The sequence below is a fragment of the Lissotriton vulgaris genome, chromosome 12 (assembly GCF_964263255.1).
Source record: "Lissotriton vulgaris chromosome 12, aLisVul1.2, whole genome shotgun sequence".
Lineage (NCBI taxonomy): Eukaryota > Metazoa > Chordata > Amphibia > Caudata > Salamandridae > Lissotriton > Lissotriton vulgaris.
In genome coordinates this window covers 78,857,261-79,001,439 of record NC_141700.1, presented here as the reverse complement: position 1 = coordinate 79,001,439, position 144,179 = coordinate 78,857,261, and the positions used below count along the sequence as shown (strand labels likewise).

General features: G+C 44.0%; 1 protein-coding gene across 2 annotated transcripts; it reads left to right on the top strand.

Moving 5' to 3' along the window:
• Positions 1-52,111: 52,111 nt before the first annotated feature.
• ACSBG2 (acyl-CoA synthetase bubblegum family member 2) lies at positions 52,112-143,562 on the top strand. Of its 2 annotated transcripts, none has more exons than XM_086947226.1 (15): positions 52,112-52,492; positions 74,127-74,262; positions 80,242-80,357; positions 84,237-84,493; positions 88,030-88,118; positions 88,685-88,805; positions 91,386-91,466; positions 92,629-92,778; positions 94,953-95,129; positions 97,214-97,395; positions 99,461-99,694; positions 117,702-117,919; positions 119,466-119,605; positions 120,801-121,047; positions 139,822-143,562. In XM_086947226.1, exons 2-15 carry the CDS (start codon positions 74,150-74,152, stop codon positions 139,938-139,940), a joined length of 2,244 nt encoding a protein of 747 aa, XP_086803352.1. In that variant the 5' UTR covers positions 52,112-52,492; positions 74,127-74,149; the 3' UTR covers positions 139,941-143,562. The 2 variants fall into 2 exon arrangements, with proteins under 2 accessions (XP_086803352.1, XP_086803351.1); XM_086947225.1 differs by lacking the exon at positions 52,112-52,492 and adding an exon at positions 73,071-73,283 and having other exon boundaries at positions 139,822-141,050.
• The last annotated feature ends 617 nt before the right edge of the window (positions 143,563-144,179 follow it).

The window sequence follows — 144,179 nt, the reverse complement described above, 5'->3', positions numbered from 1 at the left end:
GTTGTCACACATGACCACATTTCTGAGAAGACCTGAATTATCGTTGAATGATAACACTGACACAGCGCACTTCTGCGCACACGTCTCCAATGCCAACTTGCTCATCACCACTAAAGTTTTGTGAACTTTGGATACAAACTCTGGAGTTTACAATATCCAGCAAATGTTACAAGGAGGAGAGTGGTCTAATGGCAGAATTGCTGGTTTTGGAAACTAAGGACATGGATTCTAATCCCAGCTATACCACTTGTATGAAAATGGTGTGACATTGGGCAAATCAATTAACCTTCCAGTCTACAAATATTTTGATATGGGAAATCTATATTAGTCAAAGGTGTAAATCCATGCCTTATGTATCATCTACCAAAACCCCAAAGAATCAGCACCTTTCTGGTGCTCCTATTCTAGTTCTGCTCTGAAAAACAATCCCATTACACATATAAAGTGACGTCATGATAATTCTCCTTATCTCCTTATCTTTTTCATTGAAAGTAAGCCAGCCACACTTCCTTTGTCTGGATAAGTGTACTTTATGGCTACATAGATATAATGAGGACACAAAAATTCACTTGGCTATAAGGATACAATATGGTTAAAATGATGCAATGTGGTTCTAACAATAGAATTTGGCTGGAGAATGTGGCTATAAAGATACAATGTTGCTAAAAAAAACTTCATAGAAAGGCAACCAAACATATACACTATAATTGAGGCTAAAACAGTAGATGCGCCTGCAGTGAGACAATGTTGCAAACAAAAATAAAAAGATACAGGCAAAAAGAGACAATGTAACAACACCAGAGAAGGTGGTTCTAAAGGTACAATGTTGCTTAAGACAGATACAAAGCAGACATGCAGCTACAATGTGAGTCAAAATGTTGCTTAAGAAGGGAGACTGTGGCTAAGGAAGTGGATAAGAACAGAGAATAAGGGTACTATATGATAGGGCAAAGGACACAACATGGCTGTAAAAGTGGCTACAAAGACAGAACTCGACTCTGAAAATACATTGAAGCTAAAAGGGTCATGGCAAAAGAGCTAATCAAGCTGTAAGCATAGCAAACATAAAAACATTAGCAATGATGTGGTAGCCACATACATTTTCCAATAGAATAATTGGAACAAAATGGCCCCCACAAAACTAGAATGAAAGAAGAACGCACAGATCAGATGCAATAAGATGGTGGAAGACCGAAGGGGAGTTGTGAGAGGCACAATGGTGTATCCTTAAAAGATGCCTTCTATGCCGGAATCAACAAAACCCTGCTACACAAGCTCCAAACCATACCGAACAACGCAGCCAGACTCGTCCTCGTAGCCCCACGACACAAGCACATGACCCAGCACCTACGAGACCTCCACTGGCTCACCATCGAGAAGAGAGTGGCCTTCAAGCTACTCACCCACACCTACAAATCCCTCCACAACATCGGACCCAAATACCTCATCGAAAGAGTCTCCTTCCACGTACCCAAAAGAAACCTCCGCTACGCCGACCTTGCCCTGGCTGAGACCCCGTGCATCCGCAGATCCAAAGCGTGTGGAAGAGCCTTATCCTACGTCGCGACCAAGGCCTGGAATGAGCTCCCTGTCAACATCAGACGCTCCCACTCTGCACACCCTCAAGAAGAGCCTCAAGATCTGGCTCTTCAACTGATCTGGGCTCAACCCCCCCAGCACCTTGAGACTCTCACGGGTGAGTAGCGCACTTTATAAACCCCTGATTGATGCCCAGAAGAAAGTTATTATACTCCAAAACTCATAGTATCACTCACAAAGCTGCATCTTTCATCATTGCATGAGTCTGGGGTTTTGAGCAAAATGGGTGTCATTCCAAGTGGAAAGGTAAATCAGTGATTGGTATTGACAAGTCGGACATGAACAGGCGTGGAAAGTAGTAGGTGATCGACTTCCATTACAGCATTGGCAGAGCAGCGACTCGAAAATAATAATACTGAGCTCCGCTCAAACTGGATAATACCTGAGTTAGAAAAAAGTTAGAAACATGGCAAAGGTGTGGAGTGCCTTTCCTGTACATATTAGATAGGCCAAGTCAATCTTCCCCTTAAGGTGGCCTCACACTCACCTTTCTAAAGAACCATAAATAAACTGTGCCTTTCACCGCAACTTGGCCACTCCGAACCTCATATTGAGTCCCTCCGCCACTGGTACAACTGCAATGGAAATATTCAATTTTTCCTTATTCCCTGTCATCCAGAAGATAGAAGACTGTCCATCCACAAGGAAGATTTAGAAGGGACAGAAAATGCTCCAAAGCAGAGAACAGAGCAGAGTGACTTTGTAAGAAAACCAGACACTGGCATCAAAAGGAGCCCCCAAGAGATTGGTGAAGGCATTTCGAAAGGAGGTGCACATATTGTCGCAATTCCTATGAATGCAGGCGCAAAGAAATAGGCAGTAGGGCAAGGTCTTTCTAGGCAGGGTAGGGGCTTAATTAAAGTGATTGTGGGAAGCTGTCTTTTGGTGCCACTGCAAGAGGGCACAGAGAGTGCCAGATTGAAACAAGTAGCCACAAAAAGGGCCCTCTTCCTAGGTGGGCTGATATCTCCACATGGAAAAGTGTCTTTAAGTCTTGGCCTCCAAAAACCTTTCCTCATTCTCTGGGTCATGTCCGTTTTTTTACAGAGTTTTATATAGTGCGAACTTGACCCGAATCGGGTATCAGAGCGCTTTACATAGCACCAGTTGCATTACACGAGGACACATTCATTTTCGTCAGGCACAGGGAGATTAAGTGATTTGCCCAGAATCACGGGATGTTCAGTGTCATTGTCGAGAGTCGAAGCCAGGTCCCAATATTCAAGGTCTACTGCCCTAGACGTTAGGCCAACTCCTCCCCCTGGTTGATAAAAGATGATTGACAGTGTAAAGATTTGCTTGCCTGGGGTTTCCTTTATTTTTTAAACCACTTGTGTTTGGTGTATTGTGGAAGTTAAAGCTTTGATCGAAAGAGAAAGCAGGCTTGTTTTAGAAAAGGTGGATATCCCGTTGAAGTCACATATTTCAAGAAGTTAGAACTTAGCATGCTGGTCTTCACTACATTCAGCTCAGGTCAGTTGTCAGAACTAAGTTGCATTTCCTTTTTAGTAAGTTTTGCTTCATACTTGCACCCACGTGTAGTTTCCTACATTCTACCACAGTCGCTGATTCACACAACATGCTCAGGAAGAGCCAAGGCTTCACAACTCAGCGTACCTTTGCAAGTTAATGTTGCGTACTTCCTTAGACACAGGGCGCTAAGTTATTGCAGTGCACACAACAGCATGGATTACTACAATCCACATGCCGACCTGAGGTAGTCCTATAAAATTTGCTGATAAAAGTAATGATGGGCTACACAACCAGCCTTTGTCCGGATGTTGTATTGTATGCTCCCATATGCCACCGCTCTAATGGAAGTAAGCAAACATGAGTATGTCAAGAAGATAGCTTGGTTACAAAATTTGAAATCCCTATTAACCACAATAGGATCAGAGGGCTATTGGGATTTTACGGACCCAGCATTACTCACTCGCAAAGATCTTGTCAAAAAGTAGTATTGGGACTGGGTAGCACATGCTTCACTTATTAACCTATTATGGGGACGTTTAATCATGGAATTCATGGATTTTAAACTGATCAGTTCATATGAACAATATTTAGACATTATCAAATCTCCTCAAGACAGGAAACTTTATATGCAATTCTGATTTGTTTCCCTTCCCATGAACACTTTCACAGGCTTCTGGCATCAGCCTTCCACGAATGTATGACATCACAACACAAACTATTACAACGCATACCTTTACAACGCGTTCAATACAACTCAGCTTCCATTGCATTGCATGCCATTACAACGCAAGCCATTACAACGCATACTGCATTACAATGAAAATCACTATTCTAACACCATCAGGGAAGGTGCTGGTCAGTGAGGGATATGCGTTGTAATGGAATGCGTTGTTATGGATGCTGAGATATATTGGCTGCGTTGTAAAGGCATTACGTTGCAATGCTCGCATTGTAATGGATGTTTCCCGCCTTCCACTATTTCCCAGATTTGCCCCAGCTGCGGCTCTGCAACAGAGTCACTTGCCCATGTATTTTTTGCTTGTCGGGTGTTCTCCCGTCCAAGGGAAAACTGGCTCAAACCAATCTGCAAGCAATTGGGTGTACGCATTTATGGCTAAGCTCTTTGGATACTTAGATCAGACCCTAGTCCGGAGATTGCTTGCTCAGTCGCAACATTTGTGGGTCATATGTGGGCAATTAGAAGGAAATTTCTTCAAGATTGAGATACTGTCATCTTTTATCACCAATTGTAGCAGTTTTTACATGTTTTAATCTGACCGTTTACTTATATTTTACTGACAATATCGAAAGGGCCTTGGGTGTAGTGCACCTCTAGATTGAAGACAGTATAGCGGGCCCAGTATTACACTCTGGAACAGGGAAAGGTTTTTGTTGATATAGTCCTGTATTGCGTTTATTCTATTTCTCCAATGGAATTTAGATCATGGTTCGACTGATATTTTTACTAGGCTACTAATGTACAGTGTAAGTTATTTTTTCAATCTATTTGTATGAGTTGCATTGCATTTGCACTTTTATGGCCTTATGACCGAAATAAAGTGTTTTATGAAGGTATTTTATAGCGACAACAAAAGCTGATAACAAAGCCTAGAAGGTCGGTCTTGCACAATGTGTTCAGCACATCAAAGATCTAGGTGTTGTAAACAGACGTTGAAGCCTGAAAGAGTCATGTGAGCAGTAACAACTACAACTAAAGTTACAGATATGATTCATCCAGTGCACTGTACCGTTGTTGTCCACGAGCTCATATTTCGCAATCACAGCTTGCTTTGGTTTAAGAACGTCACGAATCCGGGAACTGGATGTCGCTGTGGCCGTAGAAGTCTCTGTGACCATATCCCAGATAAGCAAAGCTATAGATAGTGGTATTTTTATCACTAGGACACTTTTTTGCCCTGGTTTCTATATGTTTACCAGATAATTACTGCAGCAGCAAAGGTGTGTTGGGTTCAAGGCCTGACTGGCTCGACCGGGCATCAGGTGTTTCCACGGGAGGCTGGAAGGGTCGGGAGCCGGTTTTGTAAGTGGGGGGCGGTTTTGTAGCAGCGCAGAAGTTTTAAAAGCACTGCAACGTTCCTTGTATATACAGCAGATTTAGCCAACAATAAAAGTGTCAAGGTAACTCTGGCAATGAATGTACCTGCTGGAGAGAGATGGGAGTTTTGTCTAGTGGCAGTTTCGACTCATCTAAGGTAGCGCAGAGGGTTAATATGCCTGCTGCAATGGGTGTATACCATGCAGTACACAGAACAGTATTTTAATTGCATAGCTTTGGGCCCGATGTAGGTAGCCAAATACCGGTCGGTAACGGCCGAAATTACCGAATTTCAGCCGTTACCGACCGGTATTGGGCTTTCCAGATGTAGGTGGCATTTTTTAAGGATTCGGTATTTTACTGAATCGGTAATTTAAGGATTCGTTAAAATACTGAATTCTTAACATACCGATTCGGTAAAATACCGAATCCAGGATGTAGGAAGCACTCAAGTTAGTGCATTCCTCAGTTAAGGATTCGTTATTTACCACCAACTAGAAGTTGGTGGTAAATAATGAAAACCCTTGAAAAAGCATTTTTTTTGCTTTTCCAACAGTGCCATGTTGCAGACATACATGCCCTTAGGGCATGTATGTCTGCAACATGTGCACCCATACACAATTGAGGGGTGCAACAGGGTGTCAAAGTGACACCCTGCCACCCTTCAATGTTTCCCCCAATTACCGAATCGGTATTTACTTATTCGGTAATTGACATTCATTCCTATGGGCCTATGGGCCTCCAGGCCCATAGGAATGAATGGCAATTACGGAATCGGTAAATACCGATTTGGTAATTACCGAAACTTACCGATTCGGTAATTTTTTCGGTAAAATTACCTACATCCCATTTGCCTGTTCTTAAATACCGAATCGGTATGATTCGGTATTTAAGAATCGGTAATCTGGGATTACCTACATCGGGCCCTTAGTGAGTTACTCCTTTTTTTACAGAGATTCTTTTGTTGCTGTGCAGTTCATAAGTTACAATCTTAATCTAAAACAGTGAGCTGTGAACTGCCTTCAAAGGGCTGCAAGGAAACTGCATGGTACGGGTTAGAAAGTTATGTTTCTTTCCCGGTCTTTTATTATTTCGATGTTGCTAGAAAAGGTTTTTTTGGGTAGAAATACATTCTTATTGCAAACGTCAACCCAAACCACAGTGTTATGTTCTGAATCCTGAGTTTTTTCCCAAATTTTCTTGGTGGGAGAACCTCTTTATAGCGGTCAGGCTCGCCCGCTGCACTCGCTATGCACCGTATGGGGGATGATCTAACAAAATTTGCCGGGCTACTTTGGGTTCCCAGTCCAGCCCGCTCCCAAGACTTTGGCTATCAACATTTAGACTGTGTACCCATATGGTAGAGTGTGGCATTTATTCATTGCCTTGTTCCATGGTAAATAAACATTGTATGAAGTAGCATATTGCAATGGTTTGTAAAAGTAAATCCTGGACTTAAACTTGGGGTCTCAAAGAAAAAGCATTTTGGATGTGAACTAAATCAAATTATTCTTCACTCCTGGAGCAGTGAATAAACAAATTGAGGAGACGGGATTCTGAGTTGGAGGGAACTGCCTGACACATTAGCTGGTCTGGTGGCTCAGTGGACTGATTCAACCTATTTAGGAGACCGGGTCACAGGTCACAAGTCAAATCCGGGTAAGTGATCCCGGGGGGGGGGGGGGGCGGGGGCACCAGGCTGTAGCCAAAAGAAGCATTATGCTGATAACAGTGATTTGTTTTAAGCAGAAAATAATGAGCGGCAGTAAGCCACTCACTAACATATTTTGTCAAGTGGATTCTAGCTGGGAGTATGAGTCAAAGGGAAAGGGGCTCCAAATTTTCCTCAAACCCCCACCACGATTTCTATTAATCACACAGTGGATACGTGTTAATAAGGTCTGACTGACCAGAATACTATGTTTGGCAAACTTTTATTTGATTGTATTTTTGAAATGGTAACAGAACTTAACTGCAATGTTTAAATATGTCTAGACTTATTTAAACATTGCCAATTTAATAGAATCATTGTGAATAAATCTGCGGGGGGCCCAGGGATTTTTTTTCCTTTCCTTTTGGGGGGGTGGGGGGCGACTGTATTAAAAGGTTTGAAACCCACTGCTCTAAGCGATGAACATGTACTTTATAAACCCACATATTTTGTTATGAAAGGTAATCTACAACACAGACATCACTTTAAGAGTAGTCAAAGTGCATCACAATCCCCAATTTTCCCAGATTATGTTTTGGAAAAAGAGAAATTTCTCAAAGAAACTATTTCCACAAACATAATAATGATTAATAGTGAAATTTTCCTAACTTTGGAATAGAAGCTCTGCACAGAATCTCTCCAACGTAGACATTACATGCACTAGGGATAAGGGAAAAAGTGTACTATACAAAAATATGTGGAAATCGTATATTTCAATGAGTATGATCTATACACTACAGGCCAATTTACACATAAATGTGGAACATTTGCGAATTATATGACTACCTGCAAATCTCTATTTGACCAGCTGCTAACACATCAGAGATTTACTCATTTTGAACAAAATGGTCAGAAACTTCTTTCAGATTTTTTTAACTGTACAAACTTTGTGAATTTTATAAGATTTTGCTGCATTTTATTTACTCCTGTGAATCAACAACATGCAAACAATGGGCTTTTGCGAGAGTCGAAAACAATAAAACATACTATGGGCAGGAGACTTTTCCTGCAAAAAAGGTTTAGCAGGATAGTTCTCATGTCAAAACTTTTTGTGCGAAATTTAGTTAGCGGAGTGAGTGAGCAACTCCAAATTTGGAAAGACGGTGTAGGGATTAAACACTGCAGTAAAGTTAACTCAAAGTCATAGAATATAAAGATATATAAGACGTTCCTTTAGAATGCAGGCTTAGTAACATACTAAAATATGAATATTTACCATAGTTATGTGGTAATACCCGTATAATTTAAAGGCATAGATTATAAGTAAGGCTCCCTGTTTTCTGTTTTTACTGATTTGTGCAGATGAATAAAGACAGAAAATCTTTTATTTTCTTGTCTGTATTTTTTTTTAAACGTGGATAAAAACGGAAATTGGGTGCTTTTTGAGTGATTCTAAATACACTTTGTCATGACTGACAGTCCAATAGCTGTGTGGATTGTAAGGGGGTTTAAATAAAAAAAAGAATTTTATTAAAGAGGCTTAAACAGCAGTAGATATGCACATTGACGTATCGTCTGTGGGTGTTCATATCACTGAAACCTAGCAGGCTTTCAAGCACGACTGCATATATATTGGTTAAATAAACGTGGAAATATACAAGTTTCAGCTTTATATTTTTCACAAAACCAATAATAAATATGGATAAATACAGATAATGTTGACAAAAAATAAATATGGATAAATACAGACAGAAATGTCAACAAAAAAAATACCATAAAACCAGGAGCCCTAATTATAAAGATATGCAAGACGTCTCTTTACAAGAGAGGTTTAGTAACATACTAAAATATGAAGATTTTCTACAGTAATGTGAGCAATCGTGTTCTCCTGAGTATGGTAGGGACCCCAGGCATATTACATTTAATTACAGGTGCTACTGTGAGTGTTGCGTCAATTGTGCACAGTGCATGGTTTGTGGTATCTGGCCCTAGGCAGTGTCACCAACTTCTCACTAACTTTATTGGACGTTTGTCAGCAGATTTGGTTCTCAGTGCATGGTTTGTGGTATCTGCCCCCTGGGCAGCGTCACAAAGGTCTTACTTTCTTTCTTGGAAGTTTGTCAGCAGATCTGGTTCAGGATTCTTGACAATTGGGTAGTGAGGTCCTTATTGCGCAATGTCTGATGGCTTAAATATCTTGATTTTGAAAATGTATGCTATGCTTCAAAGGGAGTCTAAACAGCCACCGCCCTATGCTGCTAGGTCGCAATTTGTTACAATCGCGTAATATACTTTTTTGGGGTAAGAATCCCTGAGCAAAAATGTTATTCATATAATATCACAAATTAAAGTAGGAAGATGATTTCAAACAACAAAAGTTCAAACATAAGTCTGTGGTTTCTTTATTTTTCGTAATTCTTTCACTTCTCCACAAGGACTTGTTGAGCAAATTCTCCAGTTCATAAATCTCTAAGTCAAATCATAACAGTACAGCCAAAGATACAGCCAACACGCATGTTTCGTCTATGGTTATTCTCCAAAAGACTTCATCAGGGCTGCAATACAAATTATACACATTAAATTCCCTCTACCTTCCCAATCCTATCGGAAACTAAGCCTAACCCCCACCATATAGGAAAAAATTGTCTGAGAACCGAAAAGACAAAAGGAATACCAAGGAGATTATGAAAAAAGAGCACCCAAAAATGTGCATTTCAAAACCAATCACCAACCCGTGTCATAAAAGTTCAAAGCAACACCAATTCTCCTGGCAATCAGGAAAAATTGACAATCTTATTTGTTTATTTATTCTTTGTATGTAGTGCAGCGTGAATCCCACACCTATAATAAATTCCATCAACTCACCTACAGCAGCTAGAAACCTGCACTCTTAATATCTATTTGGGTATGTAGATGTAGCTAGAAACATAAATAGAGAAGCATACTGGTCAGTGATGCTTCCCATATGCATTATAAAAGAACCCAACAGTAATTAAAAAGGACCAAATGGCTTTCCGCTTACCTTATCTATTATGCAGTATGTGCAGGTATGCAGAACATGGTATTAAGGAGTTCCAATACAATGGTTTGGCAAAATATAGAATTGGTGTTGCTTTGAACTTTTATGACACAGGTTGGTGATTGGTTTTGAATTGCACATTTTGGGTGCTCTTTTTTCGTAATCTCCTAGACTATTTTTTCCTATATGGTGGAGGTTAGGCTTAGCTTCCGATAGGATTGGAAGGTAGAGGGAATTTATTGTGTATAATTTGTATTGCAGCCCTGATGAAGTCTTTTGGAGAATAACCATGGACGAAACACGCGTGTTGGCTGTATCTTTGGCTGTACTGTTATGATTTGACTTCGAGATTTATGAACTGGAGAATTTGCTCAACAAGTCCTTGTGGAGGAGTGAAAGAATTACGAAAAATAAAGAAACCACAGACTTATGTTTGAACTTCTGTTGTTTGAAATCATCCTTCTACTTTAATTTGTGATATTATATGAATAACATTTTTGCTCAGATCTGGTTCAGGTGTGCGAGTGCACATACCTGGAATTCTTTTGTGGGAGGCAGCCAGATGAAGTACCGAAAATTATTTACCACCTCCCAATTATAGTTATATAGTTATATTCACAACCAATCCCTTTCCCATTACCAATAATCAGTCGGTTGGCAGCGTAGAAGGTCCAAGCATTTATTATGACAAAACAAAACTCTGCCAGAGGAGCTCCTTGCGACCTAACCCCAAGAGGTCCGCCAAGAAGACTGCTGGCACACTGTCAGGACATCACATATATACAGTTGCAGAAACATGGCCCAAGATGGAAAAATACAAGCTGGTACAGTTTGGTACAGAAAGGAAGAATCATATATGGCACACAAAGGACTCTTGGTTTAGCTCATCCTAGATTAGTAAGGTCGAACGGGTGACTCCCGTCTGCCAGCTCCGAGACAGCCTGCCCCGCACCCCTTCTGGAATGTGCTTATCAGGCCTTCTCCTGCTACCTACAACCTTGACGGGTCTAACGAGCTGAAACAGCAATTCTGCAACAGTTGGGTTATTTCTCAGGAGAACGACTTTGGTGTAAGGAATGAACGGGGTCTGTTAATGCAAGGCTTCGAGCAAGGCCACAAAATGGCGTCGGTCGAGTCAAGTGAGTGTAAAATGCAGAAAGTGATGCAAGCGAGAAATCCAAAATACTGCAATATGGGTTTATGCTAATGTTTGCGTGCATATGCTAAAACATTTAGATACATCTTGCTAATCTCCAGAGATCGATTATAGATACAGTATAACCGAAAATCGATTCCGGTTCCCCAAACCCTCCTTTTAGCGTGGTGTAGCTAAATACAAAATCAGGCATTTAGTCTCGAAAAACCTCCTCGTTAATGGCCATTAATTCCTGAATCTCTTTCTGCAGCATCTGAACTTTGGCGGGGACGGGGGTAGGCAAGCACAGTGTTGTGACTCGGGAGGCACAATAGGAGCAACAGACCGGGCCACATTGGATAAGGAAGCAGCAGGTGAAGATAATACCGGCTGCCCCGCCCAAAATCAATAACAACTTCCATCCCCAGGTGGACAGGAGCCCCCAGAACCAACCCGACAGTGACCAGGACCCATTATCAGTATGCATTTCAGAGGCAATGCGATGTAATTTTGGAATAGCTAGATGAACAGAGGGGGCGGAGTCTGAAATGTATACGCAACAAGAGCTGCCGATCACGCGGCATGCTCCACCTCGATCAGCCAAGATAACGTCCAAAACCATACGGTTTTGGAGTGCAACAAGCCTGGTCGCCTGAAGCTCCACAGTTAGGTTGGCCAGGATGTCAGTAGTTATGTTAATGACATTTTCCACTATCCTGGACAATCTCCTTATTTCTCTACTATTAAATATGGGTCCCCAGAATGGCACTAAACCTTTACTAAAATCTGTGAATTGTTGCAAAGAGGTGTCAGTCTGATCAACTTCGGTCTTGATAAGCTGCCTACGATGTCTAATGGATACCACGGTGGGTGCTGTGCGTACAGGGTATAGCTGGTGTGTCCTGTGATAGTCAGATGGCGCTATGTATACAGGTGGGTATAGGAAGGACAAGTAACAGTGCCCAGCCCAATTACGTGGTAACCAGGTATATGCATTTTCTCCACAGACGAAATACACATTGGGTGGCGTAATTAAGGGGGGGCTAATGCGCTTCTTCATACAATAGGTATAATTACAGATACTGTCTCCAACCTGTACACGGCCTATTCCTTGCACACTAAATTCGGAGGAAACATTCAAAATAGGAATGGGTACAATACGGTCTTTTGTAACATTTCGTTCAATAAAAAGCTGGAAATATTGAGAAGCATTGAAATTGGTAAAATCATAGAGTTCTTCCTGCAACCAAGTATCATTTCTAGCCACCATAAACCTGTTCATACATGCTTGTGGGTCTATTGACCCCCGCCCCCCATTTCCTTGCTGGTCAAAACCCAAATGCTTATCAATATAAGCTAAAACCATATTATGTTCATTAACATCTTCCCTATGATTTTCACCCCATTGACGGTATAAGGCGGTAAACAGTTTGAACCAGGCCTCACAACTTCCTAGATAGGACAAGGGTAGTGAGAGAAACAGATCATGGTTGTGTACCACGGATGGCAGAAGCCCACAGACCCAGCAATCAGTGGTGTTGGTAACACTGTGTGTCTGATGAAGCATTTCAACAAATACATTTTTAGCATAAGTCTGGCGATGTCTTTCTTTATGGGGTGCTAGAGTGTACAGCAAATGCTCAGATGGGGCAGCAGTGGTCGGTAGAAAATTCTGCAAAGGGTATTTATGTTCCAAATATACAAACAAACCCATAAACACAGCAATAATGACGGCTATAACCACTACAAATGCTACTTTGACCCTCGTGGTCCATGTGGAAAACATGGGCTCATAGAATGGTATGTGTCGTGGTGCAATTGGAAATTCTTCTTCTAAAACGATACGGCCAAAAGGGTACATTCCTAGCTAAAAGTCCAAAATAAGCTCGGGCCTAGCAGTCCGTCCTGCCAGAGGGTTCTTCTCCCTGTGTCCGTCAGAGCCTCACAGGTAGACTCCTATCGTTCATCTCAAGTAAACAAAAGGGTGGTGATCAAACTTTATTTTGTCGGGGCAAACTGGCCGTTGACAATAGCTGGTCTTCTTTCTGAACAGAGCACAGCGATCAAAGTTCCAGCTCTCAACGTGTTCAGTCCAGTGTCTCGCTCAGCACCTCAGGCCAACAAGCTAGCAAACCCTATCTGTTCAATCGAGTCTTTCCTTAGCTCCTAGTGTTGGGGTCTGAGGCACCGTTTTTTGTTTTCCTTGGTCGCAGGTTGTATCGCACATGACCCGGAACTTCCTGATCAGAGAATAGTACATCGGGTACCTTTCGGACATGAGAACTTTCGCTTGCCGGGGTACTGACAACTGGATTCAAAGCAATTGCAGATTCAGCAGAGACCAAGTCATCTGATCTCGTCACTCCCTCCTCTAGCCTTGGTTCAATCTCACAGGCGTCAGAGAAGGGTACGAATGCAGCAGCTCTCTCAGTTTCCTGCTTCAGAATTCCCCCTGGGCGTTGCTGATCATAGGGAAGTGGAAACGGCAGCCTCTTCAGATGGGAGACATGAATCCAGTGTTTCCTCCCATCCACTTTAACCGCCGTCCGGGTGGCAAGCAGAATCTGCCGTGGCTCGGACCACCTTGGAGCCAAACTGGTGTCACGTTCAAACTTCTTGACCAGAACCCACTGGCCGCGTTGTAGGCGATGTCCAGGGCCCTCTGGCAGGGGCTGCAGTACGGAGGCTACCTGCTGATGAATAGAACGAAGATCTTTAGTCAAAGCATATAGGTAATCAATCAACATAGGATATTCGATATCTGAAAAGGATCGTGGCCTGGGTACCCCCATACGTTTGCGGGCCTGCCAAAGATAACTTCATACAGGGAAAGGCCAGATCGGGAGTGTGGGGTAACACGTAGTGACATAAGGGCTAGAGGCAAGGTGTCAGGCCATTTCAACCCTGTGCTTTCCTGTATTTTGGCCATCTTGAGCTTAAGAATACCATTGTACTTTTCCACGAGCCCCGCTGATTGCGGATGCCAGGCAGCATGGAACTTTTGCTTAATCTGTAGGCCCTCACAGATATGCTTGACGAGGGGCCCATGGAAGTGCCCCCCATTGTCCGACCAGATCAAGCGGGGCAAACCAAAGCGGGGTACAAACTCTTTAAGCAGGGCCTTTGCTGTAGCCATGGCAGTATTTTCTTTAGTGGGGTAGGCCTCAACCCATTTTCTAAAAGCACAAACCACCACCAGGACATATTTCAAGTTGTTGACACGCTCCATATGAATGTAATCCAATTGGAGTACCTCAAAAGGCAGCGTTGGGGGTGCAAAATTCCCACTCAGGACACTTTCTCCCTTCCCCGGATTGTGTTGCAAACAGACCATGCAGTATTGGACCAACCGGACAGCCGTCCTTTGGATATTAGGGTTATTCCAAACTGGATCCAGGAGCCCGAAGATACCTTTTGCTCCTATGTGTGCAGGACCGTGCGCCATAGTCACAACGGCCTGTACTAGTGCATTGGGCAGTAACCACCTTTGCTTTTCTGTCAGATCAACCCAACAATTATTTTCATCCAGTCTTCCTACCTCCTTTTCCCATCTCTCTAATTCTGCGGGTGTAGCTTCCTTCTGTAACACTTGCACTCTCCATGGTGTTATCAAACATTTCAGATTCCTCCACCCATCTTGCGGAAGAGTTCACAAACATAGTTGACATTGGGGACTGTGCTGTCTGTTTGGCCACCTGATCCGTGAAAGCATTTCCCTCCCCCACCTCATCCACTATTGCTTTGTGCACACTACATTTGATGATGGCTAATTTCTTGGGCAAGGTGAGGGCATGTAGCAGCCGCAAAACTAGGAGACCGTTCTGTATCTTCTGGCCATGAGAAGTAAGAAAACCCCGCTCCCTCCACAGCCTCCCAAAGCTATGGGCCACGCCGAAGGCGTATTGGCTGTCTGTGTAAATATTGACTTCAAGTCCCTCACTCAACTCACAGGCTCGCAATAAGGCCATAACTTCAGCAGCTTGGGCTGACCGGTGAGGTACTTGGAATGTTTCGACTACTGTCTTCAGAGTGGTAATTGCATATGCAGCTGTTGTTGTTCCATCTGTTAGCTTAAAACAGGACCCATCCACAAATAACTCCCCCTGAGGATCATCTAGAGGGGTGTCAGTGAGGTCGATCCTGCCCTTAGTTTATTCTTCGGTGCGATAAATGCAATCATGTGTGTCATCAGTAAGTTCACTCAGAGGGAGTGGTAACAATGTGGCAGGATTTAGTGTTGCACATCGAGTGATCGTGATATGTGGTGCAAACAACGTTAGTTCATATCCTGTGAGGCGTGCACTTGTAAGATGCTGTGTTTTTGTTTTGTTTAGTAATGTGTCCACAGCATGCGGCACCATCACTGTCAGATTGGAATTTAGAACGAGTTCTTCTGACTGCCGGATCGCCACTGCAACAGCTGCTGTGGCCCTCAGACAGCTAGGAAGTGCTCTGGCGACATTATCCAATGTGGCTGACAGATAAGCGCAAGGTCTTTGCTTACCACCAAAGTCCTGCGTTAACACCGAAAGTGAGCAACCGTCGACCTCATGCACGTATAATACAAAAGGTTTACGGTAGTCAGGAGTGCCTAAGACAGGAGCAGAACATAAAGCAGTTTTTAAAGAGTCAAAAGAGTGCTGACATTCATCCGTCCAGGGGAGGGGTTCATGCACTTCTTTAGTAGTCAGATGCAGCAGAGGTTTAGCAAGAAGGGAAAAATTAGGTATCCATTGACGACAGTAAGAGGTAATGCCAAGAAAAGCGCGAACTTCACGTTGCGTGCAAGGAACAGACATTTTAGAAATAGTAGTAATACGTTCAGGTGTTAGTCGTCTACCCTCCTTCGATAGTAGATGACCAAGGTAGGTCACCTCCTGTCGACAGTATTGGAATTTAGACAGTGATACCTTGTTCCCTTTAGCAGCCAAATGGTGCAACAATTTGACAGTCGCTGTTTTGCAGCCTTCTTCCGTATCCGAGGCAATGAGTAAGTCATCCACATACTGCAAAAGGACATTGCCCTCAGGCAAGTCCAGATCGTCTAGTAAAGCCTTAAGGGCTTGGCTATATATACTCTGACTTTCAGTATAGCCTTGAGGTGCGCGATAGAAGCGGAAGCTTCGTCCAGATAACGAGAATCCGAAGATCTGTCTGCTATCAGGATCGATAGGGATGCTGAAGAAGGCATTTTTCAGGTGATGACTGAAAAGTACTGGGCAGTTGGCGGAATCATTGTGAGGATCGTGGTGATGTCTGTTACCACGGGATACTGTGGTACCACAATTTTGTTGACAGCTCTAAGGTCGATCACAAAGCGATAAGCAGCGCCCTGACCCTGTTCACCAGAATCAGAACTTCTTTTTAAAATCGGGAGAATCGGGCTATTGCAAATATTAGCAGCCGTTTCTTCCACCACCCCTTTGTCGATCAGGTCTTGAATAATCGACAGCAAAGACCGTTCTCCCGCGGGTGCTATTTTGTACTGCGGGATGCGCGGCATTTTCGCGCCTTGTTTCAGCGTACTGTGAACCGGGGGAATATCCAACTTACCCACATCAGCATCCCCTGTTGCCCAAAGAGTTGCTGGGATGCCATCAAACTCTGGGGGAAGGGGTTCATTTTTGGCAAAACATGGTTTCATGTGGTCAGCGTAGGGTTGTATAGTTAGATAAACCCCGTCAGCAGAGCAATGTATTGTCGCATTTAATTTCTTTAACATATCCAAACCCAGCAAATTCTCTCTGCAATGTGAGGTCAGCAAAAGAGGAGTGTAAATGGTGGCGGGACCGATCGAGAAGGGGAGAGGTTTGGAGATGGGACTGACAACTGGGACTCCCGAGAACCCCACTGAGACATTATTTTGCCCGGACAGAGCCGCCCCTGGAACCAATGATCGAGGAACAGAACTATTCATTGCTCCTGTGTCAATTAGGAAATTCTCAGAAGTCCCCATCACTTCCCCTTTTACATAAGGTCCCTTTTGATTGACCGGGATCGACACTTGGCCCCTACTCTGTCCCTGGCTGTCCTATGCTTGTATGTATGCATCCTGATCTTCGTATTCGTAATCATCATGATAGTACTGCTTGCCCTGGTGGTTATCAAAATGATTTCGCTCAGACTTGCCTGATCCCTCTTCCCTGCGCATATCACTCCGGTCGGGGCCGCCTCGTCCACGTCCTCGCCCTCGGATTGCTCCGTTCTGGGCAAGCAACAATGGACACTGTGCTTTCCAATACCCCGCCTCTCTACAATAGGAACACTGGTTCAAGCCCACAGTCGGAGCCCCGCCCGTGCCTCGGCCTGCACCCGCCCCTCTGGACATGGGCCCTCTGGCTCCTCTTCCCCCTCCTTGTCCCCGGACTTCCTGCTGCAGCAATACTCATGTTTTAAGGTCTTTGGCCTTCTTTTCCACCTTCTCTTTACTCTCGTTCTCCCTATGTTCATAGTATTGGGCCATGCTTAAAATCACAGAAGGAGTAGAGGTAGTCCAGGTACTTTCTGCAGCTTGCAAACGTGTAGAAATTTCCGGAGCCAAGTTTGTAACAAATCTGTTCACGAACAACCTAGTCCCACCTTCCGTAGCCAAATCCTGTCCGCTAAAGTCAATGAAGACTCCCTCAAACCTAGTGAAGAAGTCGGATATGCTTTCATCCTTTTTCTGTCAGCAGGCAGACAGTTTATCCCAATCAACCTTCCTCGGCGGTATTAAAGTGTGCATGAAGGCTATAATTTTCGCTGGCAAAGATGTTATTTCACCCCTTGGTTTGTCCCCCGGTTTACGATCCCGGTCCCACCCTCTCAACTCATCCCATGTCCCCCCTAGTTCAGCGTGATCAGAGTCATGCACCTGTCGCCATATATCAACAGGCACAAGTAACCCAAAGAATAGCTCCACATCTGCTAATGTCATTACGGCAGAGGCCGCGGCCTCGGTCAGTTCCTTGTAATAGGCGGTAGGGTTCATTCGGGGGTCGGGCAGTTGGGATTTCAGAGGACCTCACTTCTTTTCCATGGAGTGTACACCCATTGCTCCTGAAACCGGGCGTCTATCCATGCCCGGGTGATCTGTTGGTTATCATCGTGTAGTTCTGGAACTTCGGGCTGATAAATGGGATGGACCTCTCGCATGGGATGCTGTGAAGTCCACTAAGGGCTCTTTAAGAACAATCTGCCTCAATACTGGACCACGGTGACTACGTTTTTGTATACTTCCTCTGGGGTCAAATTAAATCTATGGGTCCAGTCTCGAATCTCATACAGTATCTGAGGAGCACTCCCGTTATCGAAGCTGACCTCCCAAGACCAGATGAGGGAATTGGACATCTGGAATATCACATATTGCTGCATCACCGGTTCTAAATCTTTCACTGTACTCCATATGTCAGCCACAGTATACGCGTCACTTCTTATCCATCTGACAGCCGGATCTGCTAACACTTCCTTCTCACCATATGCCACAGATGATCTAGTGTATAGTCGTTTACCATCCAACCCTCCGGATGCCCCTCTCGGAGTCTGTTCCGACATACCGGGCGTGGTGCTGACCGATTGAGACGTCCACACAGGACTCGGGATGCTTAATTGCACGTGGGGGGATGTTAGAGTCTGTCTGGAATCAGGGACAAGGGTGGCCAGGTCCCCTGTAGAGGGGGACGGAACGCCGGCATCACGTCTAGGGGTGACAGAGCCTCGTTCCTCTGGTGCGGATGCTTGCGGTGCTGCCTCCGTTTGAACAGGGACCGTGGGATATATGTGCTGCGGGGCATATGGTGGGGGAGGTCTTTTGTCTAGCAGATCCTCTATCTCATCTTCAGCTTCATTTCGCGTTACATAGCTCTTATCAACTTGCAGCCTAAATCGTCTATCTTCTTTCTCAATATTCTTTTCTGTTCTATTCTTGTCATGCGCAATAGCTTTCTGTGTTATTGTTTGCCCTTGCTGTATCTTGAGTAATTTTTCTGACCGAATACGCCTTCTCTTTGCCTCCTTCTGCCATTTGTTAAGAGTGTCAAACATGGCCTGCCGGCTGCGTTTAACAAAGAGACGCTCTTGTAAATACTGAATCTTTTTCTCATCAAAAGATCCTGTTTTTGGCCACTGTAGTTCTACATTATCCTTTGTATATTTGTGCCATAAGGAATTAAAAAGAAGAGGGCCAATACCGGGCTTGCAATACATATCATGACTAGGCGTGCCTTCCGGAGGGGCCGGCTGACTTTCATCTAACCTCACGCTCTCTCGGTGTATGCAACCGAAGCATAATTTACTAAGGCACGACATCTCCCTATCTTAGTTGTATTTGAGCTGAAAAGAAATCAAGAATTATTTGTTGAACAATAAACCAGAACCAAACTTCGTCAATCACAACTCTCTCAGACGCATGCCCATGTTTCACTCAAAATCATACTCACGTTTGTAAAATAAACTTTCATTTGGACATATGACAAGACACAGAGCTTTTACAAATGACAAAACAAGAGAATTACCAATATTCTGCAAACAGAAGGTGGAGCCCGTCGACTCCCACCTATGGAGAACCCTTTATCCAATTATCCAAAGCTGCAAAGATCACCTTCTGACAACAGTCTTGTCCTTAGACTGCCTGGAGATAGCTTACACAGGTTTCTAAACCACAGACCAACCTACAGGCCATCCGACAGTATTCATGGTTCACCTCCCGAACTATGCTGGCTAAGCCTGCTTTTGCAAGCGCCGCTCCAGATCTGTCCGAGTGCTACCCAATCTCAACTGCCAGCATTCCCGAGAACAGTCCGGCCGAGTGAGAACCGCAGCTCCCACAAAAGGCGTATAGTCTCTATCTCCAGTATTCCCACACAAACAAACCAGAGGCGTCTGCACATGCAATTTCAACGTTGCCCCGTCAGACCCCCTTCTCAGAGTTTCTCCGTGACCATAGATCACCAAATGCCAAGTATCAAAATCAAGAGTTTCGAAAACATAATGCAACACAAAATGAGACGAAACACTCACCTGGTGCACACAGGTTTGTTTGCACGTTCTCCACTGCCAACTATCGATAAGGCCAACGTGGCTGGTTCTCGGGTCACACCCGAAGGACTCCGGCATGGGGCCACTAGCAGCTGAGGTTCTCGGGATCGGGAGAGCAGAGAAAACCCCGAATTCTCGCTGGTCTATCCTGCATCCCCCCGATCGAGAGGACCCCCTTTAATGTCCCGGTTGTTGTCTGCAATACAGATGGACGACCCCAACGCGGAGTCCCGGCGGAGTCGCCAACTGAAGTACCGAAAATTATTTACCACCTCCCAATTATAGTTATATTCACAACCAATCCCTTTCCCATTACCAATAATCAGTCGGTTGGCAGTGTAGAAGGTCCAAGCATTTATTATGACGAACAAAACTCTGCCAGAGGAGCTCCTTGCGACCTAACCCCAAGAGGTCCGCCAAGAAGACTGCTGGCACACTGTCAGGACATCACATATATACAGTTGCATTTGCAGAAACATGGCCCAAGATGGAAAAATACAAGCTGGTACAGTTTGGTACAGAAAGGAAGAACCATATATGGCACACAAAGGACTCTTGGTTTAGCTCATCCTAGATTAGCAAGGTCGAACGGGTGACTCCCTTCTGCCAGCTCCGAGACAGCCCGCCCGCACACCTTCTGGAAGGTGCTTATCAGGCCTTCTCCTGCCACCTACAACCTTGACGGGTCTAACGAGCTGAAACAGCAATTCTGCAACAGTTGGGTTATTTCTCGGGAGAACGACTTTGGTGTAAGGAATGAACGGGTCTGTTAATGCAAGGCTTCGAGCGAGGCCACAAAATGGCGTCGGTCGAGTCAAGTGAGTGTAAAATGCAGAAAGTGATGCAAGCAAGAAATCCAAAATAATGCAATATGGGTTTATGCTAATGTTTGCGTGCATATGCTAAAACATTTAGATACATCATGCTAATCTCCAGAGATCGATTATAGATACAGCATAACCGAAAATCGATTCCGGTTCCTCACAGGTAAGAAGCAGACAACAAGATCATGGCTGGTGGAGTGATATGTCCGCTTGTTTCCACTGTTGTGGGTTTTTATGGCAGAAAGGGCATGCATGCTGCAGGTCAGTTCCGCTTATGAGGGAAACTGATTGTCTCTGGAGTGAGTCCTAACCATGGCCTGGCACATAACACCAGGCCATACAGCAAAAATGCCACACTCCTCGATAAATAGATGTACCTACACAGGTCATGCAGGCCCTGCCCAAACTCATCTGTACCTCTTTTGGGCGCAAAAGCTCCCGATCCTGTTTTTATTGAGATTTTTGTGAATCAGAGGCAGGAGCACAACAAACTGGGGGTCATATTAGCAACAACTTGCGATAATTATCTCAAACTGCGCTTAGCGCGATTTTTTTTATCGCCTCCTATCGCTGGATAGCACGTTTTTACCAACGTTTTTCTCCAATGCTATAGAAGATCCAGTGATTGTGGCGTAATCCACCAAAAACACACGTAAAACAGCGATAAAAAAATGTATCGCTAGCGTAAACCTTGCTAATAGGCAGAGGTGGTTCAGCATTAGAATCCACCTCCCATTGAGTATAATGGCTTAAATCAGGTTTTTAACAGGTGTAAAAATACCTGCGATAACCCCGGTTAGTGCGACTTTTTACATTGCTAACCGGGTACGGGGCCTCATTGCTAATAGGCGTTAGGTCTGTTAGCGGCTGTTTTTGTGGTCTTTTAGTCGGGTACGCCTACTTTGCATATCATTAGCAATAAATATTGCTGACATGCAAAGCGGACCCCAAAAATGACGCTTTTGCCAGAAAGCTGTTGCTAACAGCTATTAGCGACAGCTTGCTGATAGGGCGATAAAAATATTGTCGCTTTAGCGGCAAAAAGTGTTGCTAAAGCGGCGATATGGCCCTTGCTAATATGTCCCCCGGGTATGTTGCCCTGTGTGGAATGGGAAGAGGGTGGAATAGTGAAGTGATTTAAAGGCAGACAAGGGAGGCAGCTATCGCTGTTTCTAGGCCTTTGAGTCAAGCCGCCATCTTAGAACTACACATACTCTTGGGGACTCCGGGCCTAGCATAACCTGCCGCTAAGGCCTGCAGATCACCCATACTTCACACATGCAAACTCACACACACACATACACAGAGATACACAGACACAGACATGCAAACTCACCCAAACACAGAGACACACATGCAAACTCACACACACACACATACAGACACACATCAAAACTCACACACATACAAACTCACACACACATGCAAACTCATATACGCACACACACATACGCAAACACACAGAGACGCATGTGGCGCGGGCCGGGGGAGGGGAAGCAAGAACAGAGAGGGGCCTGCAGGGAACCCCCAACGGCGGTGGGACCACCGGAAGTGCAAAGAGCGAAAGCCCGCAAAAAAGATTCGTAATGAATGGGTGCGTCTTTTGAAAAGTACAAACCGCCCAATAACATAAAGAAAGGTGGGGCAACCAAGCGGGTCAAAACGCGGCAGAGGCCGATCTTAACACAATCGGACCTCACCTCCTCGCCTTGGTGTGATTGCATCTCTGAGAGAGGCTAGTGAAGAAAGTTGTGCGGTCAGAGTGCTTCATTTGAATGAATCAACGTGAAGTCTGTTACAGCATGTAGTGCTCGCCGCCGTACTACAGGGCGATCTGTTTTCGCTCGAGCAGGCCGAGCCTTGACTAACAACACAAGTAGCACGTTCGGAGATTGCACGTGCACAGCAGGTGAGGGATGACAGCACCCTGACCTCGAATAGGCCATGTGTTTCTTTGATCTCTGGGTAAGTCAAGGCACTGGAGCACAGGATGGTGAAAATGCAACTTCCCTGTGGGTGGCCTTCAGGATAAAAACCAACGAATACAATGGGGGAAATGGTTTAAGCAGTGAAACAAAATGCTATTAAGGCAGAACACAAGGGAAAGTTTGTATGGAGCCGACAGCTTTCTGATCCAACATGGTGTTTTTTATTTTTTTTAAATGCACTACATCTCAATTATGGCAATGCAAGACAAATGAGGCTGCATGCAAAATAGGCAGTAGAGTTTAACTGAGCAGTTGGCCAGTGCGCACACAGACGTAGCTGGCGTTTAGCCGAAAATTCAAACCCCTTAGACCGGGGCCAGCAACGCAGATATATATGTCAGCTCTAGTAGTGCAGTTGAATTTACAGCATGTGTGAGTAAGGAGTATGCAGGAGATTAAGACAGAAAAGCTGCCTTGAAAGGGCTTCGGCCAGGAAGCACCAAGAATTTAGCACTACAAGAATTAGGGCAGGGCTCACATTTCTCACATAGTTCATACTAAAAGACCTAATGCCTACCAACAGGCCGGGCCTGATGTATGGTTGGCAGCAGAATAATACCTTACCCATTACCAGCCCTACTAGTGCCCTGCCCTCGGCCACCACACTTTCAGGCGAAAAGGAAAGGTCGAGATAACCTTGGTGATTAATGTCCTGCCAGGGGAGGGACCGGAGTTTTTTTGGATGGAAATTGTTCTATCATCGAGAGGCAATATGGAAGGTTAATGGGCCTGCTGCATAGACGGTACCAAACAGAGCACAACAATTATTGCAAGTAAATAGGTCAGTGGGCTAGTGCCTTTGGCAAGCAGAAACATTTTAATAACCCGGGCGGAGACCTCTAGTCTGCCCGCAGAGTGAGCGGAGACTTGCCTTTCTCCCCGTTCCAAGGAGAACACGAAGAAGGCAAATCTCAGCACACACCGCAGCGGAGCGGAGTTGGCCAGCCCCCGTCTCCACCCCCCATTATAAAAAGTAATTAAACATTATTAAAAAATAAATTTAAAACCACGTAACTGGCATGCGGCATTCCCGTGCTGCCCTCCACCTCTTCTTCATCCTTGTGAAAACTGCGTATGTGCGGACGCGCGCATGTGCAGCTCTCACAGGGATTAGCGAGATGGCGAAGAAGAGGAGGAGGACAGCCCGGGGAGGTCGCATGCCAGGTAAGTGGTTTTAAATGTATTTTTTTTTTTAAGTTTGAAAAGCTTTATTGAGTTGAAGAAAACAATGTAAAACATCAGTACAATAGCACAAATAAAGAGCAGTAGGAATTAAAATAATTGTGGAGAATAATGTGCCAATAAACAAGAAAGGCCCAAAAGGGGAAAACGCTATACAAAGAAAAAATGCTTTTATAACTTTTCATTTTGTGGGGAAGGAAGAGAGAAAGAAAGAGGGAAGAAAGGGAAAAAAGGGGGGATGGAAGGGGAACAGCAATAGAAAAAATTTATGGTAAGAGAAATAAAGAGGTATGAAATACAGAGAAGTTCACAGTAATAATAATAACAGTAATACTAAATATAACAATAACATGTGATCAAGAGGCACTTTTAGATAAAAAGTCTGTTAAAGGGGACCAAAGTAAATCACGTTTTATCAACAATGGAATAGAAGAAGCACATGCACGATCTAGTCTGATGATGGCAGAGCAAATTCCACCAAGCATTATAAACCACGTTTGTAGTATCTTTCCAATTAGTTGTTATAATTTGAAAAGCGATAGCTATGCAAAGATCAATAAATTTACGAGTATGGAGTGGGACATCCCAAACTGGGGCCAAACCACCCAGGAATACAGAAGAAATAACAAAGGGAACATTAGTAGATACAATCTTATTAAGTGTAGACCAAATGTGGGACCACATAAGTTGGACCTTAGGACAAAGAAAAAACATGTGAACAAAGGCACCAGGAGTGCATGAACAGGACCAACACTTCTTAGTGTCTAACAATTTAAATTTAAACAAATCACAGGGAGTATAAAATAATCTATTATAAAAAAAATAAAGGGTTTGTGTGGTACTAGCGGAACGAGAGGTGGAATGAAGTTTGGACCAAATAGAGTCCCAGATAAATGAGGAGAAAGTTTGATTGAGGTCCCATTCCCAGATAAGCTCAAGATTAGTTTTAGGCCTGTCAATAAGTGAGGGAGAAAGTAATTTATAAATAGCAGAGGCCTTAAGGGGAACCTGAAAGTTAGGTGGAGAGGCAAGGAGGGGAGGTGAAGAGGATGAAGGAGTATTGTGTAGGATAATAGTGGATAGTTTGGGCAGAAGTTCATGAAAGTGTATGCAGTATTTGTTAGAGATACCGAAGGAGTCACAAAGTGCTGGAAAGGTTAATAAGGAAATGTCAGAAATAAGATGTTGGTAAGTGAGAATTCCTTTGTCAATCCATTCCTTCCAAAAGAGCGCACGATTGTGTAATTTAAGAGATTTATTATACCAAAGTGGTGTATTCATATGAAGAGTAGATGGTACAGAGAATGAACGAAAAAGGGCAAGTGTTAAAGCTTTGGAGTGTTTGAAAATAGGAGAAAGTAGCTTAGGAGGTGGGTGAGTGAGATTGGAGGCAATAAGGAAGGAGAAGGGGTGAAGTTGCGCCAATTCCAGAGAGCTCCAAGCCGTAGTGGGAGGAGACGAGGTTTCAAGAAGAAAAGGCCAAATTTGCTTGAGAGGAAAAGCAGAATGAAAGCGTGAGATATTGGGGAAGTTAACACCACCAAGATGTTTAGGTTGTTGAAGACGGAGGAGAGAGACTCTAGCCTTACGCTTATTCCACAGGAATTTGGAAAAAAAACTATTGATAGACTTAAAAAAGAAATGGGGGGGAGAGATAGGAAGCATGGAGAGACAGAAGTTCACAATAGGAAGAAGCATCATTTTAATAGTGGAGAGACGACCCCACCAGGAAAGAAAAAGAGGGGACCAACGTTCTATAAGAGAAGAGAGCTTTTTAAGGATATCGGAGTGATTAATTTTGATAGTTTCTCTAATAGTGTTAGCATATAAAACGCCAAGACATTTGATAGAGCCAGAGTTCCATTGGAAACCAGAACCCTGAAACATGTGAGGAAGACAGAATTTATTGAGGGGAAGGACTTCAGTTTTATCAATATTTAATTTATATCCAGAAACAGAGGAATAATCATGTAATAAAGAAAAGAAAGCGGGAAGGGCAACAACAGGGTTAGAAATGTAAAGCAAAATATTGTCTGCATAAGCAGTAAACTTAATCTCAACATCTTTATAAAGAAAGCCAGAATAGGAAGGGGATTGTCGAATTTTCTCAAGGAAGGGTTCGAGTGCCAGAATAAAGAGAAGGGGGGAAGTGGACAGCCTTGTCTGGTTCCTCTATGAAGGGGAAAATAATCAGATTGCATACCATTAATCCATATAGAAGTGGAAGGAGCAGAATAAAGCAACTGAACAAATTTATGAAAAGTGGGACTGAAACCGTGCCAGCGAAGGGCGCCAAACATAAAATCCCAGTTGACACGGTCAAATGCCTTCTCGGCTTATAGAGTAATGGTAGCCAAGGGACTGTCAATTTTGGCAGAAAGATGAATGATATTAAGAAGGGTTCTAGAATTGTCTGTAATGGATCTTCCCTTAACAAAGCCGGATTGATGAATGTTAACCAAATCAGGGACAATGGAATTAATCCGTAAAGCCAGAATTTTCGCATACAATTTACAATAAGTATTAATGAGGGAGATGGGTCGGTAATTTTTACATAGGGAAGGGTCCTTATCTTTCTTGGGGAGAAGAACAAGCATAGCCTGCGAAAAATAACCTTTAGATTCACCAGAGGAGAGAAAATGGTTAATTAACTGAAGAAAATGAGGAATCAAGATAGATTTAAATTGGAGAAAGAAACGAACAGTTAAGCCATCAGGGCCAGGTGTCCTATCTTTGGGGAGAAGAGAGAGAGCAGCAAGAATTTCCTTTTCTGAAATTGGGGCATCAAGAGAAGAGAAATCCAACGAAGGATTGGGAGATTTAGGGACAGAGTTAAAGAAAGAGTCTAATTGCTCTGCAGAGGGGGAAGACTCAGGAGTATAAAGAGAAGAATAAAATTGAACAAAGCAATTCAAAATTTTGGCATCAGAAGACTGGAGCGAGCCTTGTGAATCTTTAATCGAGACTATTTTCGATTTCTGTTTTTTAATTTTGAGATAATTTGCCAGAGCCCTACCAGCTTTATTGCGACCACCATATATCTTCGCATTAAAATGAAGAAGCTGATTGGAGGCCGATTCCCAGGAATGTTTATTAAATTGCAGTTTAGCGGAAATGAGAGAGGACAGAGAATCAGGAGAGTTGGAAGTGTAATAAAGATGCTCTAGTTCTTTAATGCGTTTTAGATAGGAGGAAGCCTGGGATAGTGCTTTCTTTTTTTTGCGTGAAACAAAGTCAATAATACAACCCGGAGCAGTGGCCTTGAAAGCATCCCAAAGAAAGTGAAAGTCAGAGGTGGAGTGTAAGTTAGTAGTGAAAAAGTCATCCATGAAATGAGTGAAGTGTTCAATGAAAGTGGGATCAAGTAAAAGGGAGTTGTTAAAGCGCCATCTGCGGGCCTGAGGCGTGGGAGAGGGGTAATCCATATCTAAAATAACTGGGGCATGATCTGAGATGAGGATAGAGCCTATTTCTGAGTTGGTCATAAATTGGAAAGCATGGTGGGAGAGAAAAATATAATCAATACGGAAGAGGGAATTATGCACGGGGGAAAAAAAGGAAAAGTCCAGAGAGTCAGGGTGGGACAACCTCCATGAATCTATAAGGCCTCTGGAGAAGATGGCTTTGTGGAAGGACTTTTGCATTTTGTTGGGAATGTAGCGAGCTTGTGATTTGCGGTCCCAAAAAGGGCCCATCAATTGATTACAATCTCCCCCAACAATCAAATCTTCATTAGCATTAGAAGAGAGAAGGGAGGAGAAATCATTCCAAAAGGAAGAATCAATGCCATTCGGACCATAGACATTACAGAGAGAGAGAGATGAACATCATTAACAATGCAATCAAGGAGCAGCCACCTGCCATTAGTGTCAATAGTTTCATTTAGAATTTGAACAGACAACGCTTTATGAAATAAAATAACAACACCATTTTTGTGATTAATAGCAGGAGAGCAAAAAACATCTCCAACCCATTGTCTATGTAACATCGATAACTCTTGAGAAGAAAGATGTGTTTCTTGTAAAAAGGCAATTTGACATTTTTAACGAGCAAGATGAGATAAAACACGTTGTTTCTTGATAGGGTTACGAATACCCTTAGCATTCCAGGAAATGAGTCGGAAACCTTTCATATGAGGAGATTAAAGGAAAGTAAAAAGAGAGTGTAATACAGGTAAAAAGAGAGAATATATAGAGAAAATGGCAAGGAGAGATGGAAACTAGCTAGATGAAGTAAAAAGAAGAACGATGGAAATAGTAGAGGAGCCCAAGTAGAGAGAGCAAAAGGAAAGAGGAGCAAGGCCATCATAGGAAGGTGAGATGAGAAGAAGTGAAGAGATAAAAATGGAGGAGAAAGGGAAGGAATGACTAACATCACAGTGCCAAAAGAAAGGAGGAGAGGAGCAAAGTAAGGTGAATAAAGTCGAAAAAGTCGAATAAGGTAAAAAAGGAAAGGGAAGGAGAAGAAAGTGAAGCAAGAAGGAGGAAAGAGGGAGCCTAAAGCAACCCAAAAGAAGACAGCGAAAAGAAGGACGGCAAAAAGAACCAAGGTTGTTCTAGCCATACAGAACATGTAACAGAGAAAAACAATGAGGTGAGAGCGGGAGCAGCAATAAAAGACGACCGAATAGAAGGGAATAAGTTGAAAACACAGTCCAAGGAACAAAAGAGAAAGAACCAAAGGAGAGAGGAAAAAAATTCACGGAGAACCTGGGACTGAGAACGGCATAAGAAACAGATATGCAGGAAAAAACAGCATACTGGGATGACGGAGACGTACGATAAAACAAAACAATGCAGAGGAGGACTTTCAAAACATCAGGAAATGCACCTAAGAAATAAAGGAGAACAAAAAAAAAAGTGAGGTGATGTGAGGAGAAACAACAAGCCGTAACAGACAATAAAAGAAACACTGAGAGGAAACAATAAAAGAGAAAAAAAAAGCTGCTTTGTTCCATGGAGTCCTCTCTGTGGGAGTGGATGAATCTGCGGAGGTCAGCCGGGTCTTCGAAACTGTAGGACCGTTCCTTGTATGTAACCTTGAAAAACAAGGATGAATCAAGCCGTATCTGGTGTTCATGGTTCAAAGTGTAGGCCGCAGATCCAGGAATTCCTTACGACGCGCCGCTGTCTGTTTGGAGACATCCTGAGAGAAAAAAAGTTTATGGCCGGACCATATCAGTTGCTTGTGTTGTTTAGCTGAGTGAAGTATAGTCATAAGGTCAGACTAGAGGAGAAAATAGGCGATGATACCACGAGGTTTCGATGAAGTGGAAGATGTTTTGGGACCCAGACGGTGCGCTCGTTGAATATTGGCATCCACATGTTTCGGCAGGCCAAGTATCGGTAAAACTTGTGTTTTCAGAAATAAAATGATGTCCGACCCTTCAGAATTTTCCGGAACACCATAAATACGAAGGTTGTTGCGTCTATTTCGATTTTCCAAATCCTCAGACGTCTTCTTGAGGACTTGAATCTCTTTGGTGAGGGTATCAACCTTGGCAACAACATCTTGTGCGTCACTGATTTTCTGTTCAACTTCGGTGACACGTTTATCAAGGTTGGACCACTTATCGTCCAGCCTTTGCAATGTAGCAGTGGTGTCCGCTATAACTCTTTGAGTTCCTCCATTAAATCCTCAAGGGTAACGGGAAGAGGAGATTTGGAGGGAGATGGTGGGTCCTTCTTGAGGCGTATGCCCACAGGAACAGCGTCTTTGCGTGTAGCGGTAGCCACATTAGAGGCCTTAGAGGCATATCCGTGCTCCATGATGTAAAGGCCTGAGAGAGGAACAGGTTGAGGTAAAGAAGGAGCGACGGAATATGGTGAAAGGCTGCAAAGTCCTCTGAAGAAAAACACTGAAACTGTGAAAAATAAGGACCACCGTCAAGGAGAGTCAAACTGGATATCAGCAGAGCGCAAAAATGAAGAAATGATGCATGCGGAGTAAGCAGAAAAGCAACTGCGCACAGACAAGTCAAATGTTGAGGAGAGTAAAAACTGAAGCGGAGGTCCAGCAAGCCGAGGAGAAGCAAAAAGGACTCAGAACGACATTTTGGATGTCAAATAATCGTGGAAGCACTGCAAAATTGAAGGAGCACAGCCAGGAGACAAGAAGCATCAGCAGGTAGAAAAATAGAATCACTGGAGAAAAAAAATCACCCAAAAACGATGAAGAAAAAAAAACAAAATGGCGGCCGTTTCCGAGGGAAAGCATTTGTGCAAATTCTAGCCTCAAAAAACGAAGAAGGCGTACAGAAACATACCCAGTTGTGGAGGGGCAGTTCCGACGCACAAATCAGCCGTTTTCGGCAAGAAATGCAGCCCAGAAGCGGTCCATTCGTGTGAAAAGCGCTGCCGAAATCGCGGAGCTCAGGGGGGAGCGGTCATCTTGTTTGCCGCGTCGCTCGCCCTCTTAAATGTATTTTTTAATAATCTTTAATTACTTTTTAGGTCTCGCGACCTGTGGTGCACTGCGTAGCAGTGCACACGCAAGTCGCGTGAGCTATAGTAGGTAAAAAACGGGGATTGTGAGCTGACCTAGGAATTGCACACGCTCGTGCATGTGCGTTTCTTTTTCAGCTCCCCCATTGGCCCTTGCGTGCGTCTTATTGTAAAAGACTGCACGCAATTGGCCCGAAGCACTCGCATAGCTCCTCCCATGGCCTATTGGTGTCTATTACGCGCACCAAGCGCGTAATAGACACCAATAGGCCGTGGGAGGAGCTATGATTGTGCCCACACAGGCGTGACGTGCGTGCCACTTGTTAAATATATTTCGTGTTGTTTCATTTCCAGAGCCTCTTAGCTCCTCTCCTCCCCCCTCCCACTGAGGAGAAAACAGCCCTGCTCCCGAAATAACTTTCCTTTAGTGTGAAAGGATTTAATTTAATTTATGTACCCAATATAATGTTGCAACATAGCTCGGCCAATTTAGAAAGGGTGTTTGGTAATCTTGTGCTTTTTAATATAGTATTATGCAATATTTTTCTTTTCTTGTTTGATTTTGTGTTGTTTTATGTAGCACGAACCCCACCCGAAGGCATCAGGGCGCTTTACATGAGCACCAGTTGCATTTTTGTTTTACTACACGTGTTTCCTGGCATTTTTATTGGCATCCGCCTATAAGCCCCTGCAAACCAATGAATGCTGGCATTTGTTAGTTGTACGAGAATTGACTCAAACAAAGGCCTCTGGATGTTATCAAAGATGGTTTGAAATATTGGAAGAATAACTTTTGCTGCTCCGCGCCCCTCGCACTGTGCTGGGACCGGGCGTGGGTCTGGATAGGGCCTTTGACAGGAGGAGGGAAGGAATGCTCACGTGACAGGTAGAGAGAGCCCCAACATCTGGAAGCCTCTGTACAGGGGCAGCCTCTGTTGCATAGCTTATGTTCACTTCAGCAGAAATATGGGCGATTCCCGGCATCTTCTATAAACATAGTAAGGTGGGAGGATGGGTCAGCGAGTTGAACACTCACCACTGAAACATGCAGTGATTGGAAGGTCAAGCGGTCAAGTCGGATTAAGGTCCTCTGCATTCCATCCTTCTTAGGTCGGTAAATTCAGTACCAGTAAATGGTGTAATAGTAGCACCGTTGTATTGGGTAATGGCAATGCTTGTTATTTAAAGGCTTTAGAAAAGGTAGGCGTGTGCTACATATAATCAACATCTTATAACAGAGTAGGACCTCGTGGAAAATTAAGAGCGCGATGAACAAGAGCCAAGAAGATGGTAATTGCATTTTATCAGCACTGCTGCATCCCAGAAGGCAATTGTGAATTAAATGCATTTATTAATTACACTGTGTTTGCAACTTCCAGCCACCCGCCCCCACCAAATAAATAACACCACATAACCTTCTTCAAGTTGGCAAAGTGTGCTCAGCGACATAACCGCTTGCAGTAAACATGTTGCGGCATCTGCTGCTCACAATTTTAAATCCCAAAGAGACGAAATTTCTTTTTCATCCATCTTTCTAAAATGGTTTATTAAGTACCATTAAGTTGTTTAACACTAACACTTGAACTAAGAGGAACCCTTTTGAATAAAAATGATTACCACATTACCAACTCCATTATCCTACCACTGCCAGCATCCTCACCGCTGTTACTACCAACAGCAGATCATCCAAATAGCTCCCTCTGTAACCTCACATTTAAATACACAAAGCACGTAAAGTGAACAAACCCCACCCTCCTTAGGAAAGATCTGTCCATGCTTTCATCATCCATCCATCCATTCATCCATCTGTCCATCCATCTGTCCATCCATCTACCCACCAATCTGTTCGTCCGTCCATCCATCCCTCCCTCCGTCCCTTCCTCCGTCCATCCATCCATCCATCCATCATCCACTCATCCATCCGTCTGTCTGTCTGTCCATCCGTCGATCCATCCTTCCGACCATCTACCCACCAATCAATCCATCAGTTCGTCCGTCCCTCCACCCGTCCATCCCTTCACCCATCCATCCCTCCACCCATCCACCCATCTATCCACCCATCCACCCATCCACCCATCCATTCACCCATCCATCCACCCATCCACCCATCCATCCATCCACCCATCCATCCACCCATCCATCCACCCATCCACCAGCATACTGTGTAGTGATCAGTAGTGGTGGGCAGGTCTTTTACCATGTGTCACCGGAGTGAGACCTACTGGCTCACTCATCTTTTTAAAAGTTCTGCGTCTGTGTGCCGAGGCCTGCCTGGTGAAGACACGAGGAAGAGAAACATCCTCTCAGACAAATTTGCAGATCCATTTTAACTCCTTCGACGTCATGGCCCGTGGAACGCTCAGGTGCGGGGAGAATTCCCCCGCTGTGCCGAGCGTTCCACAGGAGTCAATACACCTGTGACGAGCTGAGCTCGTCATGAGCACAGGAGCACTGTAGCTCATGACGAGCTCAGCTCGTCATGAGCATGGGGGCGCTGTGCGCGTCCCCCTCCCCCCAGCACAGCGGGGGAATAACCCCTGCAGCGAAGGGGTTAAGCATGGATAAGAAGTAATTCTAGAAAACAACATTCAAATCTATGTCACTGACATACCACATATTTCCACTACGCAACCTCACACCACACAATTCCACAACAAACAATTCCAATCCAATGCATCTCTCCCTTCCACTAACCCTGTCCACTCTCCCTCACACAGCCACTGCCCCCTCATCCCTCCCTCACACTGCCCCCTCTCATCTCGCAATCCCACTGTCCGCTCTCACCCGACCCACTCCCTGTCTCCTCTATGTACTGCCTCTTCACACATACTAAGCACAGTTTCTTTCCTGTGCCTTTTCAATGTATCTCTCCCTCAAACCCACGCTCTCCTCCTCTTCTTCGGGTCCTTTTTGTGTACCCAGACGCTCTCTCCTAATGTGTCTGTAGCCTGCAGAGTATGGAGAGGGGCAGTAACCATAGAGAGTTGGGCAAGCCAAAGTGTGAACCAAATATCAACATGGCAAAGATATGTAGGGCTACAGCTGGGGGCTTAGTGCGTAATGGGCAGATCAACCTCAGGACGGTAACTACACAAAATATCGAATTCAAAATATCGAATGGACAAAATATCGAAGTCAAAATATAGAATGGACAAAATATCGAATGGACAGAATATAGCGGTGAAAAATATCGAATTGAAGGTAAGTAATTTAATATCGATTTTTAAAATATAGAAAGTCAAAATATCGAATTTTTAATTATATCACATTTTTTAAAGTTTTTTGTATGTTAGTATATGTTTGAAAAGTGTATATTATTTTGGTAATTTATTTTAAGTAATGAATTTTATGTGATTTAATTTTTGCGTAATTTAATTCTGCAACGGGTTGTGGGTTTATAGGGAAATAGGGTGGGTAGTAATTTAATTATATTAAACTAAATATAAATGTTTAGAAATTACTAATTATTTTTAATTTAATTTTATGTTTTAGTTCTGTAGCAGGTTGTGGGTTTATAGAGGAAAAGGGTGGGAAGTAATTTAATTGTAATTCATTAAATATTTGTATTTATTTATTGGTATTCATTTTGAATTACTCGGTAATTAATGTTTAATTGGTAAATATTTTTTATTCATTGATTCATTGATAATTATGCTAATTTTATTAATTTCTGTTCTGTAGCGGGTTGTGGGTTTATAGGGAAATAATGTGGGAAGTAATTTAATTGTAATTAATTACATATTAAAAATATTTTTGTGTATTGATAATTAATTTACTGTTAATTAATTATTAAGTGGTATTCATTTTTATTATTGATTAGTTTTTGGTATTGAAAATTCATTCGTTGTTAATTAATTATGAATATGTAATTAATTTTAATAACTAATATTTCTTTGTGTTTTTAATTGATTAATTATTACATAATATTAAATTGGTAATTATTTTAATTATTTTTTAATGGTATTGATATTTAATTTATTTTTATTAATATATTAAATCATTACTTTCCCTACTGTTGCACTCTCTGGAGTGGGGATAGTAATTTTTACCCCTATGCTATCCAACGTTTTTCCTACTGTTGCACTCTCTGGAGTGGGAATAGTAATTTTTACCCCTACGCTATCCAACGCTTTCCCTACTGTTGCACTCTCTGGAGTGGGAATAGTAATTTTTACCTCTACGCTATCCAACACTTTACCTACTGTTGCTATCTCGCTGGAGTAGGAATAGTAATTTTACCCCTACGCTACCCAACGCTTTCCCTACTGTTGCACTCTCTGGGGTGGGAATAGTAATGTTTACCCCTACGCTATCCAACGCTTTCCCTACTGTTGCACTCTCTGGAGTGGGAATAGTAATTTTTACCCCTATGCTATCCAACCCTTTCCCTACTGTTGCACTCTCTGAAGTGGGAATAGTCATTTGTACCCCTACTCTATCCAACGCTTTCCCTACTGTTGCACTCTCCGGAGTGGGAATAGTATTTTTTACCCCTACGCTATCCAACCCTTTCCCTACTGTTGCACTCTCTGGAGTGGGAATAGTAATTTGTACCTCTACGCTATCCAATGCTTTCCCTACTGTTGCACTCTATGGAGTGGGAATAGTAATTTTTACCCCTATGCTATCCAACCCTTACCCTACTGTTGCACTCACTGGAGTTGGAATAATAATTTTTGTGGGAATAGTCATTTTTACGTATATATATATATATATATATATATATATATATATATATATATATATATATATATATATATATATGTATATATATATATATATATATATGTATTAAAAAATAAAATTGTATGTTATTTATAACTTAAATTAATTCTTTTACAATTTTAGGTTATTTAAGTATTTTTAAGTATGTTTTAGTTAATTATATTAAATTATTAAATATTTCATTAATTTTAAATTACTTTTTAAGACATTTAAAAAAATTCGATACTTTGACTAACTATATTTTTTACAATGATATTTTTGATTCAATATTTATGTACTTATCTGTTTGTAGATAGGAATTCGATATTTTTGCATTCTATATTTTGGCATCGATATTTTGGTAAGTCTATATTTTTGTATTCGATATTTTGTCAGTGATCCCCTCAGGACACCAGGTCATGACTCAGAGGATGGGGTTCACTCAATTAGGATAGTGGGGGTATTGGAACAGTGGGGTTTGTCTTGAATGGGCGGAAGGGGGAGCTACCATTGATCTGTAAACCGCTGGCAGCGTGGCGGAGGCAGCACAAAATGGGGACCCAGAGAAAAGAGTAACTTAGATAGAAGAGCTGCTCAGACAGTGTCCTTGGGATGCCTCACAGCAGGGGCACTGGGAGCAGGCGAGTGGCCAGTAAGGGTCCAGGGAAGCAGATCGGCACTTGCAGCCCGTGCTAGGTCTGATAACTGCCCACAAGGTCAATAGCAAGGGAAGCCTAGAACCTGCAGTACCTGAGACACCTGCGAAAGGGCCATCGTGCAGGGGCAGTGCTGTCAGACAGAGATAGTAGGAAAACCAGTGGACAATACTCAGTGATATGTAATAAACAAACGTGAGTCGCGAATGACCAACCTGTAAGTTGCAAGATTTATGATCCATGTTTTTGTTATAAACTGGGGCCTTTAAGCACCACAAACTGTTGTCCCCTGATTGCTTGGCGGGAAGGGGACGATGCAGGGTACGGCCAAGATGGACGGGGCGGAACTCCCATGCACGGAAGGGGTTACACGATCACACACATGCAAACTCTCACCTACACATGCACATTCTCTCTCAAACACAAAGACACACACACAGGCATTGACCCACATCCTGCCACCCTGGGCAAACCGAACTACTTGGCAATGGAGGGTAGGCAGGCATTTCCCTCCTCTTGGCTGGCAGTAAGAAGGTCCTGTTCCCAACTAGGTATGGTCATCTGCGACCAGCTGTTAGCGGTGCCATGGCCTGCACTTGAGGGTGTCACTCACGTGTTAATAGAGAATCATGACCAGGGCACGAGTCCTAAAAAGAGAAGTGGGGGGGGGGGGCTGTCATCGGAAGTGACGTCACAACAGGAAGTGACGTCACGAACGGTGCGCTCCGATCTAAAATAAGTGGGGGGACGCTGTCCACCCGCATGGTACCCCGACTCGAGCCCTTATCCTGACCCATGTTCATTATCTGACATGGACCCGGACTAGACTCTCCTGTGCAGGAATCACATGGGAATGTCATGAACAATGACGTCAGGAGCATGGCGGCACAGCGACCCTGTCACCCCCACACAGCCTCAGCTTTAAAAGATATAGGGCACTTCGCCTTCGGTGTCTCAAGAGGTTCATGCATGTGTGACCTCCATTTTCAGGCCGGGAAGTAGGATTCAGCGGGTTTGAAGTGCAGGACAAACGTCCTCCACAGGCCGCATCCTCTTCCTGAAAGCGAGGGACGGTGCTTCCTGGTGGAGCCTGACTCACAGAGCGCAGGAAATCCGCCCTTCCCGGAAGGAATCTGACCCTCTGCTCGCCATTTATGTCCACACTACACGTGCACGTCAGCGTCCCAAGCAGAGGACAGGTTTGCGCAATGACCTCATCCTGGCGCACATCGCACAGAAGAACCATTGCCCGCCATTCCTCGGATTTGGTCTATCGCAGAATGCATCTTTTGCGCTCAATTTATGGTAGCAAACTCAGGGCAATTTACATATATATGCACACACGCCTGCCCGCCCACATGCAAATGCACGCACATAAGCATGCACGCCCACCGCACACGCACAAACTCTCTCACACCTGTCGGGTGTTGTGTGGGATCCTCACGCATGCTTAAATGCAGAGACGCTCGTGAACTAGATGAGACACCAGGGATGTAGCTGTCAATAGTGCAGTAGGTGCAGTGGCACCAGGGCCCAGGGGTTTTAGGGGGCCGCTTCGCCTCAAGTAGTGGATGTTATTTTACTACCAAACCAGGAGATGGGCCCAATTTCCTTGTGCGCATTAGGACTCAGGGTGCACGTGCTAAACCACTGTGAGAAACATCTGCTGGGAGATAAATATAGTGATGCTCGAATCAAGGGTGCATTTGGGGTAGATATAAGCACCTCAAGAATGTCTGCTGGAGTTGTAATTGCAGTGAAGAGATTTGAGGTGAGGTCTGAATTCCATGGAGGGGCTGGAATTCAGTGCTTAATTTGTAACATAATAAGTGCTGGGCCCAAACTTTTCCTCAGAAGCTGCAGACAGCAGTGCAGATGTTTGTGGTGTCGAAGTAGGGGTCCGGTGAATGCGGCGGTTCCCCCAGAAAGAACCATGCTGGAGTTCAGAGGGTGAATGAGCAATCAAGATGCCTTAAAATGTTCTCTTTATCTTGTCCCATTTGCTGCTCATTCAAAGCCAGAGGTCATATTCCAGGCTCTGTCTTCTGACAAATTGATTCTTATTCGTTTAACGTGGAGATTGGTGTTCACTTTTCTTTTCTGACTGCAAGTGAGAGGATTCTGTAAAGGGAACTATGTGGCAATCACCCTGGCCTACAGCGAGTGTGAAAGGAAGGACTGTAGGATGTACATTTTTTTTACTAAATGTGTTACATGTAAGTTGTGCACGAGTGAAAAATATATCACTTCCATTTACTTTCCACGAGTTTGGGGATGTAGTTTCCTTGGTATATATTCAAGTGATAATATATGTCATGTTTTACCTGATCTTTCCAGATTGCTTAGATTGATTTAAGTATTGTATTTATGCATGTCTTAATGCACATTCTACCTTGATAGTTATCAGGTAGCCCTATTAGGTTATCAAGGAGTGGTTAAAAGGATCAATTACTTTGGTCCTGAAGAAAAGACTAGGGAAGGCTTGAAACATGTAGACCAGGGAGAAAACCACTCAATATAGTGTACTTTTCTCCTCTCCCCTGTTAACAATACCAGCTACAGGAATTAATAAAGTTTAGTTTCCACGTGGACAGGTGTTTTTTAATTCACAACTTTTTCTTGGCCCTTTCACTCTCACAACAACACATAGTAATCACCTCACATAAGTGCTCCCACATCTTCGTCGGTCGTATCACGCCCATATCACAATGCAACGGTGCAAACGGCATTAGCATTGGTGCTCATACCTTTGCACAGATGTGCTAAGACACATGCACACTCTCTGTGCACAGTCACCTTTGCACGCCATACTCCCTGTTCGAAAGGCTTTGTTTGTGCACACTTTGCTTGTTATGAGATCTCGGCCTTAGCCCTGCAGCGCTTCTAGTTTTTCAGAGCCATCACTGGTCTTGGGCAGAACAAGTCGTCCCAAACCCGAACTGTCCAGTTGAAGCCAAGGTAGGAGGGAACCCCTGAGGACAATGTCAAATGTACATTATTAGGACCTCAAAGGAGACATGAGCACAAAAGCACATTCCATTTAAAGCAGGAGTAGCATTACAGAACTCTTGAAAGTAAAAAAGAGGACTTATGTGGTGGAAATAGTATTTGCATAGCTACAAAACATTGCCAAAGCAGAATTATACTTTTTTGCTGTTCAGATTTAACAGATACTTGATTTATGTATGAATTCATGCCTTCTTCCTGTTTTTGCTTTGTTTATATTATAGTAACATGATTTTTAATTAGCACTTCATAGATTTCTGTTGTTTTAAGCACTGTAAATTAAAAGCATTATCGTTCCCCTTATTAAGGAAATGTTGCTGAAGAAGGCAGTTTCAAATATGCACCTTTATCAACAGCCCTTTCTATTGAATCTACCTGTTTCCCTGTTTGGTGTTACCAGCTGTCGGTTGTGTTTTTCTCACAGTGACTTTATTTAACACTAATTTCCTCATTCTGGTTGCGCAAGGTTTTTGTCCATTGTGTGCTCTTGGCCGCCTCGGAAGCAAATATGGCTTTTATTGTTCCCTTTTATTTTCTTATCTCAGTAACAATCGACTGTACTAACCCTTTATGTGAGGTTTCGTTGACTGGTCAAGTCAAGGTTATTAAAATGTTCGGTCTTTTAAAACCATTACACCATGTAATTCCATTTTCATTACTTGATGCGCCCTCTGAAAAACGTTAGTAAAAAGTATAAAAATCGTTGTTCATTGTTCTACACTTAATAAAATCAAGACCAGATTATATTGTCCAGAAAGTGCTGCAACCCTAACAATCGTCTTCATCATAAAATGTCTTTGACTGGAAGAAAAGCACACTTTAAAGTGGCATCACATTTAGGTTTTGCTAATATACACAAGTTTAGCCTTAATCGCAGTTGATTTTAAAATGTGCCAGTGGAGTGACAAGCGTGCCATGGGCCCTGGTGAAAGCAAGTATTATGGGCTGTCTGCTCCGAGGTGGACATTAAAGCACGGCCGTAGTTAGGGGCAGTGAGTCCAGTATTCCTCCAGGCCTCTGTGCCACTCAATCAAACAATCAGGCGTTTGTTAAGCGCGACTACTCACCCGTAAGGGTCTCAAGGCGCTGGGGGGGGGGGGGGGGGGGGGAGTTCTAGCAGCCTCCAGTCCATCAAGGGGCGATCTGTCGAAGAGCCACTGAACCTACTGCACTACTTATGGCTCCGCCCCTGAAAAGTGTGTGTTTCCCGGTGCACTTGTGCCCCCCCCTATTACTCCACTTATGGCAACAGCATATGATAAATACCTTGCTGGAGTGGCACAGAACAGGGCTTTTGGGATGGCCTTTGCCAGGCGGGTGTTTGGACAGAATCCGGTGTTGGCCATACTGAGGCCATAAGTATTTCTAGTTCCCAGTAAAGAACTGGATCACAAGTTGTTCCCATATAGGTCCATATGCGGGGTAGTTTGGAATTATACGGCAGAAGCTAGCTGACAAAATCATGTAGCAGGGTTGACTAAATTAGGCAGCAAAAAATTGTAAATTATGCGGCATAATTAGGTACTTTTGTGGCTGTTTTACTTTACTACTTTGTCATGTTATCCTTGTTAACACTGGATGAACAAAACGTTCATCTCATTATCAGTGTAGCGCCTACATACAGCAATCAAGAACTGAAAGCGGCCTCCTACTGCACCGCGAAGGGTCTGCCACTGCGTGGCAACCCACATGACAGTATTTTAGTAAGGATGTATGATGTTACAACGCATGCGTTTACCACGCATGCCTTTACAACGCGGTTTTTACAACACATGCCTTTAAAACGCATAGTGCTTTGGGGCGCTGGATAGTGAATAGTTTAATTTACTATTCCAACTCCAGTCCCCGTGGATAGTAGGGAAGGTGATGGATAGTAAATTAAACCTATTCCCTATCCTGGAGCGCCCCCCAGCGCAATGCGTTGTAATGGTTTGCGTTGTAAAAGTTGCGTCGTAAAGGCACTGCGTGGTAAAAGTTGCGTTGTAAAGGTTGTTTACCTTTTAGTAACTTTGGATTATTTTGATATTGGTTACTTTTTTCTCAAAAGTGCAAACTATGCAGAAGACGGATTATGTGGCAAGTGTCGGAAATTCTTAGTAATGCAGAAATCTTTGCGGCCTCAGAATCGCATAATTCAAGTGGGTGTTCTGTGGAATGGGGAATAATATGGCACATTTGGTGTTACTGCACTGATTTCCACATGCAAACACGAAATTCTGTCCCATTTCAGGGCATATATTCATTCCACCTAGCAAATGCATATATGCCCTGAATTCCATATATGTGATACATCCTTTGTGAATGTTGGATTCAGTAACACCGCACCACTTCCAATCATGTGTGGCTGTTTTGGGGCTCACTGGGCCACGCATAAGGAGGGTTTTAGGGGTAAAATGCCCTTAAGTCTGGCTGGTCTGCTCTGTTGAAGGCTTAAAATATGTTAAGGGCTGGGAAGGAGTGGCTGGCTCAGTCCCTGCCCCTGGCACCAGTTGTGATGACAGAGGTAATCACTCAGCAGCCAAGATCATCTCAGCTTTCAGGACATTGGTGTTGTGGAACAAGTCTCTGAGCTAGAAAGCGGTGAGGGGTCACGCGGACTGCAAGGGCGAATTAACAAGGGCACAGAGAAGACCATTATGAAATGAGGGGTAGTGTGGAGAGTAAAGGTACCTTGCAAAGAGAGGACTAAAGAAACAGGGTAGATTGTGGACTAACAGAGCACGGCATTAAAAAAAAACTAATAAAGAAATCATGGGAAAAGACCATGTGTGATGTAGGAGCAAAGACAGAAATAATGAAAAAAATGAGGGTTTAATGTCAATACAAGGGCGAACCATTAAAGATTCATATAGGTATGGCCTACAAAGCAAACTGACAGACATAAATAAACAAATTAGTATTTGTGGACTGCAAGAGCAAACTAATAGACACATATAAACAAATGATATACTGTCTCCTGCAGAAGCAAATCAGCAAACACAAATAAAGACATGAGGTGCTGTGGTCTGCAAGAGCAAACTAGCAGACACAAATAAAGGCATGAATCTTATGTGGACTGCAAGAACAAACTAGCAGACACAAATAAAGGCATGAATCTTATGTGGACTGTAATAACAAACCAGCAGACACAAATAAAGACATGAGGTACTGTGGTCTGCAATAACAAACCAGCAGACACAAATAAAGACATGAGGTACTGTGGTCTGCAATAGCAGCGTTGCAGAAACAAATAAAGAAATGAGGTACTGTGGACTGCAATAACAAACCAGCAGACACAAATAAAGTCATGAGGTACTGTGGACTGCAATAGCAGCGTTGCAGAAACAAATAAAGAAATGAGGTACTGTGGACTGCAATAACAAACCAGCAGACACAAATAAAGACATGAGGTACTGTGGTCTGCAATAGCAACCTGGCAGAAACAAATAAAGAAATTAGGTACTGTGGTCTGCAATAGCAACCTGGCAGAAACAAATAAAGAAATGGGGTACTGTGGACTGCAATAACAAACCAGCAGACACAAATAAAGACATGAGGTACTGTGGTCTGCAATAGCAACCTGGCAGAAACAAATAAAGAAATGAGGTACTGTGGACTGCAATAGCAACCTGGCAGAAACAAATAAAGAAATGAGGTACTGTGGACTGCAATAGCAACGTGGCAGAAACAAATAAAGAAATGAGGTACTGTGGACTGCAAGAGCAAACCAGCAGACACAAATAAAGTCATGAAGTACTGTGGTCTGCAATAGAAACCTGGCAGAAAAAAATAAAGAAATGAGGTACTGTGGACTGCAAGAGAAAACCAGCAGACACAAATAAGGACATGAGGTACTGCGGTCTGCAATAGCAACCTGGCAGAAACAAATAAAGAAATGAGGTACTGTGGACTGCAAGAGCAAACCAGCAGACACAAATAAGGACATGAGGTACTGTGGTCTGAAATAGAAACCTGGCAGAAACAAATAAAGAAATGAGGTACTGTGGACTGCAAGAGCAAACCAGCAGACACAAATAAGGACATGAGGTACTGTGGTCTGAAATAGAACCCTGGCAGAAACAAATAAAGAAATGAGGTACTGTGGACTGCAAGAATAAACCAGCAGACACAAATAAAGTCATGAGGTACTGTGGTCTGCAATAGAAACCTGGCAGAAACAAATAAAGAAATGAGGTACTGTGGACTGCAAGAGCAAACCAGCAGACACAAATAAAGTCATGAGGTACTGTGGTCTGCAATAGAAACCTGGCAGAAAAAAATAAAGAAATGAGGTACGGTGGCCTGCAAGAGAAAACCAGCAGACACAAATAAGGACATGAGGTACTGTGGTCTGCAATAGCAACCTGGCAGAAACAAATAAAGAAATGCGGTACTGTGGACTACAAGAGCAAACCAGCAGACACAAATAAAGACATGAGGTACTGTGGCCTGCAAGAGCAAACCAGCAGACACAAATAAGGACATGAGGTACTGTGGTCTGCAATAGCAACCTGGCAGAAACAAATAAAGAAATGAGGTACTGTGGACTGCAAGAGCGAACCAGCAGACACAAATAAAGTCATGAGGTACTGTGGTCTGCAATAGCAACCTGGCAGAAACAATTAAAGAAATGAGGCACGGTGGACTGCAGGAGCAAACCATCAGACACAAATAAAGAGGTTCTGAGTGTGAAATAGAAAACTAGCGGACACAAATACATGAGGTATTGTGGTCTGCAAGAGCAAACTAGCAGACGCGGATAAATAAATAAACGAGGCACCCTGTGGACTGTAGAAGCAAACTAGCAGAGACAAGTAGATGCATGAGGGGCAGCTGCTACCTCATAATATTGCCCAGAGAACCCAATTCACTTTATGGAAATTGTTGAGGGCTAAGGGTGGGACAACAGAAGACCAACTTGGCGTTGTGCTACTCTGACGGTCCATCCATCAAGGGGCGAACCGTCAAGCCCTGGAGAATTCTAAGCTACAGCTTGCGCCTCAAGCGTTATTTGACGCATCACCACCTTTTCAGATTATTCTGGTAAATTTTGTTTATGCTCAGATTTCTGCCTCTGGAAGGAATCCTGAAGATGCCTTTCTCAGTCGTCCATAGCTGCCAAACTGAGCATTCTTTCCATGACTGGTACAGCAAGCTGTCATCTGTCGCCGTGCTGTTGCCCACACTGCCTGGCATGAGAAACCACTGTGCAATCCTTCAGTTTTTACTCTTTTTACTGCAGGGGCCTGATTCTCCACAACATTACATACATTTCCTTACATCATCTTCTGCACCCATGTGTGTGTAATGGGCTGCCTCACTAGGTAAGACTACACACAGGGTAGGCCTGAGTACATTGGGACACACGGCGATTGTGTTTTGGCCAGCCCTGGCTATTTGTTTTCTAGATGCAGGAAATAAACTTGGGTTTATAGTGAGATGATGGTTTATCATGTTCATTTAGTCCAAAGGAATACAAAGCGTTAAGTATTATGCATGGTACATTGAGTGCTTACTTGGTGCTGGCATTTGCAGGTGGTGGCCTCCAGCACTCACTTTTAGGTGCCATTATGTATTTTTTTAATCAGACTTTGAACCAGAGCAAGTGTGAGATCTCAAAAAAGGGAGTAAAAGGCAGAGAAGAAAGAAGGCAAAACAGTTCGAAAGGGAGAAAGCAGGGATGAAACAGAATCTGCAAGGGTGAGGTAAAGAGACAGGATGTGTAGGTGTTAGAAGAGAGAGGAAGAGGAGGAATACTAGGCAGCCTTTGATTTCAGCAATAGGCCTGAGCACAAAAATAAAGAGGCCCCTATAAGTGAATTAGATAGCTAAAGAAGTGGCCCATATTTGCAAATTGGAGCACCTTTGAACCTGTAAGACATTCTCTGTAAGTCTTTTGCAAGGCCTGGGAGACTGCATGGATTTGAGCTTGCTGCAGGCAGTGTTTGATTTAATACCAGGGAAATCAACACTACTGTAACAAGCATTTGCAATGCAATAGGTCTCGCATTTGCAAGAGTTTAAGCTATCGCATTGTAAAGGACAAAGCCTTTTATGTGTCTTTTTTTTCTAATGAATCTATACTAATATAATAAAGAGAGAGCCCAAACCTTTGAGGCGGGTAATCTCAGGAACCACAGCACCAATCACAACACCCAATACAGCGTTGGAAAGGGCAGTTGCAGCAGAAGGACATAGGCTATGCAGACGCCCACCACAAACATTTAAAAGGTAAAGAACCGTGCCAGCAAAGTAGTCCCTTGTGGGCGTGTCTGCGTTGTGCTGTGGGTGTGTGCTGGGGGCGTGACAAATGCTGGGTTGCGTGTGGTACGTTCCGCCCTTCATGCCATGTCTCATATCGTGTGCTGGGGACGTGGGCGTGTGCGGGGCGCGGGAATACGGGAAAAAAAAGCGAGCGGTGTGCCCAATATTTCATTGTTTTTTCTTCCCAGGTTCTGTACATTCCAGCTCCGGGTGTCCACCCTGCTCCCTTTAAATACCCCTGCACCCCATAATCATAACCCACCCATACTCCTTAAAATACCCCAAACCCTTAAACACTAACCCATCTAAACCCTATAAATATACCATGTACCCCAAAACCCAAACCTATCCCTAAACCCTAAAAATACCCCTGTACCCCAAAACCAAACCTACCCATGAACCCTATAAATACCCCTGTACCTCAAAACCCAAACCTACCCCTGAACCCTAAAAATACCCCTGTACCACAAAACCTACCCCTGAACCCTAAAATACCCCTGTACCCCAAAACCAAACCTAGCCCTGAACCCTTAAAATACCCCTGTACCCCAAAACCCAAACCTAACCCTGAACCATAAAAATAACCCTGTACCCCAAAACCCAAACCTATCTCTGAACCCTAAAATACCCCTGTACCCCAAAACCCAAACATAGCCCTGAACCCTACAAATACCCCTGTACCCCAAAACCCAAACCTAGCCCTGAACCCTTAAAATACCCCTGTACCCCAAAACCCAAACCTGCCCCTGAACCCTAAAAATACCCCTATACCCCAAAACCCATACCTATCCCAAAACCCTAAAACTACCCCTGTACCCCATAACCCAAAACTATATCGGAACCCTTAAAATACCCAAACACCCCAAAACATATACCTCAGTACCCCAAAACATATACCCCTATACCCATACTTACCTTATCCAAACATTAAACAAAAACATGCATTTACAACGCATTTCGTTGTAAATGTATGCGTGGTAAAAGCATATAAAATATAATGCCATGCGTTATAATGGCATTGCGGAGTCATGGTACTTTCGTAATGAAAGTATGCGGAGTGATGGTATGCGGAAAGAAAGTTGCAGAATAATGGGTGTTTACCCTCCCCCGGTAAGTACATTGGTGGCACGGCGGCCCACATCTCCAGCAACATACTCATATTTTTTCACCACTGATTTGAAAAATGCACAGGTCTCTCTCATTGATGGCCAGCACCGACATACACTTTTAGGCACAAGTTCAAGAACTGCGAACTTTAGAGCTGGGGAGCTACGTTTCGAATCTCGGCATCAGCTCAACATCCTGTGATTCCAGGCAAATCGCTTGGTCTCCCCGTGCCTACCACAAATGAATGTGTTCTTCTGTAATGTAAATTGTGCTCATGCCATGTTGTCGAGTAGGGAAACTCGAGTTCACACACTACTGAACGCGCACTCTTAAGTGCATCAGCAGTGCACTGTGAATTGGAGCGTTTCACAGGCCTGTCACAGATAAGAAATGCTATCAAAACGAACTCCTACAAAACAATATATTACTGGCCGGCAGCAATTCATACCCGGACAACGTCGGGACGGGCTGCTAGTGTATATATATATATATATATATATATCAAAGCTCAATAATCGCTTTCCACTTTTCCGAAAAGGATTCAAGCACTCTGGGTAAGGTGGCAAAGTTCATTTACGCCAGCAGCAACAGTGAATAGACAAACGTGTTTCAGACAGAGTCCTTCCTCAGTGTCAGCGGTATGCTGCGCGCCGCTCTTTTTTGTGTACGTCCTCACAGAAAGTGAATACGGACTTGAATGTAAATACAAATGCATCTTCGTATGTATTTATGCGCTGGTAAAACGTGGCAGCCATTGATTTATACAGCATCAATGCATGAAAAGTGATATACATATTTAGGGTAAATCCCTCTTGAAACATAAAGTCATCACTATTGGCTAATAACCATTGCCAGTCAAAGCTATAATCTCGCCGTGTATCGGCATATCTCTGGCATAATTACCAAAAGTGCGCTCAGAAACGCCCAACAAATCTACATTTCACGGTATACATTCAGAGGTGTCAAAAACAATCTGGCCGTATATCGGCATATCTCCGGTTCGCAACCGGAGATAAAACCAATAATGAAATAGATTTACTCTAACTACAAAACTGGAAAGTAAGAGAGAGATATTGCATATTTACATATTACATATTACCACAGTAATCAGATAAGTTATCAATTGCACAAATTGAAAAACATACTCATATTTTTTCACCACCGATTTGAAAAATGCACAGGTCTCTCTCATTATTTATTTATTTATTTATTTATTATAGAGTTTTGTATAGCGCGAACAAGACCCGTGGGTATCAGAGCGCTTAACATGAAATAAGAAAGAAAAGGAAACAAGGTTAACATATGTATAAGCAGTTAACAAGCAATCGCAGTGAGGTAGATGACATATATATACGTAGCACATGTGACGTTAGCCTAAGTAAATATGCTATGATTAAATAATAACAGAACATGTATATATAACAAATATGAGGTAGCACGGTATAAGTTCATGTATGAGGTAGCACGGTATAAGTTCATGAAAGATGCTGTTCTCCTGTTCAAATCAAATCTCCATTCCTATTGGCCATTGGATTGTTCCCGTATCATAGGATACGTATTCCATTATAGAATTGTCTGTGCCTCCCATTTTGGTGGCGTACCAGATCTGTACTAAGGCAGAATTATAGCAAATCCATGTTTAGTGATCTTCGCTAAGTAATGATGGCGTGCCTGATCTGTACTAAGGCAGAATTATAGCAAATCCATGTTTAGTGATCTTTGCTAAGTAATGAATCTATTCATCAGCAGGCTCTTCACTTCCCGTTTGAATGTTACCAGATTCTGGATCTTCCTGATGTTTGGAGGGAGTGAGTTCCATATTCTGGGGGCCGCTCCTGAGAACGCTCTGTCATAGGTTTTTTTCTTTCGGAAGAAGGCTGGTCGTAGTAGCAGCTCCCCAGCACTCCTAGATGGTCGGTTGCTACTGGACAGCTGGATTTTCTTTGCTAGATATCTTGGGGTGTTGTCGTGTAATGCTTTATGTGTGATACATGCTATCTTTATTTGGATTCTTGCTTCATATGGTAGCCAGTTTAATGCTTTCAGGTGCGGGGATATATGGTCATATTTCCTAGTTCCGGTGATAAGTCTTGCTGCAGCATTAAGGCAGGCTTTCAGTGGTGCTGTGGACATTTTTGGTAATCCAGCCAAGGTAGTACACCCATATTCAATCCTCGAGATAACTAGGGATTGGATTGCCAATTTGAGGTCTGACTCTGTGAGGAATGGTTTCAATTTTCTTAGGTAGTTCAAGTGAAAGCGGGCACTTTTCGCCATTGAGTTAATGTGGGCTTTCATGTCTAGATTCTCATCTAAAATGATTCCTAGAGATTTGGCTGAGTTGACAAGGGTTGGGGTGCAGTTTAGCGCAGTCACGACTTTCATCCATTCCAATATTTCTGTATTTCTCTTTGGTGGAGAGATTAGTAGGAACTCTGTTTTATGTGCATTCAACTTCAGGTGGTTTGCCGTTAACCATTGAAGTGTCATTTTTAGTGTCTCATTCATTAATTCCAATTCTTTTATGGATCCGATCTTTACGTAAATTTGCGTGTCGTCAGCATACATGTGATAGGATATTTGAGATTTTTGGAGAATTTCTGTGAGAGGCTCGACGTATAGGTTAAACAGATCTGGGGATAATGTCGATCTTTGGGGGACTCCAATTGTGGTAGGGCAAGGAAGGGAGATTGATTGGTTAACCAGGAAGCGCTGTGTTCTGTTCTGTAAAAAGGACTCGAACCATTTCAGCACTATTCCCGAAATTCCCATTGATGGCCATCACCGACATACACTTTTAGGCACAAGTTCAAGAACTGCGAACTTTAGAGCTGGGGAGCTACGTTCGAATCTCTGCATCAGCTCAACATCCTGTGATTCCAGGCAAATCGCTTTGTCTCCCCGTGCCTACCACAAATGAATGTGTTCTTCTGTAATGTAAATTGTGCTCATGCCATGGTGTCGAGTAGGGAAACTCGAGTTCACACACTACTGAACGCGCACTCTTAAGTGCATCAGCAGTGCACTGTGAATCGGAGCGTTTCACAGGCCTGTCACAGATAAGAAATGCTATCAAAACGAAATCCTACAAAACAATATATTACTGGCCGGCAGCAATTCATACCCGGACAACGTTGGGACGGGCTGCTAGTACATATATAAAAGGCATTTTTATTTACAATGCCAATAGCTCAAACTCTTGTAAATGCGAGATCTATTAAAAGAAGCATCCGAGATTGTCCCGACAGCTCGGAAAGTGAAAGCACGCATGGCCTGTGAATGTTGCAGGAAAGCATGTCGTGCCTGCAGTAGGAGAAACTCATTAAAGAAAATAGTGCTTACAGACTAAAAAAGATGTACCGTGTAACAACCAAAGTAAAAGGGCCAGTCTTCAAGGGAGGTTACAATGAAGACGAGGCGGTACAAAGGAGGTACTAACAAGCCTATTAACGAATCAGAAACCAGCATTTACGAAGGACAATGACACAAGCCAATGAAAAATATGAGCAGAGAGTGGGTGGGGCGTGTATTCCATACTCCAATACAGCATGCCGCAGACCAGCGCATGCACTGCCAGGCTTGGCTTACAAACCGGCCCAGAAGATCATAAAATAGGCCCACAAACAGCTCAAACAAATGGCCTACATACTGACCAGCCTCTCGGACACTGGCTGATTGTTCTGTAAGGCAGGCCGACCTTGAATCATACCTTGCCAAGCAGTCAACATTTCATCTGGGGGAAAAAGATATTAGATAAAACAAAGATATGCTTGGCTATTACTTTACAAGCTGCATAAGGATAAACAGGGCTCTGACAATAGTTGTGATCGTCTCTAGCTCTTTATCTGCAAAAGATATGCTGGTTTATCTGTAGGAATTTCAAGTATGTCTGCGTGAATTACCCCAATGGAGATCATTAACCTATTTAACGATGATTAACTTGCAACCTGCAGGTTACGCAAAGATCTCTGCCAACAAAGTATGAACCCCCAAGGTTCATAGAATTTGTATCTTTGACTTACATGTTCTATAGAAGGATCTCTAGCAGACATATTAACCGGCTATTTTACCTGTATTGCACTCCAAGACTTACCCGAAACAACAACATTCTCTTGAGGAAGTGCATTAACCCCTTAAGAGGTAGCCTGTTAGTGATCCTTATGCACACTTTTACCAAGAAGGCTTACTTTTTGCCAATCTTAGTTGCACATTTCACCGATTAGTATTCTCATGACTCTGTCCCTTTTTGCGCAACCTAATCCCAAATTGAGTGTTCTCTGCTTTCATTCTTTCCGTTTCTTTCACCGTTCCCTGACAATTCAACAAAAGACAATCAAACAAAAATTAAAAAAAGACTGTCACAAAGGGATTTATATATCTAAATAGTAAAAAATAGTAGACAATATGTTCTTGTACAACCAGGGCTTTAAGTGGGGCGAAAAAATTGGGCAGTTGTTTCTCTCCAAGGGGCATGGCCAGTGTAATTAAGGGCTTGGCTTAAAAACATGTAAACTAAAAATCTGTGCTTAGCATAGTGTGCCTCCTGACTGGTATGTTGCTGCTTCTGTCATTGCATCCAGATATATAATACAACAAGTAACATCTCCCCATACAACAAGCCAGGACTATTGGCTTTGTCAATGGTTGTTAGCTGCATAAGATAAATAAGTAACAACAATGGCTTTCTTTGTATAAAATATTTAAAATGCTCCATTCTAAAATGGTGAGACTGTGAAAGAACTATAAACAGTTTCTTTGAAGTTACATCTTAGGCAGTGAAGGGTGGTACAGCTACGGAGTGTAATACCCCTATCCAGGGCTTTAAGTGGGCCGGGTCTCATTGGGTCTGAGCACCGGCAGTTTTTAAGGGGGCCTCGAAACAGGTCTCTATCGGGCTCTGTTTTGTGCTCTGACTTTCAGCCGCGGCCGGTAGTGCATCGCATTTGGTGATGCAGTGCGCTCAACGAAATTAGCTTTTTTTATTTTATTGTTTACTTACCTGTTAAAGTCCTTATTCCATACATTACTACCCCCTACCCTGCCCCTCCCCCTCCCGACGTAACCGCCCGGCCGGTACTCCCTCTACCGGCCGCGGCTGCTGGCTTTAAGTGGAAACTTTTTCAATAATATTCAAGCCATAGTTGCTGCTTATTTATCTTATGCAATTAAACATTGCCAAAGTCAATAACACTAACTTGTTGTAGGTATGATGTTACTTGTATCATATATCTGGATGCAATGACAGAAACAGCAAAATACTAGTCGGGTGGCACACTATCCTAAGCACAGATTTTCAGTTTACGCTTTGTAAGCCACACCCTTAATTACATTGGCTGCGCCCCTTTGAGAGACCCCCAGTTTTTTAATCCCACTTAAAGCCCTGTCCCTATCAGCACCTGATTTTTAGAACTGCCGGTGCTGAGCACCGTCAGGACGGGGCCCACTTAAAACCCTGTGTACAATATACTGGGCTTAAACTCGACACATCCTGAATCTTCACTATTTCCATCGCATAGAAATGACATTATTTCAGACCCATTTTTGGTCTGGCATAAAGCTCACCAGCCTCATATTGTCCATAGCATCATAAAAAATACGTAAATATATAAAACAGACTTTTCATTAGCTGCTGTACCTTGGCAGCTGAGCCACTTCTTCGCTTTTATATGTGTGTACGGTTTTACGTTTATTGCATATGTCTGCACACAAAGCCCTGAGGCTGCTGGCCTGCTACCAGCTGAATCTGGGCTTTGTTTTACCAGTGCTTGTTTCTCTTCAATGACCAGACTTAACTCAAGGGTTCAATGACCGGAGGTAGCTTGAATGGGCGTGGCCAAAGCGGCGGAGGCTCGGCTTTGGTGGTGTGTTTCTCGCTCAAGACCCTCATTGGCTCCTCGTGGCCCACATGTAAATAACAGCGTGACTGGGGCGGAACAGTAAAGGAAGGATAACGTGTCTATCTTACGTCATATCGGAAAATATAAACGTCGGCGCGCCCCCTTCCCCTCCTACTTGTCACTTGAGTACTGACAGAAACCACACTCTTGGCGATGATTTAAACCGCCTAGGGGGTGAGAACCATCTTAGAGTCAGGCAAAAGCCCTTCCCTTTCACGCTCTAACGCCTACAATTTCCTGACTCCGAAAGGGCCTCCGCTCGGGACATATCTGGTGCATGCGCATTCTTTTTCCCGTGCTCGTCGTTTTACAACTGACTGCCGCGCGCTTCCTTTAAACGGCCTGACAAAGGCACGTTCACGAGCCGGCAAGGCGTCTACGGGAGTGGCGCGAGACTCCAACCTTCAGTCAGTTGCAGCAGCGTGAAGGGGAGAGCGCGTGCGGCGGAGCGCGAGACCCAACAGCCTCTCACAGCCGGTTCAAATCAATTCACGGTAAGAAAAACTGCCATTCTGGTAGTAAGGCAATTTATTACTACATAGCCTGACCAGAGGGGGCTAAATTCAGTAATTTTAATGGTTATGTTGTGCATAGCCTTCTCATCCGGGTGGATTGGAATATACACTATTCATACTGGCACTGTTATAATCGTCGAATCAAATTTGTCATACAGAGTATTGATTTCAGAAAGATAATGGGGGTTTTAAACTTGCCAGGGTATATACAGCTCTGTAGCCGGTTTTCTAACACGTGAACTCGCTTATCTGCCATTCAAACCCCCCCGGTTCGTTTTACTCGCACACATAAATAATTCCATTCACCAGGCTATTTTTTTCTCACAGAAAACGTACCCATTTTATCAGCGATAGAGAGAGTGTATGCATTTCCACAAATATTATTGTAAGGGGTTCGTGTAACTTTGCTAATTTAAACAATAGTCATACAGGTTGACTATTGGTGAGTTGTTGATACAACTAACAGTAAAAAACATGTCTTTTTAGATCTTTTTTTCTCATCTTCCAGCACTCAAAGCATTTAAAACCCTGTCTCTTCATTTCAAACTACCTCCCCACTCACCAAAGGGGCGTTTACTCAAGTTACATTGTTCAAGGTGGTTTTCATGGCATTTGTTAGGCGCTTGGTATATTGTTACTAAGGGACAGGTGCGCTGTTTGCACCAAAGCGTGTCGGTCGAATGACTTTTAAAGATAGGTGAACAGCGCAGTGTTCTTTGAAGTGTATATATTGGTTGATGTATGAAGGGATATCATTGCAATTACAAAATTATATCTTTTCTGGTATGCAGTAGAGCTGCACTAGCGGAATAAATGAAATTTGATTTAAGGGTTAGGCGTATTTTTAGGAACGCTTAAGAGAGGCAATGTAAATGTTCCTGCTACAGAGTCTCTGACACAACCTTTTCTAACAATCTTAGGTCCAGCAGATCTGAAATCAACCATTATCGCGACCATTGTGATCCGGTGCAACTGGCCATTGCTCACATTATTCCCTCCATAAATATCTCTCATTGAATGTGGGCTTCATTCTCATATTAACGTATTACCCCCTGGGGTGAGGGCCACAAGTTTGAGCATAGTATCCTTCACTGGTAACCTTTCTGAGCCCCCATTGGCCTTTGTAGAGTGTCACACACAAGTCTTTATCTTTCTGATATAAAACACACTTTTCATTGATAAACAGATGTCTCTCTCTGATCTACTTTCAGATCTGACACTGAAACAAGCTCGTTGACTTATGACTCATTTTAAGGGTATTTCAACATGAAGGCCCATTAATGAGGCCCCACAGTGTAGAATTGTAAAATATATATATTTTTTTAAATGATGCTCTTATGCAAAATGTATTTGACAACGTCACCCACGTGTGCTGACAGTTTCAGGCCTCTGAGGCACAACCTTCTGTCCCCCTCCATTCCATATGTGAGGACACCATCCAGAGGGGTATGTCTCATAGGATATTAATACTTTCTGTTCAAATAACCATTTTCAGCGCGTGGTTTGTCTTTTATGGTATTTTTTTCCTTCACACCAACATTCCAACTAACTTTTCCCATGTTAGCTTTCACTACCCTCTTTTCACAGTTGCTGTCAATTTTCTCTATGCTTTTACACTGAGGAGATTTTTGTGGTTTGACAAGCTTGGCATGTGATAAATATTCCATATCAAACCAATTTAAAATTCTCCTTAGATAAGCTTCTGTTGCTAATCCCTTCCAACAGCCACGTCAGTGTGTTGAGTTTTAAGAATCTGGAACCTTATAAATAGGAAATTATATCTTAGCATATTGTTTTACAGGTGCGTGCAATATACTCCGAAGATCCCGTGGCGGAAAATCAACTACACTAAATCTCACCATTCCCCTCCCCTTTCACTTTCCATTGCTGCTTTGGTTGATCTTGAGGTAGAGTTGCTTGTCTGGTCTATATTTGTCCACCTTACTGTCATTCTCCTCCCAGTACTTCTCCACATGTCACTGTCACCCTCAGCTTGATTTGTGTGTCCAAATGTGGCCTGTTTCCACATTGAGGTTGGTTATCAGGGTTGCCATCTGACTTATATGTTACCATCCTTACCTGTACGCCAATACAGGTAACAACAATACTTGGAATTTGGAAAATCCTTAAGCATAAAGTCAAACCCAAATCGTGAAAAGAATTGTAATGTTGGCTTCAATATTGCTAATTGTTTCTGGAAATATCTGTGCAGGTATTACTCGTGTATGAAATTGTGATTTCATCTAGCATCCGGTTTAATTTCCCAGAATTGCAACGCATAATCACACCGCACCCCACCCCCGCCCTATGCGCTTCCTTCCTGCCTTCCGCCTGCATCATCACTCAGATGACAAGCCCTCCCCCGGGGCCTGGCAGGTGGGTGGAAACCGGCTTCAACACTTCTCCGTTTTATGCACAGTAGTGTCTGTTGGAAACACATAAAACAAACCACAGCTGCACTCCCTATAGGAGATGCGGTGCTTGCCAACCTGCTATTCCCTGCAGAGCACACTGCAGCCTCTCCCAGTATTGCATCAGAATAAATATTTACCTATATGCATACAAGAGATGATAGTGTCCAGACTACCGCCTGGCTGATGTAATGTCTTTAATGTGATGGAGATGCTCTTTATGCTGCACTACTGATCGCAGCCGAGGCCTATTTTATCATTTGAAGAGCCTTATTTTAAAAGCGTGCGTTTTCTATGATGGTGGAACGCAGACTGAAATTTGAATATACATAGGCGCCTCTTGATGCTCCGAGAGGGGCCGAGAGCGGCTGCCTCTGTTTTATTCCCAGCCTATCATTTACTCCTGTCTCCCTCGGCGCTACTGCATGGGGGCGGCCAAGTGTCCTGCAGTAACCTCTCCGAGCACGCGCTCAGGTGGCGCGCGCGGCGGGACGTCACTTGGTGACGGGATGAATCACCGTGTTTTGATTGGCTGAAAAGATCTGGTTACATTTGACATAGGGTGTAGTGCGGCCCGAGACTAGTAGGCGTGCTTTTTGCACGTGTCCTGAAATGTGCATTGCATTTCGCAAAATGGCAGCAACCGGGGCGTTCTCCCGTTTTTAGTTTGTAATATAAATACTTGCCTCCTATGAGCCGGAAATTGATTTTAAGAATGTTTTTTTTTTTGTGTAATTGGTTTTTATAATTTTATGTATACAAACAGGTGGGATCTAAAATAAAAGAACAGATGGATTTTTCATTGAGGAGATATTACATGGACTGTATAGGACTAACACAGACCACCAGACATATGTAGCCTTAGAGAGATTATATCGAGTCTTGAAATTGTGCTAAAGCAACAAAGTAGCCATTGTCCTTTTGGGCCCTGTAACTGCCTGTTATGCTAGCCCCCAGGTCATGGATTGTTTGGAGGCGCGAGCTGGCGTTCAGTGTGAAAGGTCTTAGCAAAACAAGGGCTGGTTTGTTTTACATCATTAAGCATCGTCTCCCACTGGATAATAATGTATTGTGAATTATGCTGGCAACCTCCACAACCTCGATGCCTTTCAATTTGAGAGAAAAATATCTTAACTTGAGACCTAGAAGCAGAGATGACGTGGCCATGCTGCAAAAGATCCTGGCTGAAGACGGCTGATAGCCAGAAACCGGTCCTAGGATGCTTGATTCCGGTCCAGGGAAGACATGCCTTGGCAGTTCGGCCCGGACTGGTCCCATGAAGCACAGGGTCAAGGCTGATTTGCATATGGCCATGTCTGAACTGGGGTGGCTTGGTGAGCAAAATAACGATGGATTAAACCCAGATCTGTGACTGGGGGTGAATGTTTTGCCATTGTGCAACAATCCATCCATCATCTTGTGTGTTATGCTGCAAAAGATGTCATTAAAGTCAGCATTTTGCCCTTCTGGCTCATTTTTAAGAGTGTAAAAGAAATCAAATGAGTGCCTCTTCGTTTACTTATTGCTGCCAAATGTTGAAATTAGTCCTGAAGTGGCAGTTTCTAGACCTTTGCTGAGATCCTCACCTAGTTCCGAAGGGTTAAATTGGCTTGTAGAATTGCGCACAAGGCTTCTCTTCAGTATACGATTGTGGTCTACATGAGTGACTCTTGAGAAGTAATTCACAAGAGAATGCCATGAGTTTCTCACATAAAGAGGTTGTGGCAGCATACAGTGTTTTTTGAAACATTAGTTTGACCAGGCTTTTTTGTCCTGTGTCTGAGACACTGTTTTTTACTGAAACGGATCAACACTCTTGCTTGGAGCCAGGATCATTGCTACTGGCTGTGAAAGTCATCACCTTGCACAAAGGCTGTGTCTGATAAACAACCAGAAAAAAACCAAAAGAAAGCGAATCAATCCAAACTGGTCCATAAATCTGAAAGGTAGGATCCACATCCCCTGTCTGGAAAATATTTATGAAAGTGAGATTCAAACCACCGCATTGTGTTCCAGGTGCAAGTTCTTAATGAAGAAGGGAGGGAGTATTCTGCAGTTATACCTGTATTACCAACAGTAAAAATACCAGTGTTAGACTCTTATTCTAAAATGAATGCACATAAAAACATTAAATGAGACCGGTCATCATTGCAGTGGCTGCTGGCATGTTATGTTAATTTATTTTTCTAATGCGCACAGCTGCCCAACTAGGGTTTCCGAGCGCAGGCCACAATGAGAGACTCTGGAAATTTGAAATTAGAATTGTTGAGTAAAAAGCCAAGTTTTTTATTGCTTGCGAAAATTGGGGTACAGCTTCTCCTTCCGCAGCACATCTGGTAAGGAATTCCACAAAGTTGGTCCAAGAAGAGAAAAGGAGCGCCCTCCCATTCTCATTAATTTGATCCTGGGAATTTCGAATTTCTCTTCTAAGGAGGAGCGAAGCGGGCGAGAAGGAAGGTAAGGGCGAACCAGATCTTGTAGGTATTTAGGAGCTGACCAAATCTTAATTCTGAACATATAGCACAGGGCCTTAAGTTTCGTGCGCTGTTACACCTTGAGCCAATGTAATTCTCTCAAGGCATTAGCCGTGCTGGACATTCTCTGAAGTCCATACAGCAATCTGGCAGCAGAGTTCTGCACCACCTGAAACTTACGCTGCACATCCCTGTTTGAACCCAGAAAAAGGATGTTACCATAGTCAAAGCGAGATGTTATGAGTGCCTGGACTACCGTCCTTTGGGAATCAACAGGGAGCATCCAAATTATTTATTTTAACAAATTTAGGATGGTAAAGCAGGTGGCTGTAGTTTGTACTGCCTGTTGTTTCATTGACAATTTATTGTCCATAATAAAGCCTAGATTGCGGACCTGAGAGGAAGGCTTAGGCAAGGGCCCCATTTCCCCATGACAATGTTGAGGGCCCCAATGTTCAGAGTTTTTGTCAAAAATCAGCACTTCTGTCTTTTCTCCAATGAGCTTGAGCAAATTCAATTGCATCCACGATGCGATGTTGCGTAAGCCCAATTGCAGAACAGAAGGACCCAGTCTCTTATCAGCCGATAGAGAAAAGATGATTTGAGTATCATCGGCGTATGAAAAAAGTGCCAACCCTGCTTCCTCAGCAATCACTGCCAGGGGTTGCACATAGATGTTAAAGAAGAGTGGACTCAAAATTGAGCCCTGTGGCACCCCATACTGTGATGTGTAAGACTTTGAGGTGGCCCTAGTGGAAAAGACCTGGAATGTTCGTTCCGATAAAAAGGAAGACAGCCAGCCAAGCGCCGATCCAGAGATGCCCAATACCTGTAAAGACTTTATTAATACGGTGTGAGAGACCGTATTGAACGCAGCGCTTAAGTCTAGTAGTATAAGGGCCACTATATCACCTGCGTCCAGCCGATGGCGAAGCATCTCCATTACGCCCAGCAGTGTAGTCTCAGTTGAGAACCCTGCTCTAAAGCCTGATTGTGAAGTGTGCAGAAAGTTAGAGGATTCCACAAACCTAGATAGGGCGTTTACATGTTTCTCCAAGACTTTGGAAAACATCAGGAGCAGGGAAATCGGACTAAAATTCGTCGGCATAGCAGGGTCCGCATTTGACTTCTTCAGCAAAGGTAGGACCATTGCATGTTTCCAGACGGCTGGCATCTCAGCCTCGCTAAGAGAGGCATTCAGTAGATCCATAACGATTCTTAAAGCAGGCTGTTCCATTTCTAAGAGCACTGCAGCTGGAAGAGGGTCGTACGGAGAACCAGATTTAACTCTCGCTAAGATTTTTGTGAGCGAACCAATGTCCAAAGGAGCCCACCTCTCTAATTTTAGCAGAGAATGCTCTGCTACAGAGGCAGCTAGAGCAGGACTAGACGGAGCCAGGCTCGTAACATTAGGTCCTCCTAGAGACTGGTAGATTTGTTCAACTTTAGTTATAAACAAGCATTTGCAATGCAATAGGTCTCGCATTAGGAAAGTTTGAGCTATTGGTATTGTAAATGACAAATTTTTTATTTATGTGTTGGTTTTGAAAGTCGCGAAATTAATAACTTTGTCATTTACAATGCCAATACTTTTAACTTTTGCAAATGTGACACCTATAGCATTTGTAATGCAATATGTGTTGTATTTACGTGACTTAAATGTATTGATATTACAAATAACAATGGCTTTTAATGTTTTAAAAAAATTAATACTTAAATAAAAGTAGAGGGAGGGCGATAGATAGAGGGAGGGCGATAGATAGAGGGAGGGCGATAGATAGAGGGAGGGCGATAGATAGAGGGAGGGCGATAGATAGAGGGAGGGCGATAGATAGAGGGAGGGCGATAGATAGAGGGAGGGCGATAGATAGAGGGAGGGCGATAGATAGAGGGAGGGCGATAGATAGAGGGAGGGCGATAGATAGATAGAGTGAGGGCGATATAGATAGAGTGAGGGCGATAGATAGATAGAGTGAGGGCGATAGATAGATAGAGTGAGGGCGATAGATAGATAGAGTGAGGGCGATAGATAGATAGAGTGAGGGCGATAGATAGATAGAGTGAGGGCGATAGATAGAGTGAGGGCGATAGATAGATAGAGGGAGGGCGATAGATAGATAGAGGGAGGGCGATAGATAGAGGGCGATAGATAGATAGATAGATAGAGGGAGGGCGAGGTAAATTGGGTAAATGCGGACCCAGGGGCTATTTTAAGATCTTCTTGTATGCATATGAGCCGTTTGAATGTGGTGCAGCATAGGTAGTATATTATATGATCATTGTTGGTAGCCATGGGATAAGCATGTGGCCAGCCAAAGGGTAATGCTGTCAGATTTCCTTTACCCTAATAATAATGAAGTGCGATGGCCTTTAAGCAAAATAAGAGGTGAAATAACTAGATATTAGTACTGTCCCCACTAATGTCTGAAAGTACTAATGCATGCATGACATGGCAAACAAAACCTATTCTGTGGTATGAAAACATTAATCTTTCTTGTTTTTTCCAAAAAGCATATTTAATGCACCTTTACTATGCCGCTCTGGACACGGAGGCTGAGATTTAGAGTGGCTTGAGGCACTAGAAGAAGCACCAATGAGCCACGGTTTAAGTGAGGGAATTCTAGTTTCTGAAAAGCAGAAGAAATCCACTGGTGTATTCTTGTGAGGCAGGCCTGCAAAGAGGCAATTAATAACAGATGGGTGTAATCCACACAAATAGTGAACTACAACACAGTGAGAGGTGACAGTGAGGTGAAAGCTCACAGAGATGTCATGCACAGGGTTAAATAGCACTGATGATGGGGTGGTACCGTTAAGAATCCTGCAAGTACGGGGCTGGGGGGAGGGTCGTAGTTTCAGTGAATAATAAATTGAGATCTTTCCAAAGGGAAGGCTAGCAGTAAAAACGCCACTATAGAGAAAAGGAGTGTTGTTAAAGCTCTAGGAATCTTTCAGGGCCTTAAGTATAGTTTATTTTATAGTTAATAACCTAATGCGGGTTTGCATGTTGTGCAAACATTATGTCACTGCGTTTTGCTTCCTCAAACCCAACCGTGATTTTTACTTAGGGTAATGTCGGAAGAGCAGCGAGGGAGGATAATATGGCATTAGCAAAATGGAGGGAGCCTTGCCTTCCATCAAAGTATATAAGGAAAATGAAAAGCAAAAAATTACACTCGACTCCTGTCAAAAACGTTGCATGGTGAGTTTGCTGTCCTTTTAAATCTGATTTCGCCACCCCTAACATGGCTGCTTCAAAGGGATGGGAGCCGAGCAGGGACGCGGTCTGAATGGAGGCAAATGGCGGTGAGACAGCCATCCTGGGAAAGAGACTGGCTATCCTAGGAACCTGGACAGTGGGCAGAAAAGAGGGACAATATAGGTACCTGCGAGTCATCATCTTGAAAATAAATAAAACACATCTACGCCTACGGAGCAGTGGATGAATCATTAAAGCGCGCTCCTTCAAACGTAGTTGTTATTATGTCCCGGGCGGAAGTCAGGCAGGCCGGGGGCGGGACGTGGAGACACACCGGAAGCCCGGGCGGGCTCCCGTGAGGTGAGAGCCTCGCACGCACAGAAGGATGAGACCGCCGCCGCCTGCAACGAGCCCTCGCCTGGAGACGAGTACCGGTGAGTGGGGGCCTTTGCTGAGCTGCGAGGGCGGGGGGCATGTGTGTGTGAGTGGGGCGGCGGGGGGCTCTGTATGTGTGTGAGCGTGCGTGCGTGTGTGTATGTGTCTTGGAGTCTGTGTGTATGCGTGTGTGTATGCGTGTGTGATGACTGCGGGGGGGGGGAGAGTGTGTGTGAGCGAGTGTCTGTCTGTGTGTATGCGCATGCATGTGTGTATGTGTGGGGATGTGCACGGTGAATGTGGACGGAGCCGACGTGCGCGTGCACGAGGTCAAATCCACAGGCTAAAGCGCGTGGCACCCTCTTGTCCTCCTAATCCCCCTGAAGTCGATGACTATAGTTCTCGAACTGGACTGGAGCATCCTACGGATGCTAGTCCAGCTCGACCTAAAAAGGTAGCATCTACAGGAAGTGGTGGGGCAGGCAAATGGGTGGTGGGTAGTTGTTCTATTGTGCCACAAATAAAATTATAAAAATAAACTTACCGTACATGCACAACATGTCCTCCTCCTTGCTGGACGTTGTCCTCCTGCTGCAGTCAGGTGTTTAGCGTGGGTCCCAGCCAACTACCTTAACCAGTCCTGGTGCTGTTCTCATGCTATCAACCATCATGAGCGAAGCACCAGGATTGGAGGGAGGGGCCTCTCTTGGCACTGCAGAGGGCACTGGAGGCCTGTGCTTGGTCTAACCCAGCTGTCTTAATACAACTGGGTTAAAGAGGTTTCAAAGTGTGCATGTCTGGCTGGCCCTCGCAAGTAGGCCGGCCAAAGGGACATGCACAATTTGAACTGAAGTGTCAAGGCAGTCCACCCCCTACCTGCTGCCGCCATTCAGCAAGCCCTGCACCGTCCTGACGGTTTGGGATGGATGAACAATAAAATAGTAATCTATTAACTTTATTACCATTTTATTTTTAATCTCTGGGGCTTTTGGGGGCCTTTTTTAGCTGGTGGAGCCACACTCCTCCGCTCTAATGGAGGAGCTACCCCAGCTTCATCATAGAGTGCGCAAAAAATATATGTTAACATTTACCTAGACTTCTTTGTTTGAGTGGGATATTTGTGTTCCTCTTCCTCCCTTGTAAGAGTAGGACAGTTGCTCAAAGTCTCTAACATTTCTTTGTTTATAAGCTTGTGTTGTGGAAGATAAAGTGGCTGCAAGTCTACTTTGAAGTATGAAACATTTATTTAGCAAAGATAGCGATACAGCAACAATGAAATACAGAGCTGCACCCCCCGCCAAGCTGTTGAGTATAAAACTCTGGCTTCTCCCCAGAGTAGCCCAACATTTATACATTTTCTTCACATAGACAGTCGAAGTAAGGTACATGTGATAGAAAACAAAACTTTAGATAGTTGGTTTACCAACTGCATGGCATTTATTTGCAGTTTTTTTATACAGCTTAAACTCTACCCAAAACGGTTGCAGAGCCTTATATGAGCACCAGTTACATTACACCAGGTCAGATTTATTTTTTAGACACGGAGAGATATAGTAATTTGCTCATAATCCAAGGATGTTGAGATGATGTGGAGACTTGAACCTGTTCCCCAGCCCTAAAGTCGAAGAGTGCAAGAAGACCTCTAAAAAGGGTCCTCCAGAAGGTGAGCTAGCTTGATTAAGAATTCTTGTTTTACTGTGTAAGACATGAAAGCACAAGTTACGCGTATTAGACCGCGTTCATGAGCCGGTTGTAACTCCCTGTGTCTCCGTGCCTTTCAGGTCCATTTATTTGCTAGCCTCCCTGGCAGCACTTCAAGATATGCAATTTCTGCCTTCTTAATCACCTAAATTTGGACCTCCTGGGGCAGCATGCCACTGACCTTTAAGTGAGTAGCTTTCCACATGCCCTCTGACCCTCCCAGTAAGTTATGCAACCATTTGTCTTTCCCAGGGCCGAACTGGGAACGCAAACCAGCCCTGGCATTGAACTCGAACTGGCTGCAGGGGGGCTGCTGGTGGGATACACTGCTATTGCTTTTGGTACAGAGGGCTGATAGTGCAGCACAGCTGCAAAACTGGCCCCTTGTACCAAAATTGGCCTCCGACAATCCAAAACAGGCCCCCACCCTTTAAGCCCACGGGGAAAACACCCTGTGCTTTCTATGGCCAGTCCAGCACTGGTCTTTCCTTGTTTCAGCCCGCTGCAAGGCTCATCGCTACAGTAAACGGCAGTAAACGTAATTCAGGTCCCTCTGGGATTTTGCCGATCGATTATCAATTTATTTTATGAAGACTAAGCCTTCTCCCTTCTTTCTAACCAGATGTACTATCTAGTAGCACTATTGAGTCCCTCACAGACTGTGTTCCTATGATCCACATAGGATAGACATTCATCTTCCCTTCCTGTTTCTTTCTTGGAGCGCAAGTGACTGCCTCTGAGTTCTCTCTCCTTAACAGGATGACCCTAGTTAAATTAATATCTCATTATATTGCTCACCAGACCAGTCTATACACTCTACGAACCCATCAGATCCCTACGTTCTAAGGGAACTGGTCTGCTTAAAACAACGTGCCCAAAAAAAGCCAGACTTGGAGGCAGGTCCTTTCGCACTCTCGCAGCCAAGGAGTGGAACACCCTCCCTATGAACATCAGACAGGAAAAAAGTGAAACATCCTTCAGGAAGCATCTAAAAACACACCTCTTCACTATCTAATTATTGTCTGATGCCACTCCACCTAAGCAACACTCTCTCCTTAGCGCGGGGACACGCCGGGAGGCGTCACCAGGCGCTTTATAAACTCCTATTATAATAATAAAAATATATTAGACATTCTTGCAGGCCCCCCTCGGATTACACACAACTGACCTCCAATGTTTTTTTTCCATACATTTTTTAGAAACTAGGGGCCTCACGATGTTGGTCGGACCGCCACCGACAGGCTGTCGGTGGCTGTCCAACTGACATCCATCAGAGCGGTCTGACCGCTACATTATGATGCAGTCGGTCGGACCGAATTGGTCAGTGGCACAGACCGACCGTCGCTTCTGACGGGCCAGGCTGTTGGTCGAATCGTATTCCCTACAACGGAGTGGTACCTGTGCAGGCACTGCTGTAGGGATTAAGATGTCCTTTCCGACCGCCTTTTTATGGCTGCCCAAATGCCATGGAAAGGCAGTTGGAAAGGGACTTTGGGGGCCCTAGCAGGGCCCCCTCCCCTTTGGGCTTCCGCTATGAGGTCTGGGGGGCACCAAACATCCATACCATGTTGGATTTCGTTGGTCAAACCATATGTCTTTTCACTTGAGTGTTCCTTAGTCTCAGTAAAAGGGACCGATTATTGAGACAAAAAGCTTCCTATATAATTTTAGAATCTTGGTTTTGTGAGACAATTATTTAACTATTTCAACACCTCTGTTATGAGCACATTGAAATTTTCTCAGGCCAGAAATCCCTTTACCAGAGATGTCTAGAAATAACTGGTAAGAGTAGTTTTCATAGAAATTATGTTAAAAATGGGTCATAATTGTGTTAGTCTACAAAATCAATCGGTTTTATCCTCCTGTGGAAACTTCAACCATACCTGCCCCCACTCCAAATTCGGAAATGTCCTACCATTGATGCGTAAAGTACTAGTTTTCTTTCTAATATACAGATGGATAATTCTCTCTTTTCACTTCTCGTAACCAGACCACTACTATCTATGACAACTTCACAGCCAGTGATATCTAGTGCAGTTTGATTGTCACCCATTCATGACAATTCACAATGCTGTGAAGATACCAAAGACAGACGTGCCCAATACTAAAGAAAGTAACGTAATCCAAGAAATCAGAATTCAGCAAATGAAATTCAATATTTGAACAGTTTAAAAATTATTAGTAGTGTAGCATGAACAGTAGTTTGCAATACATTAAAATAATTGACTATTATTTCTATATATAAGATTTCCCTTTTGGAATGATTGATAGCAGCTAAAGCATACAACTGACATCAGCATCTCTTAAGCACTGACAAGGACTGTAATTCACCCTCACTCCCGTCTCCTCAGTATCTCCATCTTAGGGATAGGTCACATGGCATGCATCAGTATGACATGATACGTTTATTTCATTATCAGCCGCAGGACAGCTTGATCTGCATGACTAAAGACCAGGGGCGGATTGGCAAGGCGGGCATTCGGGCATGGGCCGAAGGGCCGGTGTCTCTGTGCCCTCTGTGGGCCGGTTTTTTCTCCCCTGTCCCAGTCCACAGAGAGTGGACTAGGAAAGGGGAGAAAATAAAACCGGCCCACAGAGGGCACAGAGACAGAGAAATGAAAGCAGCCTCGCTGTGCGCAGTACAGCGATTATGAGCTGGGGCCTCGCCTTCACCCCCTGCCCTGCCAAGCAATCACGCTGAGGCTGTGCTGGGGAGGGGTGATTGCTGGCAAGAATCGGCCTCCCTGGGGGCCAGGTGTTGCTCAGGCCTTTGAGCCATTTGCACCTCGGCCCCCTGGGGCCCACGTAGCCCAGAAACAGTGTTAGTCTTAACACCGACCTCGCCCACAGCCCTTCACATTCAGGGCATAGTGGGCGAGGAAGAATGGGTCTCCCTGTGCGCGAAGGCTGGATGAAAGGCTGAGCTGCCCTGTGTGGGAATAAACCCTCTGCGCTCGATTTAGGTGCGGGTGCATCTATCTGTGTAGGTGTGTGTGTCCCATGAGTAGCGGCGCAGGGCTGCACTCCTGAAACTTATAACAAAAACCCACCAGTAGAGTCAAATGTCTATTATGCTTACAGCGGGTTCTTCTGCGTGTGTACATGAATATAGGCGAATGTAGGGTGGAGAGTATGTTGTAGGCACAAGCGTGTAATTAGAACCTTGTTTCTACAACTTGAGCGAGAGCAAAGAGGGGAGGGCCTTGCAAGACAGCGTAGGAGGGCCCAGTTTTTAGGACAGTGTAACACACAACTGGACAGTGTAAACGCATGGCTCATCACTGTCGACACGTGAGTTGTTGCTTTGGGGTTAGGATGCTGTAGGTAGCAAATTGTATGTGTGGCGGAGTGAGATGACGGAGCATGCATGCTGTGGGCCTCCCGCAGTTGTGCCATACTGTGTCGTGCCACGTGCCTCGGTGTTTGTCTGTATGATATGACCACCGTTGGTGTCAGTTGCCCTGTGTGCAGATGTACGCCTCTGTGCAAATGACAAGTGTGTATTGGGCTGCCAGCTAGCATAGCAGGATAATAGGTTCAATGGAAACTAAGCAAGATTAAAACTCGAAAGAGCACAGTGTTGTCAATTGAAAGCCCAGATCTGGGAACATGGCGTCTTTCCAACACACTGTGAGGTGTAACCCTACCTGGGGCCAGTTGACCAATGTCATACCTGCAGCCAGACATGGGTCTAAGACTGCTGCGTGTTGGAGTCTATGACTTGCAGTTTCATTGTACTGTTAAGTGCAGGTTTCAAACCAAACTATGACCTATATTTTATATATTTATTTATCATCTTATATAGCACACTTTACCTAAAAAGGTTTCCTGGCGCTGATAACAGCTGGGTGGCAGAACCAAATTAACTCCGGGCAACTTGGAGGGTAAACAGCTGGTGTTTTAATGCTGTCCTGAAGGGTGGAAGCAGTTTAATAAAGTGGAGTGAACGAGGGAAAGTGTTCCAAAGGTGGATAGCTGGCACAGAGTACGGTCTGTTGCCAGCACATCATGCACCTGTCTTGTATAGCGCATAGCTTCCTGAGACTGGCTTCCCAGCGCTGTCCGTCCAAACAGGAGTGCGAAGAGATGAGGTGATTTAGGGGGAAAAAAATAAGTCTGCATTCCTCTCCCTTTCCAATACCTCTCATGTGTCTTGCTTGTCCTATAATGTATTTTAACATTATAGGCCAGCGTGATTGTTGGAAAATCTGATACCCGTCTCCCTTCTCCCACCATCAATCTTACTAACCAAGCTACACCCCTGAGCACGTACTGTTAAGGTTGGGTACTATAAGTAGATTGACACCAGTTGCCCACAGCTAAACACCTCTGCTAACTTCGATGGAATTCTTGTTAAACCGAATTCAGAATTGATGGACTGACTTATGGTCAAAGCCAAGAGATTTTTAAACGAGTTTGGAACTCAGGCACCAGCTTCACCTCAGCCTCCCCCCTGGCTACCTGGCTACCATGGATGACCCAGAAAGCTGTGTTTTGTGCTCCCCTGCCAGGACATTTTCCCAAGGCCTGGAGGGTTGATTAATTTACTAATTGCAGGGGCCTTACCTCTGTTCATGTGCTCCTGAGCTGAAGGTCTGGGGAGGGCTAAGTTGGTTCGTAATAGCAGGGGCTTTGCTGCTTTTCAGGTGCTCCTGTGCTGGAGGGCTCAAATAATTTTGTGACAGAAAGGAGCCTTAATGTTTTTTTTAGTTGCTCAGCATGTAGGCCATTGTCACCTTGGCCCTGTGTCGTGTGCAAGAACAGTATCCTCCCACTTTCATTCCTTGTCTGTGCAAATGGTGTTTCATGAAAGGGCACGCCCCTTGAATGTGGGCCACGCCCCTTAAATATGGGCCACGCCTCATGAATGTGGGCCACTTTTTTCGTCAGTGCCCGGGCCGAATTGTGATCCCAATCCGACCCTGCTAAAGACCATGGAGCAGTATAGGTCCTTTTACCTAAAGGAGTACTCTTATGTAGTACGACTGCGCTGTAAATGTAGTAAGTAACGTTCTAGGCTTTCAGTGAAGCTTGCAAAAGTCCCTTTAATCATGGAATAACATTTGTCACATTTAACCCCGGTGATGTATGTCAAAAAGACAAATGCACAGAGAGTCCCCGAGCTAAGTGTACAACCAGTGAGTGAAACTGTGCTTTGGGAGAGGGTTTCACAGTCAGTTGATGAAATGACACCTGATCGTTTTCACGGACTAACAACCTGCGATCACTCTTTAGCTTTCGGATTCTTTTTTTTTTTTTTTTTTTTTAACTCTGACGACTCCTTTCGTCTAAATCGTAAGGGAAACAAAACAATTTGTCATATACATCTAACTGAAAATAACTTTTAAAAAATCACAGAAATACTTACATCATTTCTTGGGGTGGGGTGGGTGATTCAGAACTGTACTTTCCAGCACTCGTAACATAGCCAAGCACCCCTGAACATTAACACACATCGTACTTGTCTAGCAATCTTCACAGTCATGTAAAAAACAATTGGTTGTTTAAGATAACGTACATAGTTCTTTCAGATGGATTGTGTACTTTCACAACCTTCAGACCCAAAATGTAAGCCGATGCGGTTAGTGAAGGATGAGATATGATTGTTTGAAGGACACTCCAACAGACCTGCACTGGCCACATTCAGGAGGTCTAAAGAGAGGTGTATCTAAGCATTGAAGGTAGACGTACAATCTGAAGGCCGCTTTAGAGTTTCAGGCTCCAGCTTCTCCTTTGACATATTCCTTAATGATGGAGGAAGCAATGGTCCTGTGTTGAAAATATGTAATGACGCTGTTGAAAATAACAAACGGAAGAAGAGTCTTTGTTTTATCCAAATCTCATGGCCTAGTAATCGAGATGGATGGCTCTATCACACCCTTTGGCTGTCTAATTTTCAATTTCGTGATTGCCCACCCAAATGAAGGAGGAATTCAGGCCCATGTACCGTGTAAGGAGACAATTTTCACACACAAGCCATATCTATGCCATTGCTGGAAAAAAAATACTTTGTGCTGGAGTACCCAGTCACTTTAGCACCAAAGTAACTAAATAAGTGCTTCAGGCCTGCACCCATCCCCACTTAAAATGTTGCTAACAAGGATCTTTTTCTTAAGTGAGCCCCTGGAAGTTTTGAAGTGGCTATTGTGCTTTGTGAGGAGTTTCTTATGAATCCTATCTTTCCAAAATCTCAGGATCATCTTGTTTCTACACTGAAAGTGGGATTTCAGATGGGAAATCTTTGCCTTCTCCTTGGCGGCCCACCAGGAGTCTGATAATATAGTTTGCCAGACACTGTTATATTTTTTTTTCTTTAGTAGTTACAGATATATATACAGACCTCTTGGGACCTTCTGATTTGAAGGCCACATAAACGATATCCTTCAGAGCACTAGGCCTCTCTTTTAGAGGCCACTTTGTTCATGGAGCAGAATGTTCTTTTGGAGGTCCAGCCACCCACTCCTTTCTTCCTCCACACCTTAGAAAATAATCTAAATGGCATACGTTTGATGCTACTTGAGGTGGCTTAAGAGTTCATCAAAGCTCTCCGTATCAGAGCACTTAAAATTTGAATGGAATCTAAACTCTTTGTGGCGGAATTCTGCCAGTTTTGAGCTGGCCATCTTTAGTCTAAGCAAGGAAGTAACAATCTCTGCACTGTGGTAGCAGTCTGTTTCTCGTACTGTGGAAGTCAACACTCTGCCGTTTTTGATCCCACTCGCCTTTGGTGATTCCTTCCTCAATACACAACAGTGAACAAGGCTTTCTGACTCTTGTTGACATGTTATGTTAGTTATCAATACCATCCACCTTCTGTGATTCCTGCCACAAAATACAACTCTTAACAAAGCTTTCTGGCTCTTATTGACATGAAATTGTCAATAGAGATTGACTTTGGCTCTGGCACTTGTGTGGCCTCATAGTTCTGTTATCTTGTCTGATGGGTAGACAAATTTGAAGCTCCAGTAGACGAGAGAAAGGTGTGGTTTAAGCCTCACCGATGTAGGAACTGTGTGGTGCCCTGCCTGGAGGCTAAGAAGCTTGGATCTTGTCGTGGTGAATTTGGTTCTGTGGATTATGAGGCCATGTCAGGATGTGTGGTGATAGTGAAGGAATTGCACCATGAAACACTTCTGTAAAGGACCTACTGTAATGCATGGCTATTCTTCATCGTTGATGGCAGGAGGAGATGAGCAGAGTTATAGACATGTATGAGACATAATCTTGCAAGGTTCTAAATCAGGGAAAAGCGAAGGAGAAAGACACCTCTTCAGTACTCCAGGCCTTCACTTAATGATTGCAGTCATAAGTGATGTGTACCTTTCTCTTTTACTTATAGGAATGTGTACAACCTTATCTTCAACTATTGTTACCTTGCGTAAAACCCACGGGCCTAATCCTGATATTTACGTAAGGTTTGACCCTTGTTTTACTCACATTTGCTCTACATAAAGAGTTCCCTAAACGTGTGTTTCTGTTAGTGTTTGACTTGATTGCACAGAAAGTATTGCAAAATAGATGTCCCAATACATTCAATACCAGTCTGTGTACTATTGCTATAAACTGTCTAGGTCAGATAAGGGCCAGCGTGTTTACTTTGTTTTGTAATCCCTGTATGCGAGACCTTGATGCAATAGTTGTTGTAATTCCAATATGTTGCTAATGTGTTTGAAGTTTGTGACCATTCACCAGTTTCCAGATATCCAGTGGGGTTGGAGAAAACAATTTGCCACATGTAATTTATTATTGCATGCCACTGAAGATCAATTTTTTTATATTGTCCTTAATATTTGACAATGCTTTACACTTGGTTGAAAATGCATACTTTAATAAGTGTAAATCTTGAACTTTTTGTGGTGCGCCTCATCATTTTGACAGTCAATTGTTAACCTACTGCTATTTAGATACCTAAAATTTGAAGGTGAAAATCTGAGGATGCGTAACTAGGCTGCACTCTCTGAAAAGGGCCTGGTAACTCATATATTGTATTGTAATGTCATTTATGTTGCCCTGATTGCATTGGGCGCAAAATAGGCATTTTCCCCTTTATGTAGAACATTTTCGATACTGTTAATTAGAGCCTAGACAAATAATAAATGTATTGTACTGAGTGAGCACTTTATTGGATGCGAGGAGCTTTCTTGGGTAGCATGAATCCATTTACTATTCATTGTCCAGTAGTAAAGAAATGTGGCCCAAGTCTTGTTTTCACTTTGATTTCAGACTTGTGGCACACAGTGTTTTCCCACATCGTGTAGTTTATAGCACATGCAGCACAAAATGGCAGGTCTTTTGACCTGAGTGGCTTTCTGTAGCGTGGGCATTCATACTAGAGAAGAGGAAGAAGTTAAACAATTTCCAGCTGGTAGAAAAAGCAAGATTAATATGTGATTGGAATACGAGGTATGTAATACAATCATGCCACACCCCATCAGAACATGTGTTTTGTTTGTAACTGGCCAAACAGCAATAAGTTGAAAATGAACAACGTGAAGACAGATGCATTTATAGTCAATAGCGGTTTAGAACTTCGGCTGGACTCTTACAATTGGGTGCCACCCCATAACTGGGGTTTTCAAACGAAAGTCTCGGCGTGATGGGTAAATCCTAGTTTACGCTGTTCAAGCAGGTTCCGTCTACTGTTTCACCCTGTAGTTACAGAAAATGTGTTTAAGGTACTATTCCCGGTGCACAAGGCACTTTATAATGATGTGCCCCAAAAGATAACTCTTCCCTCTTCTGGGGGAAACTTCCGGAAGGTCCTCAGAGTACGGAAGAGCAAAGCAGGCAGCCAGCGCTTCTCCTAAAGTCTTCATATGTTGTTGAATTCTCTACCTTTTCAACTCCCCTTCGAGGTCTCTCATTGGATTTTGAAAGGACTCAAAGCATGACCGTTTCCATTTTTTCAATACTAGGTGCTCTTTTCTTTCTGTGATCTAGAGATACCCGGTGACAGTGCACACTATAAATGCCCCATAACATAACAAAGAAGCTGACTGCAAATTCCCTCTTGCTGCTTGCTCCCTGTGGATTTAGATTGAAGGATTGTTGAGCTGATGAACATCCAATGATCAATGCACAGCAACTTAGAAGGGGTTTTCCCGGTTCACTTTGAAATTGATCTTGGGCCAGACTGAGGAGGGGAAAGTGTTTTTTGAATGTTTCGAAACCAAGCATCTGTTCTGCAGAAAGCCTGGCGTTGAGAGCATTTCCTTGGTCCGGATGGAGGAGTTATGAGGATTCTATGGTACTTTATTTTAGGAAGGGATGGTAGTGAAATACTTATTTCATATATCTAAACTCACGGACGAATTCCTTGGTCACAGAGCCAATGGGAAAGATATTTCGGATGTTGCTGTCGAGAAGGGCGCCTTGGATTTCGACAGACTAGGGGAAGCTGACCGGATGCCTGAGAATGAACTGGTGTGTGTGTGCAGAAGAAGTGGGGAGTAAAGCAGTGGGTGGGAGACAGCAGACTTTGGTCTGCTCCTCCCCCACCCACCCCGACACTACTCAACATGCCTCCCCATTCAATCCGGAAAATCGACAACAAACACTAGTTAATATCTTCTCTCCTATACCGTCAGGGATGGACTGGATTCATGTCATCTTTTCTGGATAACCACTCCCTCTCATTCAGATTTATTGTATAGAATGTATCTCGTGGATATCCTGAGAACATGACTTGGATCCGGCCTGAGTGCACGCAGCTACGTGGCATATAGAGCGAACTCCCACTGCCCTCATTCACCCCTGGGACTCAGGAACCCGAAGAATGTTAGAGCACTTCGAGGACCTGCTGATGCAATGAAGCGCTATGTAAAGGGTACCTATGGAGCAGCTAAAGTGCTTAGGTCCTACAAAGGCTACGAAAGGCGCCATGCAGTTGATTACTGTACAATAGGAACCCAAGAGATCCCTATGCAGGACGCACGGGCGCCGCTGCCGCATCATTGTGCATAGAGACGTCTGAGTGACGGTCAGATGCTATGGTAACGCCTGATCTCATCCGACCTCGTGAAACTGACAGTGACAGCTGTATCCGGGATCGGCGAGGGGTGAGGATGTGTGCCGATCTCTCCTGAGTGGAGACGATCCGTAGATCGTATGTAGATCTATCTGTTCCATGGAGCCGATCCAAAGATCGTATGTAGATCTATCTATTCCATGGAGCCGATCGAAAGATCGTATGTAGATCTATCTGTTCCATGGAGCCGATCCAAAGATCGTATGTAGATCTATCTGTAGTTCCATGGAGCCGATCCAAAGATCGTATGTAGATCGGTCTGTTCCATAGCCCGGGGCTCGCGTGCCCGGCAGTAACCTCTCCGGCTGGGAGCGCTTCCCAGCTGCCGTGGGCGGGGCGTGTCCGCGGTGGGATCCAGGCAGCGGCTGCCATAGGCTTGTGGGCCGCAAACAGGAAGCAGCGGCCGATGACAGGCGAGCTCCCATATAAGGGAGATGGTCCTGTGGGCTGACGGGCCAAGCCAATGCCAAGGCAGGAAGCGCTGACATCACCGGCTCCTCACCAGACCCTTAGTAGCTGTGCTGTCAGACTGCTGTGCACATGCTGCTGCGGGCTGCAGAGGAGCACACAGCGGGAGTGCACTGTAAGGATGCATGTTTACACCCATCTGACTATCTATCCCATTTTATGTGCGCATTTAAGGATCGGAAAGCCTTTAACTGATTTATGTTTTAATTTGATTACTTTTTATAGTGGGGGTTTGATCTAGAAAAAATAACGTTGTTGAACAAAACAACCACAACTTCTAGCACTAAAAATATATACATATATATTCCCTATAATGCACTTAGAAGAACATTAAAATATGTATAAATTATGCCTTATTTTTATTTATATTTTTTTTATGCGAATCAGTTTTATGGTGCATGACCCCCTTTATGTATAATGTTGAATTCTAGAATGCATGATGGTAGCTCCATTAGCGGATGTAGTGCCCAAATTATGAATTACAGAGTGAAAATGCCACATTTGGCAATGCATTGTATGATTTTTGGTTCTGGCTAAGTCTATGTTGAGATGTTCATTGCCACCATGTTATATTGTTGCAATGTTATCCGCATCTGACACGCCTCTGTGATTAATGGTTGATGAAAGGCGCAGTGAAACATGTTAAACCCGTATTATTGCTTTGCTCCTGTGAGTCATGTATGGAACCTGGTGTGCAGCGGGGCACCGTCTTTGTGCCTAGTTGAGCAATAATCACAACCTGTCCTCTGAATAAATAAAAAATAAGGCATTGTACTCTTTTAAGAACATCTCATATTTATTGTAAGTTTGAGTATTTGCATAAAAGTATTTCAAGAAAAGGTTGCATTTTTGTGTCTTGAGTGGAATCAGTTTTTTAAAAACAACTGCAATTAAATGGTTCCACCCCCCCCCCCCCCCACCTGACTAACTTCCATCCCTTGCTTTTCCTTTTTTGCAGTATCATTGGAGGCTGAGGTAGATATGTCGACATTAGTTGCACACCCACCTTCCATGGAGAGGTCTTCGTTGGAGTCTCCCGCCAGAACACTGACGGATGTGTGCATCGATGAAATTTGGGAGGACTCTTCAGCGAGGTAGGAGTCTTTCCCCCACAGTAATGGAAGGCATATAGGTAGAGTCAGACTGAGCTTTGGGAGGTGATGTGCGCACAATCCGTAAGTAGTGCAGGAACTGACCTTCTGTTGATGTTTTTACGCTGCAGGAGAATCAGCTGGCTGTTTTACTTCACCGTAGGTATAATATAGTGGAGGCAGTCCATGTAAGGATTTTCATCCATATCTGGATCCTGTTTCGTATCAATTAAAACCTCCTTCACAAATAGGCAGCTTTTAGGCTACCACTGATCTCTAATAGAAGTGTGACCTTCTCTTTATCTTAGCAGGTAGTTTACATGCAGAGAAGCATACATACAAGTGGAACATACAAGTGTCAAAAACATCATTTTGATCGAGGTATTTTAATTGTAGATTTAGTTAAACAGAATAAGTGTTCGTAAAGGTTTGAAGCATAGCATAGAGGTCTAGGAAGGACCGCCTACTCCACCGTAAAGCATTAGAAGCTGAAGTTTGTTGGTTTGCAGTTTGAAGATTACATTGAAAAGAAAATAATTGCAACGAAAATGTGGAGGGCGTATCGAACTGTGAAAAATAAATTGGTCCATTTAGTTCCAGCTGCCCCTCCAACGTGTGTTACTGTGATATGCTGGTGCTATAAGAACTGCGAAAGTGGAGAATTGAGGAGCACTCGTAAACTATAAACACAAATCTAATTTAATCCAAGGGTGCTACACTACGTTGTTGTGTTTGGCTTACACAAACTTTGACTAAACAGAAAAACTAAGTAGGGGGAACCTACTAGTAGTGTGCACTGTTCCTATTGGAAAAGAGACCCTTCTCCAACACTTTTTATACAAATTCTAATGAATCGATAATGATTTACAATTATGTGAACTTTCACATTCTGTTTTTTTATTTTACTTCATACTTTTGTTATTTAACCATTTTTACAAAGAAAACATAATTGATATAAATCTTTTTGTGTATAGAAATAAAGGTGTATGAAAACAAACATAAGTTTATGCTTTCAAATTGAATCCATTGCAAACCAACTATAATGTCAACTCATATTCTTGTAAGTGAAAAAACCATAATCTATGATAACTTATAGTTGAGTTGACTCCATTTTCTGAAGACATGGTGCCCAATGCATTTCGGGACCTGAAGGTACCCTTCTTCAGGGGAAATATCCTTGGCAACTCTATGTGGCTTGTGGAGTGGATTCCTATGCTCAAGTATGAAAGACTTAACTCTCCTAGAAGCGAGATGACTGCGTGGCTAAAACGTCGTGAATCTTACGGGTACAAATAAGCTTCTGGCATTTACCCTTTGTATATTTAAAATTGATCAATCGCCGGACCATATAGCTCAGTTGTAAAAAGCTGCGTCTGTCTCCCTAGTGTGATTCAGAAAAGGGGGTGGTGATGAACAGAGTGTCTGAATTAAGCAGACCACTCTTACCCAGTCCAAAGATCAGGGCTTGATCAATCACCGTTATTTATCTCACTGCACCATCCCAGCTCAGAACCTGACTATATGCAAATCAGTCTGTCCCTGGCCCAGTGCATCATGGGAACAGGGCAGACTAAACTACCAAGCCAATTCTTCACCAGAAAGGAGACAAGCTACCGGGGACCGGTTTCTGGCATTTCAGCCGTCTTCGGCCCGGCTTACTTGAATCCTGATGGTGCAGTGAGAAAGGGACTCATGTCTGAGTATACCCTGCCACACCTATAGTGGAAGGGTATACTCAGATGTGAGTCCCTTGCTCATTGCACCATCAGGATTCAAGCAAGCTGGGCCGACGACAGCTGAAATGCCAGAAACCGGTCCCCGGAAGCTTGTTTCCTTCCCAGTGTAAGAATTGGCTTGGTAGTTTGGTTTGCCCTGTTCCCATCATGCACTGGGACAGGAACAGACTAATTTGCATATAGCCAGGTTCTGAGCTGGGATGGTGCAGTGAGCTAAAAAACGGTGTTGGATCTAGCCCTGATCTCTTGACTGGGTGAGAGTATTCTGCTTAATTCAGAAACTCTGTCCATCACCACCCCTTGTTGTTAAATATGTCTTCCTAGTGTAGCTGACGGAGTCTACGGTTTCGGTGAATAGAAAGCAAACGTGCACCCAGACTTTTGTGACTGCGGTATAACAAATCTCTGTAATATATGGTAAATGGCCCATAAGATTTATCCGTAATGTAGAACGAGTGCTGCGTGCGATTTCACAAGAATTGCATGCCGCTGTCCACTTCGTGATCGAGTAATACGCGGAGCTCCGATGTCGGTTGAGTATTCAAAATCATTGATCATTGAAATCGCATGCAGCACGCGTTCTACATTACGGATAAATCTTATGGGCCATTTACCATATATTACGGAGATTCGTTATCCCGCAGTCACAAAAGTCAGGGTGCACGTTTGCTTTCTATTCACCGAAACCGTGGACTCCGTCAGCTACACTAGGGAGACAGACGCAGCTTTTTACGACTGAGCTATATGGTCCGGCGATTGATCAATTTTAAATATACAAAGGGCAAATGCCAGAAGCTTATTTGTACCCGTAAGATTCACAACGTTTTAGCCACGCAGTCATCTCGCTTCTAGGAGAGTTAAGTCTTTCATACTTGAGCATAGGAATCCACTCCACAAGCCACATAGAGTTGCCGAGGATTTTTCCCCTGAAGAAGGGTACCTTCAGGTCCCGAAATGCATTGGGCACCATGTCTTCAGAAAATTGAGTCAACTCAACTATAAGTTATCATGGATTATGGTTTTTTCACTTACAAGAATATGAGTTGACATTATAGTTGGTTTGCAACTGATTCAATTTGAAAGCATAAACTTATGTTTGTTTTCATACACCTTTTATTTCTATACACAAAAAGATTTATATCAATGATGTTTTCTTTGTAAAAATGGTTAAATAACAAAAGTATGAAGTAAAATAAAAAAACAGAATGTGAAAGTTCACATAATTGTAAATCATTATCGATTCATTAGAATTTGTATAAAAAGTGTTGGAGAAGGGTCTCTTTTCCAATAGGAACAGTGCACACTACTAGTAAGTTCCCCCTACTTAGTTTTTCTGCTATAAGAACTGCAGCACATGCATAAAGAAGTGGTTGTTGCACAGAGGTCTGCAGGAAAGCTGTGTCTCGGCGTGCTAGCCAATGCTGCAATGCCCAGTGGCGTTAAAAAATGCCCCTGTGGCACGGGGGCCCAGCCCTTAACAGAGCCCCATTCACACCTGTGCCACGAAGATCTGTGAGATATGGGAGACTCTGTGCCCCTCATCACATTCTGCAGGAGGGGCCCATCATTTTGCGTTATGCCACTGGCGATTCCCCCAGACCTTGAATGCAGTCATAGGGCAGCATAGAGTGCATCCAATAAATGAGATTTGCCTTTTTGCTGATTGTGCAAGTCCATGTAGGGCTTGTACCACAGACTTCTTGTCAATTGTTGTGGTTTAAAGAGGTGGACGAGGGATCAAAGAGATTGACGCCAGGGTTCAGGGCAAAAAATAGTTTAAAAAAAAGATGAACTTGGGCTGCAAATTCCTTGGGTGAACTCCGAATGGGAGGTCCACTATTACAATCCCCAGCCCAGAGCCAGATAACCCTCCATAAAAGTCTCTTTTGCCTCTCTGCAAGCCTGTTATAGTGTCTCGTATCCAACTTGGGAACACGTACCTGTGGAAAGAATGATATCCAAGAGATGTACTTCCAAAATGATGCATGGTTTGAGGCGCACGCTGTGAACAGTGGCTGAAAAATGTCAACATGCTTTAGGTGGAAGGTAGTGGATTTCTGTTCATTGTGATAAAAATATGTTTAACATTCATTGTACAAACAGCAAGCAAGCATGTTTCATCGGAATAGCGCTTGTTGGACTAGTCATCACAATATGAGACTGAAGGGGCGACTGGAGAATTATTAATTTATGTGTTCTCATAGGAACACGTAGGACACGTGCTAATGCAACTTCCAGGATAATTGATAGACAAAACATTTAATGAAGTCAAACATGCCAAGGACATACAAAGGGGAATGATAGTAATTGAAATGTAAGTAGTAAAGCTGAAGATTCTGTGGGCGCTTGAAGGAGTTGTTAAAATTAAGGGCGTAGGATGAGCACTGTGGTTGAAATCTCTTGCATTGTCTTCTTTCTAATTTGTTTTGTTCATACACGTGCAAGTAAAGTGAAATTCCTGTTCACCCTTTCTACGGCATTCATTTGCAAAACATCCACCCTTCTCAGGCGTTAGTGGGCACTGGAATAAACACTGAAAAAGATGATTCTCGTCCCACCCTCTCCCAGCACCAGCAAATATCCTAGATCTGTGGATAGTGAGACACATTGGAAATGGCATCTTCTCTATGGGTTGGGCATTACACGGTGAACGTTTGCAAGATAGCAGATGCTGTTCTAGCTTTCTTCCAAATTCCCAGTGGCATCTCTGTGGCCAGCATAGGCTTGGAGAAATAACGCTGTTTTTGCATCATTTGGCTGAGGTTCCTTTTACGAGAGCCTCTGTGCTGTTACTATCCGTCTCAAGGCGTGCCTAATGGGTAGATCTATGTTATTGGGTGCCAAGCAGTTCTGCGAGTCGTGACCAAGGCTCTTTTTCCAGATTGACAAAGACAGAGAAACAGTTTCTACTTTTTGGCTACATTTTGATATTTTTAAGTCAGACTAGTAATTGCCTTGTATGACCCAGGCAGTCTTATATTTGTCAGCAAAATTGAAAGAACTTGCATTTGTAAATCCAGAAAGGTACCTGCAACAGTGAAAGCGTGACTTGATTCAAGGACATTTCTTTCTTCTGTAAAGACACCTACCTTTTTTGTCACAACACCCTAAGAAGGACATTAGTGAGAATATTTTTGTCACCACTACAGAGAGTTTTGTATTCTCTGTAAATGGTGGCATCTAACCTGCCCATATTGTGACAGAATCGTATTGAATGGACTACATTGTGGAACCGGTCCATGGGAAACACCCATTCCACATAATTTTTCTCAGAATCACACTCCCACCTGCTTAGGTTTTTGCCAGCGTATAATTGAGCCTCCAAGGAAGTTCACCATGTTCTGCAAGTCTTTTGTGCCTAATGTTATCAAAGACTTTATCAACTTCTATACAATTACATCCATTGTTTTACATTGATGGCTTTAGTCATCTTGTCTGACAACTCGCTTACAATCGTCTGAATGATCATGAACCGATTATTCACTCTTAATGTTTTTGCAGACTCAGTGCACAACTGTTTTTCATAAGTCACGCTGAAAAACCTAGTCTCCCCACCTTTCTGTCTCGGAGCAGACCATCTCCTCCAATATTTTATTCAAGAATGGACTTGTAATTTAATGATAATGATGTAACCAGCACTTTTTTAAGTGGCTTGACACCTTTCCTCCATCCCAAAAGCGGCGCTACACACAATTTGGCAACATTCAAGCTCACACCACTAGATCCGCTTTCCGCAGTGTTTCCTGTAGTATGCAGGACAGAGGTTTGGGTCAAAGATGGTACAGGTCATCCAAGTCCTAAGCTTCACGCGGCAGGAAAAGGCTGCAGATCTCCAGAATCACACCATGGAATGCCCACCTGGAAACATGAGAGCTGGGTAGAACGGATATATACAAAATGTATCGCCCCTTCCATAAGTAAAAAAAAAAAAAAACTGTCAGCGGTTTTGCCTGAATCAGCCAGACTATTGATAAGCCTGTAGGCTACAGAACTCCGATGTTGATTTAGCTGCGAAATGGAAGACTGGGACAGATGAGAGGAAAGACCTATTGTGTGGCCCCTTGCTCTGGGGCTAACCGTTTTAAACTTGCCAGAATACAGATTATTTGGTAAAGTAATGTTTTATTTCATACATCAACTGTTAGGCCCAGGGATATCATTGATGAAGGTTAGTCATGTCTTTGTTTATTTTACACATTTCAGCATTATTGACTATTTCTCCATTATTGCCTCTGTTTTCCAATAGATTTACTGCAGAAGATGGTTGTGAGGCCAGTGAAGAAACAGAGAGAGAAGTAATCCTAAACTTGCATGAAACCACTTCGCCCCATGAAGAAGAGCCTCAACCAGAAAATAAAACTGGTATGTGTGTTCGAGCAGTTTATTGTAAAGTGCATATTGTTTAAGCTTATTGAGTAGGCTGCAGATGTGAAACGGACCACAACCTTACTTTCATTGGAAAGAGGATTGGCAAACATTGCTGATTAATTAAATCCTTTGCAAATTGAGACAGTGAAAATGCGCAGCAAAAACAAATGCTTCAGTGCGACGTAAGACGTAAAAATGAATACTCTATTAGCGGAATCGTCCTCCAAAAAGTGAACTGAAACAAATGTATATATTTAAAAAAATTTCCTCTATAGGACACCATCTTTTTTCCAGTTTAAATATTTTTGAGCGCAATAATGGAGGCAAAAGAGTTGCTTATGGTGTCCTAGTGGGAATTGATGTGGTGGAAAGCTAATGGTTCCTATGTTCCAGTTAATGGGTATCAGAGAGGACAGTCTTCCCTGTTAATAATCAGCAAGCCATCTCCCACTTCACTTCTAGGACACTGAAGCCACAAATAATTAAGCACACAGTGTTCACAAGGATGTACAAAAAAGATTACTTATCAGAAGTTCCAGAAGGATTGCCAATGCTGGCATTCCTTCTGTTAATGAACAAACTCAAAATACCAGGGGGCTGCATGTTTAGAACAAGAGAACGACTCACCAACAGCACTATTTTATTTGCAAACAGAAGAGTTAACAAGGAAATGTTTTAAAAAGAAATTCTAGGAAAGAAAAGAATAGTTTTACTTGCGTCGCTTTAGGGATGTCGGATTTCCTACACCATAACATGAAGCATAAACAAGGTTTTCTAATGTGATCATGTCTTTCAGTGGTTGTTTGTGAATGCAAGATCAACTGAAAAATCCTGCGGTCTAGGGTATTGGAGCGATTTTATAGGTTACACATCATACAAATCAGACCCTGCCCTAGATTCCACTTCTTACAACTAGTTCAGTGTCACTTTTCAATTGGTGTTATTCCATCATTAACACCTTGCCCCCTATCTTCTCATTCTTTCAGCTTGATTCCCCTTATGTGGTTGCAAAAGACACAAACGCACAAAGCTCCTTCCTGGACTACCAGCATCTTTAAACATAGACATACTACCTGTCCCATAACACTAGCACTAGAAGCCACTAAATCTTCGCAAGTCCAGAATCTCCTTGACTCCTTCCATGACTGAGCATGAACCTCTAACCCTTCCATCTACGCTATGCCTTTATCTACTGACCTTTCTATTGCTGACCTTGCCTCTTTATCCACAGAAATCTCTACAGTCAGATGTTGCATAGCCATGCTCTTTTCTGCCCTTCCATCCATCTCCTTCAACTTCTTCTCTGTATTCTTTCTTCTCGGTTAGACTTACACTCTCCCAGTTTTCCAGCTAACCTTATTCGAATCAGCTAACCCATCAGCATCATTTGATACTTTCACCCCTTAAACAATCAGACCTCCAGCCCTCACCTCCAGATATCTGAACTGCGACACTGCTTTTAATTTCCCTCTCATTAATGGCACTCTTCCAAAAACATCAAATTGGTTGTTATAAAATGTAATAAATATTTTACTGCTGACTCTTTAACTTCGTCAACTATTGAGCTCAGTTCAAACTTCAGGCTATAGTCTTCAAAGTAGTAGAAGCAGGGGCAGCTCCTACGCAAAGGCGGAAGAGCGACGCCAGACTGCTCGCAGAGCAGAAAAATAAATGCAAATACAATGATAATAACCTTGATATTATCATTTTATTTTTTTTTGCTATGGGCTGGGTTAGGGGGCGGTGGGCCTGGGGTCACAGGGGGAGGAGTGTTTTGCACACCAAGTATGCATGACTACTTGGCCGGCCATCTCGGGCCAGCCAGACAATCATGCACTCTTTGCTTCATCCCCACCAAGATGTAATGCACAGCCTGGTGGGGAACATGCACATACTCTCTGTCCCCATCTGAGAGGCGAACCACAGCGCTCAGGCCAATCACCACGCTGTCGTGTAGCGCTATGACTGGCTATGGGGAGGCTGGGTGCTTCATGGTTCGGGCCTAACCAAGAAGAACGGCAACGCGACGAAGAAATGGTGGCCAATTAAAAGGTAAGTATTTTTTTGTTATACACCCCTCCTCCGTACCCTGCTAGCCGCCACTGAGTAGAAGTTGACATCCTCTCATACCATTCCCAAACCTTTATGCTGCTACATCCTATGGAAACCCTAATTTGCCAATCTAAACCTCCTTGTCCCTCCTTTGCAAGGATGCACTGGGTCCAGATTGCTGGGACCATTCTGCTGCAGCACATTCCCTTCTGAACCAAAACTACCTCATCATCACACCTGCTCAAGACCAGTCTACACTGCTTTTCCTCCAAACTGAGCTCCTAAATGACTTAAAGCCCTCACTACACACCGCCCTCTCCCACCCGGATTCCTCCCATGCTTCCCAGAATCTTGCATATTGTGTAGAGTCCTATATACAGTGTTGATTTATCTGTAACTGTGAGCAGACCAAAAGGGAAACCGCTCTAAAGGTACACAATCATACAAACTCTGAAGTCTTTCTCTGGGGTTTCTTTTTTTATTAATGGTGGAATACGTGCTTTTACTTTTGGGTCTTACCCTAACGAAGTAAGTGCTTTCAAACCAACTGACATGTATGTTTGTCTCAAACAATATTCCTTTACTTCGCAATATTTCTTTTGCATATAAAGTACATATATAGAAACCATTTCATCACATATTAAAAAATATTTCAAAATCGACACACCGTCTTGAAAATGCATTAATACAGTAAAAGAGAAAGATAAAATGCCCTCACAATAATATATATGTACAATATAAAAAGTGATAAAAAAAAGCTACATTTAACCACTATCTAAAGGTCCATAAACCGATCCTTCGCCTTAAAGCTGACCACAGAAGGAGGCTAGAGAATTACACACAAATGCGTCCCCAAGCATTTGGATAAAATATAGAGCTACCCTACATTGACTGAAATTGTATTTCCGAACACGAGGTAGATTAAATCTTTTTCTTGGCTCTTTGTAGAATTTACAGAAAAAGATAAATTGTAGATCTGTTTGTGAAGATAAGCCATCACACGGACATATGGTCCGTTCTGCTAGTGCGTACATATTACCCCGATAACCCAAAATCAGGGGGATATTATTTATTCAGAATCTTACTAAGATAAAACGATGTTGTAGATTTGGGATATGCGCTAAATATGAATAATTAACAGCCTGCATAGGAGGAGACAATTTATAGAGCTTTACTGAGCCTTTCGCCCAGTTTGTGTCTCTTCTGTCCCGAGCGGGCTTTAGGCAAAAGGCCCCTTTCAGTTTGGCTTTAGAAATCTGGTTACAACTAGGTAGGTTCTCAAAGTTCGGAGAAGCCCAATGCTCTCTAAGTGTTTTTGACATAATGTAACCATCTAAGTTTTCGGACATTGATCCAGTTTTAGACCATCACTCAGGATAGCGTGTTTTAATGTAACTGACTCTCTTCTCAATATAGAATGCCGGAATGTGATTGGTGCTAAACAAATTATATCGGAAAGAAACAGCCCATTTGAGTGTGACATTTATAATTTGAGCAGGTACAAGGGATGGAAAGTAGCCTTTTATAGAAGGCATCCTCCCTGCTCTGGAGGGTGTCCCCTTTTAAGACTGTATGAGAATTGACTTTGACCACATCGGAAAACATGTTTACGTGCAAAAATGTCATGAAATTCTTCTGTTAATGTACGTTTCCAGGCTTTAAATATGAATGCCCAGTAAATGCAGAGTGGTGTTGTCCTACTGCCTTAAAATGAGATGCTAGCATTAGATCAAGAGAAGGACGTAACATTCACCAGTGTAGCCTGGGAGTTTTGTACTCTTAAATCCACTTATTCTCTTTTTCTTCTTTTAACGTTCTCAGAAGGGGTTGTGACCCGTCTCCCAAATGTTGAGAATCGCCTATGGACAACCAGGCGTGATGGCGAAGTGAAGCTTAAGATAGAAGAATCTGAAACTGCCAGTCTGTTCCCAATCACTATTCACCAGTTGTTCCAGGAATCTGTTAAAAAATATGGTGATTATTTTGCTCTTGCCTCAAAAAAGGGTGATCAGTGGAGCAAGCTGACTTATAAGCAGTACTACCAGGAATGCCGAAATGCTGCTAAAGGATTTTTAAAGGTAATTTAAGTCAAGCGACTATGTCATTCTGGGTCTCTAAGAAAAAAAAATATGAAAATACAATACAGTTGAATAAATTGTAAACCAGGTAGTGTTGACTGGCACATTATTCTGCTCCTCCTCCTTCTCAAAGAATTGAGAATTGCCAGTACCTTCTGTATTGATACAAGAATTGTGATCCATACCTTCACCCCCCCCCCCCCCCCCCCCCAACGGTATTACACCGGCACAAAACTTAGTCATGCATATGATGTCGACTACTCTCACTATTCTCCGGTTTCTCCATATTTGCAAAGATGCAGAAATTGGCTGCTTCTCTGGCGCTTCACATATTTACCAGAACTGTATTTTTTCCCCTTGCTCCCCTGCTGGAAGTTGTATTGTTTTTATTGGTTTCTCATATTTGATTCTACATTAAAGCAATGATTTCCCTCTGCCTTATATGCCATTTCCAAGATAAATTTTATAGTAAATTTCATGCTTGAAGTTCTCAGCAGCTGATTTAATGGGACTGCATCTCAGGTTTGGGCACCCGACAATGTTTGGATTGTTGGATTTTCTTCTCTGGGAGTTCAGCTCCGGTTACAAAACACTATTTCTTGATGTCCAAGAAGCATCAGGTCCTGAAGGCGAGCTAGTGTTTCATTGCAGGACAGATGTTTACACACTGTTGTAAGGGCTATTTGATGCAGAGTTCAGTATGAGGTAGCAGGACCTGTTGGTACTTTGAATTGTTTAGCAAAGGATAGCTGTTCCTTCAGAACTCCATCATACCCACCTAGAGCATCCTGGGTTTGATCAGAGTACTGAAGCAAAAACCTGACAAGCTTCATAGTGTTTGGTTAAATTCCACAGTTCTGCGGCCAAGAGTATCTCGCGCTGGGTTGCTGATACCAGTTAATTGTCTCCTGATCTGCTGCTTCAGTACCCAAGATTATGGAAACACCCTATCCTACAGTTTAGATAATCAGATTCCTTACCTTCAGCCATTAAAACTCGTTTTTCCACTAGGCTGACACCTTCTGTGTCATGACAGTCTTCATTTATTATGTAAACCCCTTAAAAATCAATCCTTTGCGATCTGTTCTAGGCCGCTTTCTTAGCGATACCCTTCACAAACCTTAGACGCAATAACTAAGACCCACATAGATAAACAGTTTGAGGTGAGGAAGGAATTTTCCCGTTCAGTCTGCACCGATTACTACGGTTCTTGGGAAGAGGGTCAGCTCCTCATCTGTCTTCTGTTTCGGTTAATGATGCTAAACTCTGTGAAAGCGGGTAAAAAGTCTTATCTGAACCCTTTGCTTGCACTTTAAATTTACTTTACAGGTAAGTGTAGGTAGCAGTTGTAATGACTGCTTATGATGTACAAAAGTAATAGAATCTAGAAAAAATTACTTAATATGGGTAGAGGAAATGTGTTTCTAGCTTAATGAGGATAGGGAGGCAGACATTGTCAACATCACATTAGTGAGATCTGGTTTATGTAACAGATATGTCCATCAAAGAGTCAATTTATATGAGCAGATAAGTGTAGTTTTCCATGTCTTCCCTGCACCAAGCTGTCAAAGTCAGATTTACAGTTTGATGCCAAAAAGGTGCCCCCCCCCCCCATTTAAAGCATGAGATGTTAGAAAAGAGGTGAAAAGATGCTGTAACCGCTACATCTTTAAATGCTTTTTTTTACCACACCCAGAAGTATGCTTCTTCTCAACCTACCATGGCAATAATGTGTTCATTTCCAGGTAGCTATCAAGGAGAAAAGCAAAAACTGTTCATTTAAAGCTACAGATTTCTAGCTTATGAAAATGAGTAATTTCCTTATCTAGGGTCATTGTAGAGTTTTCCAGAAAGTCAGCCTGACTCCACAAAGTCTTTCCAAAATTCAGCTGACTTTCCCTTGGTGTGCGAGAAGCCACCGGCAAGCATCAGTTGAGACATGGAGTGACTGAGAATCACAGCCTTCTGCAAACAGTGTATATTTATGTAGCCAAACACCTTTCAGTATCAGGGTGAATCTCTTCATCTTCCCAAAGACAGCGTAAACCATGATTAGGCCATACATTGATTAGGGAAAGATGCCTACAAAGCCAAAGAGTAGAGAGTCTTCAAACAGCAGCAGTAAGCTGGAGGACAAACAACAACAGCCAAATAACAAAGATGAAACCGTAAGATAGTCTGAACCAGAAGGAGCAAAAACAAGAAAAGTCATGGCCGAGTGGACAAACTATGCAGGAGAATAGAACTCTTACACCTTTGAGATGTTGCAGGGTACCAAACCTCGATTGCAGTGTGATTTAATATGCTGTGCTCATGTTGACCCTCAAGTGAAATTCCACACTAGAAACTTGCCAGCACCCATGTTATTAGAAAGTTAGTCTAGTTATAGCAGAAGCCACGGTGTTGTCCTCCAAAGTTTCCAGGTGTTTTGCTGTATACATTTGATGATTGTATTATTCCAGTAAGTAATGTAGTAATTAACACATTTGGGTCTCCAGAGTGTACGTTTTCTCTATCTGACTTTGATGTTTGCAAACAGTGAAGTAGTATAGATTTTTGAACCCAACATAACTTGTCATGAACGTGTACATGGTAGTTGCAACAGTTTGGCTCACCAGAGTATGGACGGCAGTTGAAATAAGTTTGAATGGTTTAGTTCGTAATGTTTTCAAACTTTTATGGTAAGTGCAAAAATGTGCATGCACTTGCTCTGCAACTTCTGTTTAAGGATTGGCCAGCGTTCGCAAACATTTACACATCGTATCAGAACTGGTGAAGAAAGATTCTGTTGATGGAGAACTAGGATTGCAAGCGATATTTAGTTTTTCTACCTTTTCCCCTATGTAATGATTTTGTTACAAAGTTGAGGAGGAGCAACAGACCCTAGAAAGACAGAAGTGCTTCGACCGTGCTGCTGTCCCACTCCTCGAAGCATCCTACAGAGAGGCCTGTTGTACCGTCAATCCTGTGCAAATTCCTGTGTGCTCTTCCCTCTTTTAGGTCCTTAGCACTGGTGTGTCCTGAGTATTCGGAGATGAGAGTACTGGGTTGTCTGCTGTGGCCTAAAGCCAAAGGGGACATTCCAGGACTTGGGTCGCAGTCACCAGTTCAGGCAGGGAAAATGTACAGTGTGGCGTTTCGCCTCCCTCCAATCTGTAAATAGATACCCCAGTGCCGGTCGCCAGAAAAAATTGGATGCACAAATCTAGCTGGGTCCATCTGTGTGAAAGGTTAGGAGTATAATTACATCCCGCACACGTGTGCTGCAATTCAAAACCTAGTAAGTTATGCTCCTACCAAACACCATGGAGACTAAGGAAATTCACTGATGTGGTGTGGGTGGGGCTTCCTGCACTTGGCCTGATGTTGATCATATTTCTTTTAAATCTACTGACTGAATTATTTACACCTTATAAAATATTCTTACAGGGTTGATCTGTAATTAGCAGACAGATGGCTTAGAAAGTATCTGTATGTTATTGGATAGCTTCTCAACCCCTCACGATTAATCTAAAGTACGGTGTTTCTGTTTACAGCTGGGGCTGGAGCGTTACCATGGAGTCGGTATTCTGGGATTTAACTCCGCAGAGTGGTTCATTGCTGATATTGGATCCATCCTAGCAGGGTAAGACATCTGTTTCCGCAGGTATCTAATTAGTCTGGACGCTGTAATATTTCATGCTCTGGATGGCCTTGATCCACCATATCATATTAAAGAACATCTAGTTACAACAGTAAATGCCACACTGTTACCACATTTTAACAGGGGTTTGTGTCTTGCAAATTCTTTCATTATAATTTAATGCAGCCTTTGTAACCAAATGACTTGACCTAAAGCATTTTTGGTACAATCCTTCAAATGAAATCTAAATTGAAATCATGCACTTGGCTATGATCTCCAGATCTCTTCCATAAGAGTTTTCAGCAAACACTTGAGTCAGTATTGCTGGATGGTGTTGGTACTTTAGAAATAAATCAAAACGTCATTAATCTGGCAGAAGGCACTTAACTGACCCAGCTATTGCACCAGCTTTAAACTGCAATGTTGATTTTAATTACTGTCACTGTTTCAACAGTTTCACATAAAGCGGGCAATTATGGCTGTAGAATCGTCATCCTCCTGTGTTCATTGCGTTTTTAAATCTCCCCTGACTTGTGTAAGGATTTAAATTTATATTTTTTTGTATACAGTGGTTTTGCGGTTGGAATCTATACCACAAATTCGCCTGAAGCTTGCCAGTATGTAGCAGAGAACTGTGAAGCTAACATCTTAGTGGTAGAGAATCACAAACAGCTACAGAAAATCTTACAGGTAAAATCAATTAGTGTAACTTTTAGATAAACTCGACTAACTCCCAATAACACTAATGGGCTGGAAAAGGGACTTGTGAGGGAACGTTCTTTTAAATGGCTCATCTTTTGGGAAGCATCAAACTGCTTAACAAAGATTCAGCGTGCCGCTTTTGCACCAAGATGTGTTGCAGGATCAAATACAGCAAGGGATGCACAGTGCAAGGTGGTGGATTATGGGAACCTTTGCTTCACATCGCGCTCCATTCATGTAAAACAGAAATGCATTACTTAAGACCTTGTTGCGCTACAGAGCCCGTACCTCAAACTTAAATATGTTTAAGAGTGACTGCCCACAAGCTACATTTCAACTCTGCATAGGGATAATAAAGAAGGGCTTTTCCTTACAAAAGGGCAAGCACATGCACACACAGGACACCCGCCAAACAGTAACAAACCGCCCACACTGTCTTCGCACATCATTCCCACCATTAAAACCACCAGACAAAAAAGCCTCCGACACCAACCCTCCTGCAAATCAGATGACAGCCCCCTCACAACGCTCGACCAGTTTATATGTGAATACCTACAGAGAGATGTCTCAAGCTGGATTACAGCAAGTCGTTCACGCTATGCTTGACTGACCTTAGGTCAGTTGTGTGGGTCGCTACCTCATAACGACCCGACTTGCCCCCATCAGTTTTTCAAAATCCATGAACTTCACCGTTTTTCAATTAAAAGACCAGACCAACATGTTCCACAAAGAAGTCCATCTGGGTCTGAAATCGTTTTAACTCCGTTGCCCTCATAGTAAGGCCTGCTTAATAGTTTCTTGAACCAGTGACCAGAGTGTAGGCAGATATTGAAAGAAGCAAATATCTCTTCGTCAGATCGAAAATGTGCCCTTATGCCTTTCTGTATTTAGTGTATCTAGAAAGAATGTGATGCTTCACGATGGTAAGGGCATAGCTTCTTTATCCTGCAATTTCAGAAATTCTGTATTTCTTTAGCTAAAGTGCATTCATCAATAAGTACTCCTTCAGAAAAAATCCTTCACAAACTTATTTGTTTCTCTCTGTAAATTCACCTGAGAGCCTGCTCGTAACTGGTAATAGTTTTTGCCAATTGTTTATACAGTAGTTCAACTATGGAGCACAGCAGAGTTAAAATTAATTTTGTAGAAATTGTTATAACGTCAACTAGAATTCTTAGCAAATTACAGGCTTTTGTTTTATAGAACAGTTTTCAACTTTTTCACAAGGTAAAGTTGGCATTGTGAACTCGTCTTCCCCTTCCTTCCGAAAGTGGTGTCAGATTTCAGTTTAAATCACAGTGCAGCTGGCTGACTTTTTCCCAATGATCATAGCCCCAAGAGAACAATTGTTACTCAAGTTAGATGTGAGTGAGCTATGAGAATCTTCCTAGACAAAGGAAACATAAGTCCATTTTAACAACTTTTTTTTTATCCTTAAGCCTCGTGCCTTGTGTACGATTATTCAATTTATAAAAAGTGTTGGCAAATTGTGCACCACCATTGTGCATGGAATAGTGTTTTGCGAGCGACTAGTGCTAGTAGGTTGGTTCACAAAATACTGAATCACAGGAAGAGTTGGAGAGTAACATTAGGCGGCTCGCTATCTGCAACACCTTTAACTGACTATATTCAAGGGATGGTGGCCTTCAAGTAGCTGCAGTCCACCATTCATATGATTGCATTTCAAAATAAAAAAACGTTTTTGGGGAGAAAAAAAGCCTGTGCTCTTTAAAGGAAGCAGTGCTGCTTTAAAAAAAAGTTTTCTGTTTTAGAAAACATCAGTTGGAACATGCAGTGGTTCCCTGGACCACTGCATTATTTTTTAGAAACTGACAACAAAATTCCAGAAGGGAACCATTTTCTTTGCCCCATAGCTAACCAACTGGGTAGGGTCCTTAGGAGTCCGGCTTAAATAAATTAACACATGCATTAATTTAATTCCATCCCATTATTGGGGTTTTCCGCACCTGTTTTCTTTCTGGATGAGGAAGAACCTCAAGGGAATATTTTTTGCTGGTAAAACCAGTTGTAAAATCGCTTGAGACTATGGCTGCAGCAGCAGCCAGGTCTCCTTCGTGTTTTTTAAATGGGTGAAGCATAAAATACTTCCTTTTGCTAGAAAAATGTTTCACCTTCCTTTATTATCCCCCACCGTAAACAGAGCACACAGCATGTAGTGAATGTATGAATTAAATCACACTGAATTGGGAATTCTTCATAGTTTAACGGCCTTAAAATTCAGTCTCGCTCTGGAGTGCGCCATTCCAATGGGTTTAACTCTTAATTACATGGTACTGGGTAGATTTACTTCACGATTACAGATAAGTTGCATGTGAATTGGCAGTGCGGTGAATCTGCCCCAGCACCCTGCTACTCCTAATTGGAATTTTGTGTTGAACAATTGCCTTTCCACCCCTTTAAACATGCCTTCTAATAATAACAGCTATAACTATAATAATTAGAATATTACATTTTGGTTTTCTAGAATGCATTCTGCTTTGCCATTAATAGTAAAGCTGCAAACCAATCACCGGAGTTCTTCTTTAATGACCGTTGTATGTTTTACAGATTCAGGACAAACTTCCTCACCTTAAAGCAATCATACAATACAAAGACGAGCTGAAGGAGAAAAGACCAAACCTTTACACAGTATGTATAAAATGAATATTTACCTGCTTGTCTTTTCCAAGCCAGACCTCAGTTCTCTGTCCATCCTTTATCTGTCGAATTTGAACATGTCTGCAATCTCAAAGCGTGCCACTTTCTGCTATTCTTCGTCTCTTGTATTTCACGCATGCAATATATTCTCTGTAGCCCTCCAGCAGTGGTTAAGCTGGATGAACTGCTCAGTAAAAAAAAGTAACCTTCATTGTTAGATGGTATGTCTCTAGGATCCATCTGTCCATCTCAGACAGTCGACTTCCTATAGTGCATTTCAACTATTGCGACAGCACCTTGCTTTTATATATCTCTACTCTAGTTGTGTCATCACAACATCATATACCTGTTTAAAAGTCAGTGTTGAGCCATAGTTCTTAAAGTTATCGTTGCATGGGGGGGTGAAAGTAAACAAGCAAAGGCAGTGGGTCTTGTTTTATTTTAACGGCTGACACATTAAAGAAAAGCTTCTACTTTAAAAAAAAAATGGATTTCCAGAAACAATACATCTGTGAGATACATACTATAATGTGTGATGATTCAGTGTACTTTTTAGTTTTAACATATTCACTGTAATTGTAAAAACAGGAACTGCATTAATGATACTAACTACTTTCGCACAAGCTGCTATTGGTTGCTTGGTTTAACAATAGATATACAGACCGCTGTGCTGTCAAGCCAGATTTAAAAAGCTACCAACTAGTTAGTGGCTCTCCAGCGTTTGCACCTTTCACAGAGTTAAAATGGTCTGAGTGTTCCCTGTTAGGAGTCTGAGAATCCCAGGAATTACAAGCCTGGAGCAGGGGGACATGCGATTCTATGAAAGAACTGATGGCAGAGAAGATAAAGGTACCTTAATTAGAACTATAGTTATCCAGCATTGATATCTTTCAGACATTCACCTTGTTTGATTATGATTTATTGTCCGACTGGTATGTCCATGGGTACTTGTGTTAAAGTTGTAAGCATGTTAAAAGTACTTATTTTACAGAGTTTTATATAGCACGAACTTGACCCGAATCAGGTATCAGAGCACTGTACATAGCACCAGTTGCATTACACAAGGACACATTCATTTTTGTTAGGCTTATATTCATCTGAACTCGGCTCTAGGATTTAATATACTTACAGAGCTGTTTTTCTTGGATTGCAGTGGTCGGAGTTCATGAATCTTGCAAAGGATTATCCGGACAGCAAGCTTGATGAGGTCATTGCTACACAAAAAGCCAACCAGTGCTGTACACTCATCTATACATCAGGAACTACAGGACAGCCAAAGGGAGTCATGCTGAGTCACGACAATGTAAGTCGCAAGTTCCATATGTGCCAGTGGGGATGTGGATGAAGGGAATTCTACAGTTTCTAAAGTGGAGGTTTATTTAAGGGCTCTAGCTCCCACTAACTCGTTTGTAAACCCAGATGGTATGTGCTGAAGCTTACACAATGGAAAATGGTTTGACACCAAGCACTGTGTTCCTTCAAAGGGTTGCTAGACTTCTGCACAATTTGGCAGTACTGGGGGTTAATGCTGGTGTGCCTCAATGTTTCATCTCTTGAATCCACCTTCAAGGCTGATGTCCTTTTCCTCACAAGTGATAAATTAAGGCTTTGAGGCTCCTGTAACAGTCAAAAGCAGAGTTTGGTGTCACTGCCAAAAATAAACATAAAAAACTCTTTCATAGTCTTACAGATGCACACTGTGAAGCCATCAGAAATTGTGCACAGCTGCCATTCATGAAATCGGTTATGCATGCTCCTCACAAGTTGAGCAAGCATTCCAACTCAGTTGTGGAAGTTGTAAATAAGTCTTTGCTCACTACATCTTTATCGCAAGAAGCTGAGGAATGACATAACCACCCGCTTGCCATTCTATGACCTCACCAAGAGTTTTCATAAAGTTAACGGGAAACATGCCACTATAGATCCCTTATACAGAGCTTCCTTCTTTCTGTTGCTGAGCGGATTTCACACAACTCCTCCAATTGGAGCTGTTTTGCCAGGGAGGTTTGTATAGACCCACAAGGTGTAAGAAATGGACAGAGCATAGCTATGCAAAGGCCTTTTTCAGTGTGCTGTCCGGTAGTCATTGAAACCTCGAGAAACCCACAGTTGAGAGGTGCTTATGGAAAGAGGGCGACTTATCTACTTGAATGTATGCTCCTCTACTTCTCTATGATCGTTTTATTAAATGGATAACCATTTTCGGTGTGCTTTGTCAATGTCTTGGTGGGTTAAGCCTACAGCTGTGCTAGATGTACGGGTGCCTGATTCCTTCCAAAAATTGCACCAGGACCAATAAGGGTCGTAACTGTAAGCTATACTTGCCCTATCGCTGCAGACCTCCGTGCATATTAGTATCTATGTATAGATGGCGATCATACAAATACACCTCTCGGTATGTTTCTCAAAATCTCTGCAGCACTTAAGTCTCAGTGTCATTTGAAGCCATTTAAAACACAGTATGGTTCCTTACTGCTACCTTGGCACCCAATTGCCGCTACATAGGCACAGCAACACACTTTTATAGCGAATGGGGAAATAAGTTATCACAAGTCATTTACTAATGGGAGTTGCTAATTATTCAGCAGTCTTAAACTAAAAGATCTTACGGAAGAGAATTATATAATGTGGGGACTTTGAACCAGTGGAATATGAGACATAAGCTGTGGTAAAGGAAGACAAGTTAGATTATCCCGGTAGACCTCTTGTGTTTATGCCAGTTTAGCAGCCAGAAATGTTGCCAGTGGAGTCCACTTGGAGGGTGCCATCGCTTTGATTAAAACTAGAAGCCAACATGAAGGTTGCAGAGGAGAAGTACCAGAGGAAGAAAGAAAATGTTTTCTCCTTACCTATTTTCCAAAAACACAGAAGGCTTGAGGCATGGATCATTTCTTCCAAGCTGCTGAAAATTTTCCAAGCACAGATTTGTTTTTAGGCTGCGAATGATAAGCTTCTTTCTAAACCACCAGATTATTAGCAAGTAACATAATTTGCCTCTGGTGCATCTATCTACCTTAAAAAGGGGTGTTTGTCTTGCATAAATTATCATTATGACCGTCCAGATGCTGGTGTCTTATTTTCAGAATAGTTCCCAGTGATAGTGGCCTAAACATGCCTAGATTCTAACCAGATTCTTTATTGGTTTTCCAATTAATACAAGGACAAACTAATCCTAAAACGTATTTTCAGGCATTTGGCACCTAGAAGCAGAAAGGATTTGATTCGATATTTTTTACATTCTTAAGTCCACTTCAGTGGTGTGCATTCAAAGTCCTGAGCTTGCTAAATTGTATGGTATTATTTGTCAAGTTTGTATATTATTCTGATTACATCCTTTTTAAAATGTAATAGAAAAGAAAACCGCATTTTATGTCTTTTTTGGATATGTGAAATAGACTGTTAAGTATTTGCAAATTTGTATTGTGAATATAAAAGTTTAGACTTTGTGAACAAGTGTAAATTTTGTTACTGATTTAGGTTACGTGGACGGCAGCTGCTGCTGGTAAAAGTGTCTGTCTTCGGGAAGCCCATGATCAACAAGAGATTGTGGTCAGCTACTTACCTCTTAGCCACATTGCAGCACAGATGATAGATATCTGGCTGCCTATGAAATATGGGGGACTGACATACTTCGCTGATCCAGACGCCCTGAAGGTAAACTATTTACATACATAAAACCTTACTTGCACACTAATGACCAGATCTTAATAGTTGTAAACCTACACCAGCAAGTTTCTACCCAGACAACAGGTGACTATTTCCGACTGTTTACAATTCTTAAACGTTTAGCCAGGCTTGTGCCGCACCTGTGTACTAGTCACAGCTCTCCAAACATAATCCCAGAAAAGTAGTATACATTTTATTTTGTATTCCAAAATATAATGATCAGTGTTAAGCCCCTAACCATTTCCAGATCAAGAAGGGAGTTGATGAAGACAAATCACTTGCTGTTGACAGGACTAGATGTTTTTATACAGAAACCTCAATGCAAGTAAAGACTTGTGCAAAGCCAATTTTGTGAACTGCAGATATCTCCTTCAGTTACGAAAGCAAACCATCTGCCTGTATTAGTTAAACTTAATTCCCAAATCGCTTTGGAGAGATTTGTCTTCCCTCCGATTTGGTGATAGTATCAGTGGCATGAAAATCTAATCTAATGCAGTTGCACCTTCCTCTACTGTTCCTCCTGACAAGGAGTAAATGCATGGCCACAGCAGGTAGTAAAATATGTGGAACATTGGCAGCTAGCATAACAGCTAGCGCAACAGCCGTCTTAAGCCGGTATGATAGTTCTTCATGGTCCTCTTGGCATAGCTCTGTTGACAAATTGCCAAAGGAAGACTGGCAAGACTTACAAGAAATTTTCAAGCGGATACGCTAGTCTCGAACTAAGCAATAAGTGCTGCAGCAGATTTCCACTTATCTTTCTGCTCATTGTTACTGTCATGGTATTTGTCTGAGGTAGTTCTTAGCTGAGATTAACTGGCCTGAATAAAACAAGAAGATCAGCAGAGGATTCTAAATCTTACTTTCTCAGGCAGTTCTCTATTCACCTCACACGGCGACCATAAGAAGGCTCATATGAAAACAAAACTGGATATCTTGAAACCGGTGGGATTGGAAAGGAAGGAAAACTATCAAATGGATTGCAGCCTTTTGACAGACATGCTTTTCAGCAGAGGGATCAAACTGTTTAGTGGCCTCAAAGCCCACACTTAAAGTAATGGAGACCAGGTTACCAGCCCAGATACTCTTGTCGTCTGTCTGTTGTACCATTGAAGAAATCCTACATCAAGGGCTACTTTGGGAAGAAGTTAACACCTTAATCCAGAAGCAGACAGTGGAAGATGCCTAGAACCACCAAGTAGGAAAAGGGATCCATTCCTGGTATTTTCTGGCTTTAAGATTGGATGGAGGAGGGAGGGTTCAACCATTCTCTATCCCAGACTGACTAACAAATGGATCAAGGAAGAGGAAAATCAGAATGGTGGTGTTTCACCAAATTTACCACCAATTACATCGGGGAACTGATTGTGTGACCTAGATTTGCAGGATGCCGGAGTTTCACATTCCAGTCCTAAATATAAAAAAGATTGATGTAGTTTGTGGTAGACCAGAACCCTTTTCAATTCAAGGTTCTTGCATTTTGCCTGAAGTCTGCTCCTTGCACTTTCTCAAAGTAGCTCGCAATGGTGACGGCACATCTGAGAAGGCAGAAAATCCTTTGTCTACTCAAGTAGATGACTCAATAATAAAACTGACATCAAGGGCCAGCAGTGAGGCATTACCCTCAAGCGGCAAACATCTTGTGAAGTCTAAGACAACATTAAAAAACAGAAGTTGACCATTATTCCAGCTCATAGGATCCACTATTCAGGAGGGACTTCAGATGCATAGGTTTCAAAAGTGCATGCTTTAGAAGACAGACTCCCACCTATCCATCTGAAATGTCAGTCTCCTACGAGCTGCCAAGATGCAGTGTTTTCCAAAAGGTTTTGAATTCTGATCTCTGAGCAGATCACTGCAAAATCCTCTCCCTCATGCCCCTTCTGAATCAAGGTCTAGGCTTTAGGTACACTTGTTACTTGTAAGCTTTATACTGGTCCCATCACTTTACACAATTTAACAGAGTTCAGCAAAGAAAAGATTGAAAACTTCAAAGCCTTAGTATGCTATGCACTTTTGGTACAGATTACATTTTACAATCAATTTTAATTTCATGTATTTTTACCTCCTAGGGTTCTTTGGTAAATACCCTCCGAGAAGTGAGGCCGACAGCCTTTATGGGCGTTCCTCGTGTCTGGGAGAAGATGCAGGAGAAAATGAAAGCTGTGGGTGCAAAATCCTCAACAATCAGAAAAAAGGTTGCAGCATGGGCAAAAGATGTTGGCTTACAAACCAATCTCAAGCGGATGAATGGGTAGGTGGAAGAAAATTAAAGAGGCTCTGTGGAAATGTACTATAATCTGGTATAAATTACAAAATGTGAGTGACTGAATAATATGATCTGCAGTCTCCCATGCAAAAAAAAAAATTGTCTAAAATTACACTACAAAGCCTCTATGGTACACTCCACTACTCTGCAGATAAACTCTGTGTAGGAAGCCTTTTAAAAAGCAGTTTAAATTCAAGAACAATGTACAGAGAATCTAAGCAAAGTCTGCTCTAAAACCTACAATTTAAGCTGTATTTTTAATTAACCAAAATTAGGCTATATAATAACCTAATGTCAACGTAGAGGTGTAAAAGGCCAGGTTTATTTACTTTAGAAGTACTCTACTTGTATGCCTTATTTTGAAGTTATGGTGTTACTTGACTTACAGTGATACGAATTTGCAATTTCTCAAAACAATACATGGAAACTGGCAAGTTAAGTCAGTCACGTAATTCCCTAGTTTTTTTTGACAAAGAACAAGCATGTCCTCTCCTCACTGAAATGGTCAGCGTGGTATTTGAGACGAAAGCCAAATACTAATGGCCGTACATAACCCCATCAACCTGCAGCTTAATGTGAGAAAACCACACACATATACAAGCTGAGTGGAAGGAAAAACGCATAGGGTTTCAAATGTTAACAATCTCAAAATACCAGTCAGGTTAAAAGGTGCCCTATGTCGTGCCTCTGGAGGTAGTATCACAATGGGGTGATATGAACGTCATAGCATGCCCCCATTTTAATCAGATCCAGAAATTAATGCGGTCTATTGGCTCCCTGGAAAAGATTAATTTCAGGAAAAAATGTATGCACAGTTTAAGTGAAGAGGGGGGAAAAATTGGTGTCAAGTGGCAAAAGAAATTTTCATTTTTGTGTTATTTCATTTAGAACAGTTTTAACACAAAGTGTATTGAGGCACTATTAAAATACTGAGGGCCATAATTTCCACTAAGGAGCCAATTACGATGCTGTAGTAAACGGCTCCGACCCTTGGTCGGAGCCATTCCTGCGGCATCATAATCAGCTGTTTGCATTCATTTCTGACTGACCCATTTGGATGGAGTCAGTTGGAAAGGAATCCGTACTGTATTTCCAAATGGCTTCCGACGGGCTCTGAGAGCCCGTCTGCCATTCGGAAAGCCTCTAGTAATCCCAAGGGTGTCTCTTTCTGCCCGAGGGATTACAATGTTGGATTCCGACAGCCTTTCTGTGCCGCCCTTTCAGACACAAAAAGGCTGTCGGAAGTCAACTTTGGGAGCCCCCAACAGGTACCTCATGGGGGCATGGCCTTCAGTGCTCGGCCTCCTATGGTGCCCCCCCTGGTGATCCCTGCACCCCGTGGCCGGCACCTTGAGGTGCCTGCCTCTTCTCTGTACAATGGGAGCATGCTAGCCGGTTGGAAAACATGCTCCCATTGTAAAGAATAGGAGTGCAACCGAACACTGTGTAATTGCTGGGTTGGGACCTCTGACTCTAGGTCGGCTGGTCTCCGTACTGGATCGATATCGGACTGACTCGGGTCCATCCGACATCGAAATCAGGCCCAAAAGTAAGTGAGACAATTTACAAATTAGTTCTTTCCATCTGCCCACTCACCTCATCTCTTGTTAAAAGAGTGCTGCACCACCTACAAATAGCTGTTTGCTCTTTACCGATATCTGTATGGGACTGTTGGCTATCAGTCTCATGTGTAACAGATACTCTTTAAATTTCCACCAGTGAGTCAGAGAGATGGTTGCATTTATTTAGCTGAAACTGTATGCTTGTTACAAGTTCAGAGGAAATCATGGTATTCAGTGCCATCACACTTGTGGTCAAAATGTATTTGAAAACAAAATGTTCAATACTTGTGTCTAAAGAATGAATGTTTTCTGCGCCATGATTACTTTTCAGTGTATGTTCAAAATGGGGGACACAAATTGGGAAAATGCTTTGCTTACTGAGGCGTCCTGTCTAAATAAGTTTGGAGACAATGATTTGAGAACATTGGTAAGCAGAGTTAATTTATTTTAAATCATACTAACCAGTTAAATACTTCTTTTCTTTGAAGGGCTGCTGCTGACCCAGTTACGTTTCGTGTAGCAAACAAGCTGGTGTTCAAGAAAGTTCGCAAGGCGCTGGGATTGGATCGATGCACAAAATGTTATACGGGTGCTGCTCCTATCACCAAGGACACGTTAGAATTTTTCTTAAGTCTCAACATTCCTGTATATGAACTATATGGAATGAGTGAAAGCACAGGGCCTCATACATTATCTGTTCCAGACTCCTTCAGAATCACAAGGTATGTGAACTGTTGAACACCTTGTCTCATGTTTAGTTTTTAATAAAAAAAAAAGGGTTTCATAACAAAAATAAATAGTCTATGAATCACAGATTTTACCAAAAATCGCATCCAAAGTAGGTGACCAGTGGAGCTATAATCTTCCCATCAGAGCAAAAGATTCAAACATATACTCTGCTTCACACACAGGTCTTCGTTTCTAATACACAACTAAATCCTCACCAAGAGAACAAGCAGGTGTTTAGCTGAACTCATGAAAATTAGAAGAGGCCCTTCGCAAGTAAAAATAATTTAAACATTTTTGGCTGAGAAAGCTAGTTTGCAAATGTTTGCTTCAGCAAGAAAACTGCTTCCTATTTTTTTTTTGATTAAATATTTTATTGAAAAACAGAAGCAGAGTCATCATCCAATAATCATTCCATGCAATACAGAATCAGACATAATGGGAAAAACAGAGAGAATAATACATCAAGGATCATTACGACGTCGAGGTCCAGCCTTATCCATAGCCATATCGACAGTGGGGGAAGTACAGATCTCACCTCTATATACATTCCATTGTCCCCACTTTTTGTCCCATTTTCTGGGGCATCCCCTGATGTTAAATACAGATTTCTCAGCCAGCATGCATCTGTCCATATCAGCCACCCACCCCACCAGGAGAGGCCTCTGCGGGGCACCCCACTGCATTGACACTGCACGTTTCACCAGCAGAAAACCCAGGGCCACCCACTGGAGCTCTACTTCTGTGAAGTCCGTAGCACCCCAAATGTTAAGGATCCCTTCTTTAGGGGAAAGAGGGATGGGTTTCCCTACTGCCTCTGTCACTTTGCGGGTCGCCCTTTCCCAGAGCTGTTGAATTATAGGACATTCCCACAACACATGATAGAAGGAGCCAGTAAGGCCACAGCCATGGAGACACACATCGTCAGGGCGCCTACCAATTCTGGCCAGGAGAGGAGCAGACATATAGGCTCTGTGTAGGACTTTCAGTTGAATCAACCTGAAACTGTGATTAATCGCCGTTTCTCTGGGGGACATCAGTGCCGATCGCCATTCGTCATCTTCTAGGTGTCCTACTTCACCTTGCCACTTGTCTCGTAGGGACTGGAAGGAGTCGGGCATGTGGTTGCATAATTTACGGTACTAGCAAGATATTGCCTTTGTCTGGAGAGGCTCCGAAAGTAGCCTATCCTCGAGAGGTGAGGCCTCTGGAAGGGAGGAAAGGTCGGACCCGTTCGTGAGGACAGCATGTTTAATTTGGAGGTATCTGAAGGCCTTGCTCTGGGCAAGAGCGTGACGCTGCTGGAGGTCAGTAAAAGTCAGTAGTTTCCCCTTGTGGAGCAAGTCACCCCAGAGTGGAGATGCCGATCATGTCCCATTTGTCGAACCCTTTATGGTGACAAAGCGAGCCTAGCTTCTGTGAGGCTCAGAGCGGGGTTGCTTTAGTAAACACTTTAGACCATCCCAGGCTCTTGGTAGCACGTGCCAAATAGCTATTGTGTGTGACATGGGCCCTACGTATTGACCCAGAGGGAATTTACCATACAAGGCACCCAGGTACCCTTCCCGTCCAGTCCTGTCTGGTAACGTTCCAAGTGAAAAGCCGGGTCGTAAGCGACCCATGAATCCAAGAGTTGGTGGCCACCAGTTGATAGGCCCAATAATTGAGGCGCATATTTGGCAGGGCGATGCCCCCATCCTACCACCCCTGAGTAAGTTTATGGAGAGCAATTCGGGGCGCCTTACCATCCCATAAGAGGAGCCGTAGATCTATCTCCTTCCAGCGCACGGAAATAGGAATCCGCAATCATAAATGGGCAATTTTGAAGAACATATAAAAAACGCGGGAGTGCCAACATCTTGAAAAGAGCCGCTCTGGCTGGGAGGGACAAAGGTAGTGCACGCCTGTGAGATATGTCACTATAGAGTCTCTGTAGTGGGCCTTTCAGGTTACGGTCATAGAAGAGTTTGGGATCCGGAGTATCAAAAACGCCAAGATACTTAAACCCGTCCTTGGCTATGGCAATTGAAAACCCCCTAGGAAGGGCGGGCGGAGGGCCATGTAAACAATACAGAACCCATTTGGCCCAATTGATTGAAAAAACAGAATATTTACCAAAATTGGTGATGACATGCAATAAACTGTTAATGGAGGATCTGGGAGAAGAAACATAAACCAGGATATCATCGGCATATAAGGAGATTTTGTCAATCGTGTCATCGTTCCACCGAAGCCCCCCTGATGGAGGCATCAGACCAGATCCAGTGGGCTAAGGGTTCTAGGGTAAGTGCAAACAAAAGTGGGGAGAGGGGACAACCTTGTCTGGTCCCTCTGTGTAGCTGAAATTGTCTGGAGGTGTGGGCATTGACTCGCACCTGGCCCAACAAATCAGTGTAGAGCAATCGGACCCATTGAATGAAATTAGGGCCAAAGCGTCTCAGGACCTCAAAAAGGTAGTACCACTCTATAGAATCAAATGCTAGTGTGGCATCGAGGGACAAAATTGCGGCATCCTCTTGTATGTAGGGCTGCCTGCCAAGAACGTTGTGTAATCTGCGGAGGTTTAGGGCAGTGTTTCGGCCTGGAAGGAATCCTGATTGGTCATCATGAACTAGGGAGGGGAGGGCTGTAAGAAGTCTGGTAGCCAGGAGTTTGGCCAAAATCTTGACTTCAGCGTTTATAAGAGAGATCGGCCTATAGGAGCCGCAGTCAGTGGGCAATTTGTTAGGTTTATGGATTGCAGCTATGAAGGCCAGCCGCTGGTCCAGTGGCAGACTGCTGCGATCAAGGCTTTCCTCAAAAAAATAGCCTTCAAATGAGGGATTACCTCCTGGGCCATCCCCTTAAGGAATTCAATTGGGACGCCATTAGGTCCCATAGCCTTGCCCGATTTTATAGCAAAAAGAGCGTTCCTAATCTCCTCAACTGTGAGATGTGTCCAACTCGTCCCTATCTGTGTCAGAAAGAGTGGGTAAATGCATATCCTCCAAAAGTAGTCGGGATTCGTCTGCCGTATACCCTAGAGGAGTAGACCTGCTCTAAGTGGTCTACAAAGGCCTCAGCTATATCCTGTGAGTCAGTGACGTTTGAGGCATCGGGACGGATCAGCAGCCGAACCCATCTAGAGCCCTGTTCGCGTCGCCCTAGCCAAGCAAGCATTTTACCCGCCCCATCTCCCAGTTCATAGACTCTATGGCGAGTTTGTAACAGTTTAGCTTGAGCCTTTTCCAAGGCCAATGCCTTGTATTACTTTGTTTAGATCTGAGACGGTTAGCCGTCTCATAGGATGAGTTTGCATTAAGGTCTGACTCCAGGCGGAGCAAATCAGTTTCGGTCTGAATCAATATCTCGTTCTGTTTGTGTTGATAGCCGTATTTAAGAGCCAGCGCCTTTACCTTGATAACTGCTTTATACGCTGCCCAGATCGTGACTGCTGATTGGACCGATCCGAGATTTTCAGCAAAATAATATTCGGTATGTTCAAGCAGGTTGTCTTTAATGTCAGGGATTTTCAGGAGCCACTAATTGATTACTATGGGTCCTCGGGTCACTTGTCGGTGGTAGGTAAGCTCGACAGTAAGCAGAGAATGTTCCAAGATACCCCGAGGAAGTCCCTTTGGGTTGTGGAAGAAACCAATGTCCGCCGTGGGACAGAAAAAAATACTCCATGCGGGACATACTATTGTGTGCATTGGAATAGTGTGTGAAATAGTAAGTGTCCGGGTGAAATGTCCACCATAGGTCCTCTAGGCCTATTGCCTGAGTAAAGTCCAGAAGGTCGGAAACCTGCGTTTTGAAGCTGCATTGGGGATGCCTGTCTAACGGATCGTTCATCTTCCTGTTAAAGTCACCACCAATAACTAGTGTACCCTGGGGAAGATCTAACAGAAGTCGTTCTAGGGCCATCAACGCGTCCTTGACCAGCGCTGGTGGGATGCGTGCCGAACTGCTTCCTATTCTTGATTGTTGGTGGATGCGGTTTCCTTTCTACTCCTTTTAATCTTTTTAGGTCTTGCGCCTAGCGATACACTGCGCAGCAGTGTTCGCGCAGCGAGAATCCTTTTGGCTGGGTTTTGAAAATGGACCTGGTTTGTGATTGGGACCGTAAGATTCTAATTTAGTGGGCAATTCAGAGTATCCCCTGTTTTGATTGAATGATTGGTTCAGATGCATGCTCCTTACTTTGGTAAATGAATCTGGCCATGTTCCATAGAATCTCGCGGCATTTAGATCTTCTGGGAGGATTGAGGCAAAGAAAGCCCCTGTGTCTGTGGTCCTGAATGTGTAAACCCATGCTTTGGGCTTCTTTACGAGTGCCCAGAGAGGATAGACGGGTTGATTTTGTGATTTTATCACCCCTTGGGTTAACAGTAGCTCGGTTAACACTAGGGGTGTGGGAATACAGAGTGAACCCTGAGAAATTAAGAATTATGTGGGGGATCATTAGGGCCAGGTCTGATTTCCATCCACAATCCCCTTAATTTCTTATTCACCCCTCCCCCCCCCCCCCCCCCCCCCCCTTTCCGCCGCCAAAAACTCCACTGAGCATACAGAGGCATAGTCTTACTGCGGACCTTGTAATTCTCAACATGGCCTGTTATTCTGAATTGACATAATGCAAAGGTTGGTCATTTTTTTTAACTACGCTTGTATTTCTGCACTGAAGCATGATCGTGTTTTGCTTTTCTTGTAGGCAGTGCAAATCATGGGATACAATATATAATATGTACTTTAGTGGCAGGAAATAGTCGCCAATGGATGGCATCTCTGCTAAGGGACCAACTGTGAATAACTTTTTATAATCCTTCGCATACAAGTCCTGGGCCGGGGACTACTCTACTCTCCCTCTAGGCATACAGTTGACAGTCAATTACTCTTGCTTCATTCCGTCCGATTACTTTGAAGGAGTAGTTTCTTACCTGTAACTCCAGTTCTGCAGTAGGGGTATCTCTGTTACAGTCATAATCTAGTGAATAGTCCCGCCCATGTGCGTGGACCCCGGAGCAATCAAAAATAATCTCTTAAGCTGTCTTCATTGCAGTCCTGCATAGACACGTAAGAGAAAATTAAAGACAATAATGCAGCCTATACCTACAAGGCTACACTGTCCAGTACTTCAACTAGAAATGCCAAGGATATAACACCAATAACACATTCAGCACAATCTATCAAGTTTCACCCACAGAGAAACTTTCCTCTCCTCACCAAATCCTTGGAATGATCGAGAGGAAGGCAAGGACAGACAAGGCTCCATAGGCTGCCATTATGTGTCTGAAAAAGGGATACCGTGCCTTTAAGGAACTCTCTGGAGACCCTCGGTATCCCAGCATGCTCAGCCCCTTCCTTTTACTTTCAGTTCTTTTTGAAGGTGCATAAAGTAAGGCCTGTAGCATACATTACCATACCATTTTCTCCACCGGGGAGGAGGGCGGGCGCTTATGACTATAACAGAGATACCCCTACTACAGAACTGGAGTTACAGGTAAGAAACTACTCCTTCTGTAGTAGGGGATCTCTGTGTATAGTCATAATCTAGTGAATAGAATGGCAAGCCCATCCAAAAACAACCGGGCGGTGGAGAAATATATACAACACCCCTATTGTGCGAACAAATTCCGCAGCGAAGCCTGCCCAACCTGAGCACCTGCTCTGGCATCCGAGTCCAGACAATAGTGCTTAGCAAAGGTGTGGACCGACTTCCAAGTGGCCGCCCTGCAGATCTCTGCAATGGGAACATTTCGAAGCAAAGCTGTTGCAGCTGCTTTGCCCCTGGTAGAATGAGCCTTAGGTTTACCCCCTAAGGTCTTATTCGCTATCTGATAACAGAGCTGGATACATGACACAATCCACCTAGATATGGACTGTTTCGAAGTAGCCAGACCAGTCCTAACCGACCCATAGTTGACAAACAGCTGGTCGGATCTATGGATATCCTTGGTCTTATCCAGATAGAATTTCAACACCCTCCTAACATCCAAGGAATGAAGAAACCGTTCCGTTGGAGTGGAAGGATTCTGGAAAAACTTTGGTAGAATTATAGTCTGATTCACATGAAAATCAGAAATCACCTTGGGAAGGAACTTAGGGTGAGTACGCATTACAACCTTAGGAGCATGAAATACAGTATAAGGTTCCTGGCAACACAATGCCTGAATTTCACTCACCCTGCGGGCCGATGTAATGGCCACCAGGAACGCCGCCTTCCAAGACAGGTGCTGCAACGAAGCCTTATGAATAGGCTCGAAGGATTCCTTCATCAGCCTGGACAGCACCACGTTCAGTTCCCAAGAAGGCGAAGGAAGCCGAACAGGAGGGAACACCTTCAACCCTTCCAAAAAATCCTTAATCACAGGAATCTGGAAGAAGGATGTCTGTGAAGGGCCTTTTCTGTAAGCAGTCAATGTAGCTAGCTGAACCTTAATAGAATGAAAATTAAGGCCAGACTGACCTAGATGCAGAAGGTATGGAAGGATAACATCCTCCTTGCAGGTCGTCGGATCATAGTTCTTAGACATGCATCAGATGCAGAATCTCTTCCATTTGTAAGCATAAGCGGTCCTAGTGGATGGCCTCTTAGCCTCCTTCAATATGTCCATGCAATCCTCAGGAAGATTCAAGTGGCCATATTGCACTATCTCAGGAGCCATGCCGCCAAACTCAACGATGAGGGCTTGGGGTGCACCATCTGTCCCCGGAACTTCGTGAGAAGGTCCGGCCGACACGGCAGCCGCCGATGAGGTAGGATCGACCGGTGAAGCAGGTCCGTGAACCACCACTGTCTGGGCCATTCCGGCGCAATGAGGATCATCCGCGCCCGGGATCGGGCCAGCTTGATGAGCACCGCTGGAGAGCGTCCCCGGCTGGTAATACCTCGCGGCGAAGCCGCAGCATTTGCTGTTTTCTATGGTGGCGAATAGATCCACGTCTGGAGTGCCCCAGATGGTGAAGATGTCGTCGAGCACTTCGTCGTTTATGACCCACTCGTGGTTTTCGTGAAGCAACCTGCTGAGGGCATCCGCCTGAATATTCTGCACACCTGGCAGATGAGTTGCCGTTATCGTCAATCCTCTGGCTAGCAGCCAGTGCCAGATCGCCTGCGCTTCCTGTGACAGTGTGCGCGATCTCGAGCCACCCTGCTTGTTGAGGTAATACATTGTGGTCGTATTGTTCGTCTGCACAAGCAAGGAGTTGGTCTGGAAGGACGGCTGAAAGGCCTTCAGTGCCAAGTGAACATCTCTGAGTTCCAGGAAGTTGATACGTGGACTTGGTGGAGACCACGTTCCCTGGATCTGTAGATGGTCTGAATGCGCTCCCCATCCCAGGAGAGACTAATCAGTCACGATAGTCTGAGTCAGGATGTCCATGTCTCTCAGGAGATTCTCTGCAGAGCACCACCATCTCAGGGACTGTTGGGCGTGAAGAGACCACTGAATCAGGTCGTCCCAACACCCTTTCCTCTGGCCCCACTGGTCCTCCAAACATTGCTGTAGCGGCCTCATGTGTAGGCGTGCGTGCGGAGTGAGGAAGACACAAGAGGCCATTGATCCCAGTAGAGAAGACACCGTCCTCACTGTTGTAGATGGAGCAGCTATGAGAGCCTGAGCCTTCCGAAGGAAGGATAAGCATCTCCTCCGAAGGAGACACGCTTGCCGACAGCGTATTGATGGAGGCTCCCAAGTACTGCAGGCACTGTACAGGAATCGGGACAGACTTGGACAGATTTATGTGCAACCCCAGACGGTTCAACAGGACGGCCGTCTTGTTGAAGTGCAATTGTGCTTCCTGGAAGGTAGTGGCCTTGATCAACCATTCGTCCAGGTACGGGTAGACAAACACCTTGTTCTTTCCCAGGTGTGCTGCTACCACAGCCATGCATTTCGAAAAAGTCCTGGATGCAGACTTCAGTCCAAACGTTAGTACGGTGTATTGATAGTGATTGGCGCCAACAAGGAACCGCAGGAACTTCCGATGTTTCCGTGCAATGGGCACATGGAAGTACGCATCTTGCAGATCTATCGCACACAGCCAGTCTCCCCTCTTCATCTGAGGATATATTTGGTGCAAAGACAGCATGCGAAACAATTCCCTGCGAATCCACTTGTTTGCTTGTAGCAAATCCAGAATGGGCCTGAACTCGTTCTTGTCCTTGTTCTGTACTAGGAAGAAGCGTGAGTAAAGACCCTTTCCCCTTTGAGACAGAGGGACGTCTTCTATTGCCCTTTTTCTTAACAGGGTATCGGCGTTCGCCTGGAGCTCGCGCAGTTGGAACTGCGAGCCAACTGGTGGAATCGCTGAAGGCGGGCTGGTGAAACGAAGACTGTATCCATTGCAAACAATATTCAGCACCCACTTGTCCTGAGTAATGTTTCTCCACTCTGCCAGGTAATGTTGAATGCTTCCCCCCCACTGGAGCGGGTAACGGATGAAGGGGAAGTAACAGCTCAGGGCCTAGACCCAGCCGGGCCTTTGGTCGCGGCGGAAGACTGTTTACCACCTCGGCCCCTCCCAGCGGAAACCGTTCCAAAAGCGCCGAACTGTTGCTGCTGATGTTGCTGTCCAGCCTGTCGACCTTGCCCTCTGCCTTGTGCCCCGTACCGCCACTGGAACGGGCGGAAGGTCTTTTTCTGTTCCTTAGGCTTTTCCAACCCGACAGCTGTCAGGGTTTGCGCCTCCGCCTTCATGCGGGCCATCTCGTCATCCGCATGTTTCCCAAAGAGGGTCTCGCCCGAAAAGGGTAGGTTAGCAACCCTCTGCTCTGCCTCGGGCTTCAAGGATGTAAGACTCAGCCAGGAGTGGCGCCTCAGGTTGACCCCATGGCAGTACCCGTGGGCTGCCAAGAGGGAAGAATCTGCAGCCGAACTTATTACCTGGTTGGAAACCAGCAGCCCTTCAGCGAGGATCTCTTGGAAATCTTCCCTCTTCTCCCGGGGAAGGTGTTCCATAAACTGTTGGAGGGACTCCCACAGAGCCCGATCGTAACGTCCCAACAGGGCTGAGGCACTCGCGGCCTTCATCGATGTGGAGGCTGTCCCGCAAACCTTCCTGCCTGCCGAATCCATCCAGCGGCTCTCCTTGTCAGGAGGCACTGTTGATGACGGGGTGGTGGCGTGTTGTTTTCTTGCCAAAGTCACGATCACCGAGTCAGGGGTGGGATCCACCCGAAGAAATGCTGGATCCGAGTCAGAAGCCTTATATTTCTTCTGCAGCCCTGAAGGTGCCGATTTCGTAGACGCAGGCGTGAGTAACAGCTCCATGGCCGGCTCTTCTAGCCCAGGCACCAAGGGCAGCAAAGGACGAGACAACTGCTTCTTGTGCAGCGTTTCGAAGATGAAGGATGTCAGAGGCGCGGGCATAGTGAGCGTGATGCCCAGTTTAGCCGCTCCTCATAGCAACACATCCTGGAAGGACACTATGTCGTCTACTGGAGATACCCTCGTCCGAGGGGAATCCGTCAGGGTAGGAAAATAGTACCTGACACTAGAGCTATCTGTGTAGCGGGACCTCAACCTGTCCCTCCTGTGGCGCTGTCTGGATCTTGTAGAAGAGCGACGGCGACTCCTGGATCTATCCCTCTGTCTGGAGCGAGATCTCGACCTCCGCGGCCTCGGACGTTCCACGGGCCGCAGCGGAGGGCGCTGTGGAGGTCTAAACGGGAGCCTAGGTTGCGGTGATCCCGTAGGTGGTGTCGGAAGATGTGGTAACGAGGTGGACCTCGGCAGAGGTGGTGGAGTAGGAGGTGGAGGACTATGAGGAGGAACAGGCGGCGGATTACGTGGAGGAGGGTCTTTATGTAATGGAGGCGGTGTAGGCTACCTTGGCTTGGCGGGGGAATAAACTTGTGAGTGCCCCGAGCCTCTTCCCCCCCCCCCCACCCCCCCCCCCTCTCTTCCTTCTCTTCGCCTGACCTGAAGGGGGGGGGGGGGACCTAGAGACCGTACCCCTGGTAGTCGAGCTAGGGCGCCGTCGCGACCGTGGACTTGTGGTGAGCGAAGACACAGTCCTGGCCTTGGAACCTCTCCTGGAGGGCGATGCTCTCCTCCTTGAGGCTGAGCGCCGTTTCAGCGTCGACTATGATCTCCTTCTCGACGCCGACGACTTCCTTCTCGACGCCTATCTTCTTCTCGACGTCAACAGACGGCGGTGCCTCGACGTCTACCGCCTGCGTCTCGAACCCTCTCGACGTCGATGATGACTCGACGATGAATCCATTCTCGACGACTACCTCGTCGAAGGTCTCTACGTCAATCCCCTCGACGTCGCTTCGACCCAGAGCCCTGGGAGACTGGGAGCAGACCGTGGTCATTCCTCTCGACGTCGAGGGTATAGACGTCGACAGACCGGTGGTGTTTTCTGGCCTTCTTCTTACTGGGAAGCCCCCAGAGGCCTCAGCACGGGCAGAGGAAGAAGCCCCTTCCTGCCCAGACCCACCTTGACCTTGCTGTCTTCTTTGCTCCAGTCCTTGGAGCCTGATCTTCTCTCTGTCCTTCAGGATCCTACTTGAAAACTGAAGGCAGATCTCACAAGTCCCAGGAACATGAGAAGAAGGGAGACACAGGATACAGACCCTGTGTGGATCAGATCTTGCCTTCTTCCTGGCACACTCTGGACATTTCTCAAATAAGGCAGGCATATTTGATACGAGTGGCCAAATCACCAAAAAAGTGAAGAGGCAAAAACACGTCGAGTGAACACACTCTTAACACTTTAAAAGTGCCAAAAAGTTAACAAATTACCCAAAAAGGGAGAGCTCAATGCTCCAGGGTCCTGCTAGCAGGAGCCGGAAAAAAGAACTTAAAGTAAAAGGAAGGGGCAGAGCATGCTGGGATACCGAGGGTCTCCAGCGAGTTCCTTAAAGGCACGGTATCTCTTTTCCAGACACATAATGGCAGCCTATGGAGGCGTGTCTGTCCTTGCCTTCCTCTCTATCATTCCAAGGATTTGGTGAGGGGAGGAAAGTTTCTCTGTGGGTGAAACTTGATAGATTGTGCTGAATGTGTTATTGGTGTTATATCCTTGGCATTTCTAGTTGAAGTACTGGACAGTGTAGCCTTGTTAGGTATAGGCTGCATTATTGTCTATAATTTTCTCTTAAGTGTCTATGCATGACTGCAATGAAGACAGCTGAAGAGATTATTTTTGATTGCTGCCGGGTCCACGCACATGGGCGGGACTATTCACTAGATTATGACTATACACAGAGATCCCCTACTACAGAACAAAAGTTTCAAAAATTGCTTGTAGATGTGTCCTAGTTGATTCTAAATAGTTGTGTGTGTATCAACAGGTCCTTCATAGACATTCAGTTCTAGGATGGTATGTCTCAGTGGTTCCAGGTATTATCAGCCTAAACCTGTAATAAAGAACAACACAATTTGTGTCATAATGGTGCATAGAAAACAGACAAATGTACAAAGTAAAAGAAAAACAAGAACTTGCGTTTGTTTATGGTTTGAATAAGACCTCTTGGCCCTGTTTTTGCCTTGAAAGTATTTTTTGCACTGGTAGAACACCAATTTGTAAGCAAACAGTATTGCATAAGGAAACAAATGCTCTCTTTCTCATTCTGAGCCCAAATTAGTTAAAAGTATAAGTTTTGCACTAAGGGACCGAAAGGTTGGCATATTTACGTGAAATGTGGTGGCAGTATTCTGAGATTTTGCCTGCTGCTATTAACCTTACTCAAGCAGGGACCCACTCTTTCTGAAACTCTCCCCTACAGTTCTTCAGTTTAACAAAATGTAATTTACAAAATGTGAGATATTGCATTTTAAATTAGTGTCATTTTAAATGAGTGTAAACTCCTGTTTATACCAACAAGTCTTTGAGCTATAATTGTGTAATGTAGAGAAATTGTTGCCTCTTCCACTTTGGACATTTTCTGCACATTTTTCCGAAGCCCTGGTTTTTACATATGTGAATGTTCTGATAGATAAATCTGCCAGTGGATTCCTCACCTTGTGAATATCCCCCTTGCGTCAGCAACATTCGGAAATTCTTTTTGTAGCTTCACGCCGACGTGGACGACGTCATAGAGGCACGGCATCGCAAGCGACTCCGCTGACGTCACCGACACCATAACAGGACCACGCCGGCGTGATGACATCCGTTCCCTTCTTTCCGTGTCGTCGACGCTAACGGTTTCGGGGAATCTCTGTAGCTGTTGGTAACTTTGTTACTGTTTTCTCAATTTTCCTGCTTCTTTGTGTCTCTAGTGATGTCGACTAAGAAGACCGGGTTCAAGCCTTGTAGAGAGTGCGGCAAGATCATGTCTATCACAGACCAGCACGAGGATTGTATCTGGTGCCTGAGTTCGGACCATGATGTCGACGGCTGCTCTTCGTGTAGAAAAATTAACCCGAAGGCGCTTCGTGAGAGGGAGACCAAGCTGCTGATGGTGAAGTTGAGAGGTAGTAAAGAAAAGAAGACTCCGAGATCACGTTCAAGAAGGTAGAGGTCAAGATCCCGTACGGCGTTGCCTTCGAAGTCTTCATCTGATCATGCTTCGAAGTCGAAGAAAAAACATAAGAAACAAAGGCATGTGTTTCGAATCACTCCGGTAAGAATTCGGACTCGAGACCGAAGTCGCCTAAGAGGAAGCATGGAAGGATTTTGTGTCTCCATCGCCGGAAGTCTTGGATGCAGAAGGTGAGTCTTCACCTTTGGAGTCGCGAGCTCATTCACCAACTCCGGTTCCGAATCCATCTCCGGTGCCGTCCCCAGCTCGAGAGGATGAAGAGGTCCCTTTGGATGAGGGTTCAGTACCTGTGGAAGAAGAGGCAAATCCGGAGCCTGTGAAAAGTCAGTCTGAGGGTTCTCACCCTCCTTTCCCGACCCCAGGTCAAGACCCTTCGGCATTTTTAAATGCTATGTATGGTGTCTTTTCCAGAGCATGGTACCCTTCTGGTGCACCTTCGGGCCCTATGGGTCCTCTGGCGTTTAATTTAGGAGTTCCCCACTCCTATGCTCCAGCTCCCTTTATGCCTTTCATGCTGGCTCCGACGCAGCCTTGGCAGTACTCGGCTCCACCGAGGTCGTCAACGCCAATACCAACGTTGCCTGCTCCGAGTCGACCTCCTGAACATGTCAATGTCAAAAGTTTTTATAAAGCGCCATTCTCACCGTAAGGTCAAGGCCTGGGAACAGCGCCCTGGGCCTTCGGAGTCGATCCCGGCTCCGTCTGAGTCGTTCACGGATTCAACGGCGTGGCTGTTGAAGGAGAGATCTAGGAGGGATGCTCAGCGCCTCTTTGAAGAACAAAGATATAGGGAGGCTGAGGCTGAGATGGAGGAAGGTGAGCTTCAAGATGATTGTTTTTGAAGATCTAGCAGAGGCTATTGGCCTGGAGCTTTGCACTGAATGGGAGCTGCCATCTGATGCCCCTTTAAAGGATGTTAAGCCATACCACATGGTCATGAGGAAGGCTGCAGAACTTTTGAATTTAACGCTCCCTACGGTTGAATTTAAATCTAATCTTCTGACTGAGGTTCTCCATTCCCCAAGTTCTGTAATTGAGCCATTGCTCCCTTTTAATGAGGCTTTAACTGAGCCTATTTCGTAGGTTTGGAACAAGCCTCTAACAGCTCCTGCAGTGTCTAAAAGTGTTGCAAGGTGGTATAGAGTTGCACCTGGAGTCCCTGAATTTTTAATGTCGCATCCTTCGCCTGAAAGTCTTGTTATTCAGGCAGCCTGTTCTAAAAAAGAATGTGGGCGCATTTCCTCAAGTGCCAGGGGATAAGGATGCCAAGAAACAGGACCAGACTGCTAAGAAGTCCTTTTCTTCAGCAAGTTTGGCTTTAAAGTCAACCAATGCCACTTGCCTTATGGGGAGATACATTCATGCCTTTATGGATTTGCTGCGTCTGTTGGCTCCTAAAATACAACAAGAAGGATTTTGAGGAAGTGTTGACTGATGCACAGGCGGCTGCACGCCAGGTGATCCAGAGTGGGCTGGACACTGCTGATTCGGTTGCTCGCATCATGGGAACCGCTGTTGCCTCTAGGAGATCTGCCTGGCTGAAGTCATCAGACTTTTCGGCGGACGTTCAGGCCGCATTATTGGATCTGCCTTTTGACGGTATTGGACTTTTTTGGAAAAAAAGCTGACGTCGCCTTAGAGAGATTTACGGACAGTAGGGCTACTGCCAAATCTTTGGGGCTGCAGACCAGGGGTTCATCTACCAAAAGGTATAGAGGGTTTGGACGTTCTTACTTTCGCCCCTACCGACAAGGTCAACAGCAGCAGCAGCAAACCCCCCTGTACAGGTCTTACAGGGGTAAGCAAAAAGCTCGTCCTCGAGGATGTCAGGCCTCCTCCTCCTCCACCTCTTCCAACCCCCCAGCCACAGAAAAGCAGCCCTAGATCTGCCATTCAGGATCATGGGGGTCCGGTAGGGGGTCGGCTTACCTATTTTCTACGGGATTGGGAATTGGTTACATCAGATCTTTGGGTTCTCAATCTCGTAAAAAATGGGTATGCTCTTCCCTTTCGGGAATTCCCTCCAAATTACCCTCCTTGCCAAGGTTTTTGCACGGAGGAACACCTGTTACTCCTGCAGGAGGAAGTCCAGACACTGTTAAGAAAGGGTGCGATAGAGTTGGTTCCAGAGCAGGAAAGGGGTCAGGGATGCTACTCCCGGTATTTCCTGATACCCAAGAAGGATGGCAGGCTTCGTCCATTCCTGGATCTTGAACCTTTACCTGAAACAGGAGAAGTTCAAGATGCTCACCCTTGCACAGGTTCTTCAAGGCGCTGATGGAAGAAGACTGGATGGTGTCAATAGATTTGCAGGATGCATATTTTCACATCCCTATTCTTCAGTCTCACAGGAAGAATCTCTGTTTTACGATGGGTTTACAGCACTACCAGTTTGTGGTCCTACCGTTTGGTCTTACTACTGCACCTCGAGTTTTCACCAAGGTGATGGCTGTGGTGGCAGCACATCTCAGAAGATCGGGGATACCGGTATTCCCGTATCTGGACGATTGGCTGATCAAAGCCGAATCCCCAGAGATAGTGCTCCCTCATTTGCAAGAAACAACTCAGTTGTTTCACAGGTTGGGTTTTTCGATAAATGTACCCAAATCTCACCTGGTGCCTTCCCAGCGCAACCTGTTCATAGGTGCGGTACTGGACACAACTGTGTGTCGTGCATTCCCTCCACCTCAAAGGATTTGCGACATACAGGAGTTAATTCCTTTATTTCACAATGGAGCGGTCGTTCTAGTCCTGAAGGTCCTTCGCCTGCTCGGTCTGATGGCTTCCTGCATTCTGTTGGTCAACCATGCACGCTGGCACATGGAGGTGCTCCAGTGGTGCCTCCGCAGGCAGTGGTATCAGCACAACAGAGATCTCAGGGAGTCTGTGAGGATCTCCAGAGAAACTGCAGCAGATCTGGCTTGGTGGGGAGTGGAAGGCAACCTGTCTCAAGGAAAGCCTTTTCAACTGCCTCCATCGGTGGCCACAGTGATAACTGGTGCATCCACTCTAGGGTGGGGTGCTCATCTGGGGAATCTGGAGGTCAAGGGTCTTTGGTCTCCAGAGGAAAGGTTGCTGCACATCAACCTTCTGGAATTGCGGGCGATACGTTTGACACTCCAGGCCTTCCTCCCTTCCCTTCGCGGTCAGTCGGTTCAAGTCCTGACGGACAACACCCCTGATATGTGGTATGTCAACAAGCAGGGAGGAGTAGGGTCGCAGTGTCTCTGCAGAGAGGCTCTGGTCCTGATTTGTCTGATGGCAAATCATCTGGCCGGGGTTTTGAACGTGCATGCAGACAGTCTCAGTCGGCAGTTCTCGGCCGACCACGAGTGGAGGCTTCATCCGGAGGTGGTTCGTCACGTCTTTCGGACGTGGGGGAATCCTCAGGTGGACCTGTTCGCCACTTGCGAGAATGCTCACTGCCTGTCATTCTGCAGCCTCCAGTATCCGATGCGGGGAGCCTTGGGGGACGCGTTTCAGTTCAGTTGGGACTTTCGGCTCCTTTACGCGTTTTCCCCCCCATACCCTTGATCCCTCGGGTTCTGAGGAAGATTCGCCAAGACCGGGCCCAAGTTATATTGATCACCCCGGATTGGCCAAGAAGGGTGTGGTACACAGATCTTCTCCACCTCTCCTCGTGCCCGCCGCTCCGTCTCCCTTTCAGGGCAGATCTCCTCTCTCAGATGGAGGGGCAGGTTCTACACCCCCACCTCCAGACCTTACATGCCTGGAGATTGAACGGGTCAACCTGAATTCCTTTTCTCTCCCCCACGATGTGGTGGATGTCATTCTTTCGGCCAGGCGTGACTCCACTAAACCTATCTATTCGTACAGATGGTCTAAATTAGACTAACGTGTGGATGACCAGCTCTTTGTTGGATTTGCTGGCAGCAAGAAAGGAAGAGCGGTGCACAAGCGCACTCTTTCAAGATGGATTATTCTATGCATCAAGATAAGCTACTCCTTGGCGGGTAAGGACCCTCCAGAGGGTATAAGAGCTCACTCTACTAGAGCAAAGTCATCAACATCTGCTTTGTCTAGAGGTGTACCTGTTGAGGACATTTGTAGGGCGGCTACTTGGGCCTCCCTCCACACTTTTACGAAGCATTACTGTTCGGATGCTGAGGTGAGGAGGGACGGTCACTTTGCGCGCTCTGTCCTCCAGGATTTTCTGGTATAGGAGAGTGGACACCCTCCTCCGGGAGTGGGGACTGCTGTGGGACTCTATTCACTAGGTGAGGAATCCACTGGCAGATGTATCTATCAGAAGAACAAGTTACTTACCTTCTGTAACGCTTTTTCTGGTAGATACAGTATCTGCCTGTGGATTCCTCACTGACCCACCCGCCTCCCCGTTGTCCACTCTTCTATACCCGAGTTACTGTAATGTATATATATTTTTTATTGTCAAGGAAATGTTTTCTTTCAATTGCTTTCCAGCATTTGCTTCACACTGTATGTGTTATCTTGACATTTGTGTACTGTGTATATATCTACTGTCATTGGTCTGTCCGTGTGCCTCGAAGGCACGGAAAAAAGGGTGGAACTGATGTCATCACGCCGGTGTGGTCCTGTTATGGTGTCGGTGACGTCAGCGGAGTCGCGTGCGATGCCGTGCCTCTATGACGTCGTCCACGTCGGCGCGAGCTACAACAAGAATTTCCAAATGTTTCTGACGCAAGGGGGATATTCACATGGTGAGGAATCCACAGGCAGATACTGTATCTACCAGAAAAAGCGTTACCGAAGGTAAGTAACTTGTTGTTTAGGGTAAATAGCTTAATTGGTTACAAATGTCATTCATTTCTTTAGTAGAGCATGAATGTTAAATCAAGAAAAAATGAATACTGGCTTGACATATGGTTTGATGAAAGCGTTGTCTGATGCTCCTCAAGATACCTGCATTATAGGAGAAGGCAGGAGGGAGTACTGTTAGTTGGGATATGAGGACCTTCGATTATCAGCGACAGTACAGTAATGCACAGGGGGTCGCTGTTACAACGTGATTGTATTTCGGTGTGCGCATCCTCGGATATATTTCATCAGGTCAAAACTGTTCAAATTTACCTGTGGAAAAGTCAGTAAACACTAGGATATTGCGTGCTGAAAGTACGAAAATCTCTACGTTATGCTCCATTTCTAAGGGCTTCGGAATATGTACCATTTATCGTACCCATTAAATCACGATCTATAGGGTCTCTGTGTCTAACCGATGCAATCAAATTTGCCTGTCCCTGCCCGGCAGTGGAATTGATGCCTATCAGTTCTTTCTGAACGACACCTTAATGCATTGCTCTAACATGAGTTTATAGGGACCTAGGGAAAGAGAATTTTACCTGCCAACCATAACAGCTGAAAATGTAGGCTGCTTATCAAATTCTAGTGTCCGGAAAGTAATAATTGTTGTGGTGCATGAAGGAGAGCAAGTGGAAGCAAGGTGTTTAATTATAGAAGACCGGTGACTTCTGTGTTTTTCCCCACACCCTTTTCTACATCACTAAATAATAATAAAACCTTTTTTGCAGCTGTGGAAAAGTCATTTCTGGATGCAAAACCAAGATATTTCAGCCTGAGAGCGATGGGAGCGGAGAGATCCTGTTCTGGGGAAGGCATGTGTTCATGGGATACCTGAACATGGAAGATAAAACAAAGGAATCCCTGGATGAGGAAGGATGGCTGCATTCGGGTGATCTTGGAAAGCACGACGAGCGAGGATTTCTGTTTATTACCGGCAGAATTAAAGGTAAGTGCTACAGTGCTTAAAATGTTACACATGGTATCATGCAATAGTGTTGTCTTCCCACTGCACAGCTCTACTGAAGAATATTGGAATTTGGTATGTGTTTCTAGAGTCTGCACAGGGAGTATTCGATCCATACTGGTGTTTTCATGTAGTAGGTATTTAGTGTTGGACTCCCCAGATGTCAGCACTCTGTCAGTTTTATACACCAGCCAGTGTCATTTTCTCATAGGTTGAACAAAAAGAGGAAAAAACATGCTGACCGTGAACCTAATTGCTCTAGTAGATTTGTCTCAGAGGAATATCTGAGGCATACATTACATCCACTCACTAGCAAGACTTTAGATGACAACCCCTTGTGGCCCACAACCTCTTTTTGGTGATCCTTACTTCATCATCAGCAACCTCAGCCCTAGTACCAACATACATCTCTCAAACAAAATGTTGCAATACAAGGAGCTGGATGACGAGAGAGAAGCAAAATTCCTCCCTAATGTTGAAACTAACCTGAAACAAAACTCTTTATTTATTACATTTCCAATGAAGAACATGAGAGTGCTTGTTATGAGGAAAAATGCTCGGAGGATCATTTAAAACTAGGTCTGGGGGATCCATATAAAGAAGCTTATTCCTTCCAGAACCTAGCATGTAGGAGAATTTATCAGGGCCTGATGGACTAGAAAACATTACTACCAAAAGATGAATGCTGTGAAAAATGCATTGTTGACTTCACTCTCCCTTGCTGACTGCCAAGCATAATGGCTATAGCAGGCAAAGTCCTCCCTGTTACTATGCCGCCACATCATGTTCAGAGGGCTGGTTTTCAAAACATTGCCATGCAAAAGGGAGAATTTAATTAAACAGTCTAAAAGTTTTGGAGTTCCGATGGTACCATCATAAAAAACATATGGAGCAGCTCACAATTTTCAAGTCCCTGAGAGATTGGGGTAGGGAAGGCAAAGTCTTCCTGCAGCCTGCCATGTTCTTTCATTTCCATCTGTAACTAGAGTACCAGCAACGTCCATAGAGAAGTGGCCATTTGCTGTAGGGCCAGTCGCCCGAAAGGCAGACCTCACTTATTGAATATAGCCCTGATATCTGGTGATGGGAATCCTGTTCTTGATGCCAGAACGTCGGCATGTCCTTACTAAAGATGTGTCCGTAAAATTAATCTGGCCCTAAAGAATATTTGACCTCAAGCAACGCATTCTTCAGCAAAAATACAGAACGCTAGTACATCAGTCAACATACTGATGGCTGCCACCATACCATGATTCTCTGTGCATGGTCAAGTTAAATGTATAAATAATGGGTAGCCCTATGACAGGAGGAAGACCGGGTTTAATTGTATCGGATGCTGGGCCTCTCTCTATCCTGATCCAATGGGACTGCCGTTCTAAAGCCCGTTTCCTAGACTTAATGAACTGTGTTGTCTCGCAAGTGTAGCTTCTCTCGTTATAGTGGGATCTGTGGATCCCAGTGATTACATTTCATGGTGTCAACATTTTCTTAGGTTAGTTTATAATTGTCTTTTGTTTTGTTGATTTAGAACTCATCATCACAGCAGGAGGTGAGAATATCCCACCAGTTCCCATCGAGGATGCAATTAAAGAGCATGTTCCTATTATCAGTAACGTTATGGTGATTGGAGACAAGAAGAAATTCTTATCTATGCTGGTAACACTGAAGGTACGGCCAACTCTTGTTATCCATGTACTGTATACGGTGGATGTCAGTAAGCTTCATAATCATCATGCAGGAGCTTGACATAATTTCATAGAATGTAAAAGATAAGGTGGATATTGAGCCAAAATTAATGCATCTATTTGTTTTCATGTCTTTTGGATACTCAATCTATTTTGAGTACTAGAAAATGTCATTTAACAATTACTTTGTTGGCTCTTAATATCTTTTGTGATATCATCCTCACACACCAAGGTATGACTAAACAGTTGGGGTTCCTTCTCTCGATTTGCATTTTAGACATTTTATGTAACCCGGTAGCCAAAAGAACAGCGCCCCCCCCTTCTCTCCACGCTTCCTTAACCTTGCTAAATTAAGCAATTACAATGTACCTCCAGTAAGCCTCTTCTGAGACTTTATGCCTGATAGGCCTTCAAATCTCCGCTCCTTCCCAAAGGCTCTGAAATGCCTTTTTGATTTCTCCAGCCAATTTAACTTGGATTGATACTAACTGCCTTCCATTTTGCCATTAGAATTAGTGCAGTAGTGTTCAATATTGGCCCGGGCTGGCAAGATCTTTGACAGATGTTCAAAATATTTACATGAGGGTCAGATTCACAAATCCCAAAATCGGATTCAGGAGATCTGTGCTCCTAAATTAGATTTAGAAAAACAAACAAATGCGATAGAAGATTGCTGGGAATTCACCAAAGGGAGCCATGCAGTTGTAAATACCTTTACGCTAGCATATTGTGCTATAATTGTGAAAATCCCACTAGCCAATCCTCACCTTTTGCGTGGCAATAAAATCCCACATAAGGGGTGGGGAGTGGGTGTTTCCAGGAGTGCTTAGCCAAATGAGTCTGTGAGCCCAAGCTACATGGGAATTCTCAGCCATTCACAAACTCTTTTTCCAACCCTGAAATTGGTAGAGACTTACCCCAGTCTAAGGCTGTAGAAAGTCCATATTGTGGGGTTGGAAGGAAGACGCAATGCCCCCAAAATTAGTGAGGGTGAATAGTAAGGGGTACCTTAGGCAAAAACTATTTTCCCTAGGAGAAAAAACTGTTTCTTGCATTTAATTTTTTACTGTGTTGTGCAAACAAGGATATGATGAAAAATAAATATTTGCGGATCGATTCAAAGCTGTACTGCAGATATCCTAATGCAGGGTTTTGATTGTCCATTTTTTATTTTTTAGTGCAACATTGATGGAGACACCGGTGAACCAGAAGATGACCTGACTCCAGAAAGTATAGAATTTTGTCAGAAACTCGGCAGTAAATCAACAAAGGTTTCAGATATTGTAGGTGGAAAAGACAAAGCTGTGTATGCAGCTATTCAGGAAGGACTCAATGCTGTGAACAAAAAAGCTACCTCAAATGCGCAGGTCATCCAGAAATGGGTCATCCTCGAAAAAGATTTCACTGTCACTGGAGGAGAATTAGGTAATCACTTTGTTTTGTGAATAGTTTTATGTATATCTATTTGTAAATGTATACATAACATGGACCTGTATATTAATTTTCATTTGCTTGTATTCTAAAATCTACCCATTTTATAACCTAATCAAACATGTTACCACTCTTATTCTGACAATCAACCTACATTTTAACATATTTTGCTTTACTCCTCTCGACATGTCATTCAGAGCATTGTCGTTCTCTATATTCCTGTCTGTGCTCGTTTTTTTTTATGTCACTTTCACCGCCATGTTGGCACACAATATAGACAGTTTGAGTATGGCCTTAATGGTGATATGCCACCACAGCTCGCCAGTTCTTCGTGTTTCACAAATAGACATTTCTATCCTTCCATACCTGGATCCAAGTGAGAGAAAAAAAAAACCTCCACTCCTATAATTGGAGTGGTTGTCTATTTCAAGGGAAAATTCTGAATGGACCTATTCGCACCGTACACTCAAAACCTACCATCCAACGTCTGCAAGACTCAATCTACCATGTTTGGGTGAAGTTCTTTTCACAAGCAAATTCAAAAGACATGGCACTTTTAAATTAATGGCAAATTCTCTGCATCTTTGACCAATGAAAGGGGTTGGAATTTGAAAAAAGGGAATGTCAGACAGGCATGGACAAATAAAATACATCAAAATGAAGTTAACTAGTTAGAGTGCAAAAGAGGACTGTATTATATAGACATTTCTTGCACTTATAATTTATGACATAGGTGCTGTATTAAAAAAACATGTGAAATACATTATGCTAAAATTCCAGCCAACTATCTGTATTGGGGAGAGAGAACTCCTTAACCCCTTCGGCGCTGTTCGGCAGAATTAATAAGTAGGTGGGATTCGGACGGTCCCGGACATCCTCTGCACACGCCCACTGTGACGTCGGACGGCCAGGGGCCATCGTGAGCACCAAAGAGGTTAAACACTGTTATGCAGCTATTTAGAAATTATTCAAAACTCTGACATAGTGTAAAAAAAAAACCTGCAATTTCATATGCTAGCTGGTGTCTGCAGTTAGGATTTTAGCTTCTCTTTACCATTAGCATTATACAGGGCAAGGCATTGTTGGCTTATTGGAAGTGGGATACCATTGAGTATCAAAGCCTTTATTTATCTTCCATAGACCCAGCATTTGCATGCTTGCCAATAATGCCTATTTAGGCAGGAAGCCACCGCTTTTGTGGCCGCCCCACTGCTTTTCTGATTTGAACCTCCATTCGTACTGCTTTTTTCAAAGTTCAGGCTAGATGCACCAATTCCTTTCTAGGTGCAGTTTTAAAATTAAATACAAGCCCTGCAAAGCAGGGAGCCTGTCTGATATTTGGAGCAATTGTTAGTTTACGTTCAAACGGGTGGTGGTTTACCGGGGTCCCTTGATTGGTGCTACTATTCACAAGTGTATTTGCACTATTCAATGTTTCCACAGTAGTGCTCCAAAGGAAGGAGGAACTTCCCAACCTCCTTAATTAAGACCTTCAATGATCTCTTTACATGTAAACAGTTCAAATCCAGAGTGCACACTTGATCCAATCATAAACAATTTCTAATTAACGTATGTAGAATTCTTTATTGCCCAGTCAACACTTGTTTCGTCGAGTAGGGTGTTCCCCACAACTTCTTCAGGGCTAAAAAAAAAACACACAAAAAACTTTTAGGGATTGTAGTATGTAATAAACAACCCACATACCATATATTTATGATTATAGTGGAAACCAGAATTAGTAATCCCAAGCATAGAATAAATAGTGCAGTGTGAGATCAACATCATCATATTCCTACGACAGACCAACAATCCAATTTTGATGGTATATATCAACACTTAATATTGAGCATGTATATGAATTCACTTTGAGTAATTGAATTAAAGCATCGAGAAGCAAGACATAGTGCAATGTATGATCTTATTTTATAATATAGGATGTGAATCAAATGTACACCTCCTTGTGGGCCTTCAAGCCATGCTCCCATAAATGTCCTGTGATCCAAAAGTATAACCCCAAAATATGGCCCAGCGCATACCTGTCTTCCTCTCATATATCACGTTGTACACCTGTCTGATATTTGGAGTAATTGTTAACAGGCATCAGGCGTCAGCTGTTACACTTCTGAGAGGTCACCAGGACAGCCTCTTGACCTGGCAGAGCCTTCAAGCTCCACACTATGAGTCACCTACCAGAAAGCATTGAGATGCTGACTGGGTGAAGTAAGAAACAGCAGAATCAGTTTCCATGACATTGCTGTACCCTGACAGCGGGAAATAGTTTGCCTGCTAAGGGCAAATGAGAAGAGAGAAGGGACCTCTGCTTTTCAGGCGAGGTACAAAGGTAGCAGGAGAGCAAGAGACAATAGTGATGGTGAAATGACAGACTGCACAAAAGTATGGCCTGCTGAGAACTGCATTGCCACTGTTATCAATAGGCAGGTTCAAGTTTACTCTTCTGAGTGTATGGATTCAGAGGGAAGTCAATTGGCACTGGTGACTGATACTGACAGTGTCATGTCAGTTTCATTACTGTACTGTATCACATAGGATTTAGAACAGAATGGATTAATTTGAAATGGCCACCCCGCAGTGACTCAGCAGTTAAGTGAAAATTAGTATTTCCCTCATTTTCGGCTGTATTGCAATAATGTGCGAGTCAAAGTTACATTCTTATCAGTACCACAGAGTGCTTGGCGGGTTTGAATACCTTTCCTTTTTGAATGGACAGAGGCCACAATTTCCTGCAATTTGTTCTTGCATGTCATTTCCTGTGATATCATTGACATGGCAATAGCCATGTGTCAATGTGTAAAGTCATCACTACGCTAATTACCATTCTTGAGATCTGGGAAAAAATCTACCTCATCTTGTTCACATAATGTTGGCAAGTATCTATTCTGTCTCCTCACCACAAAAAAATCAAATTCAATTAAAGTTTCACGAACCTATAATGAGAAAAAAAAATGTTACCAGTCATATGCTTGAATTAATCTCGGTTACTGGTTACTACTCCAGTGTATCATTTCCTTTTGCCAAGCATTCTACCTATAAATGAACCACTCACGTGCAGTCTGCTTGGGACTTCTCTGTTGGTATTAGTCTACAGTGGCGCGGTCAGTGACTAAAATAAACCATGAGCCAAACTTCACAAATTCAGTGAACATTTCCTTTTGAAGGTAGAAGATTTCAAGTAAGTATTGCTTTCTTTTTGGAAGCTCTAGATTTCTCCAATAGAATAGTGTGAGTTTCTGATAGATACATCTGCCGCGTGGATTCCTCACCTTGTGAATATCCCCCTTGCGCAATATCCCCCTTGCGCCAGCAACATTCGGAAATTCTTTTTCGTAGCCTCACGCCGACTTGGATTGGACGTCACAGAGACACGGCTCCGCTCGCGACTCCGCTGACGTCACCGGCGCCTACAATAGGCCCACGCCGGCGTGATGACATCAGTTCCCTTTTTTCCGCCTCGTCGACGCTAACGGTTATCGGGAATCTCTGTAGCCTACTGGTACATTGTTGCCTTTTGTTGCTTATTTCTGCTTCTCTGTATCCTGTCTCTTCGAAGATGTCATCCAAGAAGACTGTCTTCAAGCCCTGCAGGGAGTGCGGTAAAATGATGTCCATTACCGACCCCCATGAAGACTGCATCTGGTGTTTAAGTTCCGACCATGATGTGGAGGATTGTTCTTCATGTCGGAAGATGAATCCGAAGGCCCTGAGGGAGAGAGAAGCCAAACTTCTGGTTGCTAAGGTGAAGGCTGGAAAGGAGAAGTCGTCGAGGTCTCGTTCTCGAAGGGCGAGGTCGAAGTTCAGGGCGAGGTCGAGATCTGCTTCTCGAGAGAGGTCGTCTTCGAAGTCGGCGTCAGATCATGTTTCGAAGTCGAAGAAGAAGCACAAGAAGAGAAGACATGAGTCCCGATGTCGGTCTGGTAAGGAGTCGAGGTCACCGAAGAAGGTACGTTCGAAGGTGGTTACTCTCGAAGTCTCTGAGCATGAAGGTGAGGCCTCACCATCTGAGTCGCGTGGGCGGTCTCCCTCTCCGGTTCCGAATCCGTCTCCGGCGCCGTCCCCGGCCCGTGAAGAGGAAGAGACTCTGGAGGAGGTGGATTCTGCGCCTGTTGATGAGCCGAATCCGATCCCTCTTCAGGACCGGCCTGATGGTTTTCAGCCGCCCTTTCCTGCTCCAGGCCAGGACCCTTCAGCGTTTCTTAACGCAATGTATGGCGTCTTCTCAAGGGCATGGTACCCCTCTGGTGCACCTTCGGGTCCCATGGGTCCTTTGGCATTCAGCCTGGGAGTTCCTCACTCCTATCCTCCGGCTCCGTTTATGCCTTACATGCCGGCTCCGACGCCGCATTGGCAGTTCCCGGCCCCACCGAAGTCGTCAACGCCGATTCCAGCGTCACCTGCTCCTGATCATCCTCAAGGGCATTCTTCTGTGCTGTCTGATTCGATACCGGCGCCGGCCCCGAATCCGTCGAAGCCGCAGGTGGATCCGGCTGCGAGGCGTGTAAAGGAGAGATCCAGAAGGGAAGCTCAACTCCTTTTGGAGGAGCAGAGATACATGGATTCACAGTCTGATGTTGAAGAAGGTGAATTAGAGGAGATCTGTTTTGAGGAATTTGCGGATTCAGGTACTCTTGATTTCTCTCCAGAGTGGGAGTTGCCCTCAGGCTCGGGTGCTCCCTCTAAGGATATCCAGCCTTACCATCTGGTTATGAGGAAGGCTGCTGAGCTTCTTCAATTGACTCTGCCTACAGTGGAGTTCAAGTCTAATATCCTCACAGAAGTCTTGCATTCACCGAATTCTGTGGTTGAGCCTTTGATTCCATTCAATGATGCCTTGACTGATCCTATTATGGAAGTGTGGAAGAAACCTTTGTCGGCTCCTGCGGTTTCTAAGAGTGTTGCGAGGAGGTACAGGGCTGCTCCTGAGGACCCGGCTTTTCTGTCTTCACATCCTTCGCCAGAGAGCCTGGTCATTCAGGCTGCCTGCTCAAAGAAGAGTCTTAGTGCCTTTCCTCAGGTTCCTTGTGAGAAGGAAGCAAAGAAACAGGACCAGGTGGCAAAAAAGACCTTTTCATCGGCTAGTATGGCGTTGAAGTCAACTAATGCCACATGCCTAATGGGAAGGTATGTGCATGCCCTGATGGACTCCTTGCTTATCCTGGCTCCAAAAATTCCTGACGCCAACCAGAAGGATTTTGAGGAGGTGATTTCTGACACTCAGGCTGCAGCCCGCCAAGTTATTCAAAGTGGTCTGGACACTGCTGACTCTGTGGCTCGTATTATGGGCACCGCTGTCGCCACTAGGAGGTCAGCCTGGTTGAAGTCATCGGACTTTTCGGCTGATGTTCAGGCGACTCTGCTTGATCTTCCCTTTGATGGTTCAGGTCTCTTTGGGAAGAAGGCGGATGCAGTTCTTGAGAGATTCAAGGATTGCAGAGCAACAGCGAAGTCTTTGGGTCTCCAGATCAGGGGCACTTCTTCCAACAGAAGGTAAGGCAAGCTGCAAGGCCAACAGCAGCAGCAGCAGCAAAATTCAGTGTACAGATCGTACAGGGGAAAGCAAAGAGCGCGTCCTCGTGGACGTCAGCCCTCCTCTTCCTCCACCTCTTCCAACCCCCCTGCCGCAGAAAAGCAGCCCTAGATCCCCTATTCAGGATCATGTGGGTCCGGTTGGGGGTTGGCTTACCCATTTTCTACAGGATTGGGAATCGGTTACGACAGATCTTTGGGTTCTCAATCTTGTAGAAAATGGGTATGCCCTTCCCTTTCGGGAATTCCCCCCTGTTTACCCTCCTTGTCAAGGTTTTTGCACCGAGGAACATCTGTCTCTTCTGCAGGAGGAGGTTCTAACTCTGTTACGAAAGGGTGCGATAGAGGTGGTCCCAGAGCAGGAAAGGGGTCAGGGATGCTACTCCCGGTATTTCCTGATTCCCAAGAAGGATGGCAGGCTTCGTCCAATCCTGGATCTCAGGATCTTGAATCTCTATCTGAAGCAGGAGAAATTCAAGATGCTCACCCTTGTTCAGGTTCTTCAAGCGTTGATGGAAGGAGACTGGATGGTGTCGCTCGACTTGCAAGACGCGTATTTCCATATACCCATCCTGAGGTCGCACAGGAAGTATCTCTGTTTCACGGTTGGGTCGCAGCACTACCAGTTTGCGGTCCTTCCGTTTGGTCTTACTACTGCGCCTCGAGTCTTCACCAAGGTGATGGCGGTGGTGGCAGCTCATCTCAGGAGGTCGGGGATACCTGTGTTCCCTTATTTGGACGACTGGCTGATCAAAGCGGAGTCGTCCAAGAAGGTGCTCCATCATCTGCAAGAGACAACTCAGTTGTTGTTCAGGTTGGGTTTTTCGATAAATGTACCCAAGTCTCACCTGGTGCCCTCCCAGCGCAACCTGTTCATAGGTGCCGTACTGGACACTACTGTTTGTCGTGCATTCCCTCCTCCTCAAAGGATTCGCGACATTCAGGAAATGATTCCTTTGTTTTTTAATGGAGCGGTCGTTCCAGTCCTGAAGGTCCTTCGCCTGCTCGGTCTGATGGCTTCTTGCATTCTCCTGGTCAACCATGCACGCTGGCACATGAGGGCTCTCCAGTGGTGTCTCCGCAGGCAGTGGTATCAGCACAACGGAGATCTCGGGGAGTCGGTGAAGATCTCCAGAGAAACTGCAGCGGATCTGTCTTGGTGGAGCGTGGAAGGCAACCTATCGCAAGGGAAGCCTTTCCATCTACCTCCATCGGTGGCCACGGTGTTAACGGATGCATCCACTCTCGGGTGGGGTGCTCATCTGGGGGATCTGGAGGTCAAGGGTCTTTGGTCTCCAGAGGAAAGGTTGCTTCACATCAACCTTCTAGAGTTGCGGACGATGCGTTTGGCGCTCAAGGCCTTCCTCCCTTCCCTTCGCGGTCAGTCGATCCAAGTCCTGACGAACAACACGACCGCGATGTGGTACATCAACAAGCAGGGAGGAGTGGGGTCGCAGTGTCTCTGCAGAGAGGCTCTGCGTCTCTGGTCCTGGGTTCAGGACCACCAGATTTGTCTGATGGCAAATCATCTGGCCGGAGTTCTGAACGTGCGTGCAGACAGTCTCAGCCGGCAGTTCTCTGCCGACCACGAGTGGAGGCTTCACCCGGAGGTGGTTCGTCACGTCTTTCGGACGTGGGGGACTCCTCGGGTGGACCTGTTTGCCACTCGCGAGAATGCTCACTGCCCGTCATTCTGCAGTCTCCAGTATCCGATGCAAGGAGCCTTGGGGGACGCGTTTCAGTTGAGTTGGGGAAATCAACTCCTTTACGCGTTTCCTCCCATACCCTTGATTCCTCGGGTTTTGAGGCAAATTCGCCAAGACCGGGCCCAAGTTATATTGGTCGCCCCGGATTGGCCAAGAAGGGTGTGGTATACAGATCTACTCCACCTCTCCTCTCACCCGCCGCTCCGTCTCCCTCTCAGGGCAGACCTCCTCTCTCAGATGGAGGGGCAGGTTCTACACCCCCACCTCCAAACATTGCACCTTCATGCCTGGAGATTGAACGGGGCAACCTGATTTCCTATTCTCTCACGCCTGATGTGGTGGATGTCATTTTGTCTGCCAGGCGTGACTCCACTAAGACTGTCTATTCATGTAGATGGTCTAGATTTGTTATTTGGTGTGGTGAGAATGATATTGACCCGTTGAGAGCCCATTTATCAGATGTGCTCCGGTTTGCTCTTTCTTTGGCACAACAAGGGCTTGCAGTTGCCACAGTTAAGGGCTATCTTTCGGCGCTGTCGGCTTTTATTTGTTTGCCTGATCAGCCCTCTCTTTTTAAGTCTCCTGTAGTTTTGAGGTTTTTGAAGGGTCTTCTAAACAAGTTCCCTCCTACTCCTTTTATTGTACCTCAGTGGGACTTGAATCTTGTCTTGACTTTTCTGATGGGCTCTCCCTTTGAGCCTCTTCATAAGTGTCCTATGAGGCTTTTAACCTTTAAGGCAGTTTTCCTAGTTGCAATTACCTCGGCAAGGAGGGTGAGTGAGCTTCAAGCTCTTAGAACCATCCGATCAGCATGTATGGTCAGGAACGGGGGCTTGGAACTAAGGACCAGGGCTGCTTTTCTTCCTAAGGTGGTGACTCCTTTCCACCTTGGTCAATCCATTACCCTCCCTACCTTTTATCCTCCCCCGCACCCTTCTAAGGAGGAGGAGAGGTTGCACCGTCTGGACCCTAAGATGGCGGTGTCTTTTTATTTGGACAGAACTAAAGACTGTCGCTTGGATGATCAACTCTTCATTGGCTTTGCTGGCTGCAAGAAGGGAAGAGCAGTCCATAAGAGGACTTTGTCGAGATGGATCGTCCTCTGCATTAAGATCTGCTACTCTTTGGCCGGTAAGGAGCCTCCAGAGGGCATAAGAGCTCATTCGACTAGGGCTAAGTCTTCGACCTCTGCATTGGCTAGAGGTGTGCCTGTAGAGGACATTTGTAGGGCGGCAACTTGGTCTTCCCTCCACACTTTCGCGAAGCATTACTGCTTGGATACCGAAGTGAGGAGGGACGGTCATTTTGCGCGCTCTGTCCTTCAGGATTTCCTGGTTTAGAAGAGTGGACACCCTCCTCCGGGAGTGGGGACTGCTGTGGGACTCTATTCACAAGGTCAGGAATCCACACGGCAGATGTATCTATCAGAAGAACAAGTTACTTACCTTCGGTAACGCTTTTTCTGGTAGATACTATATCTGCCTGTGGATTCCTCACTGACCCACCTGCCTCCCCGTTGTCCACTCTTCTATGCCAGTGTTATTGTAATGTAATGTATATTTATTTTGATGTCAAGGGAATGTTTCATTTGCTTTCCTGCATTTGCTTTGCACTGTGTGTTTTGCCTTGACTATTGTGTACTGTGTATACTTTGTATATATCTACTGTCATTGGTCCGTCCATGTGCCTCGATGGCACGGAAAAAAGGCGGAACTGATGTCATCACGCCGGCGTGGGCCTATTGTAGGCGCCGGTGACGTCAGCGGAGTCGCGAGCGGAGCCGTGTCTCTGTGACGTCCAATCCACGTCGGCGCGAGGCTTCGAAAAAGAATTTCCGAATGTTGCTGGCGCAAGGGGGATATTGCGCAAGGGGGATATTCACAAGGTGAGGAATCCACAGGCAGATATAGTATCTACCAGAAAAAGCGTTACCGAAGGTAAGTAACTTGTTCATATCTTGATTTTCATGGACCGCATCACTTCTGAACCACCCTTTATTAGTTTCCATTGTGTTATTTGTCGCGTAAAAAATGCTCATCTCACCTGAAGAATTAATAAGTATCAAGAGTTGCCTGTGCCACATTTCTAACCATTTTGCATGAAGCAAACAAATGTCAAATTTTACTCCAGTATTGGAACTTTCATAGATTCACATGCCTGAATTATTCCCCGTCGTCGAGATGGGAGTCTCCGGTATATAAAAAAGTAATGCTTAGCAGTATAGCAAACTGAAACGAGGCCTAGGCCCATTTCCAACCCATAGCCTTTGTTATGTAAAAAAGGCCCAAACTTTTCCCTGAACCAATCAGAGCTCCTCACCCTCTAGAACACTCCTGAGAGAACCTTCTGCCCCTCAGATTTTCTACCGCACGTTGTGCTACGGAATCTCCTTTGAGCTCTGCTCAAACTCTTCAATTCAACTTACTTTGACTGGGATTTGAGGTTCTCTCATTTTCTAGTTTCTTCTGATTTGAAATTCCTTAGTCCTCTACCATGACTGATAAGGAGAAAAAAGGATTATTTAGAGCTTGTGCCACCTGCTCTAAAAAAAGGCTTTATACAGATGACCCTCATAAAGACTGCATATTCTGCCTCTATCCAGACCATCAGGCAGAGAATTGTAAGGTATGTCGAACCTTTTGAAATAAAACCTTGAGGGATAGTGATGGAAGACTTCTACTTTGGCTCCAGAAGGTTGAAGCCAGAAAGGAGATCCTCTCGAGTGAGGAGGAGTCATCTTAGTCTAAGAGATCTCATAAAAGAAGCAGATCTCCTCAGGCGCATACCTCAGGTGAGAGACCTGAGAAGGCCCCAAAAAAGACCACCCAGGGGTCTTCAGGGCGCAGTCTCTCAAAATCTCATTCAGGTACACTCAAGGGGAAGAAGGGTTCTGCTTCTGAGGTGAAACAGGTGAAGAAAACTGCCTCAGAACCTTCAGAATCTCCTCCAAGGGTCAAAATTACCATCAAAAAGACTTCCTCTACACCTTCTGAGGAGAAAGTGAAAGGATCTACACTGTCGACGGGACAGTCGACAAGGAAGATGTCCTCGTCAGGAGGTTAAGTCTATGGCTAAGACGCTGTCGACACTTTCACTGTCGACGACGGTATCTACGACGAGTTCATCGTCGACGACCATGGCTATATCCACATCGACTGGATCGTCGACGACGGGAACGTCGACGACGAGATAGTCGACGACGGCGATGATGGCCGAAGCGTCGACGAAGACAGCGTCGGCGGAAACTACAACGTCTACGATAGCGTCAACGACTATAATATGGTAGACGACAGCGACGGGGATCTCGTCGACTGGCTCGTCGATGAGAGAAAAACCCCCCGAAAAGAGGTTGTCATCCTGGAAAATTACAATAATGCCAGAGGTTACATCTCCAAGCAAGGTGTCTACATTAGTCCCTTCTAACCTTCTGGAAGAGGAGGACTCCGAGAATGAGGATGAAGGTGGTCCCTTTGAATATGCAAGTAGTCCTTTGCAGTTAAAGGTAAAATACCAGGAGGAAGATTCGGAGGAAGAATATGGGGAGTTTTCTGTATCATCCCCAAGAACGGCAACAATATCGCCAAGAGTATCATGAAGAGATGACAAGTGTGCCATCTTCTTTACTGAAAGACCTCCAGAGCATGTTGGAGGATTATAGAAGGAGGTATCAGACGCCTCAAACCTCTCAGGAAATCCTGGAGGTTACACCTCGGCCTTGATCTGTACCGGGTACACCGGTGCGAAGAAGGGAGATCTTCCTGGAACCCATTCCTGGGTCTCCACCACCAAGATCTCAACATGACCCAGATACCTCGGATGATGACCATGAAGATGGAGATATTGCAGAACCTAGTAGAGAATGGGATGACTATCTCATTCCTTCACCTTCTACACCAAAACCAGTAGATTCTCTACCAGAGGACATTGGTGGTTTTCATAACCTGATCGAAAGAGCCACTAAAAGATTTGCACTTAACCATGTCAGAGGATAAGGCGGAATGTTTTCTATATGACTTTAAGGAACCCAATCGAAGATCTGTTCGGTCCTTACCTATTGTGAGTCATATCTGGGAAGAAGGCCTGAAGGTTATGGAGACGCCAGCTACGGTGACTCTAGTTCTCACCAGACTGGACAAGAAATATAAAGCGCCTGCAGATGCTCCAGCGTGTCTTTTGGGTCATCCCAAACCGGATTCAGTGATTACGCAGGCAGCGCAACAGAAATCAAGAAATCCGTCTGCTCCAATTACAACACCACCATACAGAGAGTGTAGGAGGCTGGACAACGCAGGAAAGAGATTTTCCTTAATGTCTGCTCTGTTGGTAAAAGCTGCTAATGCCCTCGCTATTCTAGGAAGATACAACAGGCAAATGTGGTGCGACCCGTCGCCGTATATTAACCAGGTGCCAGAACCAGAGAAACAAGAAACCAGAAAAATTCTTCTGTAGGGTGAAAGGACTTTGGCGGAAGTCATAGACTGCGCTATGGATATAGCGACCACGGCGTTTAGGTCTCTAAGAGGAGCGGCAGTTCTGCGCAGACAAGGGTGGCTAAGAGCGACAGCTTTTAGGCCTGAAGTTCAGAATAAGATCTTAGACCTCCCCTTCAATGGAGAAGATTTATTCGGGAAACATATTGATGACACACTACAAAGTATCAAGAAAGATACGTATACTGCAAAAGTATTGGGAACTCTGCAGTACAGAAAGGTTCCTTTTCGAGGCTCTAGAGGTAGAGGGCAATCATATTATAGAGGAGGATATCGGCAAAGGAGATATTCCTCTCACTCCGCCTCCTCTCAGCCATACCGCCAGCAGTACTCAGCGACAACCGGGAGGTTATACAAAATCAACTCCAAGAGGCAAAGGAGATCGTCAGGGGAAGGACAACACCCGACGACAATGACAACCTTCATCTTCCGGCTGCATCTACACTCCTAGGATCCCCTGGGTGGAAAGATTGCTCATTATTTTCAAAATTGGCAAAAAATAACAACGGACCAATGGGTCCTCAACATTATTCGATTCGGCCACACCCTAGAATTTCTACAGACGCCTCCTTGTACACCACCGATGCATCAAAAAGTCCATCATCTGCATCAACTCCAGAAGGAGATTCGGACAATGCTCAGAAAGGGAGCAATAGAACCAGTACGAATTCCCAAAGGAACAAGGGGTTTTACTCCCGATTTTTTTTCTGATCAGGAAAAACATACTCCAATGGCTTCCTATTCTGGATCTCAGATCCCTAAACACCTATCTCAAAAAGCAATATTTCAGGATGGTGTCTCTTCTGGACATCCTTTTGCTATTGAACCCAGGAGATCATATGACCACTTTGGACCTACAGGATGCGTATTTTCATGTACCTATCCATCCCCCGCACAGACAGTACCTTCGATTCTTGGTAGCCGTAAGACCTTATCAATTCAAGGTACTGCCATTCGGCCTAAAGTCAGCACCACGAGTGTTCACAAAATGCCTGGCTCCAGTGGCGGCTGTATTAAGGAAGCAAAAACATCAAATATTTCCTTACCTCGACGACTGGTTAGTCAAAGCACCATCGGAAGCACAAGCCAGGGCGTCAACAGAGGCCTGCATAGATGTGTTTGCCAAACTGGGTTTGACTCTACATGAAGGAAAATCAAACCTTCATCCGACAAAACTGATCACATTTCTGGGAGCAATACTAGATACGGAGAGCAACAAGGCGTTTCCCTCCGAAGAAAGACAACTGAGGATCGTGTCTCTCTTTCAAGACTTTCTAAAAAGAAAGTATCTTTCAGTGCGCAAGTAAGTCATTGCTGGGCATGATGTCATCTTACATTCCCCTGGTGCCTCACTGCAGATTAAGGATGCGCCCGTTGCAAGAACAGATCGATCTTCAGTGCGTCAAGCGGAGGGTTCCTTGGAAGACACAGTCCAAGTAACACCAGTCATGGTTCAAGCAGCGACATGGTGGACACAAAAAGAAAATGTCTCTCGGGGTCTGTCATTTCTTTCAAGACCAACTCCATTGGTGGTAACTACAGATGAGTCCCTGGACCTTCAAGTCAGCGGTCGTTGGAAGGTGCACGATCAGCAATTGCACATAAATCTGCTAGAACTCAGGGCGATCCGCCTCGCATTGCAAGCTTTCCTGCCAATAATAAGAGGTTCGCAGGTGTTAAGTTGACACTATGGCAATGCACTACTTAAACAAATGGAGGAACAAGATCACTCTCTCTGTCTCAAGAGGTCCAGACAATATGGGAGTGGGCAATACGGCAGGGGATATCCTTGACAGCAGAGCATCTCCCGGGAGATCAGAACATCAAGGCGGATACTCTCAGCAGGCTCAAATCGTCCTGCCATGAATGGGAGCTGGACCAGGGGATCCTGGACAACATTTTTCAAAGGTGGGGGACGCCAACAGTAGACCTTTTCACCACATGAAAGAACCGGAAATGCCTGTTCTTCGCAAGCTGGCTTCCCCAGAGGGGATCTTGGGGGAATGCGTTTGATGGCATGGCCCGGCGTCTTTGCTTACGTTTTTCCTCCAATTCCTCTCCTCCCCCGCGTGCTTATGAAGATCAAGAAAGAACCGTGCAGGCTAATCCTGATAGCCCCGTGTTGGCCCTGACAACACTGGTTCACAGAACTACTGCTGCTGTCGGAGGACCGTCCAGTTAGTCTCCAACCAATTCCATCACTTCCGACAATGTCCCAGTGACAAGTGCTCCATCCGGACCCGAAATCCTTACGATTAGCGGCCTTTCTCCTGAACACTGTGAATTTAAACATCTGAAAATCTCAGACGAATGTAGAAGAATCCTGTCCAAGGCTAGAGCGGATAGTACCAACAAAACCTACAGGATGAAGTGGAAGAGGTTTTGTCTATAGTGTCAGAGACCTAACAGTCACCCTCTAACTGCGGCACCTCATCAAATTATCCCATACATCTTACTTTTAGCCAAGTGAGGATTGGCTCATGCTTCGATTAAGGTGCATTTGGCTGCATTATTCTGCTACAGGAGGTCTTCTTCAGGGTAGTCCTTATGGTTATCAAGGATAATCAAACAATTTATGGAGGGATTATTCAGAGTCTTTTCTCCAATAAAGCATCCACCACCGCTCTGGAATCTCAACATAGTGGTGTCACAATTGATGAAACTACCTTTTGAGCCTATACACAGGGCGGACCTTAAGTTCCTGTCTTGGAAGGTGGCTCTGCTCATCGCACTAACTTCAGCGAGAAGAGTAGGCGAACTGTAATCTCTCACAATTCAACAGCCTTTCCTACAGTTTCAGGAAGACAGAATGATGCTGAGGACTAATCCAAAATTTTATTCCTAAAGTATCAACTGACTTTCATCTGAATGAGCCATTGGTGTTAAAACGTTTCTTTCCTCAACCAACAACAGCGGCGGAAAGAGTGTTACACTCACTGGACGTTCAAAGATGTTTCAAGTTCTATTTAAAGGAAATGAAGAGCTTTCGCAAATCTTCACAGCTCTTCGTCGCTTTCAGCGCACCCAGGAAAGGTTTCCCTTTATCAAAGAGGGGGATTGCCAGATGGATTTCCAGTGCTATTGTCTACTGTCATCAAGCTGCTGGAAAGCCTCTAAATGCAGGAGTTTGTGCCCATTCCACGAGAGCAGTAGTTACTTCCACTGCATTGTTTGGAGGAGTGCCAATCCAGGATATCTGCAGGGCAGCGATCTGGGCATCTACACACACACCTTCACCAGGCACTTCTGCTTGGAAGCAGCTGCAGAATCTGATGCGGCAGTGGGAGAGGCGGTACTGCGAAACATCATCCAGTAACGGTGAGTCTTCTTTCCATCCCTCCATCCTGTTTTCTCTTGTATTACAATGTCACATTTCCTGTATTTTCCTATACATGATTTTCATGCTGTATTACATGATGAGGATTAAATGTACGAGATTAAGGTGCTTTGTAATATCAATGCTCGCTATTCTGATTCAGGCATGTGAATCTATGAAAGTTCCAATACTGGAGTAAGTAAATAAGTTACTGTAACCTTAAGGGTGTACAAGGAGGGAAGGAGCCCAGTCTGGAGTGAAGTTTTGAAGGGTTTTATTAAATGAAACAATGTCCAGAAATGACCAAGGCACAACTCATATCCATAGGGTAGAGGGGACCGTCTTGAAAGGGCTGGACGTCTCTTCTAGGGGCTGGCGCAGTCTTCTTCTTGGACCTCTCTCGCTCGCCCCAAAACAAAAGACACGTGGCTGTTAGTTCACAGCACGACTCTGTACAATTTAAGGGAAGGGAGTGAGGGCAACACGCGTGAGGAAAGCAACAGACACCGACACCCAAAAGAGCTGGCCCGGAAGGGTGAATGTGAGGTGCTCAAGGCTAACAATGCCCGGTCCGACCTCCCTCCTCCTGTTATTACCCGCTCCCTGCTCGTTTAAATGTCAATAGGGTACGCAGCCGTTCACGTACCTGGTGTAGTCACGCGTCTTCCTGCGCGTGGCTGGGCGATACACGGGAACGTTGGCCTCCAGGCTTCTCCGGTGTCCCTGCTTCTGGTCCGTACTCTCGGTCAGGAAGGCGAACGTTGGCTTCTCCGTCTGCTTGCTCCGACTCTCCAGGGCCTTGACTCGCTCCGGCTTCCTTCGATTCTTCGCGGTGGGTGGTTTCTCTACGGGTCCTCTGCTCCAGGTCACGCCGCACCATCCACAACTCGGAGTCTTCCTTGTCTGCCTTTGTCCGTCCTGAGCCGCGCTCCGATTGGATCGGCGGCGTCCACGTCACGGGGGGGGGGGGGGGGGGGGGGGGGGGGGAGAGAGAGAGTCTTCCTCATAGGAATCCCGGCCGTCCTTAAAGGGCCCGGACCACTCCTGAAAGCGAGACGGAGAGTCCGTTACGGGGCAGGACGGGACCCCGTGACAGTTACTTACCTGTAACTGTAGTTCTCCAGTATTGGAAGCTTTCATAGATTCACATGCACCCACCCTCCTCCCCTGAGATGCTCACCTTGGATTTAACACGAAAGTGTTTTATATGCACAAGTGCGCGAAAATCTGAGGGGCAGAAGGTTCTCTCAGGAGTGTTCTAGAGGGTGAGGAGCTCTGATTGGTTCAGGGAAAAGTTTGGACCTTTTTTACATGACAAAGGCTATGGGTTGCAAAAGGGAAATGGGCCTAGGCCTCTTTTCAGTTTGCTATTTTACTAAGCATTGCTTTTTTATATACCGGAGACTCCCGTCTCGACGACAGGGAATGATTCTTGCATGTGAATCTATGAAAGCTTCCAATACGGGAGAACTACAGTTACAGGTAAGTAACTTGTTTTCTTATTGTTACTGTTATTTCTGGTATCCTTGGCGTGGTTTCCCCTGTTGCTTTGCCTCTGCCTTCTGTATTTATGCTGTGTGCTGATTTCGTTTTTGCTAGTCTAGATGCTTTGGGCACTTTGCCACTGCTGATCAGTGCCAAAGTGCAAGTGCTCCCTGTGTAAATTGTGCTTATGGATTGGGGTTTCCATGATTGGCTTATTTGATTTACTAGTAAGCCCCTAGTACAATGCGCCTTGCGTGCCCAGGGCATGTAAATCAAATGCTGCTAGCGGGCTTGCAGCACTGTTTGTGCCACCCACACAAACAGCCTTTCAAATGGTTTTCAGACCTGCCACTGCAGTGTCTACTCGCAGTTTTAAACTGCCATGTCAACCTGGCAAGTGCACCCCCTTGGCAGACACTAACCTTCCCTTTTCTTACATGCGAGACACCCCTCAGCTAGGCCCAAGGTGCAGTGTAGGTGAAAGGTGGGACACGTCCTGATAGTGCAATACTGAGTATTTCGTTGTTCACTATTGAAAGACTATCTGCCCCATAGGGTAACGTGGGAGTTTGTATAACTTTCCACAGGGACAGGATGGCGAAATGGAGTTTAGGCTCTCTAAACTAAGCATTTAATAACATCTTTTAGTAAAGATGATTCTTAAATTGTGTGCTTGAAAATACCACTTTTAGAAAGTGGGCTTTTTCTTACTCCGCCATCCCATGTGCCTCTGTTGGGTTGTGTATTGACTGTCTGGTATTGGAGTGACAGCAGCTGGGGATGTGCATTCACTGTAGACAGTCACTCGGGTGAGGTGTGTCCTGCCTTCCATAGAAAACTCAGAGTTGAATAGATTTGGGCTGCTTTTAGAGTAGTTAGGGGAGATTTCCTTGTACCAAAATGGTCCCTGTCTCCTGTGCACAATGCAGTCTCCACCTCCTTGCAGGAAGCTGGACCAGAGAGGACAGAACTGATTTGGACTGAGCTAAGAGACTCTGCCACAAGAGAACAAAGGATAATGTGGTATAAATATTGGGGCCCGGGACTTTAGATTACTTCTGGACTCAAGAAGAACCTCTGCCAATGAGAAAAGCTGGAGGAGAAGTACTGGCCCTGTGCTGTGTGGAGTTCGGCTGCAGTGGCTGTTTCTGCCCAGGAGAGAACAAAGACTGAACTGTGCTGTGTATCCTGCTTAAAGAAGATCTCAAAGGGCTTGGTGTAGAGCTTGCCTCCTGTTCTGAAGTCTCAGGGACACAGACTTTGTTTCCTCTGTCCTCCTGCACCTGTTGTTTCAGCTGCCACAGAGTTAAACAGCAACATCGATGACGGTGAGCGACGCTGCGACCTGCAACAAAGCTGTGGATACCGCTTATGAAGTGCACAATGCACTTGCCTGACTTGCATCACAGCCCGATTCCCACCGTACCGATTCTGACACAGTCCCTGAGGCCTCTGTTTGCACCGGAGCCCAGTGCACCGCTCACGATGCACTGCCCTGACTAGCACTACAGGCTCCGCCTCATGTTGCTTCATCATCACAGAGCCGAAACCCGAAATGGGTGACCTCCAGAATTTATTTACCCCTCATAGTCACCTCCCCGGCAACAGTAAAGAACAGATGCCTCACCTCCAGTGTGGTCATAATAAACCGCCAACGAAGCATCACCTCCCTGATGCCATGCACCACCATTATTTGCCTAGGTACTGTTCTTTAGGATCTGTGTGACTCTGGGCCCGATGCCGCGCACCTCATGGTCAGTGACGTACATTTGGATTTGTCACACCGTCGTACTAGCTCCAGGTGGAGCCATTTCTAACAGTTACTTTATGTACTTGCAAGATAACAGACGTAGTAAACGTGGTTTTAGCTTAAAAGCCGGTGTGAATTATTTTCAGAAAATTTCCCTGGGAGACGAAAATGGAGCAAGCTCATTTTGTTCTGTTTTTGCTACATATGTAATAAGAACAGAACAAGCTTATTTGGTCTAATTTTTCAGATTTGAACATGAAAAAAAGTTTACGCTAAAATCAGTCTATTACATAAACCGCAATATATAACATTATTTGGCTTTCATTTTGTATTTTTGCCTAATCTGTTTAGTGTTGAAAGGTTCACTCATTTTCATAGTACGTTTGCTGGACTGAGTTTGTTAATTACAAGTGACAGTGATAAATCCAAAAAATACTAGTTAATACACGCTTAACATTCATTGCATTTGCCCTTTTGCAGGTCCAACAATGAAGTTGAAGAGGCCAGTTGTTGCAAAAATGTACCAAGACCAAATTGACAATTTTTACACAGATGCTGTGACACCAACAGCTCAGGAAAATCTGCTTCCACCAAAATAACATTGTAATGATTTAGTTAGCTGTTAATCAGTAAGGTTTATTGTTGAATTCTGTACAGTTTATTTTATAATTGTTATTTTAAATCTATGTTGTACATTGAAATGATTGTACCAAAAGTGGAGGATGTGTGTCCTGGCTGCAATATGCTGAATTTATGTAACTATTCTGCTAAATATTTTAAATGTACATTTTCTTTTTTTTTTTATACCACTTTGCACCCATTCGCGATTTTCCATTTCAAGTGTGCACTAAATGTGTAGCCATGTTTGGCCTTGTAAGCTCAATACATGGACCAAGATGAATGAGTTGGCTGCAAAACATTCAACCAATACACAAAAGTTTCACATCCAGAGCACTTGCCACCTGATTAAATAACTTCAGTTATGTGGGACAGAAATTCTTTCAGAAACAGTTACATAGATGAACCGTGGATTCCAATTAACAGGGAAATGCTCCATTTGGCCTCTTACAGTAGCATCTCTGTATATTGCTGTAGTGTCAAAAATCAGACCGTGGTGACAAAAAGCAGCACCTTATGAACTACATGCATACAATGTAACCAAATCATATGTGATTTTTTTTGTTGCAATGTTAAAATTAACATATGTTGAAAGGTAGTTTTTGGGCTACCCAGATCACCAAATTGTTTTTATGTGACAGATTAAAATATAGGAATTATGAGACTGGAACACAAAAATATGCAAATGAAAACTTTGCATATTAAACTTCAGGGGATTGCCATCCAACATTACAAACAGTAATACATTGTGATGAAAGGCTTTGGCAATAGTTGTGTGTGTTCTAAAATAAATGTCTCACTTTAACACTTACTGAATATCTGTTATACACTGGTGTGAATAATAGGAATTGTGTGCTGAAGTCAGAATTGTGTTTGGTTCTTTTATATTTATAATATATTTGGTGAAATTTCACTGGTTCCGTTTGCCTACATTTTGTGAAAATGTCTTGCCACAGGTAAATTCACCTGTTCTCTATACTGTTCTAATTTATTATGTTACTTTAAAATATAATTGCACATGAAGGAAGTTGTTATTTATGTGTTTCAGAGTTAAAATTCAGCATTATATTTAATAAAATAATTTAAATTTATTTGTTTTGCATCGTTGAATGAATGCAAATTTTAAATGGAGAGATTTGTCAGTTCTGTTTATTATGCAGGACAAAATATTTTTATGATATTTGGAATCATATCTAAGTTTCTACAATATTTTTTTAATTGGTAAGGAGTAAGAGAACCAATCTCAATTCAAATTGTTCTCGTGGCAACTCTAGGTTAATTAACATTAAGATCATTTTCGAAAATTGAAGTCTACATTTGAAAATCTGTGTAAAGAGAAGTCAAGGACTTCCAACGTGTGTTTATGAACACTCAAACCTCTTGCTAAAAGGGTGGGAAATTAGAATATCCACCCTGGTTGCATCGAAATTAATCTCTCATCCGGTAAATAAGTACTACATAGGAGTGATATAGATCGGAATTACTTACAAAGCAGGACTTATTGTAGTGAATTGCTTCAGTAGAAGAAATACTGAACTTGACACCAAAACACTAAGTTTACTTTGCTGGTCTTCATTACTGCCTTGTTTTTTCTTTCTTGTGCATTATAATCCCCCCCTAATCTAAAACCATAAATGTCTATTTTCCATTTGCTACTTAATTTACGGCTCTTTCTAATTCATGTTTGGTGATGGCAAAATATGTAATAGCTCTCATCTACCATTATAGTCTCAGTGGTTTTACGTAATAAAAGACTAATCATATTTTTCATATCATCTTTGGGTATAGGATGGTAGTGTCTGAAAGCACTAACATTCCGGTCATATGGGAAACTTTTTTATTAAATAAGTGTTGTATAAAACTGCTGCTGTTCAGTTCCCTAAACTTGTGGCGTGGATATTTATCAGCTAAATTTATATTTGGTAGAGAAATTTCTAGGAACAGTTTATCAGTTAAAACATTTGAGCAGGTTACTCTTTTGAAACGTGTAATTATTTTACCATGTTAAGTGTACAGAAACAAGACTGCAAACAAATGTAAATTCTATTAATGTACTAAGCATTACTTAAATGTTTGCCGTCCTAATTAAGCCCAGAAGTCCTTTAATTTGAAGCAGAAAAGGTTGTCTTAATTGTATTCCCTGTCTTGGTCTAAATATCTGTGGGGATAATTACAGAGAAAATACATTTCAGTCCATGCTACTCAGACGTTTCTTCATACCTAGAACTAGGGTGAAATCCACTTGACCGAGCACTTACAATTTAATTTTTATATATTAGTAATGAAAGGAGTACAATTTAAAAAAAGAAGGAACACAATTATATGCTTAACTCATGTAACTGGCATAAAATAAAACATTTCCTGTACTGGTTCAGAGCTACTGTACAACCGCCTTCAAAAGAAAAATATACGTTTTTTTTTTCTAGTAAAGTATGGCGGTCCTTTTTAATGTCTTGTAACTGATCCAGTATGTTTGGTTCAATTACAATAAAATCCTCAGTCTAGAAAATGTATTCTACTCACCTGTGTTGCATTGGTCCTAATGCTGCTTACTGTGAGTAATTCACTGGTATTCTTGTTGGCTAAAAATGAATGCGGCGAGGAGTACCAACAGTGCCTGAACACTTTTTCCTCTTTAATTTGCTTGTGCAGCTCCAGGAATTTTTCTTTATTCTAACACAAAAGGGTGAAAAGGACCAGGTTTGAATTTATATTGTTCTCTAGTATGATTTTGTATAGCAACATATCGACAAAGCCAGATCTCTATTATTGTCTTTTAATAGGATAAGACACATTTGATCTTCCACCCACTTCAGTTTTTAATAAATTAGTCTATTTTTAAAGAAGATTTACTCTCTAGCAATAAGGCGACGCCAGTCCACAACTAAAAGCAAGTGGCAGTTAAATAATCTATTCAGAAATAAGGAGAACTGTGTAATGACTTAAAACAGGCGACAAGAATGCAGTATTTTAATAGGACAGTAAGAAGGCACTTATTTTAAAATAATTGAGTATTACAAGCATCATCCTACAGTGGAAAAAGTTAGGCTTGTTTGGGCAAGGTGCCATTTATCTCTGAACTGTCATAGATCAGTGATAAACTGGAATTAATTTAGTTATTATTTTTAGCACTGTTATTTTCTCACCAAATGACCTGGTATTAGATGCTTTGAGCACGAAAGTTCCTAATATATTGGTAGGGACAATTCAGTCTTTGCATAACCTGCCAACTGAAAGATTGTTCAAATAACAAAATAACGTATCCTAAAAATTGTTGTTAATAAGTTGAATATGATGAACAAACTGTATGGACTAAGGAATTGTAAAGCCAACCAAATTGCACTCATCATTGTGTTATAGCAATTTATGCTAGAAACATTGTTGTAAATTCCTTTTAAGACCTTCTTGAAGGTGTCTTGTATGTATATTAATTTTTCCCCAAGTGCCTGCTGTGCAAGGTGATGTGCAATTGATTGCATCTCAATCAACAAGATTGTCTTTTTTCTTCTAAGAATAAGTGTGGCATATCATTACTTTATCCGTTTTCTATGATGCAGTTCTTGTTATTGTAATATAAACTTTCTGGTTTAAACCATCAAGTCAGACCATACTTGTAGCCTCTCATTTGCTTTCTTGTATGAAAGCAGCTCTTAAACAAGCTTCTTTTTAGTCATTGCATGCACTAATTCTGTGATGTTCATATATACCAATATAGCTCCAGATGTTTTAAGTAAATGATCTGCTGTTCTCATATATACTGTTGGGCCACCTGGCCTTAACATTGACCGTAACCAGTGCAATTCGCAGACACTTGCTACAATATTTGTATTACTTCATACGTCAATGTCCTAAAAGTATTTTTGATTAGTAATTAATTACTGACAGTCAGTGCCCGCTAATCATTACAAGTTATGTCTAAATGAAACAAACTTTTGTTAGTCAAAATCACTGAGTTACCAGTAGATATTTTAATGAAAACATGAGCATAAATGGTTTTTTTTCTTTAATCTTTTTGCTATGTCTTATCAGCCTTCATGAAAAGTACAACCTGAGCCAGCAGCGCTATCTCTTGCTGTATCGACAACTTGCATCACCACTTTGTGTTAATTTTTTTTTTCATGTCTTGGAAATTGAATCTTTTTCCATATTCACAGTTTTTTTAGTCAATTTTGCTGTCGGATTAAAAAGCTGAATCCTTTTAATATAGGAATTGAACTATG

Excerpts from the sequence above, each read along its gene's own strand:
- ACSBG2 (XM_086947225.1), top strand. The coding sequence starts at position 73,241 with ATGCTGCTGCGGGCTGCAGAGGAGCACACAGCGGGAGTGCACT. Across the intron at positions 99,695-117,701 it reads GACTCCTTCAGAATCACAAG|CTGTGGAAAAGTCATTTCTG; the intron begins GTATGTGAACTG and ends CCTTTTTTGCAG. Across the intron at positions 119,606-120,800 it reads CTATGCTGGTAACACTGAAG|TGCAACATTGATGGAGACAC; the intron begins GTACGGCCAACT and ends TTTATTTTTTAG.